Raw genomic sequence first — 144,179 nt, forward strand, 5'->3', positions numbered from 1 at the left:
TTCTTTCATTTCAATTTCATTGATTTCAGCTCTGATTTTAATTATTTCCTGTCTTCTACTGCTTTTGGTGTTTATTTTTCCTTTTTCTAGGGCTTTGAGATGTAATGTTAAGTCATTTATTTGTTGACTTTTTTATTTTAAAGAATGAACTCCATGCAATGAACTTTCCTCTTAGAACTGCTTTCATGATGTCCCAGAGATTTTGATATGTAGTATCTGTATTCTCATTCACCTCTAAAATTTTTTAAATCTTCTGCAACCCATGATTCATTCAGTAGCATATTATTTGGTCTCCAGGTGTTGGAGTGGCTTTTATTCTTATTTTACCATTGGTTTCTAATTTAATTCCAATATTCTATATATGTCAGTTAAGTCTAAGTTATTGATTATATTATTGAGTTCTATAGTTTCTTTGTTTAGCTTTTATTTAGAGGAAGTATCTAGTGATGAAAGAGGTGTGGTAAAGTCCCAAAATTATTGTGTTGTGGTCTATTTGACTCTTGAACTTGAGAAGGGTTTGTTTGATGAACATAGACACTCCATTGTTTGGGGCATATATATTTATAATTGTTAAGTCTTGTTGGTGTATGGTTCCCTTGAGCAATATGTAGTGCCCTTCTTTATCCTTTTTAATTGACTTTAGCTTGATGTCCACTTCATTTGCTATGAAGATGGAAACCCTTCCTTGCTTCTGCAGTCCATGTGAGTGGTATGATTTTTCCCAACCTTTCACCTTCAGTCTGTGGAGGCAGCATATTTTTTAAATCCAATCTGCCAGTCTATGTCTTTTGATTGGTGAGTTTAGGCCATTAACATTCAGGGTTATTATTGAGACATGATTTGTATTCCCAGCCATTTTTGTTCATTTTTGATATTTAAGATGAATTGGTTCTCCTCTGATTAGATTTTCCTTTTGTGTAATCCCTCCCTCTGCTGATTTTCATCATTGTTTTTTATTTTCTGTTTGTGGAATATTTTTCTGAGGATGTTCTGTAGTGCAGGCTTTCTAGTTGTAAATTCTTTTAACTTTTGTTTATCATGGAAGGTCTTTATTTCATCATCAAATCTAAAGCTTAGTTTTGCTGGATATAAGATTCTTGGTTGGCATCCATTTTCTTTCAGAGCTTGGTATATGTTGTTCCACAATCTCCAGGATTTGAGGGTCTGGATTGAAAAATCTGCTGAGATATGAATTGGTCTCCTCCTATATGTGATCTGATTCCTCTCTCTTGTGGCTTTTAAGATTCTGTCCTTATTCTGTATGCTAGGCATTTTCATTATAACATGACTTGGTGTAGATCTGTTGTAACTTTGTACATTTGGTGTAAGCCTCTTGTATTTGTTTTTCTGATTTGTTCTTCATGCTTGGGAAATTTTCTGATATTATCTCATTGAAGAGATTGTGCATTCCTTTGATTTGAAACTCTGTGCCTTCCTCTATCCCAATAACTCTTAGATGTGGTCTTTTGATGCTGTCCATAATTCTTGGATGTTCTGTTCGTGGTTTCTTACTATCTTCACTGTGTGATCAACTTTATTTTCCAGATTGTATACTTTGTCTTCATTATCTGATGTTCTTTCTTCCAAGTGATATAGTCTATTTATTATGCTTTCTATTGAGTTTTTTTATTTGATTCATTGTGTCTTTCGCTTCAAGGATTTCTGTTTATTTTATTTTTTTTCAGATTCTCTGTCTCTTGAAATAATCTTTTGCTACCTGTATTTGCTCTCTTATCTCTTTGTTGGAGTGATCATTTTTTGCCTGTATTTGCTCATTTAGGTCTTTCTTTAATTCACAGATCATTTTAATTATGAACTTCTGAACTCCTTCTCTGACATTTCACCAACTTCGCTGTCCATGTGTTCTGTTATTGTAGTGTCCTGGTTTGTTTGGGGCACTTTTTTCCCTTGTTTTTTTTTTTTTTTTTTCATGTTGTCTATGTGTCTTCCTTTCTTGCAGTGTGGATCTGAGATATTACAGTTTCTTCGCTATATTCTTGGAGTACCCATGCAGAGTGTCTGTACCTCACCTTGATGTTAGGCTTCCAGACCCTGCTGGTGTCCCTCAATGGATGCTACTGCATCTAAAGGTGGTGGCAGCAATAGTCGAGGTAACTTGAGATAATAGTTGAGGTGCCCCAAGTTGGAAGCAATGTCTTACAGAGATGGGGCTGAAAGGGTGGGCCTCTCACTCCCTTTGGGATGCCTTCTCTGAGATGCAGCTGCTTCTAGGCCCTGTCTGTTGTCAAAAAGTTAGGGGCTACTGCGTGGGGAAGGCTATGGTGATGACTGTAGTGTCCTAAGATGAAAGTGGGTTAGGCTTAGGCTCCCACATGGTGGGAGCAAACTTGACCTACCCTGGACCTGGGTCCTGTGTAAGTCAGTGTGGACGAATCTGGGGCTGGGCCTGGGCTCCCACAGTAGTCTTCGTGTCAGAAGAAGCAGTCCTGTGACAGAGGCTGGGCTCTGGTGGGTGACTGCTGGTGGAGGGGTGGAACTGGACCTACTGTGAGCCTGGGTCCTGTGCAGGCTGGTGTGGGTGGATCTGGGCCATCAGGCTTGACCTCCTGTGGTAGTCTGCTGGTCAGAAGGGGCAGTCCTGTGCCAGAGGCTAGGCTCTGGCAGGCGTCTGCCCAGCAGGTGGACGGGTAGACCTGGGCCTACTGTGAGCCTGGATCCCCCATGGCGTGGTGTGAGTGGATCTTGTCTCCCTTGTTTTTAAGAGAAAAAAAAATTAATTAAAAATACACAAAATACGTGTTATCATTTGTCATACTGGCAAGAATCTGGAAATTTAACAATACAGTTGTCCCTTATAAAAAGGGATTTTTTCTGAGACCCCCCAGGGAGTGTTTGAAACCAGAGTTAGTACTGAATCCTATATATGCCTTTTTCTTATGCATACCTATGATAATGTTTAATGTATAATTTAGGCATAATAAGAGATTAACAATATTAAATAATATTAGAATAATTATCACAATATACTCTAATAAAAATTATTTTAAATATAAATTGTTTTTCCTTAGGATTTTTTACAACGTATGTTTTTTTCATTGTCTATGGACCTTTATTGAATGGAATCCAGGACCTCACACATGCTAAGCAAGCACTCTACCACTGAGCCACAACCCTAGCTTCTATCTTTAGGATTTTCCACTTAATATTTTCTGAGTATGGTTGACTGCATGTAGCTGAAACCATGGAAGTGAAAGTGAAATATTCTCAGTTGGACTGTGAGCCAACAGGCATTTTCATATGCTGTAGATGAGAATGCAAAATGATATAATGCACATTATGATGACCAATTTTATGTGTCAAATTGCCTGGGCTAATGGATGCCCAGGTACCTGGAAAAACATTACTTCTGAATCTGTCTATGAGGGTGTTTCTAGAAGAGATTAGCATTTGAATTAGACTGAGTAAAGAAGATTGTCCTTAGCAGTGCAGGGCCATCTAATCAGGTAAGGGCCAAAATTTTGAGAACAAAAAGGCAGAGGAAAGGCAAATTAAATCTTAGTCTCCTACTTTTAAACATTGAAGACCCTGTGCCTTAGGGATTCAGACTTGAATTGAAGGATAGCATTGACTTTTCTAACACTCCAACTTGCAGACTGCATGTGATAGGCTTACTGACCTCTATAATTGTGTAAGCCAATTCTCATAGTAAAATCTCTTTCTGCATGTATGTGTGTGTGGACGCGCATGTATGCCATTGATTCAGTTTTTGGGGCAAACCCAGACTAATTCACATATGAAAGGGAATTTGACAATATCTAGTGAAATTACATTTGTATTTAACTTTGATCCACCAATCCCACTTTTATAAATATATCTCAAAGTTATATGAAAATATGTGTGAGGTAAGCAATTGATTGCTAAAGTACTACAGTAGAAAAACATTGGAAATATTACTTTTTGTAATGGGCTGTCAAATAAGATACAGTCTACTCAAATAAAGAAAACTATAAATAGAAATAAGCAATAACTAACTATTCAGTTCTATGGAATGATTTATAGAATATATTTATTAGTTAAAAACCAATATGAAGAAAATCATGTGTGATCTGATACTACTTGTCTATGAAAGCTGAAGGGAGAAAAGAAAAATTAATAGGTTAATGCTTATATTTTTTAAAAATAAGGCTAATCCAAAAACTTTTTTAAAAAAAATCGGTCCTCTCTAGGAGGAGGAAAGGACAGTGAATACAGGTGGGGATAGTAGCTAGACTTCTCTGGATGTATTATGTTTTATAAATATGATTTATAAAGTTTATATAATTATGAAACAAACTTAAAAAAAGTTTTTTAAAGTCCCTAAAAATCAGAAGTAAAATGAAATGCATCAATTTAATTATAAATTGAATACATGATATAGCCACACAGAAAGGACTGTGTCAAATGCTTTAAAACAGTAATTTCACTAATATATCACTTGGGAACTATATCCTAAGGACAAAAACAACAAAAAATTGTAAACTGTTTTCTGTGATAATATTGTTGGCAATAGTATATTGTTCTGAGACTATATTTTGTGTCTTATAAATTAAAGCAAATGAGTAATTATGCAAGGGTCATTGGGAAGCAAAGATTTTTGGTATAAAAACAAAGACAAATGTAAAAACAATGAAATTAATTTAAATATCTTAAATCCCAAATTTAAATTAGAAGTACCACTATGAATTCACAATGTATTTATTTTTATCTTTTTTCAGTGTATTTTAATTTTAAAAAGAGAAAGTATTTTCAATCTCTTTCTACTGAAAAATTCTTGAAAAAAGGACTAAGTAGCAGAGAGTGCCCAGATTATGGCTTTTAATAACTACTTCCCATTAATAAAAATCAGAGCTTCTGGGGAAAACGATTCCGGATTAGTGGCAGAAAATATAAAACTTGTGCCTGGAACATCATTCCATTCAAAAAAGCAAGAAATTACCAGGGAATATTAGAACCATGCAAAAAGGCTTAGAATCCAGGTTGAAGTATTTCCTGGAGAAGGAGGATAATTTGAGCATTATTAAAAATAATAGCCAGATATGGTGGTACACACCTGTAATCCCAGCAATTTGGGAGACTGAGGCAAGAGGTTCACAAGCTCCAGGCCAGCCTGGGCAACTTAGCAAAAACCTGTCTTAAGATTTAAAAAAAAAAAAATTGGGAATGTAGCTCAGTGGTAGAGCACTTGTCAAACATCCTCAGCACCAGGGGGAAAAAGGGAATATCAAATGTAATGCACTGAAACACTAAATATATTTATATACCCCAAAATTCTGTAGGGACACTTCTGCAAAACTTTATTTTGAAAACTGATAGATCTTTTTTAAAAAAGGAATAAACAGAGATCTTATTGTTTCTCCATGAACTGTAGCTTAGGCAACTAAAAGAGTTGATGAAAGTTTCTCTTGTATGAAGAGTATTCCAGTATTCTTGTATGAAGAGTATTCCAGCTAATAAATGAAAAATAATTAAATTAAATATTACTATTTTTCTATCTATAGAATATTAATGGATCTAGAAATGATCATCAATGGCTAGCAACACAAAAAGGAGACATCTAGACATTATGTACTTTGAGAAATGTGGGAACACTTGAATGAGAAGAAATGTATAAAACATTTCTTGATCATTAATACTTCTATAGATAAGAAAATAGTCATATTTAATTTAATTATTTTTCATTTATTAGTGGAATAACTCTTCATACAAGAATACTGAATACTCTTCATACAAGAGAAAAAAGAAAAATGGTTTATTAAGCTCACATTCTGGAGAACCAAGAGCAAAGCACTGGCATCAGTTTCTGGTGAGTGCCTCCTATTGAGTCATAAAATGGTAGGTAGATGGCATTACTTTTCAGTAGTACTGAGAGAAAGAGGTTACATGATGAGCCAGTAACCTAGAGTATGAGGGAGGGCTAGGCTTGTTTCTTTATTACAACCTGCTCTTGAGGGAACTAATCAACTCTGGAGAACTATATTAATCCCTCCAAACATGATGCTTCCGTGGTATAATTATCTCTTAAAAGTCCTAAAAACCTCAACACTGTTACATTGAGAACAAAGCTTCTAGCACATGAATCTTAAGCAGATAGTCTCAAACTATATTCAAACTACAGCACTGAATATTCAGCAATATTAAAGAATTATGTTTTCAGGTATAATAAGCTTATTGTGGTTATGTATAAAAAGACACTTATCTTTTAGAAATATCTATATCTATCTATCTACATAATGTATATATATATATTTATATATTAATATATACTAAAATATTTACAAATGAAATAATTTGCTATCTGGAATTCCCTTCAAAATAATTTAAGATGAATATGCATGAATGGATGTGGCTATACATGAAATAAAATTGGTCATGAGTTAATACTTGTTGAATTTGAACAAGTACATGAGGGTTTACTCTTTATCTTTGGCATATATAAAACTGTACTCAATAAAAAGTTAAAGATAAATAAAGTCATTTATTTTAGCCAATGATAGTAGTTTTAAAAAATATCCTTTATTTTAAAATAAAAAAGTGACACATTTTGTCAGTGGATTAGCAATCTACTTCTGTGTAACAAGTTATTCTAAAACATAGTGGGTACCACCAACAAAAATGTACTCTCTTACAATTTCAGAGTGTCAGAACTCTGAAAGTCAGTTAGCTTGGTAGGTCTAGCTCTTTATCTTATAAGGTTGCAGTCAAAATTTTAACTGGGGCTATAGCCACCTGATATTTTGAATGAACGTGGATGATCCTCTTTCAAGATGGTTCACTCACATGGCTATTGGCTAAAGACTTCAGTTCTTTGTCACATGGACCTCTCCACAGTTACTGAAGCATTCTAATGGTATGACAGCCAGCTTCTCTCACAGTGAACAATTCAAGCAAGAAGGTGGAATACCTTTTGTGACCTAATCTTAAAAGTTATATTGTCAATTCCAGCTATATTCTATTATTAAAAATGAGCCTGTAAGTCCAACTAATAACTCAAAGAAAGGGAAATTAGCATACATTTATGAGATTATATAAGAACTTGTGGACATAAAATAAGCACAATTGGTCTCCTTTTCGTTTTATTTGTCTGTGACATTCTCAATTGATAATCTAATATCAAAAACTTATCCCAGTATAAAAAATAGCCTGCAGAGTTGATTTTCAATATTCTGAGGGACCATGCCTACAATTTACTCATGAGGTTAAGGAGAGTCAACTTTATTTATTCAGGAGAGTCAATCTAAATGGAACCTTAATAGTATCTAATAGTAAATTAGTTCGAAAAAAGTTCAGGGCTGGGTGTAGTGGTGCATGTCAGTAATTCTAGCGACTTGGGAATCTGAGGCAGGAGGCTGGCAAGTTCAAGACCAGCCTCAGCAACTTAGCAAGGTTCTAATCAACCTAGTTAGACCCTGTCTCAAAAAAATAAAATAAAAAAGGGGTTGGGTATATAGCTCAGTGGTAAAACATCCCTGAGTTGAATCCCCAATACAAAAAAAAAAAAAAAGAAAGAAAGAAAGAAAGAAAGAAAAGTTCAAATGACTTATTGAATAATTTGGATGAAACATAGAAGGATAATGTTTTTTAGCTAAGAAAATACGAATGAGTAGAATAAATTCTGAAGGGTAAATTCATTTGCATTACAAAATTCTCAAAGGATTAAAGGAGATGAAATGTATAGGATTGTTCTAAGCAAATGAATAAAGGCCAGCTCTTAGCTTCTCATCTCTCAAACATCCCCAGGCTCATCAAAATCAGAAACATTTGTAGTAGACTAGATAAAATGCTCTAGTTTTCTTTATAATAAATCATACCTTATGTAAAATTCATGAAATAAGCTAAACAAGGACACTGTTTCCTCTGTGCCACCTTTCAGTTGCAATGGTTTTATAGAATATCTTAGGTGCCCTGTATCTTTCTTTTTGCATGCCCACCCCTTAAAGAATCTTCAAGGGAGTTTTTGGTCCCCCTGGAACACAATCTCTTGGGGAGCTTATTTACAAACACACACATTTCTGGAGCTGACCTCACACACTTTCTAAATCTAAGTTTGGGGCCTAGGAATATGCATCTTTAATAAAATCCCCCCTGGTGATTTTTTTTTTTTTTTTGTATAGTAAAGTCTAAGAACTCCTAGATTAGCCAGTAAACTTCCTGAGAACAGAGTCTTGTTCAACTCTACTATCACAGTCCCTCACCCTGTATCCTTGTTGCTTTCTAAGCACAGATGACTCTTGTACTCTAACACTAACCAGTTTCAGATAAATATGGGATTGAATTGAATTGGAGAAGTAGCCATGTTTTATGAAGTTTTAGCTCCACAAAGTCATGAAGAGATTCTATGTGATGAGATTCTCTTGGGCCTTGTGTGGGTTTGGTAAAGTGTTCATCTATTGTTTTGGCCTGTCTAGCTTCTGTTCTCTCTTCTTACCATAACAATACTTTAATCTTCCTTAGGAGAGATAGCACTCAGGCTCTATTCTTGTGGTCTGAGAAGCACTGACACTGTTTTCTTCAAAGAAGGGGTGAATATGAGATCCAGGCTTGGTCAGTCACAATACTGCATCCCCCTTGATTACAGTGATTGGTTCAGAAATGGCATACTACCCAAGCAGGACCAATGAAAGTCCTATTCTAGATTTGCTAGTGCTATAGGAAAAGAGGTGGCTTCTTCCTAATAGATTGGTTAAGAATTGTCTGGATTTTCAAAGGACCTTTTATTTTATCTAATCTACTTTCTTCTCTATTTGCTTATTTTGAATGCTTCATTTAAATGGAATTCTGTAGTATGTGGCTTTCGTGTGTGTGTGTGGGGGGGTGGCTTCTTTCAGTTAGCATACTGTTTTCAACATTTATCCATGATTTAGCATACATCAGCACACCATTCCTTTTTATTGCTGAAAAATATTCTTCTGTGTACCACATATTGTTAATTCATCAATTAGTTGATGGAAATTTGGATATCTCTTGAGTTTAATAAATCAATACTATCCTTTTCAGGTCAAAGTGTCTTTAATAATAAAAGAATTGTACTATGTGGGTCTGAATCAGATAATAGAAAATGTGGTTTGACAATTACAGATGTATTAATGGAGACAGTGGATAAATACAGGAATTTAACACAGCCCTAAGAAATATGTAATGTATTATTTATGTAACGATTGACAATCCAATGCCACATTTGCTTATTAAGTTTCAGTTCACATTTGAAGTTTCATAATTTTAAGTCATAATGTTTTCTAATTATGATAAAATGGCTCCAAGACTGATTTTTGTGATTAAAATTCTGCTCTGAGGACTGTGGGTATAGATCTTTACCTAGTATGCATAACAGCCTGGGTTTAATTCCCAACACTGTGAAGGAACCAACAAAATCGTGCTCTGAGATATCCATCACCTGTTGGTGGTCCACATCTTTTACTTTCACAGCTAATAGAGTTTATGACTGTCTGTGTACCAAGAGTCTTGGTTTTTTATACTGCCCCTCTCTCTGAAATAAATACACAAACCTTTTCAAATGTTGTGAGTGTTTCTGTTTACAACTCTAGGAAAAAAAAAAGATTACTATCACAATCAATAGTTCTTTCAGATTGATAAATTTAAAAAAAATATTAGTTATCCTTGTTATTCCTTGCCATATAAATATAAATGCTATCTTCTAGCTCAACATCCTAACCTTCTGGGCTGAGGATGTAACTCAGTAGGAGAGCGCTTGCCTAGCATGCACAAGGTCATGGGTTTTATCCCCTGTGCTACACACACACACGCACACACACACACACACACTACATACATATATTCTAGCCTTAGACATTCCCTTGGGAGAGGGGGATTTGTTTGTCCTAGAAGAATGGACTATATGACCTGTGAACTTGTGCAAATTTTGACAGTCTATAACTTCTATCAACTCCTCAGTTAAAAACTTTCTCTATAAATTCAACTGATCAGATGTAGGAGAGGGAGCACAGAATTTGGAGCCCAGACAGACCAGGTTTTGAAACCTGGCATATTATTTTCTTGTTGTGGGTAACAGTTTTTCACAAACTTATTGGCTTAAACATACTACACATGTGGCAATTGCTGTGGGTCAGAAGTTCAGTCATAGTTTCTCTGGGTTCTGTGTTTCAGGGTCTTGTAAGGTTGTAATCAAGTTGTTGGCCAGGATTAAGTTTTCATCTGGAGGCTCAATCAGGAAAGGGTCCACTCTCTCATTCAATGTGGTTGTCGGTAGCATTCAGTTTCTTATAGCTATAGGATTCACGGCGGCTTGCAACAACAAGAGACTAAGTAAGTCTACTACCAAGACAGACTTTTATGCAAAAGTCAAGGTAGCAACATCCTATCACTCTTGCCATATTCTATTGGTTTGAAACAAGTTACAGGTCCCATCAACACTCAAGTGGAGGAAATTAGACATGGGTGTAAACATCAGGAGTTAAAGATGATCTGTTTGCCATGTTGATTGCATCTTCTTTGAATTCTATGAACTTTGACATTTATATAGCCTCCTTGAGAAATAATAATTGCTATTATTAAAATTATTAAAAATTAATTTTTGTAGTGTTAAGTGACTAATATCTGTATATCATATAGCACAGGTCCTGGAGGAATTCTCCATGGCCACAGTGATTTAGTTAATATTTAAGTCAGACCATGCTCCGAATATCATGGGGAGATAGACGCTGCTGCCTTTGATTGGCCTTGGTCCTCACAGCTCCAAAAAGAAACAGGATCTTGATAAGCTCTATGAGCTGAAGTCCAAAGCTCGGCAGATTATGAACCAGTTTGGCCCCTCAGCACTAATCAACCTCTCCAATTTCTCATCCATAAAACCGGAACCAGCCAGTACCCCTCCACAAGGCTCCATGGCTAATAGCACTACAGTGGTAAAAATTCCAGGCACTCCTGGGACAGGAGGTGGTCTTAGCCCTGAAAACAATCAGGTATTGACCAAGAAGAAATTACAGGACTTAGTAAGAGAAGTGGATCCAAATGAGCAGTTGGATGAAGATGTGGAAGAGATGCTGCTGCAGATTGCTGATGATTTTATTGAGAGTGTGGTGACAGCAGCCTGCCAGCTTGCCCGGCATCGCAAGTCCAGCACTCTGGAGGTGAAAGATGTCCAGTTGCATCTAGAACGCCAGTGGAACATGTGGATTCCAGGATTTGGTTCTGAAGAAATACGGCCCTACAAAAAAGCTTGCACCACAGAAGCTCATAAACAGAGAATGGCATTGATCCGGAAAACAACCAAGAAATAACACACGGAAAGGTCAGGGAATGGACAACAATGTATTTGGAGATACTTGAGCTGAGATTTCAGCCATCTCATCCTTGGAATTTTTTTTTTTAAATGCTTTACAGAGAAGCATATATTTTTTATTAACAGTGCAGCAATATCTATAATGACTGAGAGGATCTGCCAAAAGAATAAAGCCTCCTACCCTTACTTCCGGTCCCCTTTCCCTGACATCTCAAAGAGGAGCAATGTATCTTCCAGAGAAGATTTTATTTGTGGTTTATTATATAAGTAATTGAATATGGGACAAAGCATTATGGTCTTGTTGGGTGAGACAGTATTAGCAGGATTTGTAGAGAGTTTTGTTTCCTCCTCCCTTCCCCCTTTCCCTGTACTTTGTAATGTCAGTGTTTATATGAATATGAATTTGATTTGCTTTTCCAGAATAAAGAAGTTATTAATCGAAAAAAAAAAAACAAAAAACCATGCAACTTCTTTACCTATAACCCTCCAAAGGCTCCACGTCTCATTTAGAATGAAACCTGACCTCCTCCTCATGGTCTTCAAGGCTTTGCACAAACCTACCCCTCCAGCTTTATTTCTTACCATTTGCCTACTCTGTTTCATTACACCAGAACTATGCCTGCCTCATGGCCTTTGAGTTTGAAATTCCCTTTCTTGAAATGCTGTATTCTAGAGTTTATCAAGGGTGGCATTTTCTCAAATATTACCTCTCTAACACGGTCCTCTCTGACCAATCTGCCAACCAACCATTCACCACTCTCTTAGAACTTATTTATTTGGAAAAAAAACAAACTGTTTTCTTCTCTACACTCATACCACTTCTAATGCCAGATGTGTATGGGTTTTTCAGTTCTCTGTGGACACCAACTGGGTGTCTCACAATTCAGTTCAATTCTATACTACATTAACTATCTCAAGTTAACAGACCTCACACTTAAGGGCTCAGACCTGCAAGATTGCTCTCCCATTTCAGATGCCAATCATATGGTGCGTTTCCAAGTCACTCACAACCTCTGTCCAACTTGGCTATGCATTGGAAGTTCCCATGACCTCCTCCTCAGTTAGTCTTTCTTTCTTTCTTTCTTTCTTTCTTTCTTTCTTTCTTTCTTTCTTTCTTTCTTTCTCTCTTTCTTTCTTTTTGTTGATTTAAAAAAATGTCAGCAGAATGCATTACAATTCTTATTACACATATATACCACAATTTTTCATATTTCTGTTTGTATATAAAGTATGTTGACACCCAATTCAAGTCTTCATACATGTACTTTGGATAATGATGTCCATCCACATTCCACCATCCTTGCTAATCTCCTGCCCCCTCCTTTTCCCTCTCACCCCTCTTCTCTATCTAGAATTCATCTATTCCTCCCATGTTCCCCCCCCACCCCATTATGAGTCAGCCTCTTTATATCAGAAAAAACATTTGGCATTTGGTTTTTGGGGGGATTGGCTAACTTCACTTAGCATTATCTTCTCCAATGCCATCCATTTACCTGCAAATGCCATGATTTTATCCTCTTTTATTGCTGAATAAAATTCCATTGTGTATATATGCCACATTTTTTAATCCATTCATCCACTGAAGGGCATCTAGGTTGGCCCCACAGTTTAGCTATTGTGAATTGTGCTGCTATAAACATTGATGTGGCTGTGTCCCTGCTTTTAAGTCCTTTGGGTAAAGAGCAAGGAGAGGGATAGCTGGGTCAAATGGTGGTTCCATTCCCAGATCTAAAAACTGGAACAAGACAGGAATGCCCTCTTTCACCATTTCTATTCAACATAGTTCTTGAAACACTGGTCAGAGCAATTAGACAGACAAAAGAAATTAAAGGGATATGTATAGGAAAAGAAGAACTTAAATTAGCACTATTTGCTAATAATATGATTTGATACCTAGAACACCCAAAAAACTCCACCAGAAAACTTCTAGAGCTAGTAAATGAATTCAGCAAAGTAGCAGGATATAAAATTAACACCCATAAATCAAGGGCATTTTTGTATATCAGTAACAAATACTCTGAGAAGGAAATGAGGAAAACTATCCCATTCACAATAACCTAAAAAAAAAAAAAGATAATTGGGAATCCACTTAACGAAAGAGGTAAAAGATCTATACAATGAAAACTACAGAACACTAAAGGGAGAAATCAAAGAGGACATTAGAAGATGGAAAGCTCTACCTTGCTCTTGGATAGGCAGAATTAAGATTATCAAAATGACCATACTACCAAAAACAATATACAGATTTAATGCAATTCCGATCAAAATCCCAGTGGCATTCCTCATAGAAATAGAAAAGCAATCATGAAATTCATCCTCCTCAGTTTCAACTGTTTATCAGAATAGTTCACAGTACTCAGAAAAACATGTATTAATGTTTAATAATTTATTATAAAGGTATTTCAAAGGACATAGATGAACACTCTGAAAAAGAGGTAAATAGAATGTTGTCAAGAGGGTCCCACGTGCAGGACCTTTTGTCTTTAAGAAGTTGAAGTTGGCACCCTCCTGGCATGTGGATGTGTTCAGCAACTAGGATACTCTCTGACACTATAGTTTAGGAATTTTTATGGAGGCTTCATCGTATAGGCTTGATTGTTTATTAACTAAATATCCATTACCTCTTTCCTTTTTGAAGAATGGGGGATAAGGCTAACCATTCCATGTTTTTGGTTGTGGAATGGTCTTTCGGTCTCACCTCCCCATTTAGGAACTCACCAAGAATTTTTTCATTAGAACAAAAGACATTCCAGCACCCAGAAACTCCTAGGGGATTTAAGAACTCTGTATCAGGAATCAAGTTCAAAGATCACATATTAGAACAAAAGATATTCCTAGCACCAGTGTTTCTTAGGAAAGTACGAGGTTTTAGGGTTTCCATGTCAGGAAACAGAGGCAGAGACCAAATATACATTTCTTATTATGACACATTATCACAATTTGAAATTATCTTGTTTGAGTACTTATTCATTGTCTTTCTCCCCTAACTACAATGTAAATCTCTGTGGCTGTAGGGACCTTATTAGATTGTTTCTTGTCTCCCCAGCACCCAATAATCATACCTAGTATTGGTTTAGTATTAGGAATTCAGTACATATTAGTTTCTCTTCTCATGAAAATCCAAGAATTTATATTTTCTTTCTTACTATTATAACAATTGAAGTTTATATATGGGGAAGATAGGGGACCACTGTGATCTGTAAATGGCAGAAAAATAGAGGAACCTGTTTAGTTTGGCACAGAACTGCTCAGCTGAAGATTGTATTTTCCTGCTTCTTGTGGGCTAGGTTAGTAGGGCTATGGGATTAAGTGGAGAGGTGTGTGCAATTTGGGGGGAGTGACTTTAGAAAAAGAGTATAGGTGCTGTTTATTTTCCATTCTGTCTTCCCACAGGGCAGTGTGTGATGCTATTGGGAGAAGTTGTTTCATACCACAAGTTGGAAGCTGCATTATTATAATTAGAGAGAAAGAAGATAGAAAGATGGAGCTACCCAACTGGGCAGTTTGCTGCAGAAACAACCAATTGCAAATTTCTAGAGGATTATAGAAAGAATTTTTTTTTCATTTATAGAACATGTAAGGTGACTGCTGCTGTGGGTTGGGCATGGATGTTTTCTATGTATCTCCATTTTAGAATGCTGGGGAAGCATTTCCCAATCTGGACATAGTCTCACTGTAGTAGGAAAAAGAAAAGGAAGTCGATGGAAGCACACAAAACTCTTAAGAGTTCTGTGTTATCAGTCAAACAAGTCACATGCTATCAAACAAGTCACATGGCAAAGCCCAATACTAATATGGCAGATATATATCATGGTGAGAATATATGTTTTACGTTTGGAATACTAATTGGGAAGAATAATATAATATACTACATCTGCATAGCAACTCTAGATTGCTTATGCTTGAACCATCGTTATTTTGACTTTAATATGGCAGTCAAAACTATTAAAATTTATGTTGCAATGGAATTCTCCACAAATAAATTTAGACAAAGGAGGAATAGTTTTAAAAATATGGAATATAGATGGTATCAAAGTGTTTTGGAACTTTTTAAAAATATAAGGTCTTCTGAGGACAGAGGTGCATGCCTATAATCTCAGGGACTCGGGAGGTTCAAGGAACCCAGGTTCAAGGCCAGCCTCAGCAATTTAGCACAATCCTGTCTCAAAATAAAATAAAATATAATGGACAGGGGAAATATCTCCGTGTTAAAGCACTTTCCTGGCATATACAAGGCCCTGAATTTCCTCCCTAGTACTATAGATAAGAACAACAACAAAAGCAGCAATATCCCTAAGGACAATAAGTAAATAGAAGAAGGGATTGCTAAAGGAAAGGAGTTATCCACTTCCTTAGTTTAATTCTTTTGTTATTTTTTAAACTAAAAAAAATCAGTTGTAGATGGACATAATACCTTTATTTTATTTATGTATTTTTATGTGGTGCTTAGGATTAAACCCAGTACTTTGCTTGTGCAAGCAAATGCTCTACCACTGAGCTACAACCCCAGCCCCTTTATTTATTTTACTACATATTTTTTACATTTTCTTAGTGGTTGCCCTTGGGATTGACATCTTAATTTATAATAATGCAGTTCAAATTAATCCCATCTTAGGGCTGGGGTTGTGGCTCAGTGGCAGAGTACTTGTCTGGCACGTGTGAGGCACTGGGTTCGATCCTCAGCACCACAAATAAAATAAAGATATTGTGTCTGTCTACAACTAAAAAATATTCAAAAAATTAATCCCATTTTAGTTTCAGTAGTATGTAAAAGTTTTAGTCCTATATAGCTCCTTCTCTCTCCCCTGTGCTATTGTTAGAAACTATACCTTTATTTATTATATGTCAATCAACATAGATTCATAAGTACTGTTTTATGCAGCTGTCTTTGAAAGAAGATAGGAAAATAGGTTGTGAACAAAAATGCATTGAAATGGTCGTATATATTTACCAACATCCTTACCTTTGCAGGTGTTCTTCTTTTTTCATATAGTTTTGAATAACTGGTGTCGTTTTATCTTAGCCTGAAAGACTCTCTTTGGCTTTTTTTTTTTGTAGCTTAAGTCTACTAGTAACAAATTCTCCTGTTATTGTGCTCTTAGTTCTGGTAATTTTGTTAGATATAGAATTTTTGGTGATAGTTTTTTTTTTTTTAATCTCTTAGTACTTTGACTATCTCTTCCCACTTGCTGTTGTCCTCCATGCTTCCCAATGAGAAATCAGCTGTTGATCTATTTTTTAGTCTCTCTTATATGCAATAAATGGCTTCTCTCTTGCTGCTTTCAATATTCTTTGTCTTTCAACAGTTTGCTTATGTCATATCTTGGTGTGGATCTTTCTATCTTCCTGAAATTTCTTGAGCTTCTTAGATGTGTAGACTCATGAATTTAATAAAAATTGGAGATATTTTGCTCTCAGTATTTTTTCAGATATTTCTTCTTCCCCTTTATCTCTCTCCTTTCTCAGGACTCCCATTATTTTTATGTTGGTACACTTAAAGGTATATCACAGGTCCTTTTTTCTAAACTTTTAAAAAACTTCTCAAAATGTGGTCCTTAGGCCAGAAGCATCAATATCTCCCAGGAAATCATTAGAAATGTAAATTCTCAAGGCTCTACCCTATATTGAAAAAATTTCTGGATAGCAGACCCAGCAATCTGTGTTTTAACAAGCCACCCAAGAATTTTGATGCATGCTAAAGTTTGAGAATCTACAATGTTGACATGTTGACTTTACTGATTTAGCCTAGCCATTCTTTCACACTTTTAAAAATTCCTACTTGGTGCTAAGCACTGGGGATATAATGATAAGATACTACTTCTTCTCTAAACAATAGGACATAGGCTTTCCCTCACTGGATTACAGAATGTTGTTCAAGAGGCTACTTCATATATTATACAAGGTTATGTGTGCAGTTGTGAATAGTTATTATGGGATCTCAAAGGAGGAGCATTGAACATAAACATTTATCCTGAAACTAGAGCAGTGTTAGTATTAGTTCCAGGCTGATGTGGAAAAAAGCTCTCAGATTCGTGATGATTAAAAAAAAGGACATAATGAAATAGCAGGGTGGGTATAAGTGTGGTCTTGAGCAAGTTCTCTGTGAACTGGGAGGAGCTAACTTCTACCCTGGCCCTTACATCTGAGGGCCTATGGTTGAGCCAAGTAGACTTTTATCCTTATGAACATGGAAGTGTGGAAGCAAGTACAAGGCAAGGAATATGTCATTTATCATTTAGTATGAAAGAAGAATCTATGAACAGATGTAGAAAATTGTAATGGATAATTTCAAATATAAGCAAAGATCAACAGAGTTGTATCATAAACCTGTATTTATCTTTTAAAAAATTATTTGTTCGTTCTAGTCAGCTATACATGATAGCATAATGCTCTTTGACTCATTGTACACAATGGAGTTGTGCTAGCTCAACTTTTGACTTCTCTTGTTGTACCCAAAGTAGGATAACACCTTCATGCAATCATACATGTACCTAGGGTAATGATGTCTGTCTCATTTCACCATCTTTCCTACCCCCCAAACCTCTATTTATCTTTAATATAACATTTGAACTAATTGGTATGAGGATAAATAAGATTACCTTTGTGAAACCTTTAGCATAGAACCTCATTCCCAGTGGGCCTTCAATAATCTTATCCAAGATATTTCTTGTGGCTTGCTGAGATAGAACTATGCAGGGTTTGTTATGGTTTGGATGTGAGGTGTTTGTTCCTCAAAAACTCATATGTGAGACAATGCAAGAATGTTCAGAAGTAAAATGAGTATCGGAGTTGTAACCTAATCAGTGGATTAATCCACTGATATAGATTAATTGGGCAGCAACTATAGGCAACTGGGGTGTGGCTGGAGTAAGTAGGTCACTGGGGGTACTCCTTTGTGATTTATATTTTATCTCTGGTGAGCAGAGTCCTGTTTCCTAGTTGCCATATCCTAAGCTGCTTTCCTCTACTGCACTCTTAGCCATTGACCTGTCTCACCTTGGACCTAGAGCTATGGAGTCAGCTGACCATAGACCTTACTTCTGAAACTGTGAGCTAAAATAAACTTCTCCTCCTCTGTATTGTTCAGGTCAGGTGTTTAGGTCACAGACACAAAAAACCCTAACTAAATCAAGAGTATATAGTTATACTGAATCAAAGCTGAAACAATACAAATGTGCCACAGTGAATCTTTTTCAATTATTTATTATTGTATGAAAACCACTCCTAAACCATATTTTAATATGGTAACAATAATTGGTTTAGTTTATGGATATGCAATTTGGACAGGGCCCATAAGGAATAGCTCATCTGTGCTCCAGATGGCCTCAGCTAGGATGGCTGCAAAGGCTGGTCAGAAGCTGGCTGGGGAATGGAATCATCTGAGGGCTTGCTTATTACCCTGTCTGGCAGTTGATGCTGGGTATCTACAGGAGCAGTGTGCTCTCTCTCCCTCTCTCTGTCTGGTTCCTTTAACATTACAACTTCATCACCATCAGACTTATGCTAGGCTTTTTATTAAATATTCAGAACTTAGATGGATATTTTGTTCTGATTTTACCATTTACTGGTATCACTTTAAATAAATTATGTTTTTTTTTGTTTTTTTTTTTTTCTGAATCTCAGTTCACAAATTTAAGGTCAGGATTTATTTTGGAGTTGCCCAGAAGAAGACACCAAGGAAAGAATTTGAGTGAAATTAATTTATTTGTGATTTAATTCTAGGAAATATCATAAGGGTGTTGGTAAGTGATACAGGGAAAGGAAAGATTCTTAACCAAGCAAATTACCACGGTGGGCATGTGAAGCTTAAATTCATTGGGGAATCTTGGGGAAACACTGCAGAATCTATTATCTCAGAGCTGTCTCCTAAGTTTGGAGTCATTTGATAGTCGACTGCGCATCTTTGAAGGTTTTTAGGAAAAAGAGTGAAAAACTCCAAGATTCAGTAAGATTTTAGTGTGCAGGATTGGAGGACAAAAAAGCAGCATTGAAGTTATTACAACTATCCTTTATGAAGTATGTGAGGTGAAGGGCTTGTTTTGACATAAAACGCATGGTGAATATAAAGAACAAATAATTAAGGGCCACAACGAGCTATCTCAAAATAATAACTTGGTGTCGAAGGGCATATCTTAATACAGGCTACTACGTCTAGCTTCGTAGTTTTCCTGGGGTCCTTCCCCTTGTAGTAAGTCGGAAGGCACTACCTTCCAGGGTGACAGTGGAAGGAAAGAACTGCGCTGGCAATGCTCTTAGCACTGCGCGGATAGCAGGAGAGGGACGCCAACCTTGGTTTTCTCTTCTATTAGGGAAAAAGCAGGGAACGATAATGCCATCCTCACTCCTCAGTTGCTCTAAGCAGCGATGCTAAGCCACCTGCGCGTAGTAGGCTCCCAGTCGAAGTCTGTCGCTATCCCCGGACTCTTATACCGGGAGAAACCCCACAGTGGCTTAAAGAACAGGCGACTCCAGCACCTGGGTTCCTATGCCGCGCCAGCACACTCCCTCCCGCCGCGCTCTGTTGCCGGGGCCAGGGCACCACCCAGCTCCACTATGGGCCAATGGCAGTGCGGCATAGACTCCGCCCAGTTCGAGCACGAACCTATGGTGTCGGCGTACGGGCACCGCCCTGATTCTGCATTGGCCAATAGCAGCATGGCCCGGCTCGGGGGCCGCCCCCAGTCCGGTGGGGAGGCGGGGAGGTGGCCACTGGCACCGCCCCACTCCCCTCTGACCCGGTGTCTTGTCTCTCCGTCTTCCTGTTCCAAACCACGTGGACGCGCCCGGGGCTGCGGGGCTGTGGGGCTGAGAGAGGCAGCTAGGGCCGCTGCCGCCGCTGTTACGGGGGTGGGGTCAAGACCCTCTGGCCCATCCAAATAGCCGGGCTCCGCCTGCCCGTGCCTCTGAAAAGGGCGCGCACATGGCGACCCAGACACACTCCCTCAGCTACGCGGGGTGCAACTTCTTGCGCCAGCGTCTGGTCCTGTCTACTCTGAGCGGGCGCCCAGTCAAAATCCGAAAGATTCGGGCCCGAGATGACAACCCAGGCCTCCGAGGTAACTTGGGGAGGGCTGCGCCGCGGTGTGAGTGCAGGGCCGAGGGAAGCCGGAGCTTAGGACTTGGGGGGCGGCGCGCCGCAGGGGTCCTCAGGGTCCCGCGGGCGCGTCGAAAGGGCTGGTGGCACGTGGCCCCGGTGCCCGCACGCGCCAGTGTGGTGGCGGAGGCGGGGTGGGACCCCAAGGGGTGCGCTTAGCTGTGCGCTGCGCTCAGCGTCTCCCAGGCGCTAGTAGTAAGTAAACAGCTACACGTTTTCCAGCATTACGTGTTGTAGCAAATCCCAGGCATCTTCCTCTCGCTTTCTTTCAGTCCCTATTCCTCTTGTAACAAACGTCTCAAAGGAGAAAAACAGTTTGTTGGACTGAAAGGGTGAATGAGCCCTCGGGAGATTTGGAGAGAAAAGTGCCACTGGTCCCTGCCCCGTCCCAATACTGGTCTCAGAAGCAGCTGCCTCCCTCAGACCCCCCTGCTGTCTCTGTCGCCATTATTTCTCAGCTGCCCTCACATCTCTTCTTGGGTGTGGATTAAAGAAAAAAAAAATCTGTTTTCAGATGTAACTGTAACTGATGTGTGCATGACAGGAGCTTTGAGATAGTTTTTTTTTTTTTTTTTTTTTAAACAGTAAAGAGGCCCAATTGCCTTGACTTCAATAAAGGGTTGGATACAAGCAATAAAACTACAGGTTTCAAAGCTTACTTTTTGCCCCACAAAGATAGGTAGATTAAAAATGGGCCTAATTCAAACACATGGCATGGAGTGGCTTCGGTTTTCACCTGGACCCCTGGTGAAAGGTATGCATTTAAAAGCTTGTGTCTGATTGTCTCAAATTAGGAGAAACAGGTAAAGAAAAAAAAAAGTCTGTAAATTGAAGGAGAAGGTTGATGGTTTTGGTTTAGTCCTGGAAGCCTCCTGGGTCATGTTCATATGTTTAATTTTGCACTGGCTCCTGTTTAAGGGTGCTAGCCTATTTCATAATCTGGATGAATGTGTTTTTTTTTTTTTTTTTTTTAGTAGTTAACATTTCTGCCTCTCTTGGATGGTGATTGCACATGGTGGTGGTGGGAAATATCATGTTATTGATGGAGACGAGTTAGGAAGGAAAGAACCTAAAGACCTCAGGAACAATAGTGAGCAACCTGGTGACTGAGGAAAAGGTTATGCATGGTTCCTGTCCTCCATCTACTGTGTGAAAGCAACTGAGGAAGTTAAGGAGAGACCACTAAATTGTTTATGCCAGAGCTCTTCTCTTCAACATCTGTTCTTCTTAATTTAACTCTGCCCCTTCTTGATTGCTTGATTCCTCTGCTCTGGCATTTTTCAAGCCTGAAGCCCTTTCTCCTAGCTTTCACTTTGTATGAACACTGGGTAATCTTTTCCTCCTTCAAAGTACTTTAACCTGGAGATGTGGGCTTTCTAATAGAAATATAGTGCCTAAAAGATGGAATTCAGAGTTTTGTCTCTTGACAGGTAGCCTCCAGTCTAATATTTAATTTTCCAAAGGATGCTTTTCCTGTCTTCCCCACTACACTGTGAACATCTCTTCAGTGCCACACAAATAGGACTTAGCCACTGGCATTTTCCTGAAATGGTACCAGACTGGTACCTGGAGCAGGTAGTACTAGTTGGCAGATACGCTGATTTTTTTTACGGGGAGCACCACAGTTGAGCATTATTTGCTTTACCTCATTAATATACCAAGGGACAAAAAGAGACCTTTATTTTAGACCTCTTTGTGCTGACTTCAAAGCTTCAGAAGCCTGGTAGATAGATAGATGTTTATATGCTTAATTTCTTAAAGAGGGAACTGTGATACACATATATGCACACATTTGTAGATTTATTGCATTTGTGTACACGCACATGTAAGTTTATGTGCATATAAACATAGATATACATAAATACCGGTAGCCCTTGACACATTGCTTATGATCATAGTCAAGTGAGTTTTTTGTGGTTTGATTGAAGGTATAGCCAGTGTATCCAGTCATCTATCTTTTTCTGTCTCTTCCTGACTCATGAGAGTTGGAAAAAACTTAGCATATCTTGTAAAATCTTCAAATCAAATTGCAAGAATAATATCTTGTGGAATGGGCTTTGAGAGGATGGGGATGGTATGGGAGGCTTTCTGTTTCAGGACCATTCTTTCAGAAAAACTTTTTCGAGACCCATTATATACATGTTTTTGTGAAGGATGTAAATGTGAGGAAACTGATTGCTGCTGCTGTTCTTAAAGGAGCTTGCCATCTAAGTTGGAAGAACTTGAGAGGAGAAGTGGGAATAGGTGAGTATGGCAGAGAGGCTCAATGGAGTTCAGAGCAGCCATTTCCCTGAAAGTTGTGAAAACAGTCTTTCTAGATTGATTTCTGTTCTGACAGGATGGAGTTGTTAGTTATTGGTGATAGAAACATTTCTTTTTCTTTCTTTTTTTTGCTGAGGAAAAAATTCTTAATTGTCATGGTCATAGTAGCTTCAGTGTTAGACCTTGGTTTGAGTCCTGGTTCTGCCTTTTTGCTGTTAGCTCTTAGACTTTGGGCAAGTTTGTTAATATTTCTAAACCTCAACTTTTTTCACCTGTAAATAAGAGTCAATGCTACCTTCCCCACAGTATTGTTGTAAGGATTAAATAATACAAGTGTAGTGAAAGGTGCCTGACACAGAAGAAGAATAAATGTTAGTTTTATTAGAAGACGAATAAATGTTAGTTTTAGAATTTTAAAGAATCCTTTAAAATTCACTAGGTAAAGTTATGCTCTCTGGTATCAAAAATCTGTTCCAGTTTCTTTTTTGGAAAATTTTCAGATACTTTAAGAGAATTATAATGATGCCTTCTCTGTATCTTCTTTTTCCATTTTCCTATCAGGTGATCATTTACAAGTATTTCTTTGTTATATAATGTACTGGTTTCTTAATCAGGGGCAATTTTGTTCCCCAGAGGACATTTGGCAGTGCTTAGACATTTTTGGTTGTCACAACTGGGTTGGGATGTGGGCACTATTGGCATTTAATGGCTAGAGCCCAAGGATGCTGCTAAGTATGCTATAATGCACAGGACAGCGCCCCCCTCCCCCTATCAAGAAATTGTTCTTCCCATAGTGTCAGTAGTGTTGATATTGGAAAAATTCTGGCATATTGGACTTTAATAATTAAGGCTTTTCTTTTTCCCATATCCCTCATGATTAGGAATAGCAGCATGTGGTACACAGAAAACTGCACAGGATTAATAAGTGGATGAGATATAGGTCATCTCTGAGACTTCAGGCTGTCTCCTTCTATGCAGAGGTTGTAAATAATAAAAATTTGAACCCCAAAGAAAGATGATCCTGGAGTGGTTTTAATAATTATTCAACCACATGAGTAATTTATAGTTCATTTCTGGAGGAACATAACCAATTTTGTTGTCTCATTATACTTTCTATCATTGAGTATAAAAAAGTTTTTTGTTGCTTTTTTGGTTAAAAAAATAAAGAGCCGAGATATAATTCAGTAAGAGCTGGTAAAATTGAACATCCACTGATTAACAGCTGGAAGGAGAATGCAGCCATCTCTAGCCTAGAGGGCCTGTTTCCCTGTCCAACTGCATGATGGACTTGCGTCTTCCTCATCAGTGTTGGAAAGCACCTCCCAACTTTGTCAGGGTTTCACTAGGGCTGTGTCTTGTAGAGTTCGGTTGACTCAACAATTTCTGTGTAATGTCAGGTCTGAATAGAAAATAATTTTATGAGAAAGATAATAGCAGAAATGATGGAATTGGGCAAGAGTTAGGAGTTAGGAAACAAAACTACTTCTACGCAGCAGGTCACATGACTGTCTTCCCCTGGGAAATAAGAGGAGTTACTTGGTGCCATGGAAGTGCTACATATAGCTTAAGTAGATAAGATTCTGAAAAAGGAAGGCTAAGGGGAGTTTTAATTAAAAGAATCTTTTAAAATGTGCTGAGGAAACATGTTGTATAGAGATTATTTGAAAGGTAAAACATTTTTTGGATAATTGAAACTGATGCATTGTTTTGGGGACAAATCTGTGTTTTCATAAATTGGATCTTCCAAATGAAAATGTACCTGCATACCATCCCCACCCCCCTTCATGGTCTAGGATTCAGGATTGTTGATAGTCACCTGGATTTGGGGGAAGCTGGATGATTATAATAATGATAAGTATAGATTAAATATTGTCCCATTGATTAGCAGCCCCTTGTCCTTCTATTGACTTATTAAAATGTGCTCCCAAATGATTTTTGACTGCCCCAAATAAGACTTATCTTTTAAAGCCAAGGATCCTAAGGTTTTCAGATCTGCTGCTGCTGCTGGGAGGTTGTAAAGTGCTATTTCACGTGGAACTGTCCATCATCTGTTTTTTTCAAACTTTCCATTTTGAGATAATCATAGATTCACATACAGTTACAATAACTAATACAGAGAGATGCTGTTTATACTTTATCCAGTTTTTCCTAGTGGGAATATCTGAAAAAACCATAATACCTATAGTATTACAACCAGGATATTCACACTGATAGAATGGAGATACAGAAAATTTCTACCACTACAAGGATTCCTCATATTGTCCCTTATAGCTTCATTCTCTTGTCTTCCCTCCGCCACTGTGTTTTTAAGGATTGGCAACCACTTATCTGTTCTTCACTTCTACATGAATGGAATTAGTGTGTAACCTTTTGGAATTGACCTTTTTCACTTACTGTTGTTTTTATCAAGATTGTTCCTTTTTATGCTGAGAAGGATGCCATGATATGAAAGTACCATGGTTTTTTTTTAAACCATTACCTGTTGAAGGACATCTGTGTTCCTTCTTTCTTTCCCTCCTTTCCTTTGTTTTTTGCTTTACTGGAAAGTGAACCCAGCAGGGCCTTGTGCACTCTACCACTGAACTACATCCCTGGCCCTTTCTTTATATTTTATTTTGAGACAGTCTTGCTGAGCTGCTGAGGTTGGCCTTTAACTTGAAATCCTTGTGTCAGGCTTCCAACTTGCTGGGATTATAAGAGTGTGCCACTGCACCTGGCCTGGGTCATTTCTAATTTTTGGCTATTATGAATAAGACTGTTATAAAAATTTGTGTATGGGTCTTTATGTGCACACAAGTCTTCCTTTCTCTGGGATAAATGTCAGGAGGACATTTGCTTTGTTTTATGGTTGTTGCATGTTCAGTTTTTTAAAATTCTTTCTAAATGTGCCCATACTATTTTTTATTCCCATTAGCAGTTCATAGCAGCATATGAATTTCAGTATCAGTTTCTCTGCATCCTTACCAACACTTGATATTGTCACTAATTTTAATCATCTTGATACATATGTAGTGATGTCTCATTGTAGTTTTAATTTGTGTATTCCATATGACTAATGATGTCTTCAGTAAAATATATTTTCTTGTTATTGTGCATTTTCTAATAGGATTGTTTGTATTTATTGTTGCATTTTGGGAGTTTGGATTGGTTTGGTTTGGTACTAGGGATTAAACCCAGGGCCTTGCTCAGGCTAGCTATGTACTTTCTCACTGAATTATACCCCCATTCCTGAGTTTTGAATGTTCTTTACTTATTCTAGTCTTTTGTCAGATATGTGGTTTGCTAATATTTTCACCCACTCTGTATTATGAATTTTCAGTCTTGTGCAGAAAAGATTTTGATATTAATGAGGTGGAATTTAACAATTTATCTTATTATGTTCTGTGGTTTTTGATTTCACATCAGAGAACCCTGCCTTGCTTTAGATCTTGAAGATTTTCTACCACAAATTGGAACATTCCTAATCTGAAAATCTGAAATCCTCCATCCATAATCCAAAACTTTTTGAGCATTGACAACTGGAACATTCTATACTTGACTTCATGTGACAGGTCACATTTAAAACACAAGAGCATTAAAAATGAATACAGTTACCTTCAAGCTATGCATATAAGGAATGTAAAAGAATTTCATGTTTGGACTTGAGTCCTATCCCCCACGATATCTTATTATACATATACAGATTTTCCAAAATCCAAAAAGATTCACAGTCTGAAACACTTCTGGTCACAAGCACTTTAAATAAATGATACTCAACCTGTATGTTTTTTCTAAAGTATTATAATTAATTTTTGTATGACATGTAAAGCTTATTAGATGAAAGTTAATTTTTTCTCCATGCATCTCTAGTTGCTCAGCACTGTTTATTGAAATGGTAATCTTTCTTCTTCTTAATTGCTTTTGTACCTTTGTAGAGAATCAATAAGATTATTTGTGTGGTTCTCTTTTAGGACTCTCCATTCTGTTCTTTGGGTCTATGTGTCTAACCACTGAATCTTGGTTACTGTAGTTTTATAATTTTTTGAAATCAGACTGATTCCTCCAACATTTTTATTGTTCAAAATCACTTTACTTATTTTAGTTCCATGTAAATTGGCTTTTATATAAATTTTGGAATAATCTTGTCTAAGCTCCAAAAATCTTGTTGGGATTTTGATAAGAACTATATTAAACTATATGTCAGTTTGGGGAGATATTTGGGATATATATATATATATATATATGTATATATATAATCTTTATTGTTTATTTTTATGTGGTGTTGAGGATCGAACCCAAGCGCCCTCTGCGCTACGGCTTGAGCCACACCCCGAGTTCCTGGGATATTTTTTCATAACTTGAGTTTTTTAATTCAGGAACAGATTGTTTTTCCATTTATCTAGATTTTTAAAAATTTCTTTCATCAGGATGATATAGTTTTTAGCATATAAGACCCGTACGTGTTTTTTTAGATTTTACCTAAATTTTTTTTTTTTTTTAGTTATACATGATGGTAAAATGTATTTTGGCAGAATATACATAAATAAAGTATAACTTACTCTATTAGAGTCCCCACTGTTTTTTTTGGGGGGGGTACTAGGGATTTAACTCAGGGCCACTCGACCACCGAGCCACATCCCCAGCCCTATTTGTACTTTATTTAGAGACAGTGTCTCACTAAATTGCTTAGCACCTTGCTTTTGCTGAGGCTGGCTTTGAACTGTGATCCTCCTGCCTCAGCCTCCTGAACCACTGAGATTACAGGTGTACGCCACCGTGCCTTGGCTAGGTTCTCACTCTTGTGCTCGTGCTCGATATAGAGTTACCCTGGTTGTGTATACAAATATAAGGCTAGGAAAGTTATGACCAATTAATTGTACTGTCTTTCCTATTCCCCTCCCCATTCCCTTCCCTTCGTTACACTTTGTCTAGTGCAATCTGTTTCTACTATTTCCTTCCCCAACCTCTCTTGTTTTGAGTTAGCATCCACAAGTCAGAAAGTACATTTGGCCTTTGGTGTTTTGGGGTTTATTTCACTTAGCATGATAATCTCTAGTTCCATTCATTTGCCAGCAAATGCCATAATTTCATTTTTCTTTATGTCTGAGTGATAGTCCATTGTGTATATATACCATATTTTCTTCATCCATTCATCCGTTGAAGGACACCTAGGTTGTTTTCCATAGCTTGGCTGTTGTGAGTTGAGCTGCTATAAACATGGATGTGGCTGCATCATTGCACTATGCTGTTTTTAAGTTTTTGGGGTATAGACTTGAGGAGTGGGATAACTGGGTCAGATGGTGGTTCCATTCCAAGTTTTCTAAGGAATCTCCACACTGCTTTCCATAGAGGTTGCACTAATTTGCAGTTCCACCAACAAACTATAAGAATACCTTTCTCCCCATATCCTCATCAACATTTATTGTTACTTGTATTCTTTTTTAATATACTTGTATTCTTTTTTAAATACTTATTTAGCTGTAGATGAACACATAGTATCTTTATGTGTTTTTAGGTGGTGCTGAGGATTGAACCCAGTGCCTCACACATGGGAGGCAAGCGTTTTACCACTGAGCTCCAGCCTCAGCCCCAGTTACTTGTATTCTTTATAACTGCCATTCTGACTGTAGTGAGATGGAATATCAATGTAGTTTTAATTTGCATTTCTCTGATTGCTAGAGATGTTGAAAATTTTTTTCGTATTTTTAAAAAATATTTTTCTTTTAGTTGTAGAAGGATACAATGACTGTATTTTACTTGTTTTTATGTGGTGCTGAAGATTGAACCCGATGCCTTACACGTGCTAGGTGAGCGCTCTACTACTGAGCCACAACTATTTGTATTTCTTCTTCTGTGAAGTGCCTGTTCAGTTCCTTTGCCTCTTTTTGATTGGGTCATTTATTTTTCTGATAAGTTTTCTGAGTACTTTTTTGGCAGTTAGTGCCTTCTGAGGTACTGGTGGTGAAGATTTTCTCTGTACATGTTCTTTGCTGTAAAGAAGCTTTTTAGTTTGATATCATCCCATTTATTGATTCTTGATTTTACCTTTTGCACTTTACGAGTCTTGTTGAAGAAGTCAGTTCCTAAACTGACGTGTTTGAGAGTTGGGCCTACTTTTTTTTCTTAGTAAATTTAGGATCTCTGATCTAATGTCTAGGTCTTTGATCCACTTAGAGTTTAGTTTTGTGCAGGGAGAGACATAGGGGTTTAATTTTATTCTATTACATATGAATTTCCAGTTTTTCCAGCACCATTTGTTGAAGAGGCTATCTTTTCTCCAATGTACGTTTGTGGTGCCTTTGTCTAGGATGAGATAACTGTATTTTTGTGTTGTGTACTTATTTTTTTTTTATTAAATCAGTTGAAATTAGTAGTATTTGAATGTTGGTCTCCATGTGTTGTTAGTATAAAAAAATACAAAAATATTTTTGGTCTATTTATCTTGTATCCTGCAACTTTGCTTTATTTTCCTATTAGTTGTAGGAGGCTTTTGTAGATTTATTTACTGTTTCCTACATTTATGAACAGGAATAACTTGTTTCTCTGATTTGTGTGCTTTTATTTCTTTCTTCTGCCTTATTACACTAGTTAGAACTTCCAGCATTATGTTAAATAAGAGTGGTTAAAGCAAATATTCTTACCTTGCTCCCTGCCTTAAGTTGAAAGCACCCAGTTAAATATGGAAAACACTCTTAAATACGTTAGCTATATATTATTTTGTTGGTTTTTTTAAATCAAATTGAGGAAGTTTTCTTTTATTACCATTTTTTTTCTGAGTTTTTCATTATGAATGGGTGTTTTAGTTTATCAAGTGATTTTTCTTCAACAATTGATGTGATTGTGTGATTTTTCTTCTTTGGCCTGGTAGTGCAGTCTATTACATTGATTGATTTTCAGATATTGAACTAGCATTTCATTCCTGGAAATCATCCCTCTTGGTCATAGTGTATAATTCTTTTATGTATTACTGAATATGTAAAATAATTTCATATGTTTGCTCATACTTCATGAAGGATTTTTGTGTGTATATTCATGAGTGATATTAGTCTGTTATTTTTTTCTTTTGTGTTCTCTTGTTCTAGTTTTAGTATCAGGGTCGTATTTATTTAAAATAAATTGGAAATGTTTTTTCTTTTTTTTCTGGAAGAGATTGTGCAGAATTGATTCTAACTTTCTTTAAACATTAGATAGAATTCTCCAATGAAAGCATATAGGATTAGAGGGTTATTTTTTGGAAGTTTTAATATTATTTTAAACTCAGTTTCCTGTATACCTATAGGGCTATTAAAATTATGCACTTCATATTGGTTGAGTTGTAGTCGTTTTTATTTTTTGAAGATGTAGTACATTTTTATCTAACTCGTCAAATTTATATATGTAGAGTTGTTCATGGTGTTCTGTTATTATCTTTTGGATGCCTGCAGTGACTTACCTTGTTTCATTCTTGATATTGGTAATTGTCTTCTCTATTCCCTGTCTCTCTTATTCTGTGTGTGTGTGTAATTTTTATTGATCTCATTGCTCTCTTTAAAGAACCAATACTTGTCTAGGGGTGTAACTTAGTGGATAGATGCTTGCCTAGCATGCACATGGCTCTAGGTTCAATCTCCAGCACTGTTACCCTCCCCAGCAAAAAAGGAGTAAATTAAATAAACAAGTAAAATAAAGAATTGGCTCTTTGTTTTAGTGAGTTTTCTCTAGTTTTTGTTTCCAATTTCATTTATTTCTGCTTGTATCTTTATTACTTCCGTCCTTTACTTGGTTTAGATTTATTTTGCTTTTTTTTCTCCCTAAATTCTTCAGTAGAGCTCAGATTATTGGAAAAAAATTCACTTTTCTAATATATGCACTTAGTACACTAAACTTTCTTCTCAATACTTTTTTAACAGTGTCCCACAGATTTTAGTATGTTGTGTTTTATTATTTATTTTTTTTTTGATGTAGAGTCTCACTGTATTGCCTAGGCTTATCCTCAACTTGTGGTCCTCTATTCTGAGTGGCTGGGATTATAGCCACATGACACTGTGCTTGACTTGGTGTATTATATTTTAATTTTCACTCAGTTCAATGTATTTTTTATGTTCTTTGAGACTTTCTCTTTGACCCATGGATTATTTATAAGTTATTGTTTAGTTTCCAACTGTTTGAATATTTCCTGTTAATTTTCTGTTATTGATTTTAATTTGATTACATTATCACAGGAGAACATGTTCTGATTGAGTTCAATTTTTTAAAATTTTAATGTCCTATTTTGGTATATAGTCCATGGTCAGGTAGAACAAATCTGTATTCCTTTTGTTGGGTTAGAGTACTCTATACCCAGTGTTGGGTTTAATCTTAGAACCTGCAGTTACTCTGTCCTTAAAGATTTTCTGTCCAGTTTTTCTCTTGATCGTTAAGAGAGAGGTGTTGAAATCTCTAACAATAATTATGGATTTATCTTTTACCCTTCAATTTGATCAGTTTTTGCAGCTTTGTTGTTTGATGCATCTAGGATTGGTTTGCCATCTTGGTGCATTGACTTTTGTTATTATTTAATGCCCCTCTGTTTCTAGTGGTTTACTGAGGTGAATGAAATGCTCTCTGTTCAGGAAGGAAAGGATTAAAACTGGAGAGTTTGGATATTAAGTAGGAAACTTTAAAGACAGTATAAATCTGATAATTATTTTGTCCTTTATTGATTTTATTTCTCTTACAGAATTTACATAAGCACTTAAAATAAGAAATTTTGAAGGTATAACCAAAATTTTTGATTTCATTTTACATTATAAAAGTAATGTATGTTTGAGGAAACAAACTCTTATGATTTGAAATTTGAAATCATCCATGCAGATTATGTACCTTATTGTCCAGACTACTAAACCACATCTCTTATCAGTCATACTCTCAAGAAGCAGTCTTCTAGAACCTATTCCATGGTGTACACAAAAATATTGCTGGGCATTCCATAACATATGAACATAAGCATTCATAAGCATATGAACACATCATGGACATTATTCCATGAGCTTTGTAACATGCTTTAAAAAGAGAGACAAGGAGTATTCCATAATACAGATAGACATATCCAGGTTACTTAACCTTTCCTTTAACTATAGATATTTATGAAATCTCCAGCATGTTGTTATAATTGAAGCAATAGTAAAGTTTTTGTACATATATCCTAACATATTTCTGTTTCCATAAGATAGAGTCTTAGACCTGAAATTACTGTGTCAAAGATGACTCAGAGAGAGGCAGAGATGATGAATAACATAACAAAAACGGAATATAATTCCAAATCAAGGTATGTGAAGTTCTTTTGCATAATTAGTAAGTTAGCCTTTTCTTTCATTGATATTTCTTCCTTTATTAACATGTTTTGATTTTTAATTTTCTTCAGATTCTTTTTTTTTTGCTCTTTTCCTGTTTTTAAAAGGCATTTTTTTCTTTGAATTATACTTTTTATCTTTTTCCCTCCCCTCCCCTCCCCTTCCCTCCTTCTCTCTCTTTATTCCTTTACTCCCCACCTCCCTCCTTTCCTTCTTTCCTTCTCTCCCTCCCTCCCTTTCTCTCTTCCTCCCTCCTGGGTATTAAACTCAGGGACACTCAACCACTGAGCCACACACATCACACATACCCAGCCCAGCCGTGTCCCCCCACCCTTTTGGTATTTTTTTAGAAATAAGGTCTCACTGAATTGCTTCGGGCCTTGCTAAGTTTTAAGGTTGACTTTGAACTGGAGATCTTCCAGCCGCAGCCTCCCAAGCTTTGGGGATTATAGGCATGCACCACTGTGCCCGGCTATTTTTTGTTTTTAAAGTCATCTTTTACTAAAGTGTACCAAGCATAGGAAAAATATACAAATGATAAATGTGAAGCTTCGTGAATTATAAGCAAGTGGACATTCACATGGCCATTACCCATGTAAAGAAATAGAACATAACATACTTCTCCACAACCCCCTCATGTTTACTGCTATTCACCTCATTCCCTCACATCCCAAGGTAAGCATTAACTGACTTTTAACAAACTAGATTAAGTTTCTAAAAATGAACTATAATATATATAAATGGAGCCATATAGTATGTTTTCTGTTTGTGGCTGGCTTCTTCAGCTATGTATTTTGCTTGGGATATTCATCTATATTGTAACAGCAGTATTTTGTTGACTTTCTTTGTTGTATCATGATATTGTTTTATTAATATGCCACAATCTATATAGTCTATTCTAATGCACACTTGTTTTTTTTCCCCTAGTTTTCAGCTATTACAAATAGTGATATTTGTAAGGATATTCTTGTACAGTCTTTTGGTGCATATAAGTATGTATTTTTCTTGAGTGTATGTTGTATTATAGGGTGTGTACTTAGGCTCAGTTTTCCAAAGACTCCCATCATCAGTATATGAGAGTTCCAGTTACTGCACATCCTTTTAATTGTTTGCTATGGTCAGTTTGTTTCATCTCATCTCAACCAGTTTTGCAGTGATGTGTAAGTAGTTAATTATGGTTTTAATTTGCATTTCCCTAATACTAATGGGGTTGAACCTTTTCTTTGATGTTTTGGTTATTTGGGTACCCTCTTGTGAAGAGTCTGTTCAGATCTTTTGCTCATTTTTGTTTGCGATTGTCTTTTTAAAATTGATTTATGTTATTAATATATTGTGAATATGTAAAAGTATTGTAAATATCTTGTTCTTGTGATTTTCTTTTCACATTTTTAATCTAATATCTTTTTTATAGGCAGTAGTTTCTAGTTTAATGTCCAGTTTGTAATTTTAAAGAAATTTAAAAGAACTTTTGATTATACCAAAGTTATGAAAAATAGTAGTCCCCCTTTATATGCAGTTTTGTTTTCCATATTTGTGGTTATCAGTAATTAATTGGGGTCTGAGAATATTACATGGAAAATTTCAGAATTAATCTGTTTATAAGTTTTAAATTGCATGCAGTTCTAAGCAGCATGATGAAATCTCAACATTGTCTTGCTCCATCCTGCCTACTATGTGGATCATTCCTTTGTCCAGCATATTCATGTTGTATATGCTGTCTGCTCTACCTACTGACTAGTTACTTGGTATCTCTCTCAGTTATTAGATCTACTGTGGTGGTATATCACAGTGCTGTGTTCAAATTAACCTGATAAATAGTCTAACATTAATACATCACAATGCGTCTGTCATTTACCTTATTTCATCTCATCACACAGGCAGTGTATCACCTCCCATCTTCTTAAAATGAAGGGCAAATATACAGTATAATAAAATGTTTTGAGAATTCTCATTCACATAACTTTCATTGTAGTATATTATAATCACTATATTTTATTATTAATTGTTAATTTCTTAGTTGGCCTAATTTATAAAGTAAATATATAGGTAAGTCTGTGTGGGAAAGAATAGGATTCAGTAGTCTCTGTAGTTTCAGGTATCCACTGGGGATCTTAGAATGAATCCCCCATGAAGAAGGGAGGACTTTTGTACTCTCCTTGAACTTCAAAGTCTTCCATTTAAAAATATAAACTCTTAATTACAATAAATTAACTTCTATACCTTTTAAAACAAATTTTACAGATTTGAATTTTCTTTTCTTGGTGCTGGGGATTGAACTCAGGGCCTTGCATGTGCTAGGTAAGTGCTCTACCACTGAGCTATATCCTTAGTTCAGTAACTAATTTAATTTTTTTTTTTAAAGAGAGAGAGAGAAGAGAGAGAGAGAGAGAGAATTTTTAAATATTTATTTTTCAGTTTTCGGTGGACACAACATCTTTATTTATTTTTATGTGGTGCTGAGGATCGAACCCAGCACTCCATGCATGCCAGGTGAGCACATTACCGCTTGAGCCACATCCCCAGCCCCACTGATTTAAATTTTATCAAACACATATTCAGTAGTAATTATCCTGCTTGATTTTTTTCTCCATTTATGTATTTAGAATTATATTTAATTATACTGTAGTTTTTCTTATGCTTCATCTGCCATCCATTTTTGGGAAGCACCCTTCTTAATAAAGAATAGTTTAAAAAATGTGTTATAATCTCTTTTCTAAGATGTTATTTAGGATTTTAAAAACGGTTCTCATTGGATGAGATTAACCTGTAATTTTCTTGTTTAGAGGTGTTCTTGTTTTGCAATAACCATCTTTGCACATTCTTTTTTGGATTTTGAAGTATGTGATATGCTTTTTATTTTTTCTTTGAGTATTGGAAAAGTTTTCCAAGTCCTTCATTTTCTTTTTATTATTGGTAAGTTTTCTCTTTCCCTTTGTTACATATCTTTTGTTTTTATCTGTGTTGGATTGCCATTTATCACAGTTATTTATCTTAATTCTAAATGTATTAGTAAAAAATGGGAAATAGTTTACCATAAAAGCTCAATGTTTTTATTTTTAATTTTTAATTTTCAATCATTCCTTATTTTTTTTAAATAAGTGAGGTTGTTATTTTGTGTTGTGTTTTCTCAGTGAATTAGCTTGATTTTTTTAACACTTATTTTTAAATTTTGTTTATTTTCTAGGGGGATTATTGTTTTCATTTACTTTTTTAGCTTTTAATTTTGTTTCATTTCTAAACTGTCAGCTATTTTTGCCTTTTTTCCTTTTCTTGGCTATTAAAGGTAATCAAATTATAATCTTTAGAGTTGCAACTTTTTTGGGGGGTAGACTACCATATATTTTGATTAAATTTATATATCTGTTTAAGGTATTTTATTATGTCCTGTAATTTTCCCTTGACCTGGTTGTAATTGAGGAGAGATGTTATATATTTCTTTACATTAAAATATACTTTTTTATCACATTTTATATAATCACATGTGCATAAATAAATAAAGCATATTATTTTCAAGTGTGTGGACATCTTTTAATTCTAAGAGTTGGGTATGTGTTTGTAATTTCTGTCTTGAATTTAATGAGGAAAATAATGATTCAGTTTAATTTTTTTACAGTTTACTGCCTTGTCTTCCAGTTATTCTTTAAAGAAATTGCAATCACATTGCATATGTTCCTTTTTAACTTTCCCTTAATATAGTGTTAGCATGTCCTTTTGTAAATAAACAACTTAAACATATTAATGGCTACATAGTATCATAAAGATATGTCTTAAGCTATTTGATTAAAACTCTTTTATTGTCTTTTTAAATTATAAGGCAGTAACTTTATTTGTATTTTTAATGAAACTATTTGTCAAAATACATGCACATGACCCAAAATTCAAAGGGAATTTATAAAGTCTTTCTTTTGACTCTCTTCCAGTCCCACTCCCTGTTAAGTAAGCAGTATTATTAATTTGTTTTGTTTCTCTTCGGAACTCTTTTCTCAAAACAAATTATATATATATATGTATATAAGCAAGTTATATAAATTATATATAAGCAATATTTGTAATATATAATTTACTTTTTTACATAAATGGTCATCTTTTTTCCCCCCACTGAGTGTACCTTGGAGATGATTTATATCAGTGTATTTTAAAATCTTATAAGACTGCAGAGTGATATGTACATGGATATGCCATGATTTACTTAATCAGCTCGGTATTTGTACACATTTGAGTTAGAATACTTTGAAATTGAAGCTTTATTGAAATTTGCTCCTGGGTGGTATTTAATTTTACTTTTTGCAGTGCTGGGGATTGAACCCACGGTCTAGGCATGCCAGGCAGGTGCCATAGATCTCTATTTCCAGGTCAGGTCCTTGTTTTTAAAGTACAGATCTTCTGTTATGTTCCCCCTACATGTTTCTTTGAGGCATGCTTTTGCCTTTCTGTCTTATAGGGCACATATACACACATGAAAGAAATGATGAGTTCACTCACCAGAGGAGTAACTCTGGGGATAAGGAATGGGAGGGGATTAGGCATGGCAGGTGGTATTTAAGGAACCCCAAGATTAATTATCCTAACAGTTAAAATTTTATTTTAACTATGAAATATAAGAACATGAGAAATAGCCAAGACATAAAATAGTGCTTAAGGGATCGTAAAATGAACATCTGGGTGACCCTCATCCAGTTCAAGAAGTAGCACCTTGCCAACATCTATGCACTTCTTGCCATTTACAGTTATTCATAGCTAACTACATTGTCCTTAGTGGTAGGCACATCCTGACTAATATGGCATTTGCTTCAATTCTCTTTATAGATTTATAACTTTATTAAGTATTCCTAAACAATGTAGTAAAATTATACTTGCTTTGGGGACTTTTCCTTTAAAGTTTTTAGATAGCTGAAATTTTGTCCCCCAGGAGCAGTCTTAAAGAGGGAAGAGTCAAGGTGTCCAGAAGGTAAACGGGTAAGGAATCCTATACATCTTGGCTTAATGAAGTTTGAGAACGTCTGTTTTACTATTAGGTGAACTTGAGATTTTTTTTTATACCAGGTGATGGAGCTGTATCTTCACTGTTGCCAGGATGAGCTAGCTCACGTCTAGTTCTTTGAAATATTGCTTTTGAAGCACCTGTTTGCTATGTCCTGGGATGATCTCGTCTGGAGGTGTCTTTAGGTGCCTTGTCTTTTTCTGTTCATGTTGGGGTGGGGCATTTCTGATTATTTATGCTCAACAGCTCCCGTGGGATCACAAAACAACATTTCTAAAGTCATACTTTCTTCTTCTCTTTCCTAATCTATAAAAACCATAGGGTTTTAATATTAAGGCACCTGGAAAGCTTGAGTAAATCAAGGCCCCACCCTCTTCTCTCTCTCTCTCTCTCTTTTCCGGGGAGGGGGGGTGCAGAGTACCTTGCATTTGCTATAAACCTAGCTACAAAGTGGCATAATGATACACATTATGTCTGCTTTTTATTTATTTTTATTGGTTGCTCAAAACATTATAATGCTCTTGACATATTTCATACATTTGATTCAAGTGGGTTATGAACTCCCATTTTTACCACGTGTACAGGTTGCAGAATCACATTGGTTACACATCCACGTTTATACATATTGCCATACTAGTGTCTGTTGTATTTTGTTGCCTTTCCTATCCCCTTCCTATCCCCTCTCCCCTCCCCTCCCATCTTCTCTCTCTACCCCATCTACTGTAATTCATTTCTCTCTCTTGTTTTTTCCCCCCTTTCCCCTCACCTCCTCTTATATGTAATTTTGTATAACAATGTGGGTCTCCTTCCATTTCCATGCAGTTCCCCTTCTCTTTTCCATTCCCTCCCATCTCTCGTCCCTGTTTAATGGTAATCATCTTCTCATGCTCTTCCTTCCTGCTCTGTTTTGAGTTGCCCTCTTTATATCAAAGAAGACATTCAGCATTTGTTTTTTAGGGATGGGCTAGCTTCACTTAGCATAATCGGCTCTAATGCCATCCATTTCCCTGCAAATGCCATGATTTTGTTATTTTTTAGTGCTGAGTAATATTTCATTGTGTATAAATGCCACATTTTTTTTTTATCCATTCATCTATTGAAGGGCATCTAGGTTGGTTCCACAGTCTAGCTATTGTGAATTGTGCTGCTATGAACGTCGATGTAGTTGTATCCCTATAATACACTCTTTTTAGGTCTTTGGGGAATAGTTCGAGAAGGGGAATAGCTGGGTCGAATGGTGGTTCCATTCTCAGCTTCCCAAGGAATCTCCATACTGCTTTCCAAATTGGCCGCACCAATTGGCAGTCCCACCAGCAATGTACAAGAGTGCCCTTTTCCCCACATCCTCGCCAGCACTTGTTGTTTGACTTCATAATGGCTGCCATTCTTATTGGAGTGAGATGGTATCTTAGTGTGGTTTTAATTTGCATTTCTCTGATTGCTAGTGATGGTAAGCATTTTTTCATGTCTTTGTTGATTAATTGTATACCCTTCTCTGAGAAGTGTCTGTTCAGGTCCTTGGCCCATTTGTTGATTGGGTTATTTGTTTTCTTATTGTTTAATTTTTTGAGTTCTTTGTATACTCTGGATATTAGGACTCTATCTGAAGTGTGAGGGGTAAAAATTTGTTCCCAGGATGTAGGCTCCCTATTTACCTCTCTTATTGTTTCTTTTGCTGAGAAAAAACTTTTTAGTTTGAGTGTGTCCCATTTGTTGATTCTTGATTTTAACTCTTGTGCCATAGGTGTCCTATTAAGGAATTTGGAGCCCGACCCCACGAGATGGAGATTAGAGCCAACTTTTTCTTCTATCAGACACAGAGTTTCTGGTTTGATACCTAGCTCCTTGATCCATTTTGAGTTAACTTTTGTGCATGGCGAGAGAAAGGGATTCAGTTTCATTTTGTTGCATATGGATTTCCAGATTTCCCAGCACCATTTGTTAAAGATGCTATCCTTTTTCCATTGCATGCTTTTGCACCTTTGTCAAATATAAGGTAGTTGTAATTTTGTGGATTGGTCTCTGTGTCCTCTATTCTGTACCATTGGTCCACCCGCCTGTTTTGGTACCAGTACCATGCTATTTTTGTTACTATTGCTATGTAGTATAGTTTAAAGTCTGGTATCGCTATACCTCCTGTTTCACTCTTCCTGCTTAGAATTGCTTTTGCTATTCTGGGTCTTTATTTTTCCAGATGAATTTCATGATTGCTTTATCTATTTCTACAACAAATGCCATTGGGATTTTGATTGGCATTGTATTAAACCTATAGAGTACTTTTGGTAATATTGCCATTTTGATGATGTTAGTTCTGCCTATCCATGAACAGGGTATATTTTTCCATCTTCTAAGCTCTTCTTCTATTTCTCTCTTTAGGGTTATGTAGTTTTCATTGTATAAGTCTTTCACCTCTTTTGTTAGGTTGATTCCCAAGTATTTTGCTTTTTTTGAGGATATTGTGAATGGGGTGTTTGTCCTCATTTCCATTTCAGAGGATTTGTTACTGATATATAGGAATGCCTTTGATTTATGCGTGTTGATTTTATATCCTGCCACTTTGCTGAATTCATTTACTAGCTCTAGAAGTTACTTTGTAGAACCTTTTGGGGTGCTAGGTATAGGATCATGTCAACCGCAAATAGTGATAATTTAAGTTCTTCTTTTCCTATCTTTATGCCTTTAATTTCTTTTGTCTGTCTAATTGCTCTGCTGTATACCCATCCGGTCCTGGGCTTTTCTTCGTTGGTAGTCTTTTGATGGCTTCTTCTATTTCCTCCACTGATATTGGTCTGTTTAAGTTGTGTGTATCCTCCTGACTCAATCTGGGCAAATCATATGACTTAAGATATTTATCGATGTCTTCACTATCTTCTATTTTATTGGAATATTATTATTTCAAAATATTATTTCAAAATAATTTCTAATTATCTTCTGTATTTCTGTAGTGTCTGTTGTGGTATTGCCTTTTTCATCCCTTATGCTAGTAATTTGAGTTCTCTCTCTTCTTTTCTTCGTTAGCATGGCTAAGGGTCTGTCGATCTTATTTATTTTTTCAAAGAATCAACTTTTAGTTTTGTCAATTTTTTCAATAGTTTCTTTTGTTTCAATTTCATTGATTTCAGCTCTGATTTTAATCATTTCTTGCCTTCTACTACATTTGCTGTCTTGCTCTTCTTTTTCTAGGGTTTTGAGATGAAGTGTGAGAGCATTTATTTGTTGTTGTTTTTTTTTTCTTTTTTTTGAGGAATGAACTCCAGGCAATTAATTTCCCTGTTAAAATTGCTTTCATTGTGTCCCATAGATTCCGATATGTTGTGTCTGTATTTTCATTTATCTCTAAGAATTTTTTGATTTCCTCCTTTATGTCTTCTGTAACCCATTGATCATTCAGTAACATTGTTCATTTTCTAGGTGATGCAGGATTTTTCCTTCCTTCTTTTATCATTGATTTCCAGTTTCATTCCATTATGATCAGATAAGATACATGGTATTATCTCCACACCTTTATAATTTCTAAGGGTTGCCCTATGGCATAATATATGGTCTATTTTTGAAAAGGATCCTTGTGCAGCTGAGAAAAAAAGTATATCTGCTTGGTGATGGTTGATATATTCTATATATGTCGGTTAAGTCTAGGTTATTAGTTGTGTTATTGAGTTCTATAGTTTCTTTATTCAACTTTTGTTTGGAAGATCTGTCCCGTGGTGAGAGAGGTGTGTTGAAGTCACCCATAATTATTGTGTTGTGGTCTATTTGACTCTTGAAGTTGAGGAGAGTTTGTTTTATGAACGTAGCATCACCATTGTTTGGTGCATACATATTGATAATTGTTATGTCTTGTTGGTGAATGGTTCCCTTTAACAGTATATAGTATCCTTCCTTATCCCTTTTGATTAACTTAGGCTTGAAATTGATTTTATTTGGTATGAGGATGGCCACCCCTGCTTGCTTTCGAGGACCGTGTGAGTGGTAAGATTTTTCCCAACCTTTCACCGTCAGCCTGTGTATGTCTTTTCCAATCAGATGTGTCTCCTGAAGGCAGCATATTGTTGGATCTGTTTTTTAAATCCAGGTTCCCAGCTTATGTCGCTTTATTGGTGAGTTAAGCCATTAACGTTTAGCGTTACTATTGATATATGGTTTGTACTTTCAGTTATGTTTGATTATTTATTTATTTATTTTTAATTTGGTTTTTTACCTCTTTGATTAGTTTTTTTTTCCCCACCCTCGCTTTACTGAGGTACTTCCCACTGTTGGTTTTGGTTGTTGTTTTTCATTTCCTCTTCGTGTAGTGTTTTGCCCAAGATGCTTTGCTGTGCTGGTTTTCTGGCTGCGAATTCTTTTAACTTTTGTTTATCATGAAAGATTTTTATTTCGTTGTCGAACCTGAAGCTTAATTTTGCTGGATACAAAATTCTTGGTTGGCACCCATTATCTTTCAGTGTTTGAAATACGTTGTTCCAGGATCTTCTTGCTTTCAGCATCTGTGATGAAGAATCAGCTGTTAATCTAATTGATTTACCCCTGGATGTAATCTGCCTCCTTTCTCTTGTAGCTTTTAATATTCTGTCTTTGTTCTGTATATTGGATATCTTCATAACAATGTGTCTTGGAGTTGGTCTACTGTGGTTTTGTATTCTCAGCATCCTGTATGCATCTAGGATTTGGATATCCGTTTCCTTTTTCATGTCTGGAAAGTTTTCTAAGATTATTTCATCCAACAGATTGCTCATTCCTTTGGTTTGGACCTCTATGCCTTCCTCTATCCTGATGACTCTTTTAAGTTTATTTTTTTATTTTATCACATATCTCTTGGATGTTTTGTTTGTGGTTTCTTACCAGCCTTTCTGAGTTGGCTAGACTCTTTTCGAGATGCTATATTTTGTCTTCATTGTCTGACTTTCTGACTTCTACTTGATCTACTCTACTAATGATACTCTAGTTTGAGTTTTTAATTTGGTTTGTAGTTTCCTTCATTTCTAGAATTATTGTTTGATTTTTTTTTAATAATCTCTATCTCCTGGTAGAGTTGATTATTTGCTTCTTGAATCTGTTTATGTAATTTGTTTTCAGTGTGTTCTTTCATTGTTTGCATTTGCTGTCTAATGACCTCTTTAAGATTCCATTCCATCTGAGTAACGTTTTCCTTGAGTTCTTTATCTGACCATTTTTCTGATGCCTCTAGGTTCTCCTGTAGATTTAGGCTGTCTTGCATTGTTTGCACTCCTTTTCTTCCTTGTTTTTTCATGATACTCATGTTATTTCCGACTCTATTTGACGCTCAGTTACTGTTTACTCCTATATATTTATTTTGGTTTTGTATATATCTCCAGGGTCTCTCCTTTGTGATGGGAGACTATGTCTAGAGTTCTTGAGTTTTATTGTACTTTAAAGCAGATTCATTCATTTCATAAAATGCGTATGGATTCTGATGGCATATAGCGATCTGCGGTTTGGTCTTGGGACTTTATATGTTTAGGTTGGGTGATGTGATGATATAGGGGTTGGTATATCTTGGCAACCTTGGAAGATTTCTCTACTGAAGGGGGATATTAACAGGAGAATAGTCTGGAGTATTTGGGGGTAGCTAGGGACTTGGGAACACTATAGATCGCCTCGGAACATTTACCTATATACATTTAGTAAATTACACATAAACGGAGTCGTAATGCTTGGGAGGAAAGGTATGAGAAGGGGAAGGAAGAAGTCACTAAAGAGAATTAGACAAAGGAGAAAATAGGTAGAATACAAGAAAAGGGGAAAAAGGAAATTGAAAAGAAAAAAAAAGGATAAATGCATTCTTAAAGTTTGATTAACTTCTCTTCCAGTAGGTGGAGCTGTGCCCACCGCCAAGCTTCTCCTCTCAATACCAGGAAACGATCCCTCTGAGGCGGCTCTTCCTCCCCCACTGGGCGGCTCTCCAATCCTGGTTGCCCAGGGCCTTTCCTGGTCTCCAGCCACCTCCCCGTTTCTCCTGCTAGCCAGGCCCCATTTACCGGTGTCATTCTCCACAGAACTAGCTATACATCAGGCCTGCTGCTCCCTGGGTGCCCTATTTTCTTGAACGACTGGGCACTCTCTCTGTTTGCCATTCATGGGGCTGCTTCCCTCCGGTAGCCACACCTTGGGGAGGTGGTGAAAGTGGCCTCGGTTGTCAGCACTGGTGGGAGTGGTAGCCGGGGTTCAGGCGCCCCTCCTGACTCCCTCGGGTCTGACAATCACGTTCACGGAGAGCTGGGGAGGGGCTCACAGAGAGCTGGGGAGGGGCCCTTGAGATTTCCCCGCTGTGTGGAGAGGCGGGGCCGTGGGTCACACACTTTCAGTCACCAGCGGTGGAGCTATCCCATCCCCTGATCTCTGGTGATGTCAGTTCTCTGCCATGGTGGACCAGTTATTAAGGAGGTAGGGTTTTGAGAGAGACTGGGGTCAGGAAGGAGCCAGGCTTGATAGCGCCAGAGTTCAGAGCATAGATGAAAGAGAAGGAGCAGGGCATAGGTTTCGGAGATGGGTAGGGGTTCTGTAGGCAGTCCGGGAGGAACGAGGGGACGGCCATACATGAGTTCGAAAGGTGAGAGATTAGAAGGCTTTTTTGGCAAGGCCCTAATGCGCAATAAAGCCAAGGGGAGCACCTTTACCCAGTCCTGGTTTAATCCATGGTGAGCTTGGTGAGGGTCTCTTTAAGGGACCAATTGGTCCTTTCAACCTTTCTGGAAGCCTGGGGGCGGTAAGGGCAATGGAAGTGCCAAGGGAGTGATAGCGTGTGAGCCAGTCCCTGAGTTATCTGTGAGGTGAATTCTGGGCCATTGTCTGATTGGATAGAAGTGGGCATCCCAAAACGAGGGATTATGTGGGTAAGCAATAGATCAACTACCATAGAGGCCCATTTATTGGAAGTGGGAAAGGCTTCAACCCATCCTGAAAAAGTATCTACCAATACAAGAAGATATTTTATGTTTTTTACTTGGGTCATATTGGTGAAATCAATCGGCCAGTCTGCAGCTGGGGTATGACCGCAGGCCTGATGAGAAGGGAAAGGTTTAGGTTTTAATGGAGTATTGGTATTGGTTCTCTGGCAGATCTGACAAGTGGAAGTGATCTGTTGTAGGAGGGTCTTATCGCGTGGGAAAGGGTGAAAAAGGAGTGAAGGAATGTAGTAAGACTCTGTGGACTAGAATGGAATAGAGAGTGAAGAAACTGGAAGAGTTGCTGGGGATCTTTGGGCCAATCCCTGGTGGTAACTAGTAGCGGAGAGGAGGTAAAGCTCTGTAGGGCGGCTGATCGAGCTACTTGATCGGCCTTGGAATTTCCCATAGTAGTAAGGGAGGAGTCAGTTTGGTGGGCCTTGCAATGGATTATTCCCAGTTGGGAAGGCAGCCTGGAGGCTCGTAGTAGGCCAGATATAAATGTGGAATTAATGACTGCCGTCCCTTTGGTGGTCAATTGCTCCCTTTCTTCCAAATGGCTGCGTGGGAGATCGGTATATAGGGAGAGGATTTTTCCCTCTGCTAGCTCGCATGCCCTTGTGGCAGCTATGAGTTCAGCTTGGTGTTAGGAAATGGTGGTAGGGCAGGGTAAAATCGTCATGGGCCGCTGCTAGGGCTCTGAGGCATGGGGGTCAGCCCTTGACAGTGGGGTCGAGCTGTTTGGATAGGTAGGACACTGGTGCAAATGTGGGACCATATTCCTAACCCAGAACACCCAGATTTTGTCCCTGTTTTTCATGTACATGGAGGGTGAAGGGTTGGGAGAGGTCAGGGAGATGCAGGGTAGGTGCCCAAAGGAGGGCCTTTTTAAAGGGCTTCCCTACCGCTGAGTAGGGGTTCATGTTGGGGGCCCTTGGCCAGATTCCAGGCCCTGAAGTATCCAGCCAAACCCAAGGAGAGTCATCTTTGGTCTTTGGTGTAGGTATAGACACAATAAGCTGTTTTCTGTCTACTATAATGGCCTTTTTCCCTTGAGAGATAGAGAACCTTAGATACATGCTATTTGGGCCTTTTGTGGAGAGGCCTGATAATCCCTTTAAGGCCAAGAAATTAAGTAGGAAAACTCTGTCATCTGTTGAGCGCCCTTTGGACGGCTAGAAGAATTTGTTTGCAAGAGGTGAAGAGAGCAGGATTGGATCAGAGCAAGAGGAAAGCCTGGAAGAGATCTCTTAGAATGGAGGGATCCAGGGACCCAAAAAGGGGCCATCTGCTTTGGTTGTCTAAGGGATAGTGGGCCAGGCCTGGGTGCTATATTTAATCCAAGAGGCATTGTAGGGGAGAGTTGACCGGTAGAGAGGACACATTACCCATGTAAGGAGGAGGGAAGAGGACACAGAGAAGGAGGAAACTGATTTATTGGCAAAAGGGGCATCCCCACTAGAGCCAAAAAATCGGGAGTGCCTAAGTGGCAGGTTCGAGCTGCAGAGATTGGTCGTCACCGAATCCTGACAGTCGAAGCTCTCATCCTGGACAGAACTGGAGCCATCGGAGACCTTGGCCAAGGCTTTTCAGGACCCCTCCTGGAGAGGCCGGATACTCCCAGGGCCGGAAAGAGGGGAGAGGAAGGGGAGGGTAAGTGTCTCTCTAACGGCCGAGTAGTCGACCAGCAGAGAGGACACATTACCCATGTAAGGAGGAAACTGATTATGTAAGCCAGCAGGGCTCTGATTAGTGGGTAAGGATCATGTGAGCCTTCAGGGCTCACCATTGGACAGCTCTTCTTGGGGGATGGGGAAGTTAGTCTTTGGAGCCAGGGCGATTCCCAACAGATCTGATAACTGAGAGGTCTGCTAATTGACTAACTAGTGGGTTGCTGAGGCATTTTTTTTTTTTTTTTTTTTTTTTTTTAGTACTGGGGATTGAACTCGGGGGCACTCAACAACTGAGCCACATCCCCAGCCCTATTTTGTATTTTATTTAGAGACAGGGTCTCACTGAGTTGCTTAGTTGCTGAGGCTGGCTTTGAACTCAGGATTCTCCTGTTTCAGCCTCCTGAGTCGCTGGGATTATAGGCGTGCGCCACCGTGCCCGGCTTGGTGGGTTGTATATATGGTTTGGATATGCTAGACAAAAGGATGATTCATATCATATCTCTTACAGAACAGAAGGGTATGTCATGAGCCTTCATCGAGCTACTTGAAATGACATGCAGTTTGAAACTAATGAATTGTTTATTTCTGGAAATCTCCATTTAATATTTTCAGACTGTGGGTAACTATGGGTTGAACAAACTGTGGAAAGTAAAACTGTAGATAGGAGGTAGTTACTGTAGTCCATTCTGTTCTAATTATGTTACAAAGAAATATTGATTGGGCCTCATTAAATTGACTGCCAGATCTGCCAGTGTCTTGGCTGGCACTGAAATCACGAGCCACCACACACCTTGTAGATTCAAACAGCAATTCTTTATTCCCGAACTCACAGCGGCCTCCACACAGGTTCAGGGGAAATCTCCATCTCCTGCACAATTCACCTACTCCACGAGGCATCTTTTTCCAAATCCCCTTTGAATCTCACAAGAACTCAACGGGAACAAACAGCAGGAACACCCTAATCCCAGCAGCAATAATCTTCAACCTCCAACTTCCCTAAAACCCCTATCGTCTTAAACTGGGAATGCCTTAAAACCAAATTATCTTAAACTGGGAACACCCTAAACCCAAGGACCAGGATACTTCCTCAAGCCTGCAGGATACTTCCTCAAACCTGCAGGATATAGCTTAAACCTGGATCACCTTGAGCAGGGTCATCTTCCTCAAACATACATGCAAGGTCACAGCAAATTTCCAAGGCAAGTCCATTTAACATGGGGTACGCTGGCAAGGAAATATTGATGCGTCATTCCTACTTGGCAATGGCCCTCAGCACAGATCCTTCAATGGGTCACTGCCTGTAGTTAAAAAGTTGCCATGATTTTCTAGCAAAAGAGCTTGGCTTTGAGTGATTCAACAGAGTAGAGGCAAACAAGTGTGATGGTGTGGTGTTGAGCACAGACTTTGGAGAAAGAGAGGCTTGGGCTCAAATCCTGGCTCAGCCACTCACTGGTCATTTGACCAAGTTAGACCAGTTGACAATCTTGGTGTCACTCAACCTTCTGTAAAATGGGAATGACACTTGTCTCAGGGTCATGAGAATGAAATGACAGAATGTAATATGTTAAGTAAGTGTTCTATACACAGCAGCTGTTATTAACTATTTTTATTTGTTTCAAGATTTTAGTGGAGTTTCTGTTGACTTTTAGCCTAGTGTTCTTTATACAGATTGCAGAACCTACTATGACAGGAGTTATGGGACATGGTTAAGTTATAGACCAGGTAAATGAGAATTGCTTAGTTAATCTCGTCACCCTTTGGGATCAATTTAGAGGACTGCTGGGATCTCTTCCCCATACTGCTTGTTGATTACAGAAGTGGGAACTGTCTACAGGTGCTAAGCTGTTCCAGTACCTTCCATGGCAGAAGAGTTGGTCTTCCTGTTCTTGTCCATGGGCAGGTTACGGCTAAAGGGTTTTTCACGAGAAGCTTCAGGGAAGGCCAGGGGACATATTCTCTTCCTTTACTCATCACTCCCCTTCTTACATAATTTCACATTTAAAATCTGTTCTCATTTCCTTGCACTCTTTTTTCCTTCCACTCTTTCTTTTCAAGAATGACTAGCTTTTACAAACAATCTGTTCATAAAATGAATTAAAGCAAATTCAAACATAAAAATATAAGCTTTTAGAATAAAATTTATATGCTATCTTATCATCCTATCAAGAGAAACCCATTAACATTTTTTCCGAGTCTTTTTTATACATTTAAAAGTAGGTGCCAGTTATACTGTATGTTCAAGTACCTTTTATATATATTTTAGTTGTAGATAGACACAATATCTTTATTTTATTTATTTATTTTTATGTGGTATTGAGGATCGAATCCAGTGCCTCACGCATGCGAGGCAAGTGCTCTATTACTGAGCCACAACCTCAGTCCCCAAGCACCTTTTTAATCTAATAAAAACTGAACTGGTTAGATGATTATGGATCAGAAAGGGATAGGAAGGGAGAAGGGACACTTTTTTTTGGCTGGAGTGCCAGAGAGAAACTGTGAACTCTTTCTATCTATCTGTGAGACTGAAGAGTGGCCCGTAATTTTAATCTCCCCTCTCAGAATCTGGAAGAATTGAAGTCAAAACCCTTGCTTGCTTTCTGCCATTTCTCTTATTTGATTTGTCCTCCTGAGGTCAAAAAAAGGACTTTTATGGGTTTTATGCAGTTGAAATTAATATCCCATTACATTGCTGGTATAGAGTTGCTGATTTTTGTGGAATGTGAAGGCTGAGTTGTTTCTAACCGTTCTGCTAACCATATATACTACTTAGTGCTTTTCCCACTGCTTCAGGTTCCTCAACTTGTCCACTCACACAGCTCTTGAGGAAAGCTTGCGTATGGTGCTGGAAATAACCTGTTGTCTACTATAGTACCAGGGTCAGATGATGTGTCCTAACATGAGGCCAATCTTTCTCTTTTCCCCACAGATTTTGAAGCCAGCTTCATAAGGCTATTGGACAAAATAACTAATGGTTCTCGAATTGAAATAAACCAAACAGGTGAGCTCCTTTTCTGTCCATTCCTGAAAGGACCTATATATATATTACCTAAACATTCCTCTGTTTCTCACTCTTTTTAAAAATATTTTTATTAGTTGTTGATGGATCTTTATTTTTTTTAATTTATTTATATGTGATGCTGAGGATCGAACCCAGTGAGTGCCTCACACATGCTAAGCAAGTGCCCTACCACTGAGCCACAACCCCAGCCCTCTCTCTTTTTAATGGTATAAATACTATATTGTGTTTAAAACTTTACTAATCACTTTGTGTCACACAAGTCTTCATTAGGTTAGAATGTTTAGAGGCTCTGTTTTGGATTTAACAAGACAAATCTGTGAGTGAAGATTGTAATAAAAACTTATCATTCTAGATCATTAAAATAGTTCAAATAGACCCAGTTTCCTGTGTTTGATAAAAATTTCCAGAGGTGTATGTGAAATCTGTCAACTTAAGGGGCATACACTTGATTTAAGGAAGGTAGAGAACTGAGAGTTTCAAATGAGCAAGCAAGCATGTTTTATACCTAACATTTACATAAATCTTTTCAAAGTCCATTTCCATATATCATCATATTATTCTTAAAGTAAACTCTGAGTAGTTATATGTGTTGAAATCTATTTTAAAATTTTGTCTTTTAAAATAAGTTTATACAAATATGTGCAAAAAAAAAAAAAAGGTAAAACCCCTTTACCACTTTCCTCTTCCAGTCCCTTCTCCTGGGGTAGCCACAGTCACCACACTTGCTTACATGAGCACTTATGTAACCCAGACCATCAACAGGGTCATGTTCTTCACAGTTCTGCAGCTAGTATTTTTTTTTTCACTTGCACAGATGTCTCAGAACTTTCCCTACTGGCACATGCAGGTCCACCTCCATATTTCTGTGGGCTCTAGTATTGTATTCCATTGTATGGATGGGTGATAATTTATTTAATGCTCTCTACTGATAAATACTTACATTGTTTCTAGCTTTTTTCTCCCCTTCTTTTTTTCTATTAGAATCTTTATCTGCTTTGTGTAACGAGTCATGGCAAATAACCTTTGACTGGCTTTGTGAATTCTATACACATATTCCACAAAGGAATTGCTGACTTTTCATATGTTGGCTTTCTTTTTAAAAAAATTTTATTAATTTTGAAACAGAGTTTTCCTGTGTTGCCCAGGCTGGACTTGAACTTCTGGGCTCAGGTGATCTTCACTTCAGCCTCCTGAATAGCTGGGACTATAGGTGTTGGCCACCATGCCCAGTTACCACCATGTTGACTCTCTAAAGAAAAACAAGCTTGGATTCATACATGGCCTTGTACCATGTGAGATATGTTGATCTGTAGCTGCATTTACCCAATACCTGGCAGAGAACAAGGTTCAGACCTGAAATGTTTAGATGCTCTTTGCCAGCTGTAATTCCCTCAGTCTTCTTGCCTTGTTTACTTTGAAATTGCTGGAGATTTTTTTCAGCAATGAAAAAATTATTAGAGATTCAGAAGGCAGATAATTTTATTCTCTAGTCATGTCCACAGTGGAGTTTGGAAAGACATTTATTTATGTGACCCTGTTCATTCCCCCCTTTAGAATAAAATCCATTATCCTTATCTCGTTAATTTCTCATTTGGTTAATTTCTGGCATAAGTAGGTTTGGAATTGAAGGATTTTGTGGTTATATACTCTTTCTCTGGCTTCTTGATCTTAACACTGTTGAGGATAAATGACCTAGAATCATACCCTTTGAGAAGTGTTGGTCACTTTGATGAGAATATAATCATGATTGTCATTATTTAGATTTTTGTGTTTTATTTTATAAACTCTCAAGAGCTATTTTCCTTTATTTATTTTTGATAAATTGTGCCAGAAGACATTGCAAAAGATTTTGAGCAGTAGAAGTACTTAGTTTACCCTACTGTCCCAAATCATCTAGGGTGTTTTACAATGTTTTTCCTCTGATATCACATTTAGTAAGAAAATTTGGGGATGATATAAATATATGTGAAAAAATGAGTAAAGAAAATGAAGAAGAGTGTTCACCAAGAGCCATAACATAATTTTAGATAGTTCCATTTATTAGTATTAATTTAAAATTCCTGCCACTCTTGGCATTGAGTGCCACAAAGTACTTGCTTTTCTAGGCATCTTTTTTTGGTTTATGAATTGTATGAGAAATCTCATTTCAAGGGGCCTAGAGGATACTGGCTGCTGGTGTGATGCTTTAAGGCTATTGTTCATGAACCTACAGTCAGCACAGTCTGAGAGTGTTCATCTAAGAGGCTAGGGTGCCTATGAAGAGCCCTCTTCTGTGCCCTGCCATGACTTTGGAAACTCAGATGGCTTAGAGAAGGGTTTAATTTATTACTATTTATTAAATTACACTCACAGTTTATTATTGTTACAGAGGCTTGTCAGTAGTGACTCAGCTTTTGGAGTGAAGTGCAGACTCTCAGGAATGGCATTTTGAACTCCCTTGGATGCCCTTGCCATTGTTTTCCCCTTGGGACTTACTGCATTCATTGTCTTGTGACACTGGTTTTGTTCCTGCTGCATCTGGCTGTTTTTTTTCCCTCTGGTTTAAGGAACAACCTTATATTATCAACCTGGCCTCCTATATGGTGGATCCTTGGAACATGACTGTAGTATCCTTCGTGGCATTGGCTATTATCTGGAGGGTCTTCTCTGCCTGGCACCATTTATGAAGCACCCATTAAAAATAGTACTGCGAGGAGTGACCAATGACCAAGTTGACCCTTCGGTGAGTATCGAGGTCAAACCATGGTGTGATTTTTCTTTTGTTTCTCATTATTACTCAATTACTAAGAAAAAAGTTTCTCATAAGCACGCTTCTATTTTTGAGTGGGTTTTTTGTTGTTGTTATTGTTGTTGTTGTTGTTATTTATCTGAGATTTAGTGGTTAATTTACTCCAGGAGGCAGATGAACCAAAACCTGTGATCATCACATTCAGGATGATTGCTAACATTCATCAAGGTGCCTTTCATTGTTATGTCTAGTAATCTTCAAAACAGATGCTTGATGTCTCATAGTGTTTGACATGAAATATGCTTCTGTTGGCTGAAGTGTATGAGTGGAGTTTTGTAAGGTCATCTGAGAGCTGAGGCTAGAGGGCAGCAGATCAACGTTTTAGGCAGAAAATAATCTCTTGGCATTGCCACAGCAGAGTCTTGACTTATCCAGTCTTCAACCATAAAATCAGGAACTTTCTTTATCTGCGAAATTTGCAGATTTAGAAAAAAGCATAAGGGCAGGGAAGGAATGTGTGATAGTTTGTGGATACCAATAAACTTCTTACTAAACTCTCTAGTTTTTCTGCATTTGTGGAGAGAACAGTTTGATATACAATTGAAACCTTCATTTTGATCAGTACAGTTCTCTTAATGCCAGTGTGCTCAGAGGGAAAAGTTGCTGCTTTTGGGTACTTAACTGTCCAGAGAAGGTGTTAAAGCTGATGACCAAGAGGCCTGACTTGTCTTCACTGTTACAGACATAGACCACAGCCTTGAATGGGCAGTTTCTAAGGCCAACTCTGAAGTGTGTGCAGCATTCCTAACTGGAAAAGACCAGTTAGTGGTGTATTGAGCTCCAAATTGGAGGCTGGTATCCACCAGAATACCTTCCAGTATCTGGGTTAATGTGTTCTTAGGCAATGGAAGACTTATTTCTCAATCCTTGGGAATTCAGCTGTGTAAACTCTTTTTCTAGCATGCTAAATGCAGTGTACAGTGCAAGATCTGAAATTCTTACCTATAAATGAATGTTATATAAACTGATAAGAATTTTAATTTAAGTGATTGCTTTTCAAGAAGCATTTTGAGAAGATTTTCAAGAAGAAAATCTGCATTTTTAAGAAGATGCTAGGAAATGGGCCCTTTTGTTAAAAGTGTGAGAGGAGGCATCTATATTTTGAGATGTAAGGAGGCAAAGTGTGTCAAATTATGGGGAAAGGTTCTAAAGTATACTTGGGACTTTAATGCTGTGTATCCCAATTTTGTACTCCTTTTCTATAATTACTATTTTTAAAAGCTGTTCTCAGTGTAGTTGATAACTTCCCCAGAAATGGTACTTAATTCTTTTATGCAGCATATTAAAAACAAATCTATTTTCATATATGACAGGACTATCTCCTTTTGCCAGCAGCATGACTAAATGATGATGGTTGATATACTTGGCTTAGCCCAGGTTAAAATAAATACTCCTAATCCTAGGTAAGGAATAACTTCTTTAGCCTGTCTCCATTTACTCATGTCATGCAAGTATGAATACCATGAGTGACTCTGCTGTCAGGGAGCTCTCATTCTCATGGGGTAGACACCTGTGCGCATGGCTAGGGAGATGAAAAGACTAAATCCCCTTGGTCCCTGATAGAGGTACAAGCAAAGTGCCGATCGTCAGTACCTTAGTCCATTTTGCATTGCTGTAACATAATACCTAGACTGGATAATTTATAAAGAACAGAGGTTTATTTCTTACATTTCTGTAGGCTGGGAAGTCCAAGAACATGGTGCTGGCTTCTGGTGAGGGCCTTTGTCTTACATCATAAAATGGTGTAGGCATCAGATGGCAACACAGAAAAATTGGGCTAAATGTATCCTTTTCTCACAAGCCCACTTCTGTGATAATATCCTTAGTCCATTTGCGAAGGTGGTGTCCTCATGACTTAATCAACTTTTTTTCTTTCTTTTTTAATTGGTCTCAGGCATTTTATTATAGCAATAGAAAACAGGAAGACAGAATTGTGTATCTTTAGGTCTTCCATGGTCCTACCTCTTAACATGTTAAATATGGCTTTTTGGAGGATAGTCCTGGATGTTGAGTGAACAGTGAATTGGAGAAGTGATAGACTAGCTTGGGCTTTATAAAGCTGGAAGTAAAAAATAAGGAGAAGGGCATGATGGCGAGAGTGACTTAATGACTTGACAACTACTTGGAGATGGACTGAGAGGAATGGCCAAAAGTGACTTCATAATTTTTTTTGTCCTGATTGACTTTAAGGATAATGTTTAGATAGTGTTTGACACAGTAAGGGGAAATTGTGGTAGGATAATGGATGATATGTTTGATTTTGTTACTGTACTCTGAGCTTTTGGCAGCATAACTACATGGGGATGTCCATATGGCAGTTAGAAACTACTGTCTGGAAATTCAAAGCAGATCCTCAGGATCTTACCTACTGAGATAAGTCTGGTCAGTGAGATTGACCAGCTATGGTTGAACACTAGTAGCATTTTAGCTGAATTGGTCCTATAGCTGTCTTTGCTTTGGCCTATATAATGTGATGATGGCAGTGGTGTGTGTGTGTGTTGGCGGAGGGGAGTAAGAGAGAGAGAGAGAGAATGAATTTGTTGTTCATGTCAAAATCCCAGCTTTTGCATGAGTAGGGCAATGCAAGAGCAGTGGAAGGCTGTTCCTGCATGATGGCCATCAGTTGGAGCTATGTGGCAGCTGCCCTCTGGTAAGACATGAGCTTTCCAGCTGGACACAATGCCGCAGTCTGGCTGGGCACAATTCAGGAGCCACTTGTCAAAAGAAACAAACTTTATTTTTAAAACTACAAACGCCAAACAAAACAGCTCCTCAGGAAAAACCCTCAGAGCCCAACTGCCACCACTGGCTTCCACAAGCCTCTCACCACACAAACCACTCCACCTCCCACAATCCTCCTGCTCTTGAGGCCGATTGGCTGGGTCGCGTGGGCGGAGCCAAAGAAGTCCCCCAATGAGCAGTTCCGTAATCTGAAGGGCAGGGAAACAGCCCAATGAACATCACCGCAGAGGAGCCAATCAGCTAGATGTTGCTGGGGCCGCTGTGAGCCAATCATCAGCTGGCAGTCTGAAGGGCAGGGAAACAGCCCAATGAACATCACCGCAGAGGAGCCAATCAGCTAGATGTTGTTGGGGCCACTGTAAGCAACAGCCGGCAGCTGGAAGTTTGCTGGGGCCCCTTTGGCTGTGGCTCTCAACAACACAATTCTCAGTTGACCACCTTATTCATTTCAATTTCCTTTCTAGACTTTGTGAGTCGTAGAGTTTTTTTTTTTTTTTTTTTGTTTGTTTGTTTGTTTATTGTTTTTTGCCCTGTGGAGCAAGGAACTGAGAATAGAAGAGTGAGGGGAAGTGAGTGTTTAAGATATGAGAGAGAAAAAAGTAGCTGGAAATAGAAAAGAAATTTGGAGAAACCAAGCACCAGTCAAATTGTAAGTAGCTGGGAATGATCCAGAGTTACTGTTTGCAGGAGTCAGGTTAAGATTGAGCAGTGAGGTTTGGTAGTGAGAAGTGTTGTTGACCTCTGAGAAAGGTACCCTGATTTACCATTTTTTAAGTCAGACCCTTGCCTTTTCTCTCTGACCATAGAGGGACAGCTCAGTTTCCCTGAAGCAGAGCTCGCAGGCCTTATTCTGCTTTAGCTAGAACATGCAGAGCTGGAGAAGATAATAGAGTGTTCAGGCTAGCTTCTTATTTCATACAGAAGAAACTAAGGCTTCAGAGATTTAGGGAAGTATCCCAGATTTCACAGCTAGTTAGAGGCAGATTGAGGCTTAAGCCCTCTTTAGCTTTCCAACCCTTGTCTCACAATACCAAGTGTGTCTGGTGGAGAGTGATTAGGAGACAGGACAGTACTTGAAATTACACTTGTGCTTCTGGCTGACTTTGGAAATAAGTTTATTTGACTTTGTCCTTTGTGACTTAGGGTATAAGTAGAATGAGGCAGAAAGGATGCTCTACTTTCTTATCTTTTTTCCCCAGGAGAGGTGGTGGCTGCCTAGTTTCAGAGTAACCTGTATCCTAGCACTTACCAAGTCTTTAAGATTTGGCTTCGTCCTTTCCCCAGCCACCCTTAATTCTATCCTAGACAGACTCTTCTGGGTTCTGGCAATCCCATATGAGTATATAGTCATGTGCTACATAATAGTGTTTCCATCAATGACAGACTATGTGTATACCAGTGGTCCCATAAGATGTCACCTATTGACATCGTAGCTGTTGAAATGTTGCATCTAGCTGAGTGTGGTGGTGCATACCTGTAAGCCTAGAGGCTCAGATAGAGGCAGAAAGATCACAAGTTCAAAGCCAGCCTCAGCAACTTAGCGAGGCTCTAAGCAGCTTAGGGAGACCCTATCTCTAAATGGAATGCAAAAAAGAACTGTGGATATGGCTTAGTGGTTAAGTGCCCCTGGGATCAATCCCTGATAAAAAAACAAAAACAAATACCCCACAACTGTCCTATGTCATAGTGCAAAGCTTCTGTCACATGTGATGCTAGTGTAAACAAGCCTACTGTGCTGCCAGTTATATGAAAACATAGTATATACAGTTATGTACAGGACATAATACTTTTTTCTGGGGATTGGGGATTGAACCCAAGGGACAGGTTATCACTGAATTAGATTCCTAACCCTTTTAATTTTTTATTTTGAGACACTGTTCTACTGAGTTCCTGAGGTCTCACTAAATTGCCTAGACTGCCTAGATCCTCCTTCCTCAGCCTGGGATTACAGATGTAAACCACTGTGCTCATCCAGTTCATAGTGCTTGATAAAAATAAATGTTATTGGTATATGTATTTACTCTATTATAGTTTTCTTGTTAATTTAGAGTTTATTCTTTCTACTTATGAAAAAGCTAATTGTAAAACAACCCCTCGAAGGCCCCTTCAGAAGGGAATTCCAGAAGAAGGCATTGTTCTCAGAGGAGATGACAACCCCATGCATGTTATTGCTCCTGAAAACCTTCCTGTGGGACAAGATTTGGAGGTAGAAGATAGCGATATTGATGATCTTGATCCTGCATAGATCTAAGCTATGTGTTTGTGCCCTAGGGTTTTTTTTTTTTTTCCTTGTACCAGGGATTGAACCCAGGGGTGCTTAACTACTGAGCCACATCCCCAGCCCTTTTTAATATTTCATTTTGAGACAACATCTTGCTAAGCTACTCAGGGACTCATCAAGTTGCTCAGGCTGTCTTTGAACTTGTGATCCTCCTGCCTCAGCCTGCTGAGCTGCTGGGATTACAGGTGTGCGCCACTGTACCCAGACTGTGTTTTAGTTTTGAACAAAAAAGTTTAAACAAAAAATAAAAATGACAAATTTAAAAATCAACCATACCATATAGCCTAGGAGTGTACTTGTCTGCACCATCTAGGTTTATATATGCACACTTAGTTGGAGGGGTGGTGTGCATCTGTAATCCCAGCCGCTTGGAGGCTGAAATGGGAGGATTGAGCAACTGGGCAACTTAGCAACACCCCCATCTCAAAAAAAAAAAAAAAAAAAAAAAAAAGTAGGTAAGAACACTCTGTGATGTTTGCACAGGGACAAAATCACCTAATGACGTGTTTCTCAGAAAATATCCCTATTGTTAAGTGATGCATGACTGAATTACGTTTTTGGGTATGTTTAGCTTTAATATTTAATTAAAATAAGCTAATCTTTAATAGGTTTTCCTTGTCACTGCCCCTGCCACACCTGATCCATTCTGAACACGTTCCCAGGCTTTACAGGTTATTTCTACTTCTGGTTAATTTTCTAATACCCAGATATTTAGTTAGAGCGTATCTTCTGCTATAAAGCCTCCTTGGAGATCATTCTGTCAAATCAGCGTGTGAAAATTGTTAGCAGCTTGGAGACGAACCAGCATAAGGTTCTTATCTAGAGACAAGAAATTGAGATGGTTGTGATTTTTCTCATTTGTGGCTGTGCAGCTAATTAGAGGCAGAGCCAAGACCAGGATGAGGGCTTTCTCCTATATCCTCTGTTTGTGCTACCTTCCCTCGCTGTCCCCTGATAGGGTCAGTCTTCTCAGGATCAAGGAGGAATACCTGTTTCCATTAGAGGTTCCCCCTACCCCCTGTGGTGCTGGGGATTGGACCCAGGGCGTCCTGCATGTGAGGCAAGCACTCTATCAACTGAGCTATATCCCCAGCCCCTGCTTCCATTAGGAACTAGTAGGGAATGATTCTCTTTCCCATCATGTTAGTAGTCTTTTTTGTTGCTGTAACCAAAATACCCTACAAGAACAACTCAGAAGAGGAAAAGTTTATTTTGGCACATTATTTTCAGAGGTTCAGTTCATGTTTGGCCAACTCTGTTGCTCTTGGCCTGAGGTGAGGCAGGACTTCATGGTAGAAGGGTGTGAGGGAAGAAAGTTGATCAGCTTATGGTGGCTAGGAAGCAGAGGGTGTGCAAGGAACCAGGGACAAAATATAAAATCTCTACTGTATGCTCCCAGTGACCTATTTCCTCTAGTCATGACCCACTTGCCTATAGTTACTGCTCAGAATTTTTAATTTATCTAATGGATCAGTCCACTGATTAGGATACAGCTCTCATAATCTAATCATTTGACCTCTGAATATCAACACAGGAACTTTTGGGGGATACCTCATAGCCAAGATATAATGCGCATGTTACAATTGAGCAACATTTGCTGATTTTTAGATATACATAATTTGGATGCCATCCTGATATCCTATGAGAAATCCACAAATTGATAAGGAAGACCTCAGAGCTCTGAATAGGGAAGAGATAAGAATAACACTTGGCAAAAGTCTTGCCGTTAACTGTGAATGGTTTTATAATTGTAATTTGGGGTCTGTGTTGCCTCATGGGTTTTGAGACTATAATTCCCTCACTACTCTCCCCTCCCATGTAGAATCAGCACCTTCATCTGGACTCTTAGGTTAATATTGAATAGTTCATTTGGTTTGCTTTTACTCTGAGTGCCACCAGCTCTAAACATTAAAAAGATTACTGAAAGAGAATGATAGTTTCTTTCACAGTGTGTATACCTGTAAAAATGAGCAGAGATCCCAATTTGTTTGTTCTATGAGCCCTGCAGTTTCTTCATGCCTATTGCATGTAATGCTCAAGGAGACTACAAGGTAGGTGTAGGTCTCCATTTCATCAGTGAGGAAAGCAAAGCTCAGAGAAGCCCATGATTTGCAAAATCAGAGACTGAACTTGGATAGAGCAGTTGTAGGCCAGCATTTTCTCTTCACCAAACTGTACCACCTACCTTGTTGCTAACCCTTGCCTGTTTTTTGAACTCTATCTGCCCAAAGTTTAATTAAACTTTTTTTCCCTTCAAATACTTTATAGGTTGATGTTCTTAAGGCAACAGCTCTCCCTCTGTTGAAACAGTTTGGGATTGATGGTGAATCATTTGAACTAAAGGTAAGAATATATTGAACTGTTGGCTGAATGTATGTTATCAATTGCTTGGAAGAGCTCTGTGATTCAGTGTGTATGTATGTCACAATTGAAGTTATCATCTTTAAAAGTCCCAAAGGGCTCATGAACCAAACACTATAAACTTTGAACTGAAAGGGACTTGCTAGTAATGATAGTAGTGTCCAACAGTCATGTTGTACATTGTGGTAGGTGCTGTAATAAACATTCTACATGTATTAACTCCTGTACTCCTCACACAGCCCTCTCCATAGCAGTTAGGAGAGCAGTAAGGATTCTGTTCCTATTGCCAGTCAGATCTCGATATAGTTTGTGTTCAGGAACCCCCAATGTGAGTGTCCCTCAGATTTTTCAGTATTTCTAAAACATAGTATAAGTGATTTAAGAATCTGTTTCCTATTTAAAGGAATTTGTGTTAGTCAGCTAACCAAAATACAAGAACAACTTAGAGGAGGAAAAGTTTATTTTAGCTCACGATTCAGAGGTTTAGCCAATGGTTGGCCAAGTCCATTGCTCTGGGCACAGTGAGGCAGAACATCATGTTGGAAGGGCACAATGCAGGGAAGCTGCCCCATTCATGGAAGCCAGGGAGCAGACAGAGGAAAGTGGGGAAGGGACCACAGGGAAGATGAACATTTCCAGGGCATGGCCCCAGTGATCCATCACTTCAGCCATTCCCCACCTGCCTATAGTTACCACCCACTCAGGCTCTTTAAATGAGAAGGGACTGATTAGCCTACAGTGCTCATAATCTAATCATTTTACTTGTTAATATTCTTGCAGTATCTTTTTGGAGATACTGTATATCCAAACTTTAAGAGTTATATCAATCTAATGTGGTGATACTGGATATCTTAAGCTGTTTAGCATATTTATTTTTTAAAATTGATCTTTTTAAACAGGGACAATGATTTCTTTTGGGCCTGATAGATCAGGTATTTGCATAGGAGAGAAAGGGATTCTTTTTTTTTTAATATTTATTTTTTAGTATTTGGCGGACACAACATCTTTGTTTGTATGTGGTGCTGAGGATCGAACCCGGGCCGCACACATGCCAGGCGAGCGCACTACCACTTGAGCCACATCTCCAGCCCGAGAAAGGGATTCTTGATAGCTAAGAAATGGGATCAGCTGATGAACTGGGAAGAAAAAAATAGGTCATGTTGATGAAATGACCTACCTAGGGCTGTAGATAGCCCACTTTGACTTTGACTTTGACTTGTACATGCTGCCAACAGCACATACCCTCTTGCAGGTAACACAAGGTGTTGTTGGTTTTGAAGGAATTGACATTGAATATGAAAGGACCATTTGCCTTGAGGAAGAGCTTACTGGAAAAATGAAACCTCTCTGGATTAGGTGTCAGAGTAATTCACTGCTTTGCTGCATCCTTGCTTCATCGCTCTTCATCATTTTGTGCAGATTGTGCGTCGAGGAATGCCCCCTGGGGGAGGAGGTGAAGTGATTTTCTCATGTCCTGTAAAGAAGGCCCTGAAGCCTATCCAGCTCACAGATCCAGGAAAAATTAAACGTATCAGAGGAATGGCGTATCCTTTTGCTTTGAGTTTAGATTCCTTATTTTTTTTTTTATTGCTTTACTAAGATAAGAATTACTAATAGCTTTACTTCTTCCAAGGATTATTTACATTTTAGGCAACAGCCTAGGGAAAGATTTTAGTTAAATCATACTTGTTAGTTGAGATACGATGTTTTATTATCTGCCTCACCATGCTAGATTGATTTGTTCAGTTTTTTTCAGTTAATGTTTAAGCATATGACCCTGGGGTATGAGGTCTTCTCCTGAGGGTTTGGTTTGAGAGTCACAGAGGAACTGCAGTCCCTTCCCTCCCTCAGAGGAGCTCATCATCTGGTAAAGGAAACAAATGATACAACCTTATAGTTCTAATATAACTTGCAAAATGGTATATAGGAGGGTATGCAGTGGGCTTGGGGAATTGAGAGTAGGGATTCGCCACTTTTGTCTAGAGGATTTAGGAGGGCTGGAATAATAAATAGTATCTACTATTTATTTATGTGTTTACTGTGTGTATTTTGACAATCATTTTATATACCTTATTTTTAAACTCAGAAGAAGAACTGAGTTTACTCACATCTTGTTTTACAGATGGGGAAACTGAGGCTTCAGAAGCTTAAGGAATTTGTTAATACCATCACAAGGCCAATAATAGCAGAGCTGGAATTTAAACTCTGGAGCCCAGGCTTTTATCCTCTTTATCCCACAGAAAGGAGAGGCCATTCGAATAGAGCCCTGAAGGACTGAGGCTTGTGAAATGGAAATAGAAAGGGGGAGTGCTTCAGACAGAGCAGTGCACCTCTGTAGAGGGGAGTAACAAGCAAGACAGTGTGGCTGTGGTGTGGCTGGCGAGAGTCAGTGGCATTTGATGGGGAAGATGATGGGGAAGACAGGACTTCAAGACAGGTAGGAGTCAGTAAATAGCTAAAGGGCATGTTGAGGAGTTGACCTTTATTTGAAAATCAGTGACTTTCATCTGGGGAATGAATTTGTATATCAAGAGAACACCTTTGGTGGATAATGTAAGGACTTTGGCTCACTGTAGACATTTTTGAAAATCAGATTTTAAAAATACCACCTAGGGGCTGGGGATGTGGCTGGGGCTGGGGATGTGGCTCAAGCTGGGGATGTGGCTCAAGCGGTAGTGCGCTCCACCTGGCATGCGTGCCGCCCGGGTTCGATCCTCAGCACCACATACCAACAAAGATGTTGTGTCCGCCGAGAACTAAAAAATAAATAAAATAAATAAATAAATAAAAATACCACCTAATGGCAACACTTAGAGGCAAAGGTAATGGGATTATTGTTGGGCCTAAAAGAGAGGCAGTGAGGGTAGTGGCCAGAGGACAGGTAAGATGTGCTATTGAGAGGCTGTAGAGGCAGTGTGGGTATGACAGTGGGATGACCTGGTCAGTGATAGAGGAATAGGGAGTTATTGAGGATGATTTTGATGTTTCTCACTGAGACACCCAAGTAGATATGTGTGTTCTGATAGTAGCTATAAAATTTGGGGTGGAGTTAGGTGAAGGTGGGATTGAGTTTGGTTTTATACATGTTGAGTTTGTGGGTCCTTCAAGAGAACTACAGGGTGGTAAGTATAAAAGGAAATTAGAAATGTAGCTCTCTAACTTGGGCAAGGAGGGGGCTAGAAAGAGTGATTTGGAGTCAGTTACCAGGTAGAACGAGAAGAGAGGAGAGTGGAACCCTGAGAGGCCACCAAAACTGGAAAGTAAAAGCAAAGTAAAGAGGAGAGAGTACAGCCTTTGGGAAGTCCAGGTCAGCACTGCAAAGGCCCCCGAAGAGACCGTGTTAGGGTGGGGAAAGAGCTGAGGTCTTTGGGAAGAGCTATTTCCAGAGAGTGGTGCGTGCCCCAAATGGTGATGTGTTGGAACTTCTCTTTTCGGAAACTTATTTACTTCATGGTACTGGAGATTGAACCCAAGAGCACTCTACCTCAGAGCTACATCCCCAGTCCTTTTTAAAAAAATTTATTGTGAGACTGGGTTTTGCTTTGTTACTCAAGCTGGCTTCAAACTTACAATTCTTTGGCCTCAATATGTGATTTCAGGCGTGTGCTACCATGCTCTCTTCAGAATCTTAACAGGTAAGAGAAGAGGAAAAAAGATGAGGTGGTAACTTGATAAGAAGAGAGTGTAGAATGCCCTCCCTTTTAAGAAAATGTTGGTAATTATTTGAGTGTTTTGCAGATTGGATAAAGTGGATGTAAGTAGGAAAGAGGGAGATTGAAGAATTAAGGTAACAAGGTGTGAGTAAAAGGCCAGGGGCTGGAGTAAGACAGGTCTGGGTTCTATGTTTTGTTGTTTGCTGATGATAGCACTTTGGCTTCAAGCCCTGGTTGACTCATATATCAGTGGGTCTATTGTGCCTACTGCGTGGGTTTGCAGTGAGGTTAAATGAGGCAGGAGATACACAGTAAGAGGTATAGGTAGGTTACTGGTAGATGGTGGCTGCTGTTATTTTTACTCTTATTTGAGGGATTCAAGTCTATAGGCATATAGTAAGGATGGCTGAAGATAGGACTGTGTGGAGGTGAGTAGAAGGAGATTGGGGTGAATTTTTAGTTTTTATTGAGATAGGATGGTATCGAAGATAAGAGGAGCAGCATGGTAGAACAAGGAGAGTGACAAAGTTGGTAAAGGTGTGCTATTCCAGTTATGTAGTAACTGAAGATAATAAAAAGGTTTGGGGAACAGCAATAAGGGCTCAGCTTAAGTTGAAATTTTGTCATGGTGGCATCCTAGAGGGAAGAGTAGAGAAGGCAGGAAGGCTAGTTTCACCCAGGGGATGAATACACTTAACCAGGTGGGTGAGCAGTGCAAGACGACAGGTGGAAAGAGGTAGAGTGTGGACAGTTACGTCATTGAAACAATTGCCAGTATGCGACTTACTCGGTAAGGTAGCAGGACTCACTGTCCTGGAGAAGGCAGGAAGTCAAGGGATTGGAGATCTTAATAGATTTGAAGATCAGGTGTAACAGAAGTAGATATGTATGCTGTATGGAGGGGTAGGAATTATGTTTAGGGAATTCTGTTTTGATGTTTTAGTTATTAAAAGAGTTAAGATTCTAGGAGCAGACAAGAGAGCAAGGTGTTGGAGGCAAAGGAGGTGGATGAGTTGGACAGTGACTTTCCTGGAAGTAGAGGAAGAAGGTAGGCCAGGATGCCTGCTTCCCAGGGCAAGGTGTGTGCTTAATGTTTTGCATTTCTCGGGAATTTTTACTGAGAAACAGGGGTGGTCTTACTTGGAGGAAAAGAGGTATGGTGTGGATTAACTTTTCAGAGGCCTTGATTAACCTGAATAAAAAGTGGTGAAGGACATGGAATAGGGTGGGCTGCATAGCCACAAGATGGAGAGAGTAATTGTTACCTAAAAGATCAAACTTGTGGTGCTGCCTAAAGTTCTTTGTAAGAATCATTAAGAGCAGAGGAATAGCCAAGGATGGGGGCTCATACTTCCAGTTACCTGGGAAGCTGAGGTAGGAGATGATGAGTTCAAGGTCAGATTGGGCAACTTATCAAGATCGTATCTCAAAATAAAATAAAAAGGGCTGCTGGTATAGTTCAGTGGTAGGGCACTAGTCTACATATCCAAGGCCCTCGGTTTGTTCACTCCCCAGTGCCACAAATGGGAAAAAAGGAAAAATAAAAAAGAACAGAGGAATATATAACAGAATTTCACTTGTTTATTGTCTGTTTTTGCTTGGCTGTCCTGGGAACCACCTAAGGGCCAAACCTTATATGTGTGAGAACACGGGCAAATTGAGGAGAAATGGTTCCTGTCCTGGAAGCCCCCAACTTGATTGATAGTTAAATTGGTTGAGTGATTTCCTAAGATTGTTCAATTTTGATATTCTTGGATTCTGAGGAGCTGGAAAAAAAGGCTACAGAGAAGGTTATAAAGAAATGAAATACAGTGTGACTAGGTGTGTGTTTTTTTTTTTTGTTTTTTTGTTTTTGGGTCCCAGGGATTGAACTGAGAAGCATTTAACCACTGAGCCACATGCCCAGCCCTATTTTGTATTTTATTTAGAGACAGGGTCTCACTGAATTGCTTAGTGCCTCACTTTTGCTGATCCTCCTGCCTCTGCTTCCCAAGCTGCTGGGATAACAGGCGTGTGTCACTGTGCCTGGCTAGGTATGCATGTTTTTTAAAACCCAAAATTCGTTTTCTACTGATCCATGTCAATCACTTATAGATGGATCTTATTAATAAACACAATGTATTCTGCCATATAAAGGACTCCAAAAAGTCAAATCTTATTTACGGCCCTTGAATTGTTTTGCATTTTTCATTGTTGTCCAAAGTGCTGTAGTTAAACGGCCTTGTACATGAAATGCTATACACTTTCAGGAATATTTTGAGTTTTGTTGCTTTTCCTTTTTTGAGATGTGTTTCTTTAATGTTGTATTGTGGCAGTGAACTCTGCTTGGAATCCAGTCTGTGGTCCATAACTGTGATTTCCGTCAGTGCGCTCTGTTTGTTTTGATATGGTCTTGTCATAATCCCTTAGGTTCATGGAGGCATCATACTGGGGTGCCCCTGTGCTCTCTGTTGTGAGTATTCAAAGCCTGGCGAGTGTTCCTTCGGTGGTGGTGGTGGTGGTGGGATGTGGGAAGCCGCGAGGGTTTACAGAGAACATAAAAGCCGGAAGAGTTGCTGGTGCCTTGGCGCCCCCCTGGATGCAAATTTGTTTTTCCCTGGCTTTTCCTTTTAGTGTTCCTTGAACCTTCCCTGTTTAGAATCAGGAAAACACTTGCAAGGTCTCATGTTTGTCTCTGTCTTAAGGGAGATAAAGAATACCTAAACCATCCCCAGTGTATCTCTGACTAGTAGAGGCTTTCTCTCAACTCCCCAGGAAAGTCAACACAGCACCCTTTCTCAGATTACTGTCTATGGATCAAATATTCCAGCCACTGGTCTCCAGAACTGCCCATTTAACAAACACCTCAAAGGAATGTAGGTTTGAATTATCATCTTCTTTGCCAGTTTTGGAGCCTGGGAAAAAAGAACTGCTTTTGAAAAAAGCTTTAAATTTGTGGTTTGTTTACTTGTAGGGCTGGTTGGCTGTAGGACTGAGCTCGCTGGTGGTTTTCCTCACAGGAGGGCTGAGTTGGGAGAGATGTGGTTGGGAGAACTGTGGTTTTAACTGAGTTCCTTCCCAATGCATCTTTTTTTCTCTTGCATTCTGCAGAGAATGACCAACCAGCCAGGGCCTGGGAGGATGCTGGTTTGATTCCTGCCAATACTGTGAATAGACAGTAGTACCTTTTATTGAATGCCACCCACTGTGGTTCTCCCTTTGCCTGATGTGAGGCAAGAAAGAAAGGAACACTGTTTTAGTTTTATCGTGTTGTCCCAGAGCTCATGATTTGGTACATAAAAATTAAATGAAGTAGCTTATAGATGAATTGGGAATGAATTGGAATTTGTGGAGTAATCTTTTTTCCTTTCCTTGATTGTAGGGAAGGCACTTGAGAAAGTGTTCATCTCTTTTCACTTAAAAAAGACACCCTTCTTATCCTCCTGGTTTCCATATTTTTGAAGGGGTAAGAGGAAGATTTTTTTGGAAGTCAGATCTGTTTAATATTGAGCAAGTGTCTTAGTTCTGTTTCTTAAGGTGAGCCCTAGAACTAGGCATCATGGCCCTTGCCACAGGGTTGCTATGAGCATAAAATAAGGTGATATGGGGCTGGGGCTGTAGCTCAGCGGCAGAGCGCTTGCCTAGCACGTGTGAGGCACTGGGTTTGATCCTCAGCACCACATAAAAATAAACAAATAAAATAAAGGCATGCTGTCCATCTACAACTATAAAAAAAAAATTAAAAAAAAAAAGGTGATACGATGCCAAAGACGTTGGGAGCCATAAGTGCTGTGGATTATGTATTAGGATACATCATCAGTCCTGGGGAGGGTAGGTAGGTTTAAGCCTTCAGGGTGGCACCCACTCAGTCCAAAGGTTATGAGACTTGGGACAATTTGTCTAAACTGTCTGTGGTTAGAAGTATGTTCTGGACAGGAGCGGGGGTGATGTAACTGGACTGTGTGTGTATTGAAAAATCCTTCTTTGCTCTTTCCTCATTTCAGGTTTGTCCTTTTTGTCTAGTCAAATATTTATTGGGTATTTCTGGGTACAAAAGTAGTGTATTGGAGAGTTGTAAGGGATACAGAATCAAAGTTCCTGCCTTATGGAATATGTGGTCTTTCTGAAGAACAAGAGCGAGATGTGTGCATGTGAAAGGAGGTACATGGTGAGTTCAGGGGAAAAACACAGGTGGGTGCTGACTGGAGGGTTATAGGAGAGAGGGAGGGAGGGAAGGAGAGAGGACTCTGGACTGGAAAATGGTAGAAGGCAGTTCACACTGAAGAATTTGGACAGTTTGAATGTGTGTGTGGCGGGTGTAGGGAGTGATAGTGCAAAGCCAGGGATGAACATACTGAGCAGATTGAAAAGTCTTACAAAGGACCCTGAAGAGTCAGGAGTCACTGGGAGACTCACTAGCCTAAGGGAGATTGCTCTGTTAGTAAAATGTTCAGGATGAATCAGATGTTGGTGGTGGGGGATGTAAACACCAGGTCAGGTTCCTTGTATAGCATTTTGTTTTTACAGTTCAAATGAAAATTAAATGTGTTATTGACAGTAATTCTTGAACAGCTAGGCTGGAATGGCACCTTGCTTTTTGTGTTGGACTTGCCATGTGGTTCATATCAGGGCGGGAAAGTGACATTATTTTTCAATTTCTTTAGTTCTACATATACAGTCAGCTTTTGACCATATATTGCACCTGAAAGTGCTTAATACTTTTAATTTGACATATGAGGTTGGGAAGAACCAGTCTCTGTAATAAAGTCTGATTTTAGCTAACAGTTTCCACATCCTCAAGCACCAGCCTTTTACTTGCTTTAGTAATATCTTCCTCCTTTCTTTTCGGGGTGCCTCCTTTGGGAAGTGCTAGGGATCAGTATTTTTGACCATAACATAGCAGATGGAGGAGGCTGTATCATACACAAATGGAATAATTAGTTCTTAAATAATAGAAACAATAGGGTCTGTAAGTTTGAAAAAAACAGTACTTATCTGGCTCTTTGATTAAACATTTTTTGCTTTCCCTGTCAGCATATAGGAGGTGGGTTGGGATTGGCCCCGGTGTGCCTCAGTGTGGTGTCTGTCCTGACCTTAGGTTCTTAAGAGAAAGACTTCTTGCTTACAGAAGTGGGAATGGATAGAGAATAGAAAAGTGTTCTCAGGTGTTGAGCTTGAAGAGAACCTGGCCCATGACTTGCAGTGAGGCAATTGTCTTCACTCCTAGAGTTGAGCCATTTCTAGATAGAGGGGTGTGAATAGAAAATAGGGTGAGGGCAGGGATGGAAGAGCTCATGTTTTATATTTTCCAGTCTCTGAATTTATGTTTTTATTTAAAAATATATATACTTATTTATTTTATATAAGTTGATAGATATTTTTTAATCTTTTATTGATTTATTTTTTTTCAAATACACAACAGCAGTGGAATGCATTGCAATTTTTATTACACATATAGAGCACAATGTTTCATATCTCTGTATATAAAGTTTGTTCATGCCAATTTATGCTTTATACATGCACTTCTTTTGCATTACAATTCTTAATACACATATATACCACAATTTTTCATATCTCTGTATATAAAGTATGTTGACACCCAATTCGGGTCTTCACACAAGTACTTTGGATAATGATGTCCATCACATTCCACCATCCTTGCTAATCCCCTGCTCCCTCCTTTTCCCTCCCACCCCTCTTCCCTATTTAGAACTCATCTATTCCTCCCATGTTCCCCCTCCCTACCCCACTATGAGTCAGCCTCCTTATATCAGAGAAAACATTCAGCATTTGTTTTTTGGGGATTGGCTAACTTCACTTAGCATTATCTTCTCCAATGTCATCCCCCATTTACCTGCAAATGCCATGATTTTGTTCTTTTTTAATGCTGAGTAAAATTCTATTGTATATATATATATGCTACATTTTTTAATCCATTTATCCACTGAAGGACATCTAAATTGGCTCCACACTTTAGCTATTGTGAATTGTGCTGCTATAAACATTGATGTGGCTGTGTCCCTATAGTATGCTGTTTTTAAGTCCTTTGGGTATGATAAACCTTTATTTTACTTATTTTTTTTTTAAAGAGAGAGAGAAAAAGAATTTTTCAATATTTATTTATTTTTAGTTCTCAGCGGACACAACATCTTTATTTTATTTTTATGTGGTGCTGAGAATCGAACCCAGCGCCCCACACATGCCAAGCGAGCACACTACCGCTTGAGCCACATACCACATAAAAATTACTTATTTTTATGTGGTACTGAGTATTGAACACAGTGCCTCATGCATGCAAGGCAAACGCTTTACCACTGAGCTTCAGCCCCAGCCCTGAATTTATGTTTTTTAATTTTGACCAATTAAGCCTTTTATAATTATAATGAAAAGAATTGAGTTATGGTACTATAAAGTTAAACAATGAAACACAGTTGGAAAACTATGTTACAACTGTATGTTATTACAGTTCCAAAACACTTTGTCTGCTTTAGAACTGACTTTCTTCTATTCTGGAGCCCAAGGAACATGACACCCTTAACTCCAGATTCCAGGTACTCTGTACGTGTATCACCTCAGATGGCAAACCGGATCGTGGATTCTGCAAGGGGCATCCTCAACAAGTTCATACCTGATATCTATATTTACACAGATCACATGAAAGGAGTCAACTCTGGGAAGTAAGTGTCTTCATTTTGGAATCTACTTTTGTAGCTACCTTTGGTAGCTTCATGTCTCTTCTGGGTAAAGTTAAAACTGCCAGCTGTGAGGTTGGGTAGCAGGGGAAGAATTATTTCAGAATTAATTTCCTTCCAACTTATTGCTTCTATCACCAATAGGCACTTCTGAGTCACTGTCACTTGGAAAACATCCCAGTGGCCAGGGCTAGGAGCTTAGGGTCTAGTTCTTAACCGTTGGGGATTAAACCTATCTAGTAATAAACAGTGACTTAAGCTTTAATTCCATCTACACTCTAGCCCAACAAAAATTTAAAATGAACAGATTCTTACACCCTGAACAAATAACAGTACAGGGGGAAAAATTCTCTGTCATTTACCTGCAAGTCAGCTTCTTTCTCCATTTGTAATAACAACACACCTAGATCCAGAGAAAGTTGTTATTGCAGATTTGAATTGAGTTTACTTAAAGCCTTTGGTAAAAAATTAAAAAAACTAAATATAAACTGAAATTTTAAAAAATAGGAAAAAACTTGAAGGAAAATTAAAATGAAAATAGAGAAAAAAAATGATCTGCATAATGCCTGTTTTGGGTTTTGTTTGTATATTTAGAAACTGGGAAGGTACGGAAGCAATTGAATCCATTTTTGTTTATTGCCTACAAAAAATTCAAGGAATAGTACAGTGAATACCTGCATAGCTTCCTATTGCTTTTAGTTAGCAATGAGTGTTTTGCCACATTTACTTTATTTCATGGTGGGTTTTGTTTTTCTGTTTTGCTGAATCATTTTAGTGTGAGCGATGGTGTCATTACATTTTGAATCTGAAGTTTTTAGGTTGTGTCTCCTAAAACTAGTGTGAAGTTGGTTATTGTGAGTCAAAAAGAGGAATGGTGGGGAAAGGGGTTAAGTGTGAGTGAAGATCTTTGACCTTGGTGAAGGTGATTTCAGAAATATGATGTTGGCTCATAGTTAAAAGCAACAAAGGTGGTGGTGTCAGAGGTCAGAGTTGGGAAAGGATTTCTGTGCAAAGCTGGGGGTTGGGAAAGTCAATGATGTCTTCAAAACTTTGATTTATTACTCAAGCATCAATAGTATTTTCTTTACTTACACATTGAAGGTAGTCGCTACAGAAACAGTGCCTGCCTGCTATTGCTGTCCCTCCCCCACTCCCATCTTGGCTGTAAGTCTGGAATTATGTTGTCAAGATGTTTTCTGGGAGCTCCAGTGGCGCAATTGGTTAGCGCGCGGTACTTATAAGATGTTTTCTGGAGAAGGATTGTAGAGGGCTAGGGAAGGATAGGTAGCTACAGAAGCTGTCCAAGTGGCCTGATCCTGATAGTCTTTTTTTTTTTTTTTTTTTTTAAATCTGGTTGATAGCTTTAACAATAAGTGGGCAGGAATGAAGCAGAGCAGGCCTGAAGTCCATGCTGACTGCTACCAGCTATAGTGGAGTTTTTAATAATGCCTCTGACTCAGCTGACCCTAGTGCATGATCAAGTTTCATGCTTGCTAACAGTGAGTAGAAAGAAGCCTTACTACATATGAATCAAGATGTGGACATGATATAGATCCATGGGTCATTGACTCCATGCTCCATTTGCAAAATGACATAAAACCAATGTATGAGTTAAGTTTGTGTTTGATTTTCTAAATTTCCAGTTAGAGATAACAAATGCTGATCTTTTTTCTCTGGTTTTAAAATTAATGAAGTCATGGATGTGTATTTTTCTCTTCTAATTCAGTGAAATATCCACAAGTTGGCTTGTTCAAATATAGGAGTGAGTTTATTTAACATGACCTACCATTAGAGATGAGTGAGAATTTATTCTGTGGCCATGGTCCAGGACCTAGAGGGCTGGCAATTTTTGGTGGTCTGTGTCAGTGCTATGACTAGAATGCGTATCAGTTCACTGTGACCCATTTTCACTCTCAGAGTAAACACTTTGTTTCTTAGCCCTTTCCCATTTGGAGGCTCTCCTTTTCATCTATACCAATGCAGATAATCAGGTCACCTGAAGGCTTGCTGCGTTGTCAACCTAACATAAATTAGGCCCAATAATGTACCCACCCCAAATTGAGGGGAAAATAAGAGTAATATACATAAAGCTCAATGTATATTCTTTATATATTCTTTATTTTCTCTAAAAGTTGCCTAATATACTATGTGAGCTGAGTGAAGTGGTGTATACCTGTAATCCTAGCACTTGGGAAGCTGAAGCAAGAAGGATTGCAAGGTCAAAGCGACTTACAACTTAGCAAGGCCCTAACCAAATTAACGAGACCCTGTCTCAAAATAAAAAATGAAAAGGGCTGGGGATGTGGCTCGGTGGTTAACCTAGGGTTCAATTCCCAGTATCAACAAAGAAAACAACTAAGTGGAACAGTACTGATTTAACCACTTTAAAAAATTCACATGGAAAGGAAAATTTGAAAATGCAGGTCAGTGGGTTAAAGCAGCAGTATCAGCCTATCTTCTGGGTCTCCCTTCCTCTCTTTTCTGTTTTTTTTTTTTTTTTTTGCATGCTACTTCTTCCTTCCTCTGTGATAAGCTGTGTGCCATCACCCTCCTCCTCCTGGTCAAGTGACTCAAAGGCAACTTGGGGTCGTGCTAGAATTTTTAGGCATTTCTGATGGTGGGTAATGTTAGCTTGTTAAACATGAGTCAGAGTGCCCTGAGCCTTTGCTTAAGTGGGTAAGTTGTTGTGCCCCTTTCTCTTAGCAGGTGTTACTAAATATTGACTGATTAGATGATTGAATTAATTGAAATTATTTGTTTCTTTTTTTCCCCCTATGGAACTGGGGATTGAACTCAAGACCTCACACATCCTAGGCAAACACTGAGCTACATCCTCAGTCCTTTTTTAAATTTTATTTTGAGGTAAATTATTCAGGCTGGACTTGATCTTGTGATCCTCCTGCCCCAACCTCCTGAATACCCAGGATTACAGGGATGCACCACCACTCCTTGTGACAATTTAATTTTCAAATAACTGGTCAGTATAGTTCTTCCACATCGTGATCTCATGTATACTTAAAACCTTATTAATGTCATAAATAGTTTTTCTCAAACAAATAATTTTGGCTAGTTTTCTGTTGGACAAACAGAAGGGACTTCATGAGCAATGTTGAGTTGTGTTGAAGAAAGCAGGTCATTTGTTGTGATTGCAAGTCACATGTGACTGCTGTTGGGAGAACTATATCTTTCTTGATAACACTTTTACTTAAAAGGCAAAGTAGATTTGAGGTACCAAATCTTAAAATTTTGAGAAAAGGTACTTTTTTAAATTGTTTATAGAATGTTGTTTTCATTGGCTGTGTGTGTGTGTGTGTGTGTGTGTGTGTGTGTGTGTGTGTGTGTTTAACCTGGTTGCTACTCTTGTGTTTACCACAGTACTCCCAGTTCCTGGCCTGTGGGTGCTTTCCCTCAGATGCTTGTTGGATACATGAGTGAAAGAGTCTGCTGTGGTCCAGAACAAGCAGGGTGTTATTCTAGAGTTTGGCTGTTGGGTGGTAGAAACATTATGAGAGAGAACATAGTGCAAGCTCTTTGGTTATATTAATTGAATTCTGAGTTTAGTGCTATCCTATGAGGACAAAAATGTAAAGGTATGTCTTATCTAGGCCTGGTCTGGTTTGTGTCATGATTTTCATTTTGGGAAAAACGCCTGATGTTTCTCAAGGAAAGTTTTGATCAGTGGTCTCCAGGGCCTATATGCCTCCTGGGCTGCTGGTGATAGGTTGGAGTGAGTGCTGTGGTGGAGAACTTCTGTGGGCTTTTGGGTCTGTAAGATGGGCATTTGGAACTCATTTCAGTCACTGTATAGATATGTGGACTTGGTTCAGACTGCTTAATCTCAATATTTTTCTTATTTGTAAAATTAAAATAATAATAGCTCATATGCAGCATTTGTAGTATCACGAGTATTATTTGCAAAGCCCCTAGCTCCATAACTGGCGGAAAGTAGGTACTCAATATTTGATAGCCTTTGAGGTTATCAGGTACTGTTGATTGTTACAAACTCTCACAGTAAGAGCTTTTGCAGCTAAGGAGGGGAGGGAGTGGAGGGCTAAGAGGTAAAGCAATGCAAACTTACACCTCTGCTAGTTCTGCTTTGTGTGACCTCACTATGTCATCTGTTATTTCCAGTGTAAGCTACAGGCACTCTAATGCTTCATGCAAACAGAAGGAAGCCTTAGGATACAGTGCCATCCAAAAGATGTTTCTGTTCTCTACTTGCTGGCCCATGTACCTTTACCAACTAAATGTCTGTGTCTTTGAATCCCTAGGTCTCCAGGTTTTGGGTTGTCACTGGTTGCTGAGACCACCAATGGCACCTTCCTCAGTGCTGAACTGGCCTCCAACCCACAGGGCCAGGGAGCAGCTGTGCTTCCAGAGGACCTTGGCAAGAACTGTGCCAGACTTCTGCTCGAAGAAATCTACAGGGTATGTCCTCAGCCTCTGCGGGTGCTAGGAGAAGAGTAATCAGGGAAAAGCAGTTTGGTGTCACCCATTCTTGGTGTTCTCCAAGGGCTTAAGCCAAGGAGTTAATCTGTACCTATTTATCAACAGTTTAGCATTAACTACAGCAAAGAAGTTTTAATGGGGGCAGAGAAAGAACTGGAATAGGCAAAAGAGTGAAGGTTAAAAAAACAAAGCAGGTAAGGTGAGACTAGTGACTAGTATACTGCCCTGACTAGACAGATTCTATCATCTCCCTTAGTTGTTGCCATGTGGGAATGGGGACTCCTTGCATTCAGGATTTTCAAGAAAAAGTGGAAATCTGGCTTTGCATGTGACCATTGATTCAGTATAAATTAATGCCAGCAGGTTGGATTTTACAATCTATTCTAGAGCATAGATGAATGTCTAGGGAAAGCAGGCCAGGGTCATACCATGGTGGGCTTTGGAAAGCGCAAGAATCTGGGGCAAAGAAAAGACAATACAACGATGAGGACAGACTTCAGCTGATTATCACTTTGCTTCTGCACCTCTGCTGATGGGACACAGCTCAGATCAACCTGCCTTAGTGACCATCTTTCTATGTTAATCCATGCATGCAATGTGCACATAAGCATGCATATACTTTTATTGATTCCCCAAAATAGCTGAGGCGACCTAAAGTAAGGGAAGAAATTGTGAGGGAAGAGAAGATGATGGCAGTAGGAATAAGAAGCAGCTGTCTGAAAGTACATTCTCCAAAATGCCATGTACTAGGTTAGAAGAGTGTCATAAACCTAGTACCAGAATTTTGATCAGTTGTACTCTCTTTTGCCTTGGTTCTGCCTCAAAAAGACAAAACCCTTCCCAACATGTGCAGAGTGCAGGCCAGGTTCTGAGGGATGGTAGGCTCCACATTTTTGGGCTAGACACTAGTAAGAACATAATCCAGATGGCTTGGCTGTCATCTCCCTTAGTTGTTGCCATGTAGGAATAGAGACTGATTGCACTCAAAATTTTCAAGAAATCTTGAATATAAAATCTGTTGGAGGATGTTGAATATTTGTAAATTCTCTCTTTTCCATCTAAGGAGCTTCCATCTTACTGTTTATGTATTTCTTTCTGGTTTTTAGTCATCTTTGTGGTCTCCAAGGAAGTTGTATCCTGTTTAAGGTAGCAAAAATCACATCGGAGCCAGTGAAATAAAATCGGTTAAGTGGGTACACTGGTGGTTTTGTTTTTCTTTTAATCCTACCTTTTGCCACTGGTTCAGTTTATTAATCTCTATAGTGCAGAGGAGCCTGGATTCTGGGTATTGCTCCCTTGAAAGGCCTTACAGTGAAAGACAGTTTACTGTCATAGTCTGCTTCCCTGATTATGCCAGTGTTCTTGAAATTATCTCATTGGTCACAAGGTGAGATAAGTGAGAATGAACTGTTTCAGAATTAATTAAAATTTCCAAGTCCTAAGTGGATTTATGTAATAATGTTCATCTAATTAAAAATGGAAGACAAAGCATTATAGCTGTACCCTGTGGACAGCGGCTCCACCCCCTCTTCTTGCCTCACAGTGGGACCATAGTGAAGGAAGGAGGTAAAATTCTCCTCAAGGAGGAAGTGTCCTGTTACAGGTCTCATGCAGTCAAGATCTGCTGCAAGATTTTTGGTGCTAAATCAGTTCATTTTTTGATACTAGCTTTGGTGATAGTTTTGAAAGATGGGTAGTAGCTAAAAGTTTGAAAGTCAGTGATGAAGAGGTTGATCTTCCAGTTAATTAATTCGTGACATTTGCCATCTATACATTGTGAGAGGCAAAAAGATGCATGTAATATGTGTGTACCCAAGCTCGTTGTTGAATTATTTAGGGTTACTTTACCTGATCCTGTGGTGGCTGATCAGCCCTCCCTTGGACCATGGGCCCTTTTCTCTTCCTTTCTAGTAGACCTTAGGAGAATTGAAAGCGTCACATTTTAGAGCAGTCTCAGGGAGCCCACAGGCACAGCTGGAATGAATTATGAGCCTCAGGGTGAAAGCACAGCCCACCAGTCCACAAGAGGAAAAACAAACAATCTGGATTAGGCCCTCCCCCCCTTTTTTTCCCCTTTACTCTACTTAAGAGCTTTATTAAACCATTTTGTTATTTTTTGACCAAATTTGTTTTGTTTTAATCATTAAGAAAACTTCTTTGTGTGACTATAATCTTTACTTGGTAAAAGAATATACTTCATGCTTTTTAAAGTAATTCTTTACAGATCTGTGATGCAACATGATTTGAATGAGTAATAAAAATCCACCCCTTTTGAAGGTACTCCTTATTTTTACCAAAATTTTAAGCCTCTGACCCAATTCCTTTGTTTGTTGATTGTTAAGCCCCTAGATTCTGTACCAGACTTCCAGGAACTTCCCTCCTGTCCTGCCCATCCCATCCCACCTCACCTCACCTCAGACCTGGATTATACATGGACACTGGCCCAGAGAAGTCTTTTCCAAATCCTCTCTAGCCTCCTTTGCAGTCTAAATATCCCTCCAAACACTGTGTTGACCTCTTTGCTTCTATGTTCAGGGACCTTCCCTGGCTTCTCACTTTCCTGAGATAAAGTCAGTACTCTTAACCCAGTTAGGAAAGCCTTTCCTCAGTCTGACTACCCCACCTTCCCCCCTATGGTTGTTCCACACTGGCCCTGGCTCATTATTTCCCATTGTCCTGCTCTCCCTCTCCAAAGCCTGTTCATCTGTTCAGGGACAGTTCAAGTCCCTGTTTATCAAAGCCTCCCTCTGGTATTGGGTAAGTGGCAGGCAACCTATCCCATGCCTTGGCATCTTGTAGCTCCCACAGCTTCCTCCTTGGTATCCTGCAAAAGGACCCTAACATATTTATTGCATTAAAATATTGGTCCAGTATCTAATAAGAATCAGTTGAGAATGGTGCAATAACAGCATAGTGATAGGAAGCAGAGCCCGAAGAGAACAGTTTGATTTTAGGCAGTATTATGAAAGATCCGTAAAACAGAATTAATTTTGTTGGTGAGATTTCTGATTTTGTTTGGAAAAGGAACTTTTGTCCTAAATTTTGCTGAGTGAGATAAACATAGTTCCCTATTCTTTATTAGGTAATTGAGGAAGAGCAATAAATTTTAATTAACTCTAGCAGTAGGATAACCCCCCTTATTTCCTATGTTCTTGTCAAGGTTACTAAATGAAATCTGACAGCCAGAAAATGAGTGTTTGTACCTGAGAACTGATTTATTTCTTACCCTGCATGCATTAAAAAGGAAGGGAATGTCCCCCATGAACAGTACTCACTGGCCACTTATTCTATTCAGAGTCTAACCTGGGACAGCAGCATGCCACATGTGACCTGTGCAAAATAGGTAGAAATTCTAGGTCATCCTACATGCCCTGTGTACAATATAAGGTTTAAATTGTTGCAACTAAAGTTAACCTGAAAGAATGGTCTGAAATAAAGACATTTTTAAGACAAGTTTAAATAGCAGTAATGCCTAGAAGCAAATTGACTGAAGTGGTTGAGAAAATGAACAAAAGAAGAAAGGCAATCAAAGCAGCTGTGTCTTGGGAGGAAATTTTTGAAGAGATTCCTGTTCTGCTTATTGATTTGGAAGAAAAAAGAAAGAAAATGGGGAGGAAATAATGTATAAGTAATAAGTATGGAGGGATGTGACAGTAACAGTTCTCCAGTTTCAAGGCACTCAGGAAGAAGTGAAGAAGAGAATTAAGAGCATGACCAGCAGATTCTGAGTGGTTGGAATAAGTGTAGGAGTAGGGTTCTTTAAAGGGAAAGCTGCTTTTATGTTGGGTTGACTGTGTTGTTTTGTGACAGATTGAAGAAATATAAACATAATGTACTTAACTCTGAAATTAACTGAACATTTCCTTGAATTTGCCTTTTTTCCTTATACTTAATAAAATGATGTCTCACTGCTATTCAGTTACCAAGGGAAAGTTTCGTTTTTCACTAGATTGACTTCAGGAAATTTGAATGTTATCCATTTTGATTGTCTCAGCTTTATAATTGCTTTGCTGAATTGTTAGTTTAACTTCCTCATGTTAGTTGATACAGGGTTTACTCTTATAAGACCTGTATTCTGTTTTATTATTTCTTGAACGTTGTAGTCTCCTATTTAGTACACTCTAACATTCTGAGTGTTTCTGGGTTTTCCCTCATTCCTTCTTTTGCTGGTTTTCCATTTTCTGGTTTGTATAATGATTAATCATTAAAGTGTTTGTGTTTACAGGGTGGATGCGTGGACTCGACAAATCAAAGTCTGGCTCTACTGCTAATGACCCTTGGACAGCAGGATGTTTCCAAAGTTCTGCTAGGACCACTCTCTCCTTATACGTAAGTTGTTTTCTTTCAACTTCATTATTCTGTCCAGTTTAATTTTCTAATTGTAGAAATGATAGAAATGTTGCCCTGCGCATAGCCCATCATATGACCACCTGCTTAAATGAACTGGTAGTTGCTGCTCATGACCTGATGTTTTTTTTTTACGTACAAGGATTGCTGCCTTCCTCTCCTTACCCACTTATTTCCATGTAACGGAAGTTACAAGATATTTATTGAGTAGTTCTTCTTTTGTCTGTGCTTTAGATTTTGCTTCAATTTTAGAGGTTAATTTCTGGTTCTATATAGTTTGGATTTTGTTCTTAGTTTAAGTCCTTCAAATGGGCTGTCCTTCTCTCCAAAATGATAGGTATTAGCTGGCTAGAAATGATGATGAAAGGCAAAGTTTATAGTAATATTACTAGACTAGTAGGGAACTTGTAGTGGGGAGTTTGGCAGTTGGATGCTAGCAGAAATTGACTGCTGAGATAAGAAAGCAAACAAAAAGAGAAGCTAGTCAGAAGACTAATTATGAAGAGCACAGTACCAGAAGCATTTTCCATCAATAGTGAGATTGCTGAAAACATCCTATTGGAGTACTTGACTTCAATTGGCATACTCATGTACTTCATGATGATTATATGTCCATCTGTGGGTGATAAGTTGGGAGGGAGAATACTCAGCTAGATATGAGACTGAACTGTCCTTTTTCGGTTATCATGGTACCGATGCTGTATATCTGAAAGGTACAGTACTGTGATAACTGAAGAATGGTGGTGCCATCACGTTGAGAAAAGGGCAAGAACTATGACAGGGCAGTGCAGCAGTGAGTCCTCGCTTTGGGAGCATGACAGCCAAGGGACTGAGATTCTTTTGGAGGCTTATTTTTATTTTTTGGGTTAGTGAAGGTCTTTTTGGATCAAGAAAATAGAAGAGAGTGCATTCTGTTAGCAGTGGGGGATGACTAACAAAAGGGAACTGGTGAGCAGCACGTTATCTCCTGATAACTTGTGTAAAGTATTTCATGGGACAGGAAACCTGAAATTGAGTAATCCTAAACGACATGCAAACACCAGTAGTCAACATTGCTAAAATAGACATGGTGAAGCATTGAAGAGGAGGTGAAGGCTGGGAATATAGCACCCTAAATGCAGATATTCACTTTTCATCAAAATTTTGCTAGAAGTGGTACATAGCTGTGTGACTGCCCCAAGCCCAATCTACTTTTTAGATAGCGTTTATTTATTTTTTTCTAAAAAAAATTGTTTTTTTCCTTTTGGAGATTTTTTTCAGTTTGGCTCCAGAGATTAAACAATCTTTTTAAGACCATTGGAGATGGCCAGGATGTGGCTAGACATTTTTAAAGGTTCCTGCATCCTTCTCAGCACATCCTTCACCAAACATTAATCGCAGTGTCTTGTCTTCCAGAAACCTTGCCTAAATTACTGCATGTTCAGGAAGACAATGGTCTGCTCTGAAAGGAGTATGACACATTGTAAGATTATGTGTTTTGAGACCTGGCCTGTGACTTGGACACATTCTTATTCCTCTGCTTTACCTGCCTCCCAGGGATTCATGCAGAGGGCTCTGTTTTGGGGTAGGAACGGCAGCCTCTCTTCTTTTTGATAAGCTAGTACAGAGAGGGAATAGAGAATTTATTTTCAAGAAAGCTCTGTTTGTATTTGGATACTTTTTGCCCTTAATTACTGTGGAAGGCTCCAGTGGCCCATAGTGATGAATGGTAAAGGTAGAACCTTATTGGCATAGTCAACATCCTACTTATGAGGACAGTCAAGGGTAAAATGGGGCAGAGCCCATTTTCAGTACCAATAGGGGAATCCATTGTCAGTACCATCATGGTAGAGGGAACAGATTATTCTAGTTGGAGTCAAAAGTTTTAGAGACCAAAGTATCTCTCTCATTCATTCATTTTTCTCTTTTGCAGTACTGGAGGTTGAACTCAGGGGTGCTTTTCCACTGGGCCACATGCCCAGCCTTTTTATTTTTAATTTTGATACAGAGTCTCCCCCAAGTTACCCAGGCCGGCCTTGAACTTGACTCTGCCTTCGGAGTAGCTGGGATTATGGTGTTCCCTAGTTGATATAGATTTTTATGTTCAGTTAAAGTTATAGAAATCAGTTTGGGGAAACCTCACAATTCTAAAGAAAACCAGAAGCAACATCTTCATTGGTTTAAAAAAATGTATTTCTTCTGGCAGTTTGCATATATTTTGCTTTGTTTAAGTAGTTTTTTAAAATGTCTATTTACAGAACACTGGGATTAAGAAGGGTATTTTTTCTTTCAGTGCTACTTTCAATCCCTTCCTGGAAAGTAAGATATCTGTATCCCCCCTGTTTTCTTTTCTCACTCTCTTGCTCTGGGAGGTTGCTGTTGATAGTTTCATTGTACTAGTCCAAAAAGTAAGTCTACATGTGAAATTCTCAAGGAAGGCAAGAGAGATTATTTTTCATCAGAGTAAAATAGTACTGGATTACACACTGGTATATGGAGAATCTATTTGTGTTAAATTTGTTGTTGTTGGTTTTTGTTTTTTAAAATGTTTAAAATTGGTAACACTGGTTCTACTCTTGTACTTAAAAAGCTTCGTTTTGTAGTTTAGGGGAGGATTTATACTTAATTTAAAAGTTGGATTAGCAGCAAGAAAAATACATACCAATAAACATCTTAATTAGTACTTTTAGAAATTGTGACAGGTGCCTGAGGTTACCAGAGTTCTCTGTGAATGCCTATGCCAGACCTTGCAGTCCAGCCACAAGTTCTGGATTTGCCACAGAGTGTTTGGGGGACCGTTGGTGTGGTGTTCAGCATCTATAAGCCAGGCTCTGTAGATAAGATGAATGGTTCTGAAATCCTGGGCTCATGGAAAGGGAGTGAGGCCTAAGTGAGGTCAGGTAGCTAGTGCTCCTGGCAACATTCCTGAGGAGATAGTCAGTTCTATTACCAAGGTTCCTGCTTGGGCACCTCCTCGGCCTACCCTAGTCCATTCTCCTAGTCAGGTCACTTTGAACACTAGGAGATAAATTTGCTTTGGGCAATCCCAGGACTGAAGTCAGCAGCAAATTGTCTACTCATCTACCTACAAATCTATATCCATTGATTTTTAAACATGAGTAACTTCCTGTAGTCCTCTTACTAAGCAAATTATGTGTATCTTATTTACTATTCCCACGAATTCTGAAAAGTAGAGTTTTTTTTTTTTTTCTTAAAACTTTTTATTATTGGTTGTTCACAACATTACAAAGCTCTTGGCATATCATATTTAAAACAAACAAACAAACAAACAAACAAAAAACAGCTTACTGTGAGCCAGATACTGTTTTGTTTCTTTTTTCTTTGTGGTGCTGGGGATTGAACCCAGGGTTGTGCATTGTAGAGAAACACTGTACCACTTAAATCCCCAGCCCCAAATAATGTTTTACTCACTCAGTTCTCAGCATAATCCTATGGGGGTGGGTTAAAAAAAAAACAACAATAGGTACTGCTACTATATGCATCATCTTACAAGTGATGGGATTGAGGCACACAGAGGTCATGTCATGTGCCAGGGTCACACAGACAGGAAGTGGGGTTCAGATCAGAAAAGCTCTATCTGGAGTTCCTGTTTCCTTTAATCACTGTGCTCTTATGTAAGAGCTGGGATTCTCTCCATTATTGGACTCCCAGCTCTTTGCCTGAGGCAGGGTGCCATGAGAGTCTTCGTTTCAAATTCTGCTGTAAAACTATATCCTATCTTTAGTTGGAAGTCTAAAATAGATCATGCCGCTTAGTTTTTTTCTTAACTCTGACAAATAACTTCTTCCCATTACTTGTGGAAGTGCTAGGGAGCTCGAGCCCCTCATCATTTTTAAACTCTTGCGATCAGGCTGCTTGACCCGCCCAGAACGAAGCACAGCAAATGAAGATCAACAGATTGAGAAGCTTCACTGTTCCTGGGTGCTCACACAGTACCCTTTCCCTTACATTTGTGAAGTGCTTTACAAATGTTGTGATGCTCTATCACCTTTGTTAATGTTTGAGCCTCAGAACATATTTGGCATGTAGTAAAAAACAAGTAATGCCCTTACTTTTCAGATGAAAAAGGAGACATCGTGGCCTGATCCTGGCCAAACTCTGCTTGGAACTGTGAGTCTCGACAATGCAGCCTGCCTTGTTCTGTTTCCTGAAGTAATCATTTCATTCTTGGAGTTGATGTTAGATAAGCTTCAGAAACATACCACCAATATATTTAAAAGCTGCCATGTAATGACTACAGCAGATTTCTTTTCCTACTCCCAGTTCTTTCTCCTTAACCTCTTGAATAATGCCTTACATACCTGTGTTGTGGCTAACCCCAACTCTTGTCTGTCCTATATCCAAGTATCATGGAAACTGAGTGGTTTGGTGGAGCAAGAGACAGGGCCTTCTGTCATGGTTTGTGTCTGTGGAACTGCCAAAGAAAAAGCTGAGCCCATGATTGCTTTCCCTTCGCTAACATGCTTCAGAAGGGGTCCTGGTAAGAGGGATTGTTTCTAAGGGGCAGGACCTGGCAAGTCTTGGGTAATTGGGATTCAGTGGGCTAATGGCCATGAGTCTGATGGCCCTTGCCTGTTGACCAGCAGTGGTAATGGCAATGGGAACAACCCACATTTTGAAAATATGTGAAAATTTATGTCTGTGCTCCAGAATTCTCTAAAATCTGCTTGTTAGATGGATTGGAGATTTGCATAGAAAAGTTCATTTTTTATTTTCTGAAAATAAATCACCTCTGAAAAAAATAAAGCCTGTTTCCAGACATAGTTCTCCGAGTCAGGAGTAAAATCCTTCACCCAGAAGTTTCATAGAGTTCCAGTTGCCTAAAATGGCTCTACTGAAAGGCTACCAGCTGCACTGTGCAGGTGGCCATCAGTTAAAGGGCAGTGTTGCCCACAGTGTGTTGTAGGTCCCTTTGTCCTGCCATGTGGTTGTACCTACGAAGTGTGAGTCTGCAGTATGTGCTGTGAGAGTAAAGGAAAAAGAAGTGTTGTGAATGGGGAGGCAGCCTGGGGCTGTGGAGAAGGGTTTGGGAGCAGCACCGGTTCAGGCTTTGTTCATCTGCATGCAGATCTGGGTGAGTTTGTTCCTTCTCTTGGTTTCCATTTTCCTAAGAAGGCTGTTTGTTGGAATTTACCATCATCCCTGGTCATTTCTCAGCTTCTAAGCATTTTTGCTGTTTAATATTCCAGCTACTGGAGATTTAGGGAAAATGGATTGGAGATGGGGGGAAAGACATTCTGAAATGTACCTTAATCCAGTTTCTTCTACAGCCTTCCTTAGACAGGCAGAGAGGTTGGCAGAACATTATGTAAAAAGTCAAACCGACTTTGCTTTCTCTAACTGTTCCAAAGGCTACAAATACCCCAGAGCTGTAAATACATAGTCCTGCATACCCAAGCCTGTTTCTCCCATCCTCCTCCAAGAGATCAAGCAAGCTGAGGCCCCTCAGGAGTTCTGCCAGCTGGGGAAGGTGTCCGGCTTTTCAAGCACAGTTAAATGATTCAGAGTGAAGTAGGCTGGGTAAGGCCCTGGGAGCAGAGAGAGCCCCGGGCCTATGTTAGTCCACAGCAGCAGTGAAAGAGAGAACAAGCTGTTTTCTCCTTGGAATACAGATGAGTGGGTGAAACGGCTGGCTTTTTCTGTGTTGCTGCCAGCTGGAAGCTTGGCCCACAGATGTGTCCTGTTTATGTATGGGTTTGATGTGTTTGTTTTCTTTTTCCCTAGGACAGGGTGAGGGAGGTGATGGAATGAATGGAGAGGGGAGAGAAATTTCAGTTGGTTAGGAAGACAGAAAAGCCAGCAGGGGGAGAACTGGTTTCCTTTAATTGCTAAAAATGTTGGAAGTCATTTCTCAAAATCACCCATAACTCCTAAATTCTATTCAGTGCCTTTTTATTGAGGACTTAGATAGTGCCTAGCAGGTATAATGGATTCCATCTATAGAGTAGGTCATTGATGCTTTTATATAATTTACAAAGGGAGAGGGGACAGTTATGGACAGAACTGTAGGTAAGCATTTAATTAGACACCAGAAACAGAATGCTGGGGAAACCCCAGAGAGGAGGGGAAATCCCGTAGGGTAGGCATTGTTGACTAAGAAATGCTTCATAGGAAGAGTTGATGCTATTTTAAAGATGAAGGTGAGGCTGTACATTCCTGGGTGGAAGGGAATGAATGTGGGCTTGTACACTCACCTGAGCTCTGGTGTTCCAGGGTAGTTGCTGGTTTGTCCCTTTGCCCCGACACACTGGTCATTTTCAGCCAGATAGGATGACATTCTTTCCTCCTTGTTGCCTTTTGCTTCCTTTGACTAGATCAGAGGCACAGAGAGGGAGGAAAAATAATTGCAATAGACTTATATTTAGTTTGGTATAGATTGAGTAGGGTTGAGAACCAGAATCAGTATTTTTTTTTACTTCATAAATATGTATTTATTTATTAATTTTTTTTTCATTTATTCTATGTGGTGCTGAGGATCGAACCCAGTGCCTCACATGTGCTATGCAAGCGCTCTACCACTGAGCCACAACCCCAGCCTGATATGTATTTATTTATTAACAACTTTATTGAAATATACATACAGTGCAGTTTACACTTAAAGTGTATAATTTATTAGTTTTTTTTCTTTTTTTTTTTTTTTAAGCAGATTCAGAGTTGTGTAACCACAACCTAAATTTAGGACATTTTCATCACCCCCAGAAGAAAAACCATGTGCCCAATTGTGGTCACTTGTCAACCTTACACTCTTCCCAACCCCAGGCAGTCACTAATCTACTTTCTGCCTTTGTAATAGATTTGCCTGTTGTGGTCATTTTATATAAATAGAACCATACAGTATGTGGTCCTTTTTGATTGGCTTTTTTTGCTTAACATACTTTCACGTTCATCCATGTTGAACATGTGTTAGTACTGTTTCTTTTTACGGCTGAATAATATTCCATTTTATTTAAAATAAATCATTTAAACATTTTATTGAAATAAAAAAACATTTTTATCTGAATAAAAACATTTAAATAAAATTTTTAAAATGTGAATAATAGTCACACTTTATTTTTCTATTGATCAACTGATGAGCTTTTGAGTTGTTTCTACTTTTTGATTGTTGTAACTAATGCTGTTATAAACGTTTGTGTATGAGTTTTTGTTTTTCCCTAGGACAAAGTGGGGGAGGTGGTGGGTTTGTTTTCATTGCTCTTGGGTACATACCTCAGAGGGAAATTATTATGTCATATGGTAGCCTTTTGTTTAACATTTGGAAGAACAACCAGTTTGTTTGCATGGCAGCTGTACCATTTTACATTCCTACAAGCAGTGTGTGAGGATTCTAATTTCTTTACTTCCTCACCCACATTATTGTTATTGTCTGGCTTTAGTGTACCCGTCCTGTTTGGTATGAAGTAGTATCTCATAATGGATTTTTTTTTTTTTTTTTGCGGGGGGTGGGGTGGTCCTGGGGATTAAACTCTGGGGCATTTGACCACTGAGCCACATCCCTAGCCTTATTTTGTATTTTATTTAGACATAGGGTCTCATTGAGTTGCTTAGTGTCTTGCTTTTGCTGAGACTGGATTTGAACTTGCAATCCTTCTGCCCTGGCCTCCAGAGCCTATGGGATTAGAGGTGTGTGCCACTGAACCCAGCTTATAATGGTTTTGATTTCATTTCTCTAAAGACAAATGATGTTAAGCATCTTTTCATATGTTTACTAGCTATTTCTGTGTCTTTTTAAAGAAAATATCTATTTAGATCTCTTGTCCATCTTTTAGTTTTTAATTTTTTAATTTTTTTAACAAAATTATTGAGTTGAAAAAGATCTTGAATATTCTGGGGACCAGATCCTATCAGACATATGGTTTGCAGATATTTTCTTTCATCCTGTAGGTTGTTTTTCTACTTTCTTGATATTGTCTTTTGGTGCACAGAAGATTTTAATTTCAGTGAAATTCATTTCATCTATTTTTTTCTCTTATTGATGTGCTTTTGGTGTCATACTTAAGAAACTGTTGCCTAGCAAAAAGTAATGAAGGGGGGCTGGTGTTGTGGCTCAGTGGTAGAGCGCTTGCCTAGCATGTGTGAGGCACTGGGTTCGATTCTCAGCATCACATATGAATAAATAAAAATAAATTCCATTGACAACTAAAAAATTATTTTAAAAAAAGTAATGAAGGGGCTTGGGTTGTGGCTCAACAGTAGCGTGCTCGTCTAGCACGTGTGAGGCACTGGGTTCGATACTCAGCACCACTAAATAAATAAATGTCCAACTACAACTAAAAATATACTAAAAAATTTTTTTAAAAAAAATAATGAAGATTTATTTCCCCCCCCCACCTTTTTGGTAAATTTTATCTTTTTAGCAATTACAGCTTGGTCTTTGATCCATTTGAGTTTATTTTTCTGTGAAATGAGGAAGGGTCAACTTCATTATTTTGCTTGTGAGTATCTGGTTGTTTCCACAGCATTTTTGAAGAGATCATTCTTTCCCAATTGAATTATCAAATTGCCCTTAAATATGTATTTTTTTCTTGACTCTATTCCACTGGTCTACATGTCTAGGATCAGCATTTTTTACAGCCCCTGAAGTGATTCCATGTACAGTGAAGGTTGAGAATTATCTGGATGGGACATGGAGTTTGGGTAGTTTGATAGGAAGGCAGTTATAATATTCATTAAAGAAGCTAATGCCACTATTTTTCCCCAAACCAGTGTTTCCCAAATTTGCCTGATAAGAATTGCCAGGCATGCTTACTAATAATAGCTTTCTTGGTAGGAGGGTGGGGAAGGCAAGTTTTTGCCTGTTTGTGACTCAGGGCTCTTCCACATGGACATCTGCTCCCTTTTGATTGCAAGTTGATCAGAACACAGGTTTAGTGACCTCTCCAGGTGAGTCTTATAGTCAGGCTCAATGAGGTAGTGCTGAGTCTGCAGCGTCACCTCATAGAGGGCATCCCTTTAGGGGCCTGTATGCCCACACTGCCTACAGAATTGCCATTCCCAAAGTCTTCTTGGGATGCTGTTAACACTCTGTGTTAAGTGAGATTATAAGAAACAACCTCCTGAATCTTATTTGCCATGTTTACTGTGAACTCTTCCATGACCATATTATTAAATATTGCCTTCTGTCAAATATGCATAAATACAGCTATACCAATATCTTCCCCATCTGTGTTGTTTGCTTTATTTAAATTACCATTGTACTTTTCAAAAATATTGAATTTATTTATCTTGTCTGTACTATTAGATCAAAATCTTCATGAGGGAAGAATTTTTATTTTCATCTTTTCAGGTGGCCACGACCTTCCCTAGCACCAAGAACAATGCCTGCATGTAGTAGTAGGCACTCAATATTTGTTGAGTAAACAAAGGGGAATTATTGGGGAATGAAGGGAGAACTTATCTAAAAACACCAGAAAGAATCATTTTGCTTGTCTTTCACACCATGATGCTGTGAATCATTGAATTACATGTTTCTGTCTGCATGGACCACTCAGAATTATCACCATATGTTCACACTCTAACGAAAATGTAGGACTAAATGGTTTATTTGTTGTGGATATCATGGATTAACTTTTGTTTTTTCAATTAAACTTGTTTTGTGTGCATCTCTGTAAGCTAAATCCTTTTTGGAAATTAGTAGGCTATAAGTAAATACTGCTTGATTAGAAACTCTTAATTTCAGTCTTTGTATTTGGTCTGAAAATTAAAAATTTGAATTCTAGGTATGGGGAGGGAGAGGAGAAATTTAAAAAAATAAATCCCTTTTTGTTTGTTTGTTTTTAGGATAGAATTTTTGCGGCACTTGAAGAGCTTTTTCCAGATTATGTTTAAAATTGAAACCAAGCCGTGTGGTGAAGAACTTAAAGGTGGGGATAAAGTGCTGATGACCTGTGTGGGCATTGGCTTCTCCAACCTTAGCAAGACTCTCAAGTGATACTGTCACAAGATAAAGCCCCATTGCCTACAGAAGCTGCCAAAGACACCAAAGGGACCAAGTCCACATGTATTGATCCAGAGCAGGATAGCCACTTATATTAAGGATTTCCTACTAAAATATCAATATGCAAATAAAAGGCATCTCTCTGCTGTGTGGATTCCAGTTATTTCTTCAGTGGCATTGACATTCCTTGGAGGCCTGGTGGAAGTACATGTTCCCTGGCTGACCTAGAGGAACAGTGTCCTCAAGACATGATCACGCTTCTAAATCAGTATCACAGAAGCATTCTGTACTTTTTCAGCTCACATTCATGGACTTCTGGGCTGCAGCTATCTTCCAGACCTGTGGAATCTGTTGCCTTTCTTTCTGCAAGGACCCACCTCTTTGACCGTGGTATCTATTGTAGGGATTAAATGCAACAATATGTGTGGGAGCTCTTTATGTGTCCTGCAGTGCCATGCAAATGTCTGAAGTTGGTATAGTAGACCATTTTATCTCTTGTCTTCTGACTGGATTGCTATCATGAACATATGCTTTTTCTCATCTGCTTCATGGTGTGTATGAGGAATGGGTAGCTGGGGTGTTGGGGTTGAGCAGTTATTGGGTGTTTGGGATGTCTTCTATATACCAAGTGTGCTATACTATATTTTATTCTTATAACAGCCCTATGATATAAATTTTATTATCTCCAGAAGAAAATTCAAAATGCGTGTTTTGTTCCTTTGGTATTTATAATGTAAAAACGTAAGATCTCCTTCCCATTGTTGTAATTGGTTCAGTGAATATCAAACCTTTGGTGAAATGCAGTGAAAGAATCACACACACACACACAAAAAAAAAGTAAGATCTCCTGATTTAAAGGTCTAAGTATAATGAAGTCAGCATCTGAGATTTTACCTGTGCATAAGCTGATAAGGTTGATTACTGTTTCATGGATGCTAGAAGAAGACATGAAAGTCCTGGGTCAGAAACAGAGAACTGTTATACTCAGCACAGAAAGCAGTATGAGCTTCTTTTTTATATTGATAGCACCTATCTCACAAGTCCCACAGTGAACATGAAGGGGCCCGTCTAAATGCAGTGCATAATTTGGAAACTCCACCTCTTTATTTAGCAAGACTGTTCTTTTTTCTACCTGGAGACATTACTTCATCCCCCAAGAATAATATTTGCTGCAAACACAGTTCTAAGAACGGATTTGATAAAGGCTTCCCAGTAACCATGTGCAGAAATACTCAGGACCCATGGTAGATTCTCCCTGCCAACAAATAGATTTCATATTTTGGTATGTATGGAGTTGTGGTTGGTAGCAGGGGAAGGATCTAATGATATTCTCCACCTGGGTGGGCTTTGCAGAAAGGAATGGTCTTTGCCTTACCAATGTTTCTTGGTTCCATTTTTTTAAAAAATCTTTTTTGTTAGTGAAAAAGGCCAATGAAAGGCTGTGTTCTGGTGAGCATGGGATGTGGGAGATGTAGAGATGGAGAGCTAAGCTTGGGGAAGGCCTGGCCATATGAGCTGAGGTACTCTACTGAAAACTTTAAATATTGTATTGGTGTTCTGTTGGTGCAATACAAATGAACTCAGACTTAGCAGCTTATAGTGATGTCCATTTGTCATCTCATAGTTCTATAGGGTGGAAATCTGGGTAGGTTTTGTTGAATTTTCTATGTAGGGTCTCACAAAGCTGATGTGAGAATGTCAGCTGGATCAGACTCTCATTTGAAGACTTCAGGAAAGAATGTGCTTTGAGCTCATTGAGATTGTTGACAATTCAGTATATGTGCTTAAATCTCTACTTCCTTGCTGGCTGGCTGCTGAATATAATTCTCAGCATATAGAAACTCCTCACATTTCTATTTACTTTTGACTGTCTTCATCTTCAAGCCAGCAATGGTGAACTGAATCCTACACATTGCTTTTTTTTTTTTTTTTTTTGGTGGCACCAGTGGTTGAACCCAGGGGTGCTCTACCACTGACCAATATCCCAAGCTCATTTTATATTATTTTGAAACAGGATCTCCTGCCTGAGTCACTGAGATTATAGGCATGTGCCAGAGTCACTGAGATTATAGGCATGTGCCACCATGCTCAACTTGAATCTGACTTCCTCTTGTGATGCCAACTGAAGAAAATATTGCTTTCAGATGACTCATAGCACCAAATTCTACCCTGGATAATCTCCTGGTCTTAACATCAGCTGGTCACAGCAGTGTCTAGATTACGGTTTGAATAAGCAGGGGTTGGAAATCACAGATGGCCATCTTAGAATTCTGCCTACCATGCTGATATCTTAACTCAGACCTACCCATGTAGAACTCAGATATAGAATGAAGTAGCCACATTGCTTGGACACGTCTGTTATCTGACAGAAACCTTCTGTCCTTTGGCACAAGACCTGGAAATGATACCTCCGGTCAATTCAGGGTGGCAGGTTCAGACCAGACAGGTCATCCCAAGCAGTAGAGAAGATGATATGTGCTCCTGCCTACAAATCTGATAGTATGTGGTGGGGAAGCAGCCCTCCATGTGGCACACCTGCTTCTGGAATTGGAACATTGGGTGGAAATGATGATGGAATTGCTTGGAAAAGGAAAAACTTAATATTTTTTAAATAGCTTCCTCCCAGCCCCTATTTTAATTCTCAGGAACAGTATTGTTCCTCGGGCAGAAGCTACCCTTTGCTGCTTGCCGGTACATAGTGGAAACCTTTCAATTCCTACATTTTCTGCTGTGTTCCCCGCTTTGATCCTGATTGGTTTAGCTACTGACCTGGGGTAGTTTGCTGAGAGAGATTCCAGCATTTGGGGGCTTAGTTTTCTGTCTTGGCCTGTCCGCCCCTCTCTGCTGACAGGAATGGAGTGCTCTGAGTTACGGCAGTAGTTGTTCAATGGGACCATTAAGTTTTGTAGGCAAGTATACCTGTGAATTTGTTCGATATCATGGTAGAATCATTGTGTATATCCTCAGACCCTGCTTCTGTCTCTCAGCAGAGAGAATCAATCTCTTTCCATCATATCCTGATGATTTTATCATACTTATCAAAACCTTGGTAAGAGGTGGGAGGAAACTAAGGTATTACACCATCATGCCGATTAGGAAAGAACAACAGGAGGACCTGCTGAAATTCAAATTGCCCCATCAGGGCAACTAAACCTCACTGGTTTTGTTTTTTATTTTTAAAAATATTTTCCGATAAAAGTGGTAAAGGTTGTCTAATCACAGAAGCAACTTTAAAAAAAATGAAAAACAGAAACTTATATTGCAACATGGTACCTGTCCTTTGTCACTGTCACTCTTAGGTTGCCATTTCTATCTTGGTTGTCAGATTGGGAGGCTCCTAGATGAGGCCAACACTGGCCAACATCAACTAACTGACATTCGGATTTATGGTCACTAGGCAAGAGTTGAGTATGGGGCTGGGGCTATAAACTCAGTATGAGTGCTTGCCCTTCATGCACAAGGCCCTGGATTCAATCCCCAGCACCACACACACACACACACACACACACATACAAGAGTTGAGAGTGCTAAAGAAGGGGAACGGAAGTAGGCAGGATGGAGTCCAGAAGATTTGAAGCAATTAATAAAATCAAAGGTAGGTGGAGAAACTGAGAACCAGGGAAACAGAATTTTCAGTTTTGGTAGTACCTGAGAGGGGGAACAGGATAGGCTGAAGAAGTAGATTTATTGGGGTTTTTGTTGAGTGTGTCAGGAGAAGAAGGTAGGTATTCTATTGCTTTTTGGTTGGTGCTACTGGAAACCTGTGGAGGTACATGTGAGTCAGGTAAGCCAAGCCGTGGTGAATGGGCACGCAGCACCCTAGGCCCAACCTGTATCTCCATTGTTCCTTACCTGCTTCAGAGCTACCGGAAGTAACTGGGGCTTAGTCACAGCTTCCCTGTTCTGATGACCCTATCTTGTTCTTTAGAAGTGACTAATACCATTAAGTCTTTTTGTTCTTTTGTCGACCACATCTTAAGCCATTTGAGTAAAAGAATTTATCAGTGTTTGACATTTAACAGAGGCCAAGTGACATCATTCCTTTACACAAATAAGCAGAAGCTGTCATTTTGTGGGGCTGCCTGGGTGTAGGACTGCTTTAATTCCTTGTCATATTTGACCCGTACCTGGCAGATAGCCTGACCCTAGCCCTGAGCATGGGCCTTGGGTTAGCATCTGTTTCAGAACACCCTAAGTGTTCTGACATTTAAGTTTCTGATGGCTCAGGACATTGTTCCTTTATATTTCCTCTCTATTCCCAACCCTCTAAAGAACCTTGCATCAAAAAAATATTCAAATTTATTAATTTTTAAATAATTTCTCTACTACAATTTGGGAAATAGTAGATTTCCAAAATTTTTGTAGTAGAGAAATTATTTTAAAATTAATAAATTTTAATAAAAGGTAGACAAATTTATAGGAATCAAAGGCCAAGTTAAAGATGAAATTTTATGAACCAACAGCAGTGACAAATGATGATTTCATGAGGGCCTTGTTGTCATGGTGGAGAGAGTGTGGTAGGCTGCTGCTGGACTGATTAGTTGCCATCTAGGTAACTGGTCTTCATCCTGGAAGCAAATGATGCTCCGCAATGGAGATGATGGGCACAGGTGCTTCTTCCTGGTGCATCTGGGAATGATAGGAAATTCTGAAGCTCTTTATCGTTTTCAAGGCAGAATATTAGTGGAGAGCGTATATTTTGAAATGGTAGCTGGCTTGCTGCAAGAAGGAATCCATCTTAATTGTGAAAACCAATCTCAGGCTGTTCTAAGTGCTGAAGTGTACCTGGGTCCTGGGCCTCCCACATGCTCCTCTCTTAGTCCTAAGCTCTGTTTTGTTGCTTAGTGTCTGTTAGCTTTGTAAAAGACATGGGGACAAAAAAAATTTGGTTGCAAATTATGCAAAGAAAAGAGACAAAATAAATATCTACACAATGAAATAAATGCTCTCCCGTTTAATTGGTAAAATACTGAGAACACTATAGGTGAGGGTTTTTTTCCCCCCCGGCAAGGATTTCTAAGCATACAATGATATAAAATGAACCAGCTATTTATATCTTAAATGAGTTGCTAACCATCAAGCAATTTAAAAGGAAGATTATAAAAAGTCAGAGATTTGAGATACACACATTTTTACATGTGGTTTGATAACATTGTCATAAAAGCCCTAGAAATTCAACCCTCTGATGCCTCCATTATTTAAGACACATCAAATTTAAAGCCGCAGCAGTTCCTGAGGGATCTCTGCAGTCCCCACAGTATACCCCCTGCTACTTGTTACCAGCACTCACCCTACTGTTAGTTGTTTAATCTTCCCAGGTAAGTTGTGGTGGTAGGGTCTGGGTCCATATTTTAAGGTTTGGTGTGACTATGATTTTAAAGTTCTTTATTTAAAAAAATCTTTTGTTTTAAAAAAGTCAGTTATTAGGAAAGCTTTGGTTTCCCAAATTTTAAAAGAGCATTATGAACTACCACACGCTTAGGAATTAGACCTGTGGTTGAATTGTAGCTCCATCTGTAGGATTTGGCTGGCCCTCCATCCGTCTGACCTGACCCTCTGTTACTTCATCTGAAAATGGGAAATAGCTACTCAAACCACTCTCGTATTGAGATGAGCTCTTGAACATGGTGGTTGTGGTTAGGTTCCTTTGAATTGTTCGCTTTGGGGGGACTCTTCCAAGCAGCCTTCTAGCTCATGGTGAGGTGAATGTCAACGTGAGTCACAGGGCTTATCGTTACATCTAGTACTCAAATGTGCCCAGTTAGAAGAACAGATACAAGCTATGGCACCTGCACATGGCTTGAGGTCACACTGCCCCATGACAAATGTGACAGAATTAAAAAGAAAGCCCACAGGCCTCTCAGTGAAGTTCACTGTGTCCCAGCACAGATGCCAGCATCCATCCAGTAAGGGCAGAATGACAAGCCTGGCTGAACTTAGGACTGTCAGATCCTACCACATGTACACCAAACAGTTGCAAGGAAATATACCCTCTCCTACCAAGAAAGAAAAATTATCATCCTCTAGTTGTTGGCCTGAAATATTCTATCAATCTACCTTTCTCATAGCCTTTCTCATGCTATGGAACAACATGGAACAGAAAAAGTCAGATGTGCCTAAGGCTCTGGTGGTGTTAAAGTCTTCCATCTACCCTTGAGCAAGCTTTGGTCTTTAAGCCCCAATTGCCTCATTAGGATATGAACAAAACCTGCAAAAGGCTATAATCAAAAACCCTGGCACGCAGTAGGTGTTAATAATCTTTGAGTTGCCTTCTTGATGGATGGTAGAGTAAAAGTTAAGGGTTTTTGAGCTCCAAGATATTAAGACAGGGATATGGAAGTCAGTTTTAACTTGGGTAAATCCGAAGGCTTTGAAATTGGGGTGAATATTGTTGCAAATGAGAAATCCAACACATTGACTCAAAAGAATTTATAGGCTCTTGTAACTAAGAAATTTAGTAGATTATTTGGCTTCAGATGTAGCTGGATCCAGGCATTCAGATAATATCAGAATTCACACTGATATTGTTCCATCACTCAGCTCTGCTTTCTTCAGTATTTTTTCCCAGCAGCATAATCTTTAGTTTTCTGTTCTCTAGACAACTCTAGTAGACTGAGAGAGCATCTCTGCCCATACTTAAAAAAAATAAAAATAAAAATTTTTTAAATCTCCTAGAATTGCATCTCCTGCTGATTACAGAGTACTCTTTGACTGGAACTGGGGCGTATTTTTCTCTCTCAAGTGGTAATGGTGTCAGCCTCACTCAAATTGTGTGGACTAAGAGAGAAGGAAGAGATGACTCTCAAAGGAAAAGATATGTTTTTACAATGAAGAAAGTGGGTATTGGGCAAGCAAAAACTAGGTGTGCACTGTGGACTGCATTGCTGAATTCCCTAGATATCCTCAAAAAGATGTCCGCTGCCTGCCTCCCACCACCTTTCACCATCCAGAGTCTTCCGCCATTATGGTAAAGAATTGGATAGACAAGGATGAATTCAATTTAATAATCCATGTCTGACAATGGCAAGATCTTTGTATTCAGAAGACCAAAGCTAACATGGAAGCTTGGCAAATGGTCTGCATTTTAGCCAGTGGTCTAGAAAGAGGAGCACTACCCTGGATGATAACCCAGAGGGAAAAGTAATGGCCAATCCTGGGTGTGGAGCAGTATGTGGGGAGTGGCCATGCCAGGAGGAGGGACAGGAGCCTAGCAAAGGGAAGAAGGAGTCTTCAGGTAGATTCAGTTGATGCTGTCCATCATGGGTCTGCCTTTCACATCCTCTGGGAAGGGGCATGGGCTCCTGCTTGTTGCCTCTTCTCCAGGGCTGGCAGCAGGATATTTGAGTTAGAGCACTATTCTCTGCCTAAAAATTAGGGACTCTTTAGATCCAGCATCGTTCTTTACAGAGCATGTTCAACAGGATATGAGCATCATAGTATGATTTGCCTGGAACGAATTAACAGATTTAGAAAATGCCACAGTCCCAACCCAGGTTTGAAGAGTCACACTGTATGTTAACATTGCAAAAGTTCCCAGAAGTCCTGCAGTTGAAACTGTCTATTGACCCACCGCTTTTCAAACTTACTTCACCAGGGAACTCTCCCCACCCTGGGTAGGGGGGAGGGACAATATTAACATCAAGTAGTGCTTTTATTCTTCAGATGCTATGTTGGAGGTTCCTGGCTTAGTAGGATTTTTAGAAAAATAGAATATATAAACCTGAATGTTCTTGATTGGGCTATTTGTGAGAAGCCAAGCAGTTATAGGGAACTGAGGTGGAAAATTCAGAATTTATGTTTAACCCTTGCCCAGTCCTCCAGTATTGACCTCCCCTACATGGATTTCAGAACAAAGACTGCCAGCCCCACTCTGATCCAAACCACCTTCCTTTGTTGAGGGGTCAGGTGTGTTATAAAAATTTCCCTGTTTTTTTTTTTTTAAGAGTCACACTAACTGTTCTTCATAGCTCAGAGGCTCATATACCAGTAGAGTCTACTTTGGATCTTCAGCAAGAAAAGGTCAGGATAATTTAGGGAGAAACCCTTGTGGGATGGGGGAGGGAACCATGGAGAAATGTAAGTTTCCTCAAAGTCCTATGGTTGACCATATTCAAGCATGATCCTCAAAACACCTACTTTTGTAGAGAAGTCTGACTAGAGCTCCATCTGGCAGTAGCTATCATTCAGATGCAAAGATGTGGTTTTGGAGGCGATGCACTTAGTGTTGGGAACATGAGAGGGCTTGGGCCTTGCAAGTGGGCTTTTGAAAAGATATTTTTGAACATACAACAAGCCCCTGTCTTGAATCTCCACCAGCCCTGCTCCTTTGTTGATAGGCTCTCTTTTTCCTCACCCTCCCCAATATTTTCTTTAGGAAAAGAGCCTGGCCAATACTCTTAAGTGTCTTTTAAAATGTAGAATTTACCTCATGGGTGTGTGTAAGAGCTGTTGATCCTGTATGCCAAGGATACACTTTTGCAGCTCTTCCCTTGACAACCTGAGTGTTATTCACAGTCCCAAGTTTTGTCTTTTGGGAGTACAGATGGTGAAGGACCAGTGAAGGTTCAATCAAAACCTTGAATGTAGCCCAAGTTATGAAAAAAATAATAATAATCACAAGACCTTGAACTTCCTGTCCACTTACCTGAAAGGTAGAAGATCAAAGGAGTATGTGGCAAAAACCTTTGTTAACAATAAAGGGGGCTTCAGGGGAAATAGGAATGGATCAGCTGTCCCAGTCCCTCAGGGGCTGTCCTACTTGTCTGATCTGTTTGCCAGGAATCTGTGTGTCCCAAGAAGACTGTCTGATGACTGAACATATTGTACACCTCGTACTTCTTGTAGGACTGGTTTTCCAGATGTTTAAAACTATGGTGATGGTGAATAGCATATAAATCCACTTTAAAGCATTACTGAGTCATACAGTTTCTAAGTCAGCAGTATTTTTTTAGTAGATTCTTTCATATAGAAACAGGTCTGTGGAAATAATAGGTATTTAAAAGAGGTCCTTGTGCTTTTTTTAAAAAAATATTTTCAGTTGTAGATGGACATGACATATTTAATTTGTTTATTTACTTTTTTATGGTGCTGGGGATTGAGCCCAGTACCTCATTGCATACTAGGCAAGTGCTCTACCACTGAGCCACAACCCCAGCCCCCACTTATGCTTTTTTGAAAAGGTTGGAATGACTGTTAGGTTGTAAAATGATTTTCTCCCTAGTAGTAGTTTCTAGTTGGCTACCTGTCTTGGTAATGAGAATAATCTGGAAGGTTCTGGGAATTTTGAACTTCATGGCACTAACATTGTCTGCCTATATTGGGGAGGGTTAGGAAAAAGAAGGAATAAGACTGTAGGTCAGCTCACTTTTTGAGCCATTCTCAATCATCAGAGGGAGGGAGTTCCAATTGGCATCATTGATCTAATACTAAAATGTCCAAATTGACCTCCCTGCTTTGAGATAAGTGCTTCCTCCACTCAGGGTGTTTTTCTCCTCTAAGCAGCTGACTTCCAAGGTGGAATGTGTTCCTATCTGCTTTGACTCACATGTACCACTCACTGCCTTATGGATTTTAAAACACTTCGATAAACATGATCTCATATCTTTCGCATAGACACTGCTAAATTTAGGCTTAGAAAAACTATGAGACTTATATTGTACAATTAGTGAAGAAACTGCAGCATGAACATTAAATTTTGGGTTCCGATAGCTCTAAACTATTGCATATGAATGTCACTAGCAAGTCATACCTTGGTGACCTTTCAAATGCGTATTCTTTAAAAGTCTGTTCAGTAACTAGAGATAGGAAGATGAACACTGTGAGAAAAAGATTAAAAAGGCAGCATCCTAATTTTTCGTGCTTTTTTTGGGGGGGGTGGGAACTGAAGACCTATAGTTGACCAATGCATATTGACTCAAATATTCCCCCTGGAGATTATATTAGGATTTGTTTCTTTAGTGTGACTGAAAAGAACTCAAATAGGCTTAAGCAAAAATAGGTATTTGTCCTATGTAGTCATAGCTACGTGTGTCCTATGGCATCCTATGTAGTCATTCAATATTGTGATGAACAGCTAATTTAAGAATATGTATACATGGGGACATCTTTGCTGGATCCCCAAGGTACCCTAGGCACAACTCACTCGGAGTGTCACAGCATTTATCCCACAGTGTTTTACTGCCTGGTTCTTACCTGCTGGATTATAAGGTCCTGAAAGGGTACATATTGTATTTATCTCTTTACCCCCAAGTGTTGGCGCATGGTATGGGGTGGGAATGGGATGCCCTCAAGAACACTTCTAGCTTGACACACCCAAGTGGCAAAACTGAAAGCATTTCTCCTTTACCCCCACCCCTTGCAAAAGGTACCCAGACCCAAAATTTCATTTCTCCCCTACCTCCATGGCAGTCTATGTGAAAGAGCCATCTCTGGTGGCCTTGGCGAGAAAAACTTTCTCAAACTGGTTTTGTTATTAGGCTTTTCATCACTGTGATATACCTGAAAGAAACAACTTGGAGGAGGAAAGATTTATTTTGACTCATGATTTCAGAGATTTCACTCCATGATCAGCTGGCCAAGGCAGAAACATCACAGCAGAAGGAAACCTGTTAAGCTCATGGAAGCTGGGAAGCAGAGAGAGAGGTAGGGGGCCCAAGATCAGATGTATCCCCAACAGCATGTCCCCAGGGATCTGCTTTCTCAACCATGCTCTATCTGTCCCCTGTTTCCACCACCTCCCTGTAGTCCATTCAGCCATCAATGGATTTATCCACTGATGAGGTCAGAGCCTTCATGGTCTAATCACTTCCCCAGATCCCCACTTCTGAACTTTGCTGCATTGGGGTTCAGGCCTTTAACATATGAGACTTTGGAGGACATTCCAAAATAAAACTTCAACACTAGTGAAGAGCTTGGTGCGTGTGATCCTGTCCTACAACCCCCTCATCTTCCCCACACCCAGATTTCCAAAAGCTGAGGACTTGGTAAGGCTATCAAGTGGGTAAAGATAAAAGCAGAGGCTGGACAGGGCCCTGAGGCATGAGCAGGGCATGGTGAGGTCCGGGAGGGCACTGAGTTGAGCTTGTCTTTTTCTGATTGCCTGAGTGCTGCTTGCACCATATGGAGAAGCCTGACCCTGATCCACTCACACCTGTGGGATCTTGGTCACCAAAACCTGTCTGTCTTAAAGGGCCAGTGCAGTTTTCGCCACTTGTTGGTGCTAACCTCACTTGAACATTAAATCAAATCCCAGTTTAATGGAGCTGTTGCTGGGAAACCAATGAATATCAAGTATATGGAGGAGAATATCAAGTATATCAAGGAGGAGATTCTTTTGTTCTTCCAAAACTACAAGGTGCTCCTTGTGCCCTTTAGGTCATCCTTTTCAATAGGAAAGTGGCTTCCACTCCCTCCCCTCCACACATGCTACCTTTGATGAGGCTTGAAAAAGCACTCAGCTCAGCAGCTGCTCCTGTAATGAGTACTTACCGTCCAGTTTGGCAGGTCCTTCTTACAGGTGGAGTGAGGTGTTTGTGAATGGAGGTTAGGTCTTCTCAGAAGGAAGACGCTAGAGGAACAATGCTTGAATAACAATTGCCAGCTCATCTTCTGAATCTCACTTGCAGCTCCTTGAGACTCTTTCCAGCTGAACCATGTAGCCCTCAGCATGGGGATGCCTTTTATCATGTACTGGCATTATTCCACATCATATCTGGTTTCTAATTAGCTTGCTAAGGAGGTCAGGCACTTGGAATGGGACTTTCTTTCCTGTACATCTCTTCTTGGGACAGAGATACAGGTTTTGTGCTAGTTTTACTTTTTGTTCAGCCTTCCACTCCCCTCCTTTTCCATGCCCTGGGCTGGCTCTCCCAGAGGTTGTGTTGAGGGTTGGCACTAGCTATTGGGAAAAGAAAAGGACAATTCCCTCATTTTTCAACACGGCTGCCACACACACTGCCCAAACATAGGCTGGGAACAGGGCCCTGGATGCTAGCTGGTGGGTGTCTGCCTTGCCGCCAGCTATGTTGAAGCATGTGGTTCTCATTGTCTTCTTTCTTCCTCCTTGCTGCCAGTCATGAATGCCATCTTCCTTAGATATCTCTGTCTCTTGGAAACCAGGCTCTGAACTCAATCAATTCCACTGGGGTTGACCATGGGCTACTCTATCAGAATTTCCATTTGGGCCTCCAGTTTCTTTAGAGCCAAAGGAAAGAAATTATGAAAGGGAAGTAGTGTAGTAGGGAGGCAGTCTAAAGACAGCTGTTCTAACCTAAATAAAACTAAAACCCTTCTGGGAGGCAGCAAGTGCAACTGCATATTTACCTAGAAACATCACCCTAGCAGTGCTTCATGGTTTGGGAGCCTGGTTTTCTAGGACTGCCATAGCAGAAGAACTATGAACTGGACAGCTTAAAAGAACAGAAATTTATTGTCTCACAGCTCTGGAAGCTAGAAGTCCAAAATCAAGGTGTTAGTAGGACTGCTCTCTTCTTAGAGCTCTGAGGGAGCATCTTATCTGTTTCACACTTCTCTCCTAGCTTCTGAAAATTCCAAGTATTCCTTGGTTTGTAGATGTGCGTAGATGTCCCTTGGATTGTAGGAGTAGCCTTCCTTGGGGTTCTTTCTTCAATGGATGTCTTCTTATAAAGATGCTTATATTGGATTAGGCCCCCATTCCTCATTTCAGTGTGATTTCTTCTTATCTACTTATAACTTCAATGGGCTCTAATTCCAAGTCAGGTCACATTCTGAAATACTGGGATTAGGACTTCAACTACTTTTGTTAAGAGGCCACACAATTCAACCCATGATGGAAACCAGAGATTCAAGAGAGTGCATCTGAAAGGAGTTACCCGAGTAACTCAGGAACCCTTGTTCAAACAGTGGTCTTTCTTAATTCTACAGGGAAAACTGTTCAAGTTACAAGACTTCATCAAACTCTTTATTTGTATATATTTGTTTCAGTTAAGGTTTTGGTGGCAAGTAATAGAAATTAACTGATATTAATCAAGTATATTTAGGTTGCAAGTGATGGAAACCCAATTCTAGCTGGTTAAACAAAGCAACAATGAAATACATTAACTGGCTTATGTAACCAGGAAAGTCTAGTAGTGGACCTAGTTTTAGGCAGGGCAGAATATAAGGTACAAATGATGTCTTCAGAGCTCTCTTGTTCCACCTTTTAGGTTGGCTTGTCCCTGCTTGGTTTCATTCTGCAGATAGCATTAAATCAGGTAAAAAGGTGCCTGAACATCCTAAACATATCTCAGTTGCCACTCAGCAGAAAGAGAACTTCATTTTCCAACTCATCGTATCAGTTTTAGGGAAGACATTTATTAACCTTGCTTGGGTCTTAAGCCCCATACACAAAGCAATCATTGTGGCCAGGGGCTATAGTGTGCCCTGATTGGCCAGGATAGATTATGAACTTATCCTGGAAGGTAGTGTTGATGATGGTTTGTCTTACTAGATAGAACCCCATGAAAAGTAAGGGGAGAATTCCCGTAGGTAAACCAAAAGGAGTGGGTAAGGGAACACATCATTAGGAAAACACTACAATCCACTGTGTAATTCAAGCTAGCTTAAAGAAAAGGGGGGAATTTATTGTTAAAGATATAAGGGAGTCTAGTGGAATACAAGCAGAAGTATACACCTAAGCCTTAGATAAGAACTTGAATAAGAACTTAGATAAGAACTTTCTGTTCATGCTTCATTCTTCTCCCTCTGAAATCTTCCTTTCCCTAAGTATTCTACCCAATGGGAAGAAAGTGATTTCCCAACAACCACCCAGTTTTTAATTTAATTTATTCAGAGGATTAGCCTAATTTAAAAATTCCAGAGAAGAAAACAAGCTTGAGTCAAATTCACACCCCCAAATCAATCATGTTCAGAGTGGTAGGGGCTATATATCAGAAATATGGCATATTCAGAGAAGGAGGATCCAGTAAATATGTCAACATATGTCAGACCATCTCCAAGTAGTATAAGAGATCATCAGAATCACCCTAAAGATCACTTTATCCTAACACTCTCATTTTTCAAATAAAGAAATGGAAGCCCCCACAAAAGTTAGACTGACTTAAGATCTCATATGTATGTGCAGAGGCCAGATAATGACTCTGCTAGAACAAGTGTCCAGGCCACTGGTGGACCTGAAAAGGACAACTTAGGGGAGGAAAATGTTTATTTTGGCTCATGGTTTCAGAAGTCTTAGTTCACGGTTGGCTGACTTCTTTGTTCTGGATCCAAGGTGAGGCAGCACGTCATGGTGAAAATGCATGGCAGAGAAGCTGCTGCATACATGGTGGCCAGGAAGCAGAGAGAGAAGGGATAAGGGACCTGGGAAGATGAACCCTTCCAGAGCCGCAGTGATCTACGCCCTCCAGCCATGCCTCACCTGCCTATACTTACCACCCAGTCAGACCATTCAAACTAGAGTGGACTGATTAGGCTATAGTTCTCATAATCTAATAATTTCACCTCTGAGTATTCATGCATCAGCAAAGGAGCTTTTGGGGGAACACCTCACTTCCTACCATAACATTGAGGTTCTGGTCTATGAAGAAAGGTAAAAATAAACAAATATAACCACACATATACACCATTGCCAAACAGGAAACCTGCCCTGCTCCTTCACAGTCCTTTCTCTTGCTACTCTCTCTGCCTGAAATGGGCCTCCCACTTCTCATATCCAAACCCTGACTTAGCTAATTTCTACCTACCTTTCAAAGTTCAGCTCAACTGTGACTTGCTCCAGGCCACTCTCCTTACCTCAAGACTAGGTCAGTCTTTACCCTGGTTTGTCTTTTCACAGTACTTCCAATCTTTCCCTTCTTTTTTTTCATTAAATTGTTAAGTGAAAATGTGTGCTATAACAGCTGGGATACAAAAGGTGCAGAGTCCAAAACTGTATGTTACCTCCAGTATTTAGCATGCTTCTTGAACATTGTAGGTGCTCAGCAAATGTTTATCAGGAAAACCAATGAACAATAAGAGAATAACAAGAAAAAGAGAAACTAAACCTTCACCTTTTCTGTAGGAGGAAAGTTGCCTTCTTAATCTTGTGAATTCTAAGAGATTAGGAAAAAAGCTTCTGAGATGAAAGTTATTTTAGAATTAACTTTTCACCTCAATTATGATGATAATGGCTAACATTTTTGAGCAGTGACCATCTGCCAGGCTCAGGACTAATTTCATTAATTCTCACACAAACTCTTTGGAGTTAGTGCGATAGTCACTGAGCCTGGCTATGCAGAACATTACACGTTCTGTCAAATTCTTGGTTCCTTAAAGATAGTACTGTGTCTCATTCTTCTTTGTGCCTGTCCATTGAGCACCTAGAGCCTTGGCATGCTCAGTAAATGGTGGTCATAGGTGTCAAGGCTCTTAGAGGGAAAAAGAAGCATACTTATTTTCTCTGGTTCCAGAGCAGGGATGTGTGGGATTTGTAGGAAAGCACTGTCTGATATTTCCACAGGAGACTGCACTGCCTGAGCAGCTTTAGAAAGGCAAAGGTAATTTTCTGGCATGCTTTAAGCTGAAATAATAATAATAATAATAATAATAATAATAATATCATCTTATTTTTATGTTGGGACAAAAAACTGGGTGATGGAAACTGCTTAAGTTTCCTTATAAATGAAAAAAAATTGAAATACATGGTTACACAAAAGACTCAGTTTATCAGGATTTTCTGCATCTGTGGTTCCTTAGTGGGTATTTTGGCAATGCTTGCCACCAGAAACCAATTATATTTTCCCAAGCCCATTGGTGTCTAACTTAGTGTTATAAGACTATAACAAAATACCATAGACTGGATGGCTTATAACAACAGAAATTTATTTTTTACAGTTCTGGAGGCTGAAAGTAAGATCATGTGCCAGCATGTTTGGTTCTTGTGAGGTCCCTCTCCTGGGTTGCTGACTGCTGATTTTTCACTGTATCCTCACATTGCAGAAAAAGAGCTAGCTAGATCTCTGGCTGTTATTATGGCACCTGTATCACTCATGTGAGGACTCTACTTTCATGACCTAATTTCTTCCCAATGGCCTCTTCTTCAAATGCAATCACATCAGGACTAGGATTTCAATTTATGAATTTTATGGGATGTAAATATTCAGAATACAGCCTAATCTGAGATATGAATATGAGGGGAAGGATAATGTGAGATAAGATCTGAACACCAGGTAGAGAACGGACCACAGGGGTATTATTAACCAAAGTTTCCAAGAGTTTACAGTTTAATTTGAAGGATAATGGGAAGTCATTGAAAGGAAGTGATATGATCTGATTTGCAAGTTTAGAAGACCATTATGCCTACTGTATGGAGACTAGTGTTCTCACAGGCTTGGAGTAGATGTGAGAGACCACATGGGAACGGCTGACCCCAATCAGCAGCTTTAGGGCAATTGGCCTTTTTGTTCACACCTAGTATGACATCCTTGGGCTTCGTCACCAGTCCCTGGTCCAAACAACTGCATCTAAGTAACATCTTTAACTTCCTCTGATTGCAATACCATAATCCATATGAATTTAGGAAAGGATGAGTTGGCTGAAATTTTGAATGTGTTTTTGTAATAGGCCACTAAGTTTTTATGTCTCTTATACCTTGTCCAGTAATAATCTCCATAATTTGACCCAATAATCCCAATAATTTAGTAGATTCCTAATATACTGAGCATCTACTCTATTGCAAGTCCCTTTTTTCTTTCAACTGTAGGATCTCATGTAAGCCTCACAATCACCCTTGAACTTGGTTCTAGCATTATTCTGTTAGGTCTGGGGTGGGGCTTTGTATCTGGGTTCAGTGCAGGAAATGGAAACCATTCCAGCTATTTGAACCAGAAAAGAATTTAGAACAGGAATAAGGTGCTTACAAAACCTTAGAAGGGACAAAGGAGGAGACAAAACCCCTGGGCTCTTGATTTCAAGGTCATTCTCCCACAACTGAGATCCAGAGGCTTGTTTGCTACTGTCATTCTGTCACTGATGTCTGTCAGGCTCTCACTGTCAGCTGCTCCATAGCAGTGTGGGGCCTGACCACTGCCAGCACTATCATTTGTCAGAGTCTATTTGTTGCCCAAAGATCCATGGAAATGGCAAGGTGATGTTGCTTTCTTTCCACTATCCAAGTCTTGAACAGACATACTAATTGGCAAATCCAATTCAGATGCAGAAGCCTGACTGTAGGGAAGAATACTCTCAGATTTCCAACTTCTCCACAGAGGACATGAAATAGTTTGAAGGAACCTATATAAGTATCCATCATAGAGGGCAGAAGCAACTCTTTATGCTTTTTGTAATCTCTTTTTAAAAATTGTGATATAATTTTCATATAAAATGCAGATTTTAAGCATGCAATTTGATGAGTTTTGCAAATGCATGTGTTCATGCAATCTGCACCCCGTTCAACATATAGAACATTTCCATGATGCCCCTTTCCAGTCATTCCTTCCCATCTCTCACTCAGAGGTATTATTCTGTTTTCATCAATTTGTCTTGCCCCAGGAAAAAAATGGTCAACATCTCTAGAAATCAGGAAAATTCAAATCAAAACTACACAAAGATTCCATGTCATTCTTGTCAGAATGGCAAAGATCAAGAATACAAATAATAAATGCTGGCAAGGTAATGGGGAGAAAGGAACACTTTTACATTGTTGGTGGGGCTGCAGAGTAATATTACCACCCTGGAAAGCAGTATGAGATTCCTTAAAAAAAAACTGGGGATGGGACCACCTTATGACCCAGCCATCCCATTCCTGGATATTTTCTCAACAAGATCACAAATCAGCATACTACAGTGACACAACCACAGCAATGTTTATAGTAGCACAATTCAAAATAGCTAAATTATATCAATCTAGATACCTGTCAATAGATGAATGGATTAAGAAATTGAGCTATATATACAATGGAGTTCTACTCAGCCATTAAAAACAATGAAATCATGGCATTTGCCAGTAAATGGATGGAAATAGAGAATATCATGTTAAGTGAAATTAACCAAACTCAGAAACTCAAAGGTCAAATGTCTTCTCTTATATGTGGAAGCTAGAGTAAAAGAAAGGAAAGTGGGAGGGAAAGATAGATTACATAAAGAACCAATTAAATACAAAATAATAGGCAAGTGAAAGAAGGCCGTCTTCAAAGGAAAAGACAGAAAACCCTTTGTCTCTGGTGTTAATATTTATAGTAGCTAGGGGTTAAAATAGAGATGGAGTCAGGGTGTAGTTAAACAATTTCACGCCAGTTTGCCTCTTGCCCTAATGTTAGTTTTTGCAGGCAAGGGCATGGGTCAGAGACACTAACCAAGGGCACAGGCTGGGTTGCTCAGGAATGCTTGTTTTGCATTTGGACTCACAAGTGTTTCCTACATTTCAAAGGCTCTTGGGTACTTTTCTTTTGAGATTCAGTCTTTCTTTTTCTGTATCACCAAATTTCTACCTTATCAACAGCAAGAGCACATCTCCTGATTTCTAATCCTATGTTCTTTTGGAAAAAAGTAGATGCCTTATATCTCATACAATACAAGAATTTCTCTAATAAGTATTAAGATTAGCTATTTCTTCCTGAGTTGGAAAAAATTTAGTTAATATTTGCAGCATTTTTTCATTGACCTAAGGTAGACTTTCTGAAAGTGTGTTGTTTCATTGAACACTAGTTACTTTATGAAGGTTTGAAATGCAGATGTCTGTTCTCTGCTATCTTGGATACTTATAAAACATATAACATATTAAAAGTTTTGGGAAGTTTTGCTTCAACAGAATCACTGTAGAAAAGTTTGTTGAACTCAGCACAACCCTATGTGATCAAGAATTGTTCCCCTTCATTCTCATAAAATAACATTACCAAGTCATAAACTTTGGGAAATTTTGGATTAGGGCAAACAGAATTGAAAATAAATCTCCAGTGAGCTAATAATTTTCTTTTGAGATAAAAGAGTTTTCTTAATGCTTTGCCTATTTTCTCTGCCATGGACAACATTACCAAATGTTAACATTGGAGTATATTTAATTCATTTATATCTTTGAGAAGACTTTGAATTAACTTAGGTTGTTTTGTGATGTGCTTTTACTGCATAAAAGATTCTTGAACAGGTATACAGATCTTAGTTGCACACAAGGGAAGCCAGCAGGTGGGATGTTTCTGTTGCTGTATACTATATTCTGAAAATCAGTACTGAAGACCTCCAACTTTTTCTTCTTCAAGATTTTCTTGGGATTTTTAAAAAGGATTTTAAAATTTTTATATATTTAAAATTAAATCACCAATTCCTACAAAAAATGTCTGCTGTGATTTTGATTGTGATTGCCTTTAATATATTAACCAATTTGAAGAGGACTGATACACTAACTGTATAGAGGCATCCATGAACATGGTACATCTTTCCATATATTTGATCTCTTAAAACTTTTTAGTTTGGTAGTTGTAAGTGCAGAAATATTGCATATTTTCATTAATTTTATACCCAATATTTGATGCTGCAGCTTTTTCCCCTCCCCATTTCCTATAATTCTCATTTTCTTTATCCTTTCTTTTATTTTTTTTCATAGTACTTATCCCTTCTAATAGGCTATATAATTTTATAGCTTACTGTTTATATAATAAAAATTTATTATTATTGTTATTATTGTTGTTGTTGTTAATGATTATAGTTTTGTTTCTTTCAACAAGAATTAAACTTCACAAAAGCAGGGATATTTGTTTTGTTCCAAGCTCTTGAAATAATGTGTGACACATAGTAGGCATTTAACAAGTATTAAATTCAATTAAGTAGTGAGTACACCACAGTGAAGGTGGTTGAAGTGAGGGTTGAATGAAATAATCTACATTAAGTGCTGCAATGATGCCTGATTTGTTTCTTATTGCCTTCTTTCAGTTTCCAACTCCAGGGGAGTTAAATGCCTCTATTTCCTTCTTTCTAACTGCTCAATCTATCAGTCAGACTTTAATTCCCATCATCACTTTAATAATTCTCATCAAGATCACCAATGATTTTCCTTTCATTAAACCTGTTGGATATCTTTTAGTCTTTATCATGTTTAACCTCACAGGAACATTTGGCATTTTAGACTTTTTCCTCTTGGGAGCTCATTCTTCCTTTGGCACCTAGAATGTTCTCCTGGCTGTCCCTCTACGACATTTTTTTAAGCCTCCTTTGCTGGCCTCTCTTTCACTTTCTGACCCTAAATGCTAGAGTTCCTTTGGTTAATTTATGCTTTCTCTTGTGGGCTGAATTTTTCTCCCTCCCCCAAATTTATATATTGAAGTCCTAATACCCAGAACTTCAGAATATGACTGTATTTGGGGGCTTGAGTCTTAAGTATTTATTTTTTAGTTGTAGGTGGACACGTGTCTTTATTTTTTTACTTTGTGTGGTGCTGAGGATCGAACCCAGTGCTTCAGGCATGCTAGGCAAGTGCTCTACCTCTGAGCCACAACCCCAGCCCCTGGGGGCTAGAGTCTTTAAGGAGCTAATAAAGCTAACATGAGATTATTAGGGGTGGGCTCTAATCTAAAATGACTGATGTCCTTATAAGATGGGTAAGCCAAGGTGCTATAGTTTGGATATAGTATGTCCTCTAAAAAGCTCCTGTGTTAATACAGGAGGTAAAAAAAAAAAAATTGAGAGCTGTAACCTAATCAGTCCATCCTAGTTTGAGTGGACTAACTGGATGGTAACTGTAAGCAGGCAGGGCATGGCTGGAGATAATGGGTAACTGGTGTGTGCCCTGGAAGGGTTCACCTTTCCAGTGACTGCCCTGCCCTGCTGTTTCCTGGCTGCCATGAACAACAGAGCAGCAATCCTTCATCATGCCCTTTTGCCCTAATGTTCTGCCTCACTTTGGACCCTGAGCTAGAAGTCAGCTCACCATGGACTAACATCTTGAAACTGTGAGCCCTTTTGCCCTAATGTTCTGCCTCACTTTGGACCCTGAGCTAGAAGTCAGCTCACCATGGACTAACATCTTGAAACTGTGAGCCAAAATAAACTTTGCTTCTTTATTATGGTTTAGATATGAGGTGTCCTCCAAAAGCTCATGTGTGAGACAATGCAGGAAGTTTCAGAGGAGAAATGATTGGATTGTGAGAGTCTTAACTTGATCAGCGAATCAATCCCTGATGGGATTAACTGGCTGGTAACTAGAGGCCAGTGGAGTGTGGCTGGAGGAAGTGGTTAATTGGGGGCGTGGCTATGAAGTATATATTTTGTATTTGGTACTGGAGTCTGTCTCTCTGCTTCTTGATCACCATGATATGAGTTGCTTTCCTCTGCCATCCTCTCCCACCATGATGTTCAACCTCACCTCAAGCACCAAGGAATGGAGCTAGCCTTCTCTGGACGAAGACCTCTGAAACCATGAGTCCTCAAATAAACTCTTCCTCCCCTATAGTTGTGCTGGTCAAATCCTTTAGTCACAGCAGTGAAAAAGCTTACTAATACACTTCTCAAAGTTGTTCTTGTCAAGTATTTGGTCACAATGATGCAAAACTAACAGGAAGAATTCTTAGAAGAAACCAACCTGTTGACACCTTGATCTCAGACTTTAAGCTCCCAGAATTATGAAAAATAAAATTTTAATGTTTAAACCACTTATTCTGTGGTCCTATATTATAGTAGCCCTGGAAAATTAATATAATATCCTTTTTTCTCACTTTATTCTTCAGTGACTTCACCTACTCCAGTGACTTTATCTGCCATCTATATGCTGATTCCTCAAAATCTCTTTATCTCTAGTTCAAATCTCTTTCCCAAAATTCAAATATATGTATCTAGCTAACCACACACTGGACATTTTTGCTTGGGGCAGACTCCAAGTAGCCCTGCTGAGACTAGTATTTAACAGAGGCTTCAGCTACCATCCAAGAGAGGCAGAGTTTAAATGAGTTCAGCCAAGTTACTGAATAAAATAAGCAAATAAACAGAAAAAATCAACGCTCTTTAGGGAAATATAACAATCAAGAGCCACTGTAATTTATCATTCACAATGTCCACACAGAATCCAAAATTTCTAAGCATAAAAAAATTTTGAACATGTGATTCTATATTCAAAGGAAGGGTGGCAATCAATGGAAACTAACCTTATGATTCCTTAGGTAGTAAATTTAGAAGGTAAAGATTTTAGTAGATAAAGATTTCATAGGTATTATAACAATTTATGAAGGTGAGGAAATATGCACAAACTAAAAGAACAAATGGTAACTCTTAACAGAAAAATAGAAATAATAAAATAGAACAAAATAGAAATTCTAGAACTAAAAAATACAGTATTTTAAATAAAAATTTACTGTAGATCTTAATAGCACAAAAAACATAGGAGCCAGTGAACTTGAAACAGAGCAATCAAAATTTTCCAATTTGAAGAAAAGAAAGGAAAAAGATTTTTTAAATAAGCACATTCCCAGGAACTTATACAACAATACCAAAAGGTCTAAAATACATATAATTGAGTTCCAGATGGACAGAAAAGAGAAAACAAGGCATAAAATTTATTTAATGAAACAGATATCCTGGGGAATTAAGTTGATCAAATTATAATATGTGCATATATGAATGTCAATAAATCCTACTATTATGTATAATCATAATGTCCCAATAAAATTTTTTTAAAAAAGAAACAGATGGCCAAAATTTTCTCAAATTTGGTAAAAGACATATTTCTAGGTTCAGGAAGAACCCTACCAAGGGTAAATACAAATAAAACTTTGTCTAGGCGCAAAGTTCTGAAAATCAATGAAGAGAAAAATTTGAAAGCATCCAGAGGAAAACAGAATTTTATGTACAGATAAAAAAAAATGATTCAAATGACTGTGAATATCTCATCAGAAACTGTTTGGCCAGTGATATCTTTAAAGTGTCAATTGAAAACTGTCAACGTAGATGAAGATTTGATAATGGTGATCTTAAGGACAAGGAGGAAGGTGAGGGGACATACCAACTGATAATATAGACATATACACACCAACACATGAATTATAAAGGAATTCTACAAATAATTTTGTTAACATGAAAGAGGATGGGAATGGAGGAAAAGAGGCATAATAAACTGAAGGAGTAAACAGAAAATAAAATGGCAATAGTCCTATGATGGAATGGTACTTAGCAATGGAGAGGAATGAAGTGCTGAGGTATTCACCCACCTGAATGAGTCTCAAGAACATGCTGAGTGAAGGAAGCTAGACGTAGGAGAGTAAATGCAAGTCATTCCACTTTTTTTTTTTTTTTTTTTTTTTTTTTTTTAAAGAGAGAGTGAGAGAGGAGAGAGAGAGAGAGAGAGAGAGAGAGAGAGAGAATTTTTAACATTTATTTTTTAGTTCTCGGCGGACACAACATCTTTGTTGGTATGTGGTGCTGAGGATCGAACCCGGGTCGCACGCATGCCAGGCGAGCGCGCTACCGCTGAGCCACATCTCCAGCCCATTTTTTTTTTTTTTTTTTTTTTTAAAGGGGAGGGAGAGAGTGAGAGAGAATTTATTTATTTATTTTAGTTCTCGGCAGACACAACATCTTTGTTGGTATGTGGTGCTGAGGATCGAACCCGGGCCGCACGCATGCCAGGCGAGCGCGCTACCGCTTGAGCCACATCCCCAGCCCCCATTCCACTTTTTAAAATGGAAATTTAGAAGACCAAAAGCCAAACTATAGGGAAAAAAATCACAAGTGATTTCCTCTTGGGTGCTGGGGAGTTAATTTATTGGGAACAAGCTAGCACTGGGAAATTTTCTAGGTTAATGGTAATGTTTAATCACAGTAGGGGCTTGGGTTACACAGGTGAATATATGGTCATGTGCTACATTATGATGTTTTGGTCAATAAGAACTGCATATATGATGGGGGTCCTCCAAGATTATAATGGAGCTGAAACATTACTAGTGAACACATAGCTGAAGAAAAGGCAAAAGAAAAGGAAATTGCAGAAGAAAAAGAAAAAATTCAGTGAAGGGCTTAGCCGAAGCTCTTGCAAACCTAAACAAGCACCTTGAAAAGGTTAAACACACACACACACACCCACCGACACAAAGAGGTTTTTTCAATAATAGACAGCAATATTCATAATACATTATCTAGTTACAAGCAAATGTATGGTGAAAATTTTTAAAAAGCAAACTACCATGGACATATTTCTGAAAAGAATTCTACCTCCTCAAAATGAACCTCAGGCAGGCCCTTCAGGAGGGATTCCAGGGGCCCTGTTATCAGCGGTGACAGCTCCATGCATGTCATTGCCCCCAAGATCTTTTTGTGGGACAAAGTGTGGAGGTGGAAGATAGTGGTACTAACACTCCTGACCCTGTGTGGGCTTAGGATAATGAATGTGTTTGTTTTCTTATGTTTCTTTTTCTTTTCTTTTGTTTTCTACAGTGCCAGGTATTGAACCCAGAGTCTTGCATGCTAGGCAAGCACAGTATCACTGAGCTACACCCCCAGCCCCATGTCTTAGTTTTAAACAAAATGAAAAAAAAGAATAAATAAAAACTTCTAAAAATAGAAAAAAGCTTATAGAATAAAGAGATAAAGAAAATATTTTATATAGCTGTACACTGTATATGTAAGCTGTTATTGAGTCAAAAGATTTAAAGCTTATAAAGTAAAAAAGTTATAGTAAACTGAAGTTAATATTTTGTTGAAGAAGAATTTTAAATAAAATTAGTATCTATAGTGTCAAGTATCTGTAAAGTCTATTAGTAGCATACAGTTAATATCCTAGGCCTTCACATTCATTAATTGACTTACCCAAAGCAACTCCAGTTCTCAAGCTCCATGGTAAGTGCCTTAGACAGGTATACCGTTTTAACCTTTTATACTATGTTTTTGCTATACCCTTTCTATGTTTAGATATGTTTTGATACTCACTTGTATTATAATTGCCATAGTATTCAGTACAGTAGCATGCTATACAGTTTTGTGGCCTAGGAGCAATAGGTTGAACCATGTAGTATAGGTGTGTAGTAGGTTCTTTTGTCCAGGTTTTTGTAAATACATGCTACGATGCTCATATAATGATAAAATTATCTAATAGCACATTTCTCAGAATGTAACCCCACATTTAAGAAATGCATGACTGTACTTGCCAAAACTGACAGAATTATACACAGGATATGTGCATATAAATCTTACCTTAAAGAGGAATAAAAAAGAAGTCAAAAGCTAATATTTAATATATAGTTAATGATATGTATGCTGAGGTGTCTAGGGGATGAAATGTGCTGACTCCTGCAATTTTGAAATACGTACATAAATAAAATGGATTAATATTTGATGTGATAAAGAAAATACAGTAAAACCTTAATTATAGAATCTAGATGTTGAGTACAACCTTCAAGCCTCCTCTTTAGTCTACTGCTATTTGCTGTAGACTAAATGCCATTCATCACTAAGTACCATTCATTAAAAAAATGGCACTTCATTTAATCTTTTACCTATACAACCTGGTGCTTGTTTTTTTACCTCTCTCTTTACTTCATTCTACACATCCACATTATCAACAAATCTTGGAAATTACATTGTCTGGTCTATGCATGTCTTCATCCATTGTAGCTACCATCTATCGAAGCCATCATCATCTGTCACATTGATTACCACATGAGCCTCCTAAAGTGGCTTTCCATATCCACTTTGGACCCTTTTCATTCCATGTCAGAATAGTCTTTTGAAAATGTTATCTCACCCCTGCTTAAAATACATCTAGGGTATCATGAAGATAAAGCTTTATCATGAAGATAAAGCTCCAAATCCTTCATGTTGCTTAGGGGGCACTTGCCTGTTCCTCAGCTTCATTTCATCCTATTTTCTACTTTATTATCTCAGTTCCAGCTCTCCTGAATTAACTTCAGTTTCACTATGTCTGAGATAAATGCTGTTTCCTTTGCCGAGAATATTCTTCCTCCTTTATTTCTTCCTCCTGGCAAATGACTCCTCAATTTTAATCCTTCCTATCTCAATTTAAATGGATCTTCCTAGAAGGCTTCCTGCTTGCGTCAAAGAATAGATCAGATATCTTTCCTATGGCATGAAGTACTTTTTCATATCACTTATTACATCATCGTCACATCACTACATTCCCAGAACTTTGCACAGTAGACTGCCATGTGAGATAAGTTCAAGGTAATATTTGTGATATGTGCAGTTGAATAGGAGAGGGTGTGTTGTTATACAGTTATACTTACTTAGATGTTAAGTTTGGGAGAGAGATCATGCTTTTATACATTGGAAGGTATATGCTTCAGCATTTTGGGGACTACAGATATCAGACATTGGAATCAAATCAGTAAATAATGATGTTTATATGGGTGGATGTCTAGCAGTAGTAATAACTTCTGGTACAGTGAAAAGAATTAATTTCTCTTCAGTTGTTTGGCTCTTCCCTTCTTGTTTGTTTTGTTTGTCCTCAATCTAGTTTCCCTTATGATTCCCATATGGATTTCAGTAGCAATTGCAGCTTCTTTTCACATACATCAGGTAAGAGACATTGGATTCTTATTAGCATCTCTCAAAGCCAAGAAAATGTTCCCAGAAGTTCTTCAGCAACCACCTCCTTGTATCCTATTGGCTGCTGTTGAGTCATATGTTCATTCTTAAACCAATCACTGCTTGGCTCATACTAACGGTAAATAAGTTTATACAAATCAGCTGATCACATTTGGGATCAACTCCCTTCAATCACAAATGCTGCATGAAGAAAGAGTAGATACCTGAGCAAAACTAAAACTGAGACTGTTAGGAAGGATGAAGGGGATGATGGATTCTGGGAATACAACAAATAATATTCACCTTTGTGTATTATTCTTCAATGGTAGCTTCTGAGAAATTGCTTTCTTTTTTCCTTACAGATAGTTGGCATTTTATAAGAGAGATTATGTTTAACTCTGCATTGATAGTTGAAAGCTCAGAGATAAATCTGTATCCCATTTTTAGAAAATGCTCAGAATTCAGTGGTAAGTATATTTAGATTAGCTTTGTTCTTTTTTTAAGGGCTTTTAAAAAAATATGTGGACACAATGCCTTTATTTTATTTTATGTGATGGTGAGGATCGAACTCAGTGCCTCACTCTAGGCAAGCGCTGTACCTCTGAACCACAACCGAAGCCCATAGATTAACTTTATTCTTACTTCCTATTTATAGTTTTACTCTTATTTTTTTCTTTTGCCTCATTTTAATTGTCTATTTCTAATTTACTCTTTTATATATTTCATTAAACTATATTAATTCAAAAATTAAGTATGAGCAAATAAAATATAAATATTCTGCTTTTTGTATGCGTCCTCCCCTCCCTGTTACTTTGTTAAGTGTCTGGACGTGTGGATTACTTACATCACCTTCCTGCCATAAATGAACAGAGTTATTTGGTACAACCAACATGCCATTATTTCTCTTATTTCCAAAGAATAACCCTTTTAGAATATTCTTTCCCTATAATTTGAGAGGACAAAATAATTTTTGTTATTTTTTATGACAGAAACCAAGAAGAACTACAATAATTTCATAGCCTTTGAGAAAAACACCCCTTATAGAAATTTTTTTTCATTTTTATATTTATTTGTTTATTTTTATTTTATTTTAGAGGAAGGCAATTGAGGGGAAGGGAGGAAGGACATGAAAAGGGATGAACTGCAGCATGAAATTGACCAAATTATCCTGTGTAATAGATGAGCATACCACAGTGAATTCCACCTTTCTGTATATCTATGAAGTACCAATTAAAAAACAATAAATAAATAGACCGTAGGGTAGAAGAAGAACAGGAGAAAGAAGAGGGAAAGGAAGGAGGAAGTACTAGGGACTGAAGTGGAGTAAATTATACTCCATGCACGTATGATTATTTCAAAATAAATGCCATTATTTTTTTTTATTATTTTTTTTATTTTTTACTTTTCAGCAGACACAACATCTTTGTTGGTATGTGGTGCTGAGGATCGAACCCGGGCCGCACGCATGCCAGGCGAGCGCGCTACCGCTTGAGCCACATCCCCAGCCCAATAAATGCCATTATTACATATAACTATAATGCTCTAATAAAAACATTTAAAAAAGAATGTATCACAATGATGGTTCAGTGGTAGAGTGCTCACCAGGCATGTGTGAGGCAGTGGGTTCGAGTCTCAGCACCACATATAAACAAATAAATAAATACAATAAAGGTCCATTGACAATTAAAAAATATTATTTATTTATTTTTTAGTTTTTCGGCGGACACAACATCTTTGTTTGTATGTGGTGCTGAGGATCGAACCTGGGCCGCACGCATGCCAGGCGAGCGTGCTACCGCTTGAGCCACAACCCCAGCCCTTAAAAAATATTAAAATAAAGAATATACCACAGTGCTGGGGTTGCGTCTCAGAGGTAGAGCACTCACTTAGCATGAATGAGGTACTAGGTTCAATCCTCAGCACCACATAAAAATAAAAGTAAAGATATTACGTACACCTATAACTATATATATATGTATATGTATTCATATATATATATATATATATATATATATATGTTAGAGAAGAAAAGAATATACCATAATGAAAAAAAAGTTAAAATTGAACTTTATCTTATTATGAAAGAATTAGTCCTGACTCTTGTGGGGCATTGTGTACTTTACGTGATTTTTTTTTTTTTTGTTTAAAGTACTATGCCCTGTAGCCAGCTGGAAAAACAACAATAAATAAATAAGAAAACGAAGCCCCCTTCCTTATTCCATATATCCAAATAAATTCCAAGTAGATAAAATATTGAAATGTAAAGTACAAGACATTAGGAGGAAATATGAGCAAATAAGTAATCTTAGGGAGAGATGGTACCAAACAAAGAAACCATTTAAAAAAATTGGTTTTAAATAGTACCTAACAGGGCTACAGTTATGGCTCAGTAGTAGAGCACTTGCCTAGCATTTGGGAGACATTGGGTTCAATTCTCAGCATAGCATATAAATAAATGAATAAAAGTCCATGAACATCTGAAAAAAAATAGTAGCTAACATCAATTGAGAAATGATTAGTGCTAGGTCATGTTTTGAGGACTTGAGTTATCTAATTTTGTTTTCAATTCTATGAAAAGGTATTATTATTATTATTATTATTATTATTATTATTAAATAAGAAACATGAAGCACATGGCAGTTAATTATTTTACTTAAGTTTATACAGGCAGGAAGTGATTAAGATCTGAATACCAGTGGTATGACCCCAAAGTGTGAAAATCAAACAAGACTTGATACAAAATAATGTTTACAGAATACACCTGCCATTTCTTCCTAAGAAGTGTTGAGAAAGTCAAATGAATCATTTGAATATACAAATGCTTGGAAAACCATAAAGGAGTCACCAGTGTTCGTGAGCAGGTGTTCACCCACTTCGTGCCAGGGTAGAACCAGGGAAGAACAAGGAGCCCAGCAGCCTCCTCATCCTTCTTCATCCATCTCTTTGGGTCCTTCTCATTTAAACTGTTGCTCATCATTTGGCCACCTGGAACCATCTTAGCTAATTTAGGTGCCTCCTCAGAAGTCAGACCAAACAACCTGACTTCTTATTCTTGGGGGAAAAGGGCATAGGTTTCACACCTGAAAGATGAAAGAGAATTGAATAAAACAAAACAAAACAAAACAAAACCCCCCAAACACTGCAGTGCTCAGATGAAAGAGAATAAAACAAAACAAAACAAAACCCCCAAAACACTGCAGTGCTCAGATGAAAGAGAATAAAACAAAACAAAACAAAACCCCCAAAACACTGCAGTGCTCTCAATCACTTGGCAGTTGGTTCTTTCTTCCTCTTTCCCACCCTTTTCCCAGCAGGTAAACAAATAAGGTTAACCTTTGCAGCTTGCATACAGTTGTGCAAGATGTAGTTTAAAATTTATGGGAAGAAAATATTTGTGAATACAGTATTGCTATTGCCAAAGAGTTTGTGGAATATCACATTCAGTGATATAATACTGGAAGCTGTTTACTCCTCTACAATCATCTATACATAGTAATTCTCCAAATGTTTGTTTTGGTTTATTACAACTAAAAATGTGAAAAGGACCCTTCTTTTTTCTCAAAGCAGTGGTAAATTCGAACTACCGTCATTGATAAGACTTGGCATGATAAAGAGGTGGGATTTCGAAATCTGTTGCAGTCTAGTGGGTTCATGAATAATCAGGAGTTATGAGTGGCTCCTCCAATGAGAAGAAAATTGTTGGGAATACTGACCACAGAAAGGAAAATTTCAAAATTTCCAGTATTTGTTACTTTAGACTTCTTTCCAACTCTGGGAAATCCACACTTACCAGCACTAAGGGCCATTTCCAAAGATGGGGGGAAAAAAGAAGATCCAGTTTGGAAAAAATCATCTCCATCCTTCCAGTAACCGGTTAGGCAGTGTGAAATAATTTTCTTATGAGGACATTTGAAGCATCCTGTGTTTCTCCACACTGATAAGAACTCTTCTGAGAGCTAAACTGAAAACTACCACCTCATAGTACTTTACTCAAATGGGCCCCAAGGTAGAATTGTAGAACCTAGGAATCTGTGAATCCATGGGTATTTCCAATTGAGTTCTAACTCTGCGGCCAAGTAGGTAAGTATTAAAGTTATAAGCTGTTTATTTTCTTATTCTAACACATTTCTTCACAGTGATTTCATAATATGATGGCATTAGTGACTATATTATACGTCTCTTGAAGAAATAGTCCATTAATATATAGGATATTATTACTGGTATTAGGATTAAAACTTATTACTTAATGGAACTGAGTTAATAAAGAAAAAGTGCAATTCACAGAATTAATTAGCAGCATAGGCATAATGTAGACCTTGTTTGAAAAAAAACTTTAGTTTGAAACATTGTTTAAAAAGGCTACTAACTTAAGAGTGGATTCACTTAACTATTTTAACTTGGAAAACTAAGAGAAGATATATTGATTTTTCAGACCCTAAGAATCATACACCATCTCTGAATGATAGCATATTTTAAATAGCTTTACTCTAAGTGGAGGAATCATTATAGATTGTTAAAGATCATTAGTCAACTGCAAAAGTTTCAGGCTTGGAACTGTGTCTAATTTCTAGGCTGTAGAGGGAGCTGTTGGATTTATTTATTTAATTAAAGAGTAATATTTATTCTCCTTCCTAATTAAAAAGTAATATATGTTCATTGAAAAGTATTAGAGAATAAACTGAAAAACGCAGGGGGAAAAAGTAAGGCTCACCTATACTAGTTAGGGGTAACTCATGTTAACATTTCACCGTTTACTTCTGATTTCTAGTCAATTTTTTTCTGTTTTATTGTTTTTAAAAATACAAAAGAAACATATGCTCATTATGAAAAACTGTGATAATGTAGAACAAAATGTGGAGGTCACCCTGTTATGGGCTAACTCAGATCCCCTTAAAACTTACATATTAAAGGTCTAACTCCTAGAACCTTAGGATGTAATTAAGTTAAAACGAGGCTCTTAGTATAGACCCAGTCTAATCTTACTGGTGTCTTTATGAAAAGGAGAAATTTGGGTACACAAAGAGGCACTAGGCATGTGTACTCAGGAAAGAGCATATGAGGACATTGTGAAAAGGCAGCCACCTGCCAGCTAAGGAGAGAGGCTTCATAAGAAACCAAAGCTATGGGCATCTTGATCTTGAACTCCAGCCTCCAGACTGAGAAAATACATTTTTTGTCGTTTAAGCCACCTAGCCTATTGTATCTTTTATGGCAGCCCTAGCAAACTGTATACTTTGTCCTCTATCCTACTTTTCCAGGGGTAACCATACCAACTCTGTCCTTCCAGACTTACCTCTTATGATTTTGTACACAGTCATATGTAGGGAGTTACTTTGTTAACACAGGTGGGATCGTTCTCTAAATATTGCTAAAATGACTTGCTTTTTTCATTTAACAGTGTATCATAGATTTCAATACCTATAAAACACCTATTTTGTTCTTACTGAAGACTGCATAGGTTTCCATTGTATGAATGTAATGATTTTTTTTAACCATTCCTTTCTCCATGAGCATTTAGAATGTTTTCATTTTTTATATGACCAATGATGCTGTAATAAGCATCTTTGTACATTTGTGCTTGGGCTCCTATACTAACATCTTTAAGAATCATCACAGAAGTGGAATTTATGGGTCAGAGAGCACTTACATTTAAAATGGGAAAGCCATTGTTTTACTCAACTTTTTCACTGCTGTGACCCAAAGACTTGACAAGAACAATTAGAGGAGGAAAAGTTTATTAGGGGCTCGTGGTTTTAGAGAACTTAGTCTACAGAGGGCTGACTCCATTCTTTGGGGCACGAGGCAAGGCAGAACAAAGGAGAAGAGTGTGGTGGAGGAAAGCAGCTCAGGACATGGCACCAGGAAGCAGAGAAAGAGCTGTTCTCATGACAGACAAAATATAAGCCCCCAAGGTACTCTCCCATCAACCTGGCTCCTGGAGCCACATCCTACCTGCCTGGAGTTATCACCCAGTTAATTCCTATCAGGGGATTAATGCACTCACTAGGTTAAAATTCTCAAAATCCAAATATTTCACCTCTAAACTTTCTTTCATTGTCTCACATGTGAACTTTTGAGGGACACCCAATACCTAAATCATAACAGCCATTGTCAAACTGCCTTCTATAAAGCCTTAAGCAATTTACAGTCCTACTGATATATATGAGACTTTCCCCTTTAGTCATTCAGACTCTGTGGTTTTTCTTTTCTTACGTATAGGTCTGAGTGTATGTAAGTACAATCACAAATACATAAAGCATATTTTTTAAATACTGGGATTATACTGTCTAGTTTTTTGGGAAAATTTTAGCCATAGACATAATTTTTTCCCCTTGAAAAGATAATTTAGTCCTAATTTTCAGCCTTTTATATAGAATCATTCTTCTTTTGAGGGAGCCCTTGCCTTTTTAAACCAGTATTAGAGCCAATGCTGGGGTATTGGAACTTGTGAATTTGGAACAACCTAACCATAGCTCTGAAGGGTTTGTCTCCCTGAAGAGGGCAACGGTCAGAAGTCTCTTTCTCTGGAAACCAGTGAGCAAATGCTTTGAAACAGTGTGCTAAGGTATCTCTCTGAAAGCCAACTTCAGTTTTCTTTTAGAACTAGTTAAAATTATCAAAAAAATATCCAAACCCAGTAAGCTCAATAAATGCTTGTTAAATTTCAGTGTGTGTGTGTGTGTGTGTGTGTGTGTATGTGTGTTGTTGTTGTTATTGTTGTTGTTGTTGAGCCAGAATTAGTTCTAGTAGGATTTTTTTTGTGAATGGATCTGAGGGATTTGGGAAGTGGTCTCTATGAAGTGAGAACAGATGACTGGTTTGGTTGGGTTTATGCCTCATCTTCATTATCTCCTTTGGGATTTTATTCTATATAACTGCAAGGTGATAAAAAAATGAAGTGACAACTTTGTTGTTTCTCACTTATGAGTAGATGTGAAAAATTTAATCTGATCGTAATCCAACAGATATTTGTTGATATCTTCCCATGTGTAAGATACCAATAACACACTGGGAGCAACAGAAAGAGGCTAACATGGTGTCTACCTTCAAATTGCTTTAGTTTAGTGGTTACCAGACCTGGCATCTGAATCAACATGGAGTCAAAGATGGATTTGATATGACCACCAAGAAAACTCATGTGGCAGGATATACTAAAACTAATCATTTGCCTATTCTTTGACACAGCAATTTTATTCCTAGATATGTACCCAGTGGTCAGGCATATATATGTGAACAAAAGACATGAACAAAATGAACACTAGAATGTTAATTGCAGCACTATTTTTAATAGCCCCTATATAAAGTTTTTAAAGCAACATCAGTCTATACCATAAATAGTCAAGATATTGACTAACTTTGAGGGAAGAAACTGTGGAAGAAGAATATGAAAGGAATTTGGGGGGGTGGTGCTCATACAGTTTCTTGATCTTATTAGTTTTCTGGGTATGATTACTTTTGGAAACTCTTCATTCAGTAAGCTAATAATTATACCATATAATACTTTGACTTTCTTTGCTCAGCATTATGTTCATGAAATTTATGTTGTCACTATATGTGAAGTTTATTCATTCTCATTGCTGGTCTATTGATGAACATTTAGTTATTACCAACTAGGGGCTATTAAAAATCCTACTAGAACTATATGCATACTATCATTAAAATTAGCCTTAAGGATATATAGATTTTTAAACCTGTTCTGACCTACCAAATTAGAATAGCTATCTGATATAAAAATTTACGTAAGGGGCTCAGGACTCTATGTTTTACAAGCTCCCCCAAGAATTCTGGTACATTTGGACACTGCTCTGGAGAAAACAACATTTTCTCTCTCCTTCCTAAGACCTCACCTCTGCCTTTCCACTGAAGAGGAATCGTTTTAGAGATCAGTAATCCATTATCCATTCATTATAGTGTTATTTAGATAAAGCCATTGGCAGCCTACCCTATTGGAATTCCATGACCTCTGTACTTAGGACACTGGTCTGGTACTTGCTCCAAAAGAAATGGAGTTTTCCCTCAGAGCAACGTACAGAGATGGATGAATCAAGAGGTGGATGTGGTAGTTTACTTAGGATACTGGATTGCCATTAGATTTTTAAACAGAATGGTCATATTGGAGCAAACAAGAAAAATGTAGCTATGAAGTAAATAGATTCAGAGGCATATACCAAGTATTTCATGAGGATTTTTGCCTAAATAGTAACAAATTATGACATGTAGAGTGGATATCGTGAGTTTATACATTATGTTTGTTTTCTTATCATACATGGAATCAGGTTGAGCATAGAAAGGAATAGAAGTCACTTTTTTGAATATATTAAAAGATAGAATATGACAATACTAAAGAATCAAAGAGAAAAAACATGTTCCAGGAAACCATGATAAGAAGGAAGGATGCATCTGTTATTGAGATAATCTAATGACAAGGGGTGGGGGGGAAGAAGGAAGGAAGGGAGGGAGAGAGAGAAAACCTGTAGATAATCATTATTTTCCAATTTTGGACAAAGGCAAAAATGGTCTAGGTAGTAATTAAAATAAATTTAATTGTGTAAACCTTCTTTTCAGAAGTCAGTGATGATGTCCTACTCTTTTCATGCCCAAATCATGTAATCACTGATAAAGATACTGGCCTTCCTCATATGTGGCACTGCCCACAATGCCCCAGAGATAGAAAATGCAGCAAACAGATCCTCCTCCTCACAGGATGACAGCACTGTATTGGACTCTTGTAAATCTTGGAGAATCCTCACCACATCCTGGGAAGTAGGTTTCATTTTCCCATTTTACAGACAAGGTGGTAAGGTTAAATAATCTTCTAAGAACAGAACTGGTCAAATTCAAAAGAAGTCAAATCCCAGGATGAAGCCCCCTGGGTGGCGGTGAGCCTTAGATGCCTTGTGTTCACATCTGTAGAGTGGAGGTCATTATAGTACCTACCTCCCAGCATTGTTTGATCCTGTGAGACAAGACATGTACAGCAAGCAGCTCAGTATTTGTCACATTGCATTTGCTCATAAAATGTTCCTTTTAATGTTCCTCCATTGTTACAGGATTTCATCCCTTTCAGAACTAAATTGTGTTCAAATTGCTATGTTCAATCTTTAAAATCCCTTAAGCAGGTTATTTCCAGTTAATTGCTGCTGGTTTCTGACTCTGGGCACATAAGATGCTAAAATGAAATTTTTTTGAGAAAAGAAAAGCTGCATGTAAACATTAATTTTTTGTAGACTTTAAATATGACTTTTCTCTTGTGCTGATCACTTTAAATAGTCTTTTGGTCACATAACTTCCATCCTACCTTAATTGAGTAACTGACAAGTGAAAATATCAATTTGCTTCAAGAAGACTTTTTATATTTTCAGCAGGCTTATGGTCACATTGGTTCATCATTTATGACCACTCACGTCGTATTGAGTGGTAGTTACATTCCCAGTGTTGGTTGGTTGATGTAACAGCACTTTGCTGGGTTAGAGCTGGGCTTAGGTGATTCTGATGACATAGGCACTGATTTGCAAGGTCGTCAAGCAGACTCTTGGAATAGGAGATTTGGATCTTGACTACTCCTGGGTTCAGGCAACATACCTGTCATTTTTCAAAGTCATTTTTGGGGCAACTAAATGTCCATCATTGACAGAATGTTGTGACCCCTGCATGTTGTCAGTATATAAACTGCTTAATAAGGAGGCAAATGAAAGAACTATCTGGACTAACCACTTAGCACTTCCAGGCTCAAACAACTTTTCTACCCAAGAATGGGTTCTGCAGCTCTTTTGTGTGGGCATTTGTAGGTACCTCTGCAGGTTCCAGGAAATAGCTGTGAAAGAGATATTCTGAAAACTTGGACTTCCTATGGTCAAGCAAAGTGGGAGGCTTGGACTTGGTAAAATTTGAGTATTAATGTCATTTGTGTTGGTTCTAAGACTAAGCTATTTTGGATTGCTTTTTCAAGTCTCAACAGCAGAGTACCTATAAAAAAATGCTGACTCCTTTTTAAAGAAAATTACAGATTAAACACTCCTTAAGGTCAGGCATTATATCCTATGCTTTTTAAAGTAGTACCACAAAACCTGAACTAGTGCTACTACATAGTAGGTACTCAAAGAAAAATTGAGAATAATATTTGTTGCTGATTCTACTCTCTTGTGCATAAATGTTTTGAGTGCTTATTAGTGGACTGTGGTTTCTTCTCACAAATCATCAAATTCTCTGCTGTGACTCATACTAACAGGAAGACTGGTGAAATATCTTTTCAGTGGTAACTGGAATGTGTTCTTTATTACTTAAAGTGCAGTAGATTCATTTACACTGAAATCAGATATGGCCAGGGCTGAAGAGCACACAGAGGGTAGTGAAGCGTGTTCTTAGAGGACTATGGTTGAAACTTGTCCATTCTGAACCTTTTTTAAAAATCAGAAATGAGTGTAAGTGTAGCAATACTTATGAACATGACTGTGATTCTGAAAAAAAATGTGTCTACCTGCTTTGAAGACACTTTGCAAATGAGTTATAATTTATTATCACCAGGAATAAATTGTGTACAATAGGCATTTCTGTTTTTTATGTGTAATAGATACAAATTATTCAGAATATCGACTAATTAGATGAAACTCTTCCTTCCCCCTCTTCCACAGTATCTCCATGAGTTTTGGGGGGTTGTTATTTACTTATTGTATGAAACACAAGAGCTTGTCTTAAATTTTGAGAGCTTGGAAGTATATTGATATTAGGGTGGGCAAGGGAAGAAACTACATCTTAATTTTTGCCTAACTTAAGCAGTCAGAGATTAATCTTGATGTGTCTGTTTCACTGAAGTCTTGGTCTTAGAACATTTTCCCTGAAAATTTTTCTCTTGTGAAATTTCTTATTCCAAATTCAATGTTGCATAGATATTTTTTCTGCAAGAAATTATAGTTAGGCATATGAAAGAAAAACTTATGTCAATGTCCCTGATTTTAATCTGCTAGCTAAATTGGGTATTAAGATTTAAATTACAATATAGTATTGCTTTGTCCACAAGCCCTTCCCAGGCTTATCTTTCCTCTCTATGATTTTAGGCTAAAGGGGAAAAAAATAGGAGAGAAAGCTGGAGTAAGCCTTTCTACTTCCTTCCTTGCTTTTCAAACATAGTTCCCTAGTAAGTATTGTTTGCTGAGTGCCTACTCTGAATTAGGCATTGTACAAGCAAAATCTTATTTAATCTGCACAATAGTGCACTATGGTAACTGCTGCTATTGTCCTCATCTTCCTGATGAGAGTAACGAGGCAAGGAAATGTGGAGCCTCTCCCAGTTCTATTTAATTCCCAAATTTTCACTCTTCACATATATGGAATGTACTCGGTACATGTCTGAACATCTGAACCTGTCATTCCCACACCACAGAGGCCAATGGCTGAGTTAGACATAAAACCCAGCAAAAATTTAACTGAAGAGAAAGGAAAGACCTTCTAGTTTTAGGAGAGAAAGAAGGAAGGAGAGGAGGAAAACAGAAGAGGAAAACCAAAATGAAACAAATAGAAATGAGGCTAAGGAAAGAGAAGTGGGTATTTGGGAGAATTTATGGGAAAAGAAATAGAAAGAATAAATAAAAATCCTGGAAAAAAAAATCCAGAAGACTCACCACAGTTAAGTTGTTTTATATGGGGGATGTTTCCGTCTTTTCACTGGAAATTCTTGAGATACTTAATATTCTTCTTTAGAATTTTTACCACTTTGAAATTGAAGGTATTCATATGAGAATTTACTCATGCAAAGACTGAGACTCTCACTAACTTGTCTCCTTCAGTCTTTTCTGATACATGACTGTTTCCCTCTTTATTCTTCTTGCTAGTCAGTCACTGTGTATTTACTGTGCCCAAAGACTGTGAGATAAAATATAAAGAGGAAGTTACTTATGGGGCTGGGGATGTGGCTCAAGCAGTAGCGCGTTCGCTACAATGTTGAGAGATATTGGTGGTGATATATTTCTAGCAGACATGTTTTTAATGACTCTACATTAAATAGGATTGATTCTCTTCACCAAATAAGGAAATATCATTCTCTCTCTAGCTTACTGAGAACACTAAAAAATATTATGTATGGAGGTTGTAAATTATAAAAACATGCTGGAAAATTTTGAAATGATAAAGTACCTTTTCTCCTTTAATCTGTTAATATAATAACTTTATGATAAAATATATTAATAAAAGGATAAAATTTACTTATGTTGTAATATTCTGTTATTCTTTTAATATTTTAGTAGATTCAATGTTCTAGTCTCTTAGTAAGTATTCTTATATCTATATTCACAAGTTAGATTTGTCTATAATTTTCTGTCCCCAGAAATTATTCTTGTTTAGTTTTGTTAAATAGCCACCATCATGTAATGCCTTGTTCCAGGGCCCAAGCAATGGATTTGCCTCATGATAGCCTGGAAACTAAATCAGTGAGTCAAAATGAAACTTTTCTCTATATAAGTTAATTATATCAGATATTTTGTTATAGTGATGGAAAACTAAAACAAATATGATGTTAAGATGTAGGGGATTTGGAGAAGCGGCTGCAGGGCCGAGAGGAGGCAGTAGGCAGATAACAAGACGCCGCTGGGTGGGCACCATGGCCGGGATCACCACCATCCAGGCGGTGAAGCGCAAGATCCAGGTTCTGCAGCAGCAAGCGGATGATGCCAAAGAGAGGGCTGAGCGCCTCCAGCGGGAAGTTGAGGGAGAAAGGTGGGCCCGGGAACAGGCTGAGGCTGAGGTAGCCTCCTTGAACCGAAGGATCCAACTGGTTGAAGAGGAGCTGGACCGTGCTCAGGAGCGCCTTGCTATTGCCCTGCAAAAGCTGGAGGAAGCAGAAAAAGCTGCTGATGAGAGTGAGAGAGGTGTGAAGGTTATTGAAAACCGGGCCCTAAAAGATGAAGAAAAGATGGAACTCCTGGAAATCCAACTCAAAGAAGCTAAGCACATTGCAGAAGAAGCAGATAGGAAGTATGAAGAGGTGGCTCCTAAGTTAGTGATTATTGAAGGAGACTTGGAACGCACAGAGGAACGAGCTGAGCTGGCAGAGTCCCGTTGCCAAGAGATGGATGAGCAGATCAGACTGATGGACCAGAACCTGAAGTGTCTGAATGCTGCTGAAGAAAAGTACTCTCAAAAAGAAGACAAATATGAGGAAGAAATAAAGATTCTCACTGATAAACTCAAGGAGGCAGAGACCAGCGCTGAGTTTGCCGAGAGATCGGTAGCCAAACTGGAAAAGACAATTGATGATTTGGAAGATAAGCTGAAATGCACCAAAGAGGAGCACCTCTGTACACAAAGGATGCTGGACCGGACTCTGCTTGACCTGAATGAGATGTAGAGCTCCCCAGTCCCGCCCTGCTGCTGCTCCTCCCTCTGACCCTGACTCCGCCTGAGGCCAGCCAGCCAGAAGCTGACCTTGAAACTGAGGGCTGATCTTTAACTGGAAGGCTGCTTTCTCCTTTCAACACCCCCTCAACCCCCTACCCCCTTGTCTTTTTCACCAAACTGTCTCTGCTTCTTCCCAGAGATTCCAACTGGGCTAGAGGCTGAGCACCTTTGGGAACAGCATTTAAGGGAATGTGAGCACAACGCAAAGTGTCTTTAAAAGCATGTTATGATGTACACATTTTGTAATTACTTTTTTTGTTGTTACAGTAACCATTTGTAAAACATTCCAAATAATTTCATAGCTCTGAAGCAGCAATCTAATTCCCTTCTCACTTTTGGAAGGTAACTTTCCAGCCTAATCCCTATTGCCCTCTCCATAGAGGAGGAAAAGAGGAATGGGCCTGCCTTACTGAGAGCCAAACAGAGCCCAGGGAAAGACTCTACTCTGGCAAACCTCATTGCTCTGTGCAAAGTACTAGCCAAACCAGAAAGGTGATTCCAAGAGGAGTTAGCCAGAAAAACAAAAACCTTGCTATTCAGGTTTTGTTTTATTTTTAGCTTTAAGGTATCTTTAGACAACTATATTCTTATTTTTTACTTTTTTTTCATCAGAAATGACCAAATTAACATGATGAGACCTCTGAGACTTTTTGTTTTTCTGGTGCTTGGGATTGAACCCAGGGCTTCGTGCTTGTTCGGCAAATGCTCTACCACTGAGCCATATTCTTAGCCCTGAGACCAAATTTTTCTCCCATCTCTATCCACTTCCCAAGTGTTCACAGAATGGATCATGGGCCCCTTAATCTTGCGTGACCACTTAATTGCTCTCCTGCTTGCTTGATAAAAAAAAGAAAGAAAGAAAGAAAGCAAGAAAGAAAGAAAGAAAGAAAATTATGTTTTGGCCACTGATTTAGCCATATGAACTCCTCTCATCACCCTTTTCTGGGTCTGAAGCTGCTGTATCTAAAAGTGCCATCTCATTGTGCTTTGTATCAGTCAGTGCTGGAGAATCTTGAATAGCTTATGTACACAACTTTTTAAATTTTATATTATTTTGAAACTGAATCTTTGGGGTGGGGTACCTGGCCACCTCGTCTGGCTGTGAGAGTCCTGCAGTCTGGGCTGGCAGTGTGCTGATCTTTCAAAGTTTCTTTCCCAGCCCAATCCCCACTTTTTTAGGTGAGGTTTCGTGAGGTCTGTTAGGTGTACATTCTGCAGCTTATTGGCTTAAAATGTATTCTCCTTTGTTGTGGTCTCTTTGGGGCCAGTTGGGAGAAAGACAAACAATAGTGCAACTGTTTTGATACTGAATATTGACAAGTGTTTTTTTGAAATAAAGAACCAGTCCCTCCAAAAAAAAAAAAAGATGTAGGGGATTTGTAGATATTATTTATCAAATCATGGAAATTCCACTACTGAAATTTTTTTCTCCATCAATTGATATGATCATGTGACATTTCTTCTTCAGCTTGTTGATATAGTGGATTACATTCATTGAATTTTGTAGATTTTTTTTGGGGGGGGTGGGGAGTACCAGGGATTGAACTGAAGAGCACTAGGTACTGAGCCACGTCCCTAGCCCTATTTTGTATTTTATTTAGAGACAGGGTCTCACTGAGTTGCTTAGCACTTTGCTTTTTTCCTGAGGCTGGCTTTGAACTCATGATCCTCCTGTCGCAGCCTCCCAAGCCTCTGGGATTACAGGCATGGGCCACCATGCCCAGCTGAATTTTGTAGATTTTAAAAGGACATTTTGAGGTGAAATTTATGAACAATGAAATGTGCAGATGTTAAATTTATACTCAAAAGTGTTTTGTAAATGTATACAATTCAAGATAAAAAAAACATTTCCATTGTCCAGAAAAATTCCTTTGTATTCCCTTCTGGATAATTTCTATCCCCATTGGCAGCCCTGTTATGATATTTTACCACTTAAGTTTCATATAAGTGAGATAATACGGTGTTTGGTACCTGGATTTTATTGTTCAATATAATGTTTTTGAGATTCAATCAAATTATTGCATATATCAATAGTCTGTTAAAACTGAATTCCATTGTACGTGTTTACTATAATTCATTTTTCTATTCTCCTTTTGATAGTCCTTTAGATTATTTCCAGGATTCATTAAAGTAACTATTGCCATTTTTAAAACTAATCTTTTGGTGGACATATGTTTTAATTTCTCTTGAGTAAATAGCTAAAAGTGGAACTTTGTAGCTCTGTTTAGCTTTAGAAGAAATTATTTTTCCATCTTAATTCCTATAGTGAATTCCTATAATTCCTTTTTAGCTATTGCTCTTGTATCATTTTTTTAAATGATTGTTCTAGGTATTAAAAGATGCATCTTTAACTTAATCATAGGAATATGATACCATTTCACCTAAAAAGTAAGACTCTTACAAAAGTAATTTCCTAATCTTTGAGCCATTGTTGCCATTTATTTTACATGTATTAATGGAATAAATTCTATAACGTAATGTCATCATTTCTGCTTCAAATTATCTGTTATCTTCATAGAACTTTTTTTCCCCTAGTGTTGGGAATCAAATACAGGGTCTTGTGCATACTAGGCAAATGCTCTACCTCCGAACTGTACCCCTAGCCTTTTTACAATATTTAAAAGAAGGAAAAATAATCATCTTTTATATGTACCCACATAGATATTATTTCAGGTAAATTCCACTGGTGAACTTTTCCATCTGATACCATTTTCTTCCAACCTGAAGAGCTTCTTTTAACATTTGTTTTTGCAGTGTTGGTCTTTTTGCAATGGGTTTTTTTATATAATCCTCAGTTTTTGTTATGTGTATGTGTGTGTGTGTGTGTGTGTGTGTGTGGTTTTTGTTTTATTTTGTTTTTTCAATGATGACTTAGTTTTATATTATTCTGCTAGATATATTCCTTCATGTAATAGAGGGATTTTTTTCCAATATTTTCTGACAAATTGGATAATTTCCATTGCTTTTTCTTCCGGGTTCATCCACACTGTGGTATGTATCAGTATTTCATTCCTTTTTACAGCTGAATAATTGTATAGAATACTATAGTATATGTGTGTGTGTATACATACACATATAGTATATATATTTATATACATACACTTATGCTATATATGTGTGTATATGTATGCATATATGTATAAATGTGCATATATACAGCATTTATTTATTCTTAAGTTGACATTCTTTTCCACTTTTTTTTTGCTATTGTGAATAATAAACTTGTGTACAAGCCCTTATGTGGATATCTGTCTTCATTTCTGTGATCATTAGGGTTCTTCAGAGAAAGATAGTTAACATGATTATGGAGGATTGATAAGTCCAAAATCTGCAGGCCAGGTCAGTAAACTGGATACCCCAGGAAGAATTATAGTTTGAGTCCAAAGGCAGTGTGTTGACAGATTCCCCCCCACCCCTCAGGGCAGGCCAGTCTTTGTTCTACTAAGGCATTTGACTGATTAGATGAGGCCCACCCAAAGTTAAGGCAAGTGATCCGTTTAAATGTTGATGTCATCCCCAAACACTGTTACAGAAGCATCCAGAATAATGTTTGACCAAATATATGGGCACTGTGGCCCAGCCAAGTTGACACATAAAATTAACCATCACAATACTTGAGAGTGAAATTGCTTTCATCTGGTAATTGTTAATTGTCTTGAGGAATTGCCCAACTATTTTCCAAAGTGCCTGAACCATTTTACATTCCTACCAGCAATGTCTGTGGGTTCTGATTTCTCCACTTCTACACTTATTTTCTGTTTCTTTGATTGTAGCCATCCGAATGTGTATGAAGTGGTCTTATTCATTTTTGACTGTGTGAGTTATTAAATTGTCAAGAGGCTTCTTCAGATCTTCTTTTATAATTCAGTAGTTATGGCTCTTTATCAAAGAGCTGTGCTGGGCATGGAACAGTAAACAGCATAAACACGGGTTCCTTACACATGGAATGACAGATTAGCAGAATTTGTAATTAATAGTTTAAAAAGAAACAAATACGGTAGAGTAGAAGATAGTAAGTTGAGTCAGTTCTGGGAGGAGCTTTTAAAAGTGTGATTCTCAGAACCTTGCTCAGACTTGCTGAATCAGAATCTCTAAGGGTAGAACCTAGGTTTTGCTAGCTCTTCAGATTATTCCAATGACTGTTAAACTTCAAGAACTACTCTTCAAAAATTTATGTTGCCTTCGTGAAATTCTGATTTAATTGTTCTAGAGTGAGGCTAAAAAGAATTTTTTTTGTTGTTGTAGTGCTAGACATTAAGCCCAGGGACTTGCACATGCAAGTGTTCTATCTCTGAGCTACAGCCCTAGCTCCCTCAAATTTTTAAGCAGCCAAGATGACAGATAAGGTTGAGAAACACTGGGCCAGAGGGAGCAGAGAATGATGTCAGTTTGGAGCTATTTGCAAGTCCAGATAAGATAAGGCTTTGAGAACTAAAGTCAGGAGTTTAGGTTCTGTAGAGTACAATGGGACAACTTTAAAAAGCTCTTTAGCTGATCAATTGCAAGTGTGGATTTTGCTTTAATAAAATATTTTCTAACCATGCAAATGTACAAATGACTGAGGAAGATTTCTATGCATTATATGGCGTTACCTCTAGGATATATTTAAAGTGAAAAAAATAAGATGCACAGTGCTATTTATACAACCCTGTCTTTCTGAAACTGTGTGGAGGGCATAGATACATATAATTTCTACTTTAAAAACACTGAAAGTATAGGTCAAAAGCTAATAAAATTGGATATCTATGGGGAGGAACAAGGTTTGAGGGAATGGATGGGGATGAACCAAGACTTATGCCAAATTTTATTGTGTAGTTTTGGCTTTAGAGTCATGTAAGTGTTTTACACAAAAAAAATAAATTAAGCTGGGTGTGGTGGAGAATGCCTTTTATTCCAGTGGCTCAGGAGGCTGATGCCGGAGGATGGAGAGTTCAAAGCCAGCCTCAGCAAAAGCGAGACACTGAGTGACTCAGTGAGACCCTGTCTCTAAATAAAATACAAAATAGGGCTGGAGATGTGGCTCGGTGGCCAAATGCCCCTGAATTCAATCCCCAGTACCAAAAACAAACAAACAAAAATTAAAGAATTAAATTAGGAGCTGGGGTTGTGGCTAGTGGGAGAGTACTTGCTCTCTCACTAGCCACAACCCCAGCTCCTGGCATGTGTGAAGCATAGGTTTGATTCTCAGCACCATATAAAAATAAATAAATAAAATAAAGGTGTTGTGTCCATCTACAACCAAAAAAATTAATTAATTAATTAAAGATAAATCTCTAAAAATTGAAAACAAATAACAAAACTGTGTATCAAGTGATATCAAAATCACATAAAGAAATTATTACTTGAACCAATCTTAAAATGTAGTATTTTGTTGACCCTAGAATGAAAACCCTCAAAGAAATACAAAATTGTATTTAGTAGTCTAAAACATTAAATAATATTGACATTGCTTTTTTAAAACCATTATAGCTATATCAAAAGAAAGAAACAATTCTGTTAATGTTAGAAACCTATATTTCCAGCTTAGGAGAAAAGAGACACACTTAAACCAGAGAAGTAAATACCCTCCACTCTTAACTTTAAAATGGAAATATCAGTGTAATTTTATGTTTTTTTTCCTGTAGTATGTGTTTTCCAACCCTGCCCAATGAAAAGATATAAAAACATTTAACAATGCATTAGCAATAAGTACTCTAGTATCCAAATGGTTTCTACTTCCAACTAAACAGAACCCTCATTCCTTGGAACCAGGCCCTTGACTGTACTTTCAGGGTAGGAAATGGATTAGTTAAGCCTGAAAAATAAGCATACCCCCAAATAAGCAAGGTATCAAAGACTAATGGGGAACATAGAGACATCAGAAAAAGAACAATAACTGTAGTTCATTGACTCACATCAGATATGTAAAATTTCATACTAAGGCAAAACATAACAAACTTCTTTAGTTACCACTGAAGGTAGCTAAGGAATTAACTTACCTTTAATAAACAAAAAGAAATAATCAAACATTATCCTACCTTTTATATTTATTTATAAATATTTCAGGGTAACCAAACAATTGACAGAAGTTCTTTACGAAGTAGTCCAACTAATGCAGAAAGAATGGGAGAAAGGGAAAATCACTGATTTGCAACTTTTTTTTTTTTTTTTAAGGAGAGAGAGAGAGAGAGAGAGAGAGAGAGAGAGAGAGAGAGAGAGAAACCTTTTTTCCTCTTTTTTTTTTTTTTTTTTTTTTTTTTTTGTTGATGGACACAACACAATGCCTTTATTTTTATGGTGCTGAGAATCAAACCCGGGTTCCACCCTTGCTAAGAGAGCGCTCTACCTCTGAGCCACAATCCCAGCCCCTGATTTGCAACTCTTATGGAACTAAGCAATATGTTTGGAAATTAATGTTAAAACCAATGTTAAAGTGAATAGTGACAGTTTGGAAGCCCAGAGTTTACTTTGGAAGTGGGAGAGTGATGAAAATATTCTAAAATTGAGGTGGTAGTGGCTATACAACTCTATGAATATTAAAATCTCCTGAATTTTAAATAGAATAGTTAAGTGGACTGTTACAGAATGAGAGTCTCAAGAAACAAAATAATCAAATGCAATTTGAAGACCATTTGTTAGACTTTTATTCAAACAAATCTATTATAAAAATATACTTTTGAGATAATCCACAAAATTTGGATATGGTCTGAGCATTAGATATGAAGAAATTCTTATTGGTTGTATTACATATGTTAACATTAGGTGGTGGGCTGGGGATGTGGCTCAGGCGGTAGTGCGCTCGCCTGGCATGCGTGCGGCCCGTGTTGGATCCTCAGCACCACATACAAAGATGTTGTGTCCGCCGAAAACTAAAAGAAAAAATGTTATCCATTGATGTACATACTGGAGATGGTTTGTTGTCTGGAATTTGCTTTAAAATACTCATGGAAAAAAGTAGGGAATAGATGAAATATTAATGGCTATTTGAAAAGAGTGATGGATACAGAGGTCTAATTATTTCGACTTTCTCCACTTTTACATGATTTTTAAAGTTACCATGAATCAACAATTTAAATACATTTATTTGCTCATTAAAAAGATCACATTGTTAGTCTGATAATTTGTGATTATATTTTGTTTGTAGTTTTAAAGTATTTATTTTAATTCCATATAGAAGGTACATAAAACTTTTATTAGTAAATGAGTTTATCAGTATGATGTATCCCTTTTCTCATTTAAAGATTTTGCCTTGAATTCTATTCATTTCATCCTATTAACTTTGCCACTCTTGTTCTACTGCCAGCTGCATATTCATATGCATATGTATAATTTTATTTATAACTAGTATTTTTGTGTGTGTGTGTGTGGGGGGGTGGTGGTGTGTGTGTGTGTATCTGTGCTGGGAATCAAACTCAGAGCATTGTGCACTGTTTTGTTTTGAGGCAAGGTCTTGCTATGCTGCCAAAGCTGACCTCTAACTCTGGGTCCTGGTGATTTTCCCACCTCAGTTTCCTGAGTAGCTGGGACTACACCTGGCTTTCTGTGTCATTCTCTTTTAAAGTTTTATAAATAATTTATAGCTGGATTAAGTTTTAAATAAAAGCAGATTACTCTTTAAATAGGAAATTCCACCCCTTAACCCTCCTTCTGATTATTGATGTTTCCTCCTGATCCTAGCATATTGTTTTACTTTCTCATTTTAAAAAATGATTTTCCCCCTTGTTTGTTAAGTTGAATTGGTTGAATTTTCTTTGTTGTTGTTTTTAATTCTCTAGGACAGTGTTTTTCAAACTGTGTTCACAGTACCACCTACCTTAAGACTGGTATTTGGGGCTGAGATTGTGGTTCAGTGGTAGAGTACTCGCCTTGCATTTGTGAAGCACTGGGATCGATCCTCAGCACCACATAAAAAAAAATAAATAAATAAACCAAATAAAGTTATAAAAAAAAACTGGTATTTGTTAAAACTACACCTGCCTGCATCCCACATCATGCCTATGACATTGAAATTTCTGGGAATCAGGTCTTGAAATCTACATTTTAAAATAAGCCAACCATGTTATACTTATGCACATTAAAATTTGAGAAACACTACTTTGGCATTTTGAGCGCTTATTTTTGTATATATTTTTTATTGGTGTATTACAATTATACATAATAGTAAGATTCATAGTTGCATATTCATGCATACATACAACTGTATAATCAGTATAATTCCTTTCCCCCCACATATTCTCCAGCATTTATTGTCATTTATATTCTTAATGACTGCCATTCTCACTGAAGTGAGATGAAATCTCAGTGAAGTTTTAATTTAAGTTTGCATTTTCCTAATTACAAAAGATGTGAAACACTTTTTCATATATTTGTTGGCTATGTTTATTTCTTCTTCTGAGAAATGTCAGTTTAGTTCATTGCCCATTTATTGATTGGGTTATTTTGGTTTTTAATGTTAATTTTTTAAGCTCTTTATATATTCTGGATATTAATCTCTGTTAGAAGAGTACCTAATAAAGATTTTCTCCAGTTCTGTAGGATCTCTCTTCATGCTCTTCCTTACTTTGCTGTGCAGAAGCTTTTTAATTTGATGTCATTACATTTATTAATACTTGCTACTATTTCCCGAATTTTAGAAGTCCAATTGAGGAGTTCTTTCCCTGCATTGACTCTATGTTTTCTTACAAAGCTTCTGGTCTAATTCCTAGGTCTCTGATGCATCTTTAAAAAAAACAAAAACAAACAAACAAACAAACTATATATATATAATTTATTTATTTATTTATTTTTTTAGTTGTTGATAGACCTTTATTTATTTATTTATATGCGATGCTGAGAATCGAACCCAGTGCCTCACACATGTCAGGCAAGTGCGCTACAACCGAGCTACAGCCCCAGCCCCTTTATTTTTTTAAATTTATTTTTATGTGGTGCTGAGGATGGAACCCAGGGCCTCACACATGCTAGGTGAGCGCTATACTGCTGAGCCACAACTCCAGCCCCTCTGGTGCATCTTGGGTTTATTTTTGTGTAGGATAAGATATAGTGATCCAGTTTAATTTTTCTACATATGGATAGTTGGTTTTCCTAGCACCATTTGTAAAAAAGGCGATCTTTTCTCCAGAGGAGGTTTTTGGCATCTCTGTCACAGATGAGATGACCGTACCATGCAATTTTTGTTACTATAGCTAATATAATAATGTCTCCAGAAGTGCATTTTTGTCTTAAAACTGCTTTGGCTATTATGGGTCTTTTATTCTTCCAAATTAATTTTAGGATTGTTTGCATTGAATCTGTAGATTTCTTTTGATAATATGGCCACTTTAACAATATTAGTTCTGCCTATTGATGAATTGAATAATATAATATATATCATAAATACTGAGCATAATGTTTTCATTGTTAATCCATGTTGTAGCATGTATCAAAATCTCATTCCTTTTGAAAGCTGGATATTTAATTTTACATATATACATTTTATTTGTTCATTATCTGATGATCGACATTTGAGTTGGTTCCACCTTTTGGCTGTTATAGATAATGCTTCAATAAACATTGATATGAAAATATTTGTTCAAGTCCCTGCTTTCCTTTCTTCTGGGTAAGTATCCAGAATTGGAATTTCTGGATCATATGGTAATTCTGTTTCATTTTTTGAGGAACTGTCATACTGTTTTCTCCATGGACTATACAATTTCACAGTCCCACCATCAAATCACCATGGTTTCAATTTCTCCACATTCTCATCGTTACTTATTTTCAGTTAAAAAGTGGTATTTCTTTATGGTTTCAATTTGCATTTCCCAATGATGCTTAATACTTCTCCCTGTGGTTTATTGGCCATTTGTATATCATCTTTAGAGAAATATCTCTTTCATTCCTTTGCCCAGTTTTGGATTGAGTTGTTTTGTTATGGTTGTCATTGAGTTGTAGAAGTTCTTTATATACTCTGGTATCAATCTCTTATCAGATGTATGATTTGTGAATATTTTCCCAGCCTCACTGGTTTGGAAAGTAGAATAGGAATATTTTAAGGGGAGTTGTTTTGGAATATGCAAATCTTCTTCTCTGGGTTCAGAAGTACAAGACACAGATTTGCTGGGGCACTATACCATTTCACAGGGAGTAGTATCTTCTTTGGTAGTCTCTTCTCAGAAGCTCTATCCCAAGTCAAATTTTAGAACATCCTTTGGGTACTTTGCATGCAATATTAGCTCTCCCCCAAATACCAGTTTTTTACATAAGAGTTTTATTTGTAATGAAAAACAAATCACTTGACACAGGAGGGACAACTTTGCGTGAAGCTGCCCTTGTTGTTTTTAATCCGCTTGTAAATTTGGATTTATTTCTTGTTTTGTACAAGCTCTGTTAAGTTACGTTTTTTGTATTGCTGTTTACAAATCTTATGAACTTCTGCCATCATGAAAGAAGAAAATTTTTATTTTAAAAAATTACGCAGGTGATCTTTGTATACTTCCTGACATAAATAATTATGTCATAAATAATCTTTGTATACTTCTTGACATAAATAATCATGGCATAAATAATCGGCACACAATAAGGTACTTACTGTTATATTACCATCACCTGCTTAAAATTGTCTTTTAGATTGTATTTCTTTTGTTAACATTTTTGGCACCAGGATGCAGAGAACCAAACTGGCTGTTATGAAGGAGCACATAGAGCCCCCAGGGCTCAGGAGCCTGGGTTAGTTCCTCTTTACATCCCTCCCACTCTGAAAAGCACATCTCCCCAGGTGCACATGGAACAGTTGGTTTCAAATATCCATTCTCCTAGGCAGGATGGTGTTCTTATGCCTGCTGGCTTTAATGCCTCTAATCTATAATTAAGATTATTTTTGTTCAAGACAGTCTCCTTGTAATTGGCAAGTGTTTTTGCATGTGTTGGGGGAGGGAGCTTCATTTTTATTTTAATACATAATAATTTTCTCTCCACACGGAATTTTGTTGATGGGATAAGAATATCCTAAAGTGGTATTGTATAAGTTGACATTCAACTGCTTTTAACTATCAGGCTACATATTATCCTAGACTTTGAAACCTAGAATCTAAAGAAACATACCTCAAAAAAGGTAATTCTTTGGTATTTCATACTGTTTTATGTACCACATCAGAAAAGGTATGTCAGAGTTTGTTAGTTTGTTATGGGGTAATAATAGAATGCCTATTCTAATTGACTGTTATTGAAATCATACTTAGATGTCTTAAATTCATGTTTCTATCTTCTTTCAAATGTATGTTTCTTACCTAAAATGCCCGAAGAGTAAAATTGTCACCACAGATAAATTTTCATTAACAAGCAAACTGGCTGCTCATATCTACTCCCAATTTGATGCTTGGATGTAGAAACAAGCCATTATGTCAGTTTCAATGTTTCAGCCTTAAGAATGATCCAAGGCATTGACTTCAGCTTTATATTTTTTTTTGTTTTAAAATTTTTACGTTTATTTAAACTTTTAGATTCCTTTGTTTGCTATTGTTCTATGTGAGAATGCAGATTTTTTAGTAAACTACATTTTTAACTTTTCCAGTAAAACAGAACAAAAGTTCATCAATGTCATCAAAAGCTCAGGCTCTGATGATTTCTTAGTTTTTTCATCTGTAGGTTGGCTGTTTTTGACACTCAGTGCTTTATAATTCCTTACTTCCATCTAGCAAACATCTTGTTATTGACCAGTCTTTAGTCACATGCCCATTCTTGAATAAATCAAGGGACATAATTTCACTTAGATCAATGATCCCCAGCCTTGAAGCTGAGACAGTAGGTCTCCCCAGAGCTGTATAATTTATTTGGGAAAGGAGTAGAGCAAGCTTGAGGTACCATCAGAGAGAAAAAACAAATGAATGTTTGTAGGTTATCCATATGTTGACTACACCATTATTAATACATTACCAAGCTGATAGCTCAAAGCCCACTCTTTCTCCCACATATTGTTGTCTCCAATATTGAGGCATTCTAGAAATCTCTTGATGTTTTAGTTAGCTTTTTATCACTGCGACCAAAATATCCAAAAAAAATAGCTTAGATGAGGGAAATTTTATGGCTTATGGTTTATGGTTTATGGCTTATGTTTTCAGTGGTCTCAATCCACAGACTGCTGACTCCATTGCTCTGGGCCCAAGGTGGGTATTGTGGGAGAAGAGTCTAGCAGAGGAAAGCTGCTCAGCTCCTGGTGGAGTCATGAAGCAGGGGTGGCAAGCCAAAAGAGGACACATGAAGATGCACTCTTCCAGGTCACCCAGTGATCCACCTCCTCCAGCTACACTCCACCTGCCTACAGTTACCATCCAGTCAGTCCATTGAAACTCAGATGGACCGATAAAGTTACAGCTCCTGTAATCTAAGCATATCACCTCTGAATATTCCTACATTAACAGGAGCTTTTGTGGGACAACTCACATCCAAACCATAACACTTAGGAAACTCATTTTTATCTGTGGATGTTTTTCCTTCCTTTTGTGTTTTAGGCTTCATAAGTTTTACTGTCAATATATGTTATATCTTCCCATTGTTTCTCAGTCTTAAGAGGATCTGGAAGCCTGTCTTTTTCTTTCTATGTTTTCTTTTAAGTTATTTTTATGTTTACATTTTTCCCTATGATTCTAATGGGATACAGTGAGAAGAAACACGTTTGGTTAGCCATGTAGAACTGGAGGTCAACATGCCTTCAATTTATTATGATTTTTCTATATCCTCTACCTGATCTAATTAGGCTTAAAACCCTCCATGGCAGCACTTATTCAAAATTTGGTCTACAGACAGGTGCTGGTCTGTAAACTTCTTGATACTAATCCACAACAAGATAAGTATAGAAAGTTCAAGTGAGAATTTAGAAATAATGTTCAAAATGACATTTCTATGACAACTTGTGCATGATCAGTATTATAAAGGGTGGTGGAAAAAGCTCCGTAAACTCAACAAGCCAAAACAACCATTTACCTGTCTGAGATTTTATTAGCAGGACTGTAACAGCCAGTCGCAGAAGAGAAGGGTGGGGGAGAGAGAGAGAGAGAGAGAGAGAGAGAGAGAGAGAGAGAGAGAGAGAGAGAGAGAGAAGAGGGGGGAAGGGGAGGAGGGGAAAGGAGGGGGAAGAGAGGGGAGAGTAAGAGAGAGAGGGAGAGCTAGAGAGTAAGAGAGTAAGAGCAAGAGACTAAGAGAGGGAACACGAACAGGATGTTGATATTTATGGGCTTAACACAGGATGAGGAGGAGCAAGGTGAGTGGGCTATTACTTCTTCATTGGCTGAGAGTTTGCGCCTCTTCAGGGATTGGAGGTGTGCCATTCAAAGTTCGCATCATTCACAGGGATTGGAGGTGATGGTTCGTGCGGCATTCAGTGGGTCATGGACCTGAGCTCCCCAAAGAGAAGCACTCCAGGTGCCATCTTTTCCAACATTCCTCCCTTTTTTGTTTTTTTTGGGGGGCGTCATACTCGATCTGGCTACTTCCTGCTGAATAGGGGCGTTGTTTAGAGGGAGGGAAGGAGGTTAGTTGGTTGGAGAAGAATGGCCAGGAGGCCCCATATCCATGCACTGAAGGCATGGATTTCCTCCGGGGAGAAGTCCATGAACATGCTCTGCAACTATGAAAAGAAACAGCATTAATTTCTGGCATGTCCAGTCTATAGGGCTAGTAGAAAAAAGCCTATCCCCAGGAGAAGGCAGATTAGAACAGACAAAGCTGAAAACCAAGGGCTTATTTTTTTTGGCATGGTGGGGTAGAGATGGCCCTTTGGTGGAGTCTGTCATTCGGTATCTTCATCTTTCAACACTTGATGGAGGTTTCTTTTTTTTTTTTTTTTAAATATTCATTTATTTATTTATTTTTTGGCAGGCACAACATCTTTATTTGTACGTGGTGCTGAGGATCGAACCCAGGGCCGCGCACATGCCAGGCGAGCGTGCTACCGCTTGAGCCACATCCCCAGCCCCGATGGAGGTTTCTTGGGATGACTGGATGTCCATGACATCCGGCTCATTGGCAAGTAGCTGGTAATCCCTGAAGAGGAGCTGATTGAAAGTTTGGTTAGAGATTTTGTTAATTTGTCCTTGAAGGAATTTTAAAATGCAAGGAAGGAAGGCACAGAATAAAAAGACCAACTAGAGGTCCCAGTATCGAGAGAATATAGCAGCTGACAGGGTTTGTGAAGAGGTCCCAATAGGATTGTTTTGCCAATTGCTGATTTCTAAAAAAGGTGTGGGTGTACTGTGTTGCTGTGGGTTCCTGGATCCTATCAGAAGGCCCATTCTTATGTATGTTTTTCTCCGGAATGGGATGGAGGGTGGTGCCTGACTGTGAAAAATCACTGTGGCTTGCCACTGATTTTAACCTAGAAATATGAATCCAGGGGGTTAGTTTCTTTCCTTCCTGTTGGAGTTTTGCAGCATTGGTGTAACAGGACTATCTGTAATGGCCCTTACCATTTTGGGGTTAGGGGAAATCTTTCCCCTGGGGAAGAAAGTAGACCCATTCTCCTGGTTTGAGCAGAAAGGAGGCAGCTGAGTTCTCTGGATCTGGAAGCAACAAATCTTGTTGCTTCTTTAGCTCAGAGTGTATAAGGAAGAGGAAGGGAAGAGCATATTAGTCGGGGAGGGGTTAAGGCTCTGGTGAGATTCCCGGGGGTGGGGGGGGAGAAGGGGACGACCACACATTATCTCAAAGGAGAAAGCAAGAGATGGCTTTTTTGGTAAAGCCCTCATGCGAAGTAGGGCAAGAGGGAGTTTAACCCAATCTATTTTTTTTTTTAAAGAGAGACTGAGAGAGGAGAGAGAGATAGAGAGAAAGAATTTTTTTTAATATTTATTTCTTAGTTCTTGGCGGACACAACATCTTTGTTGGTATGTGGTGCTGAGGATCGAACCCGGGCCGCACGCACACCAGGCGAGCGCTCTACCGCTTGAGCCACATCCCCAGCCCAACCCAATCTAAATGAGTCTCTAAAGATAGTTTAGTTATGATGTCTTTCATTGTGCAGTTGGCTCGCTCAACCTTACCTGAGGCTTGGGGGCGAGAGGGACAATGAAAGTGCCATGGGATGGACAATGTCTTTGCCAAATTCTGAGTTATTTGAGAGACAAACTCAGACCTGTTGTCAGATTGGATTGAAGCGGGCATCCCAAACCGAGGGATTACTTCGGTTAGGAGGAGGTTGGCCACTGTGGTAGCCCGCTTATTTGAGGTGGGGAAGGCCTCTACCCAACCCAAGAATGTGTCTATTAAAACTAGTATGTATTTGAAGTTTTTTACTCTGGGCATGTTGGTAAAGTCGATTTGTCAATCTGCCCCAGGAATATGACCCCTAGCCTGATGACAAAGGAAGGTTATGGGTTTTAAAGATGTATTGGAATTCACTCTTTTGCATATCTAGCATGAGGCTGTGATTTGCTGTATCACTTCTTTATCCTGGGGAGTCAAAGTAAAGAAAGAGTGGAGAAAGGCTTTGAGTCTGCAGAATGTTGTGAAAAATGGAGTGGAGGTAAGTAAAGAGGGCATGTTTAGGTGGGTCTCCGTTACTAGGTAATGATGGAGAGCACGTGGCAATGAGAGATCTGGTGAGGTCTGAAAGAGCGGCTGACCTGGATGCCTGATCTGCTTTTGAATTCCCCTGTGTGACAGGGGAGGAGTCATTTTGGTGTGATCTGCAATGGACAACTCCAAGTTTTTTAGGAAGCTGGGAGGCTTATAGTAGCTGAGTGATGTGTGTGGAATTGGTTATAGAGGTGCCCTTTGAGTTCAGGAGACCTCTCTCCTTCCAAGTTGCTGCATAAGATAAAAAAATGTGCAAAACATATTTGAATCAGTATAAAGCATAAGATTTTTCCCTGTTGCCAATTCTCAGGCTCGAGTTGCAACTACCAGCTCAGCCTGTTGGTTGGTGGTATTTGCAGGCAGGGGATTGGCTTCTATTACTCATGATAGGGACACTATGGCATATCCAGCTTTTCTGATCCCTGCATGCATAAAGGAGCTGCCATCAGTGAACCAGGTGTAATCAGGTTGGTCTAGAGGTCCCTCAGTGATATTAGTTGGGCATGGGAGGAAGTTTTCTAGAATTTCCCTGCATTTATATATTGGGGACTGTGTTTGACCTTGAGCCTGAATGGGTAACAGAGTTTCCAGGTTGAGAGGGGCACAGGTTTGGAAGGACACGAAGGAGTCATTGAGGAAAGAGACCAAGAGAGAGAGAATATGACAGGGAGGGAGGGTTTGCAGTCCTTTGTATGTTAGCAAGTCCTTGAGGTGATGAGGGGAGGTGACAGTGATTTGGGCTCCAAAGGTAAGCTTTTGTGATTCCTTTAATAAAACATAGGAGGCCACTAGGGTGTGGAGACAAGGAGCCCATCCCCAGAGAGTTGGATCTAAGTGTTTCGAAAGGTATGCCACCGGAGCAAAGGTGGGCCCATACATTTGTCCCAGCACCCCCATCCACCAGGCCACCAGCAGGCTGGTTTTATTAAAGAGGTTCATGGCATAGAAGTTAACTAGAGAGATCAAAATAAACACACACAGACTCAATTCCCTTTTTCTATGACCAGGTCCGAGACGGCTCCCCCTCTGGCTCTCACCTCGAACCACCCTGTGGGGCAGCAAGACTTACTCAGGACTAGCAGGAGAGAGAGA

At 38.4% G+C, this 144,179-nt stretch overlaps 2 protein-coding genes and 1 pseudogene across 9 annotated transcripts; all 3 read left to right on the forward strand.

Annotated features, from left to right (window-relative positions):
• Window positions 1–10,689: 10,689 nt before the first annotated feature.
• On the forward strand, window positions 10,690–11,320 carry LOC113200729 (transcription initiation factor TFIID subunit 12 pseudogene; annotated as a pseudogene).
• Window positions 11,321–20,022: 8,702 nt separating this feature from the next.
• Window positions 20,023–88,413, forward strand: Rcl1 (RNA terminal phosphate cyclase like 1). Of its 7 annotated transcripts, none has more exons than XR_013343505.1 (10): window positions 20,023–20,313; window positions 48,386–48,457; window positions 51,025–51,200; window positions 58,558–58,632; window positions 60,070–60,194; window positions 68,834–68,959; window positions 73,246–73,402; window positions 77,649–77,752; window positions 81,830–81,922; window positions 87,548–87,636. XR_013343505.1 is itself a non-coding variant. In XM_026414264.1 (10 exons), the coding sequence occupies exons 1-9, from the start codon at window positions 20,178–20,180 to the stop codon at window positions 81,831–81,833; spliced, it is 975 nt and encodes a 324-aa protein (XP_026270049.1). In that variant the 5' UTR covers window positions 20,023–20,177; the 3' UTR covers window positions 81,834–81,880; window positions 87,548–87,630. The 7 variants fall into 7 exon arrangements, 6 of the variants coding, with proteins under 6 accessions (XP_026270049.1, XP_026270048.1, XP_026270051.1 ...); XM_026414264.1 differs by having other exon boundaries at window positions 81,830–81,880; window positions 87,548–87,630; XM_026414263.2 differs by lacking the exon at window positions 81,830–81,922 and having other exon boundaries at window positions 87,548–88,413.
• A 38,352-nt stretch (window positions 88,414–126,765) lies between these two features.
• LOC113200739 (tropomyosin alpha-3 chain-like) lies at window positions 126,766–127,512 on the forward strand. Of its 2 annotated transcripts, XM_077797843.1 has the most exons (2): window positions 126,830–126,897; window positions 127,032–127,512. In XM_077797843.1, exons 1-2 carry the CDS (start codon window positions 126,830–126,832, stop codon window positions 127,510–127,512), a joined length of 549 nt encoding a protein of 182 aa, XP_077653969.1. The 2 variants fall into 2 exon arrangements, with proteins under 2 accessions (XP_077653968.1, XP_077653969.1); XM_077797842.1 differs by having other exon boundaries at window positions 126,766–127,512.
• The last annotated feature ends 16,667 nt before the right edge of the window (window positions 127,513–144,179 follow it).

The sequence above is a fragment of the Urocitellus parryii genome, chromosome 4 (assembly GCF_045843805.1).
Source record: "Urocitellus parryii isolate mUroPar1 chromosome 4, mUroPar1.hap1, whole genome shotgun sequence".
In the NCBI taxonomy this organism is placed as follows: domain Eukaryota; kingdom Metazoa; phylum Chordata; class Mammalia; order Rodentia; family Sciuridae; genus Urocitellus; species Urocitellus parryii.

Coding starts and splice junctions, on each gene's coding strand:
- LOC113200739 (XM_077797842.1), top strand. CDS start 126,766: ATGGCCGGGATCACCACCATCCAGGCGGTGAAGCGCAAGATCCAGGTT.
- Rcl1 (XM_026414263.2), top strand. CDS start 20,178: ATGGCGACCCAGACACACTCCCTCAGCTACGCGGGGTGCAACTTCTTG. Junction 20,314..48,385: donor TGACAACCCAGGCCTCCGAG/GTAACTTGGGGA, acceptor TTTTCCCCACAG/ATTTTGAAGCCAGCTTCATA. Junction 60,195..68,833: donor AAACGTATCAGAGGAATGGC/GTATCCTTTTGC, acceptor TCCAGATTCCAG/GTACTCTGTACGTGTATCAC.